A 144,179-nucleotide genomic window follows, 5' to 3' on the forward strand; every position below is an offset into this window, starting at 1 on the left:
ATTTATTCTTGCAAAGCAATGAGATTTTAATAATTTATTTCCAGTCCAAGATGAGACTGACAATAACTAGTTTACTGACTTACCTCCTCATAGTGCCAGGGACTCGGGTTCGATTCATTGATTGGGTCACTGTGTGGAGTCTGCACATCATCCCCGTGTGTGTAGGTTTCCTTCGGGTGTTTCGGTTTCCTCCCACAATCCAAAAAACATGGTTAGGTGAATTAGCTGTGCCAAATTCTCCCTCAGTGTATCCAAACAGGAGCTGGCGACTAGGGGATTTTCACAGTAACTTCATTGCAGTGTGAATGTAAGCCTACTTGTGACTAAGAATTAAACTTTATTTTTGTTTTACGACATAGGAATTTGCTGCAAAGATTTTGGTTCATAAATCCAAGCGATGGAACTAGCCTCAGATTTATCAGATAGTGCAAAATGTTACTGAAGTCACCAAAACTACTTTTAATTTCTTGGAATGTTGCTAACCTTCTAAGAGAAATCACCTTTGCTTTGAGGGATCAATTTACAGTTGGCTCTAAATGTTCAGAGGGTGACGAAAGTCAACATTCTTTTAGGAATATCTCCAGGTTATCAGAGAAAATACCTTCAGCAAGCTCAAGATTCTTCACTGCTAGAAGTTGTTTCGAGTATTTTGTTGACTCCTCCAGGAGTTAAAGGAATGAAATATGACCAGCCCACATCCCTCTGCATCTGGTGTACCTTATCCTTGCAGGTCATACGGCCAGTGGCACAGATTCAATTCCATCCTCAAGTCTGTGTGTGTGTGAGAAGTTTGCACGTTCTCCCTATGGGCATGGGTTTCCTCCAGGTGCTAGTTAAAACCATATTCATTTCCCTGAGCTGCATTGTGTGATAACTATGAGCTGCATTTGACTTAGAGTTACAAAATTGGATGTTCTTTCGGAAAAGGGGGTATCCACGTGAGTTCAAGGAACGTGGGTACAGTTTGGGAACAAAAGGTAATCTCAGAGAAATGGTGTGTTTAACCATTCATATACTTAAGTGTCATATTGTATTATGCTGCGATGTTGAGTAGAATGTTAGAATTTGGCGGTTTGTAAAATTATAAAAAAAATGTAAAATTGCATGGTCTGTTAAAAAGGTAGCTTCTTTTCTGTACTTGAGTTTTTTTAAAAAAAGTGCAGGTGCACGCAGTATATAGACTGAAACACTGGGCAGAATTTGACCGGTATATCCGCCCAGGATTCATAAGATCCCACCCGAGGCCAATGGGGAATGCTGTTCTCCGAGCCTTGCCTGCACCCAGAATCGGGGCAGGCATGCCAGTAAAATTCCAGCCGTTGTATCGAAAGGCTAGGCAGTAGTGTTTCCAAGATAACAGGCAGTTTTTAAAGTTTACCCAGTCAGTTTAAATTAGGCATTTGAATAACAGTAGCCTGAATTTGATGTTTTGGTAATATGTAAACCAATCTTATAGTGGGGATGTTGCTATATCAGAGGTATAAGAGCCAGCTCCCAGCTAGAGAACCAGCCAGGAACTGCCTCTGCTAGTGTATAGCCATATTAGACTAATTTTGGACTGAGAGGGGACCAGACTAATAAATTAACTTTAAATGGTAACACTAATATAAATGCCAAGACTAGAAGAAACAATCACACAATCCAAATATCAGGAAGAGAGTGCCTCGATCATGTCCCTCACAAGTGATAGATTGTGAAAGAATTGTCAAAACATAAAGACTGCGTTGTACTGACGATATATGCATGATAGTTCAAGCTGCTCAACACAGCAAAGGATCAGAGGATTAGAGAGTAGCACCGTCCAGAGTAAAGTTGTAGTCTATGGTCAGTACACAGTCTAGACTGAATTTGAAATAGTCTCATGCAAGACCACATTTGGCCTGTGCAGCATTGAAGCCTACTAGAAGTTATGCCAAATGTAAACCTCAAAATCTCATCACTGAACTGCTTCAAAAATTTACAAATGCTTAACTTGTGAATAATATTTATTTAGAATGTGTCTTTGAGTCAATCAATTTTGAAGATTTTATGAAAAGAATTAAAGGGAGGATGTAGGTCATGAGTGTGGTGTCCATCTCTTTATGACAGTACAGCAGAAAAGTCACTCGGCTTGAGGGAGCGATGGGAACAGAGAATGATCACCAGAGGGTAGAGGCCTCTCTCTATCAAAATAGATCTGAAAGTCATGGAATATAAAGATTCGAGAAACCTAGCAGGCTGCAAATCCCTACACAAGTTCTTCATCAATAAAGAGAAACTTTGTTCTGAATTAAGCCTGAATGCTCCAGATGACGCCTTAAGTGTCACTATATAACATACTCTGCAACTTTGTGTCTTGGCCCAGACTTCACCTCTGCTGAAACTACTTTTATCAGTCCCAGACTCAAATCCTTAACAGCCTCCCTACTACTGAAATCCACTTCTGACATCCTGGTCTGGCTCAACCAGCCCTATCCATACCAATTTCTACTGCCTTCCTTTGCCTAAATATTCCCAAACCCTTGCCTGATTTTAAAATCTCTCATTCTACCTGCTACAACCCTCCCAATCAGTTTAGATAGATATTCCACCTTCTCAACCTGACTTACTGTGCACCTACTGCTCTCATCTCCGTAGTTCAGTCTTCAAACGTTAACTCTCTATTTGGGGAATTTTCATCACTAAACCACTAGCTTGTTTCTTATCTCCCCAGTTTCAAAATTGTCCTAAAAATCCTCTCTTGCATTGCCTGCTGTCAATTCTCCTGACATACTTCACAATTTCTTATTCTGTATCAATCCCATGAAGCAAGTTATTGTTTTGCAATAAGAGTAATGACAACATGACAGGCCTAGGAATTGTATCACAGATATCCAAGATAGCGCTACAGAATCTTGCCGTTGAAATGGAAAAATGCATTGCTTATATCTGAATAACCATGCCTTATTTCAGAATCAGACCTCCCCAGTTGTTAGGATATTGGAACTTCAAACACAACAGAAGTTGACAGATGAGGAATAATGGGGGGGGGGGGGGTGGCAGGCAATGAGATTTCGCTTTTCCCAGAGGTCACCTAAAATGTTGTTGAATCCTTTCCCTTTTCATAGTGCATGCAGACATTAGTTAACTGTAGTATATGTGCAACATAGCTTTGGTGATCAAACCCAGCAAAAAAGACAAACTCCAGACTAGCCACAAAGTGAATTCAAATATCTTCAAAATACACTTACGCGATATTTTTGATTCAGAACACCAGTACTACCACAGTTGCTGATCTGCTGCACTGCCAATATTTGGCTTATTTTAGCTGCTTCACGAAGACAGGTTAGAGTCATTTTTTTCAAGACTGTAGTTTACTAACGTGTCCTTTACACAAGTACCCACCTGCTTGGAGGTCCGTGGAGACCAGAACGATGGATTCTGCAATGTTGGTTTTAAACACACTGAGGTGGGACACAGGCTAGGCTTGAGACTTTTGTGCTCCCGCAAACCTGTTAATTTTAGGGACATCAGATTTCTTTAATTTCTTCACTACAGTGCTCATGAAATCAGGATAAATTCTATTTTCCAACTTAAAGCCATCTTTAAAGACAAATTGTAAAACAGAAAGACCTGCATTCTCATGACAGAGATGGAATAGATGAAAAAGAGATGCACACAATGATTTCCTGACTTCCTCCCCACAATCAATTTAATACAACAGTATAAAAGATTTGTTCAACAAGGTGTGTAAGTTTGGAAGGATTGGCATATTAAATACATGCAAACTTTTCTTTTCAGTACAATAGAAAAATGTGGACAACCATAATTAACTTTTATTTTCTTTCTGCAGTCTAGAAAGATGACAATGTCATGTTCTGGGCACATATTCACAAAGGATGCACAACGCATTGACTTCCGCTCTCAAGGTGGACAGCGGCATACAAAAAAAAATGCAATTCTGACACGTTTCGCACTTGCCATGTACATTGCAAACAAACTCTACCTACTTTGTGCTGGAACGAGTACTAGAATTTGCAGTCTTGGTTTGGTGTGCACACAAACTTGAATTATATTCCTATCAAATTTGAATTTTTGTTTTTTCTTCCAAAATACACCCTCATTCTTGATTACATTCTTGGCTGATTTTCCCCCAGTAGTTTATGCTGCCAGCTGAGCTAGCATCTTAGACACAATTACTTATGAAAGCGTACATTCCATGAAACTTGCACCAGCTGTTCTGGTGGTTTCATACTGTCTCACTTAGTTTTGACGACATTTGGTTTCTGAAGTTGCAAAGTCAACAAACGCCCTGATGGCCAATGAAGCAACATAAATGTTAACATTAGTCTTTTCAATATTTCAAACAAGTGATCTGATATATCAGTTCAGATGGCATCAACCTCTAATTCTAAGAGAGGTGAACTTTTTGATCGAGAATTATACCCATGCCAGAGGAAGTCAGTTATTTTTTTACTACTCCTGCCAATTCTTCCATTGGCAGATAAATATCGGGACTACAAAAACCTGCACAGATAAGGAAAACACACTTAGTAACAACTACATTATGAAGGGAACATTTTGTTAAAAAAGTTAGTGATAATCTTTTGCTTCAAACATTTATTTACAATAGTTTAACACCGAGAAGAACTTGCATGTTTGAAAAGATAACCTTTCTTTTTAAAAAAAAAATCTGCTACCTATAATCACCAGTTAAAGGTACATAATAAGTCAGATGCCCGTTTGCACAAAATTCCTGCCAAGTGAGGCAGTCACAAAAGATAAAAACTCATCATTAACCTGGTCTTCGCAGGTACAACAAGAGACAATGACGTGATCAAAAATAACTGCAGGGAGAGAGAGACACACACAATTGGGGCAAGACAATCGTGAATGCAAGCTAGTTATTTTATCTGAAAGATAAGATCAGCCATGCATATATTTTTAAGTGAAAAATGGGACAAGGCTTCTTCCATTCAAGTGTTTCAAAATTTGACTTGCAAACCAAGAAGTGGCAAGGTGAGATGGAGTCCTTCTGATTTTTCAAACTCGTTTTGGTTGAACAAAGGTTCAATGTTATAAAAATTAAGGTGTTCCTTCTAAGTCAGTCTTGCTTGGTCCAACTCACCCTGCGTACGGTCCACTTCTTTCCAGATAGTCATTGAGCAGCATTGACGGTGGTAGTCGTGGAGCCCTCAGCCCATCTTACCCTTCCTGGTGGACGATGGTGGTGCAAAGCATCCCACCCAAAGAGACATTGAGAACACGGGGGAGGGGAGGAAAGGTCAAAAAGAGTGGAATTCAAAGCCATGACCAGCTTTCCCCCCTCTATGACAAAATATTTTGTAACAAAGAATGTTATCAAGTTTTATTTGCTCCTACACAGGTAACTCAGTAAAATATAAATTTAGAAATGTTTGCCTCAGGTAAACCTTATAAATATATTATACAGTATACTTCTGTAGTTGTCCATCCAGTCTGTTATACCATGCTGTTGCTTTCACCAACTTTATCTACAAACTGCAAAAATAAAAAGGAAATTGTAATTAACCAAAATATAAGCAAGAGGTGTTATTACATTAGATTTAAATATTCAATAATGTTCATACTATTGTCTTACATCAGTGACAATTAGGATGCGTATTGAAAACTCATTGCTGCACTGCCTATGTACAAAATCAATACAGTTAACTCACTTCACACCATGCACTGACCTGAAGAGCAGGACTAAAACCAAACTAACTCCTAGACTCCTTTTATCATAGAAATCATTTAAATCAAGTAAATGATATCCTTTGAAGGCATTATTGATTTAACTTGACTGCACATTTAACATTAGGTTATATTGAACTGGAAGTTGAATTGTGCTTATGATCATAACTTTGGCAGTCCTCCATGTGTGAAAACAACTTTCTGCAGCAAAGTAAATTAGAAAGTTTCTGATCAGGGCAAGCTTCTCAGGAGGTATTTTCTCCCTTTTCCCAGTGAAGTCTATGCTACACTACATCGGATGCCACCTGTTTCCAGCTCTAAAACCAGCTAACAGTTCAGCACACTACTACCACGATTACATTCCAATTAGTTCAGCAGCCATCACGGGGTCAAACAAGTCGATTGCATTATTGCTGGAGTTGATTTAGCTGGGCTGTCTTGTTAAATGTATATCCCTGGAAAAGAACTGAAAAATAGTCAAGGGGGAAATCAGTTTTTAAAAAATGTGCAGAAGCCAGAAAGGGGAAGAAGAGAGATTGGAAGAAAGAACTAAAACCTGTGGTAGGGTAGAGGGCAGAAGTGATATTGGATGGGTGGTATACAGAAGATGGGTCTATAGGAGTTGCAAATACCAAAAGCAGAACTGTTATAAGGACCTACTCGCAAAATAATGGGAAGACTGGTTTGAATCTCAAATTGTTGAGCTCAGTATTGAACCTGGAAATTTATTAAATCACATCTCTAACCCTTTCCAGTTGATAAAAAGGTCACTGATCTAAAACATTAACTCTCCATAAATGTTATCTAACCTGCTGACTATTTCCTGTATTTTTATTCCATGTTCTTCCATTATTCTTGATTCTTATTGTCCAAGATACTCCTAGTAATCCTTTCAACCAACTCATGTGGTTAGTTTCTTTCACTTCATAAACTTTCATCAACTATTGTCCTATTTTTAACCTTCCATGTTGTGCTTAGTCTTCCAAAAACAGAAGCCAGTCCAATCCTTCTGTTCCTGAATCACAGCAAACATTCCATGACTACTTTGGTAGTCAGTCTTCATACTTTGAACACAAATGTAGATTAACAACAGGCATTCATAATCCAAAGCAACAGTATGAAAGATACTGAGTGCATGGGGATACAAACTGGGGCTGTAATTAGTACAGAGGTACAGGATCATAGAATCCCTACAGCACAGAAAGAGGCCATTTGGCTTATCATGTCTGCACTGACTCTCCAATACAGCACCTTACTCAGGCCCTATAGTGCCACATATAATCCAACTCCTCTAACCTGTAGATCTTGGCACACTATGGAACAATTCAGCATGGCCAATCCACCTAACTTGCACATCTTTTAAAGAGATCCTTTTCCATAATTATCTGAATAGTAAGCTTTCTAATCTAACTTATAGTGAGGGAGAGAGGGACAGTGCAGTTTACAACATAATAGTACTTCCAGCAGGTTTCTTGTCTAGTTCCCTGATCAAGGAATATGCACAGCACAATGATACTTTAGCAAAAGGAAATAGAAAATAAGATAAAACATCTCACTAATGGACTACGAGAATGTTTCAAATACTCAACTACTCATTGATACTAATTGACATGGTACAAACACCTCCGCTATCCACTGCATCAACACTGGAAAAGAATGTTAATAGAATTCAACCCTGTTGCCATCTCCTCTGCACTTTCAGCACAGTCAAAAAACTAAGTACTTCTATGCTGAGATCATAGCATAAGTGGGGCCAAATCTGATCAGTATGCTACACAATGTCATATCAGATTAAAAAAGCATCAACTTTTGATATTAACTCTGATAATTGGATTTTTTTTTTGGTTAAGACGATACCAATAGAGTCAGTGAAACATGTCATCCAGCCCAAGGAATATTAATGCCATGGTATTTCCATCAGCAATTATATTCCCTAAGAGCCACAACATCTTTGGAGAGTTGGACGAAGCAAGTGACTTATTAAAAAATTCAGAGTGCAGCCATGGTCACTATCTGCCCATTAGTCTCAATGGATGGCAGGTTGCAGGCAGCACACTTGTGATTTGTCAATAGGCTGCACTTTGCGTGCGAGTTCTGACCAGTGGCACAGGATGCAATTGCCCTATGTCTTTTTTTAGCTTATCTTGCAGTTTGTAAATTTAGGTTATAACATAGCGTAGTTAAAAAAAACTGAACTAAACTGCTGCTGGCAGCAGTGTTCTTCCAGGTTATGCAAACAAAACCATTATGAAAATGTAACAAGGTACGTACTTCATGCTCAGCCTCCTTTATGATATCGTCAGCTTTAAAGATATTTAACGGAACAATTATTAACAAGTAGCATAGCACCAGCAAATTCATTCTTCAAAGCATTAGATGCCTTGATTCTGTAAACATTTTCTTGCAGGTTAATTTCAACGAAATACAAAATGAACGGAATGCACAACAGTGGATGATTTGAAAAGGAGCTGTGAATTGGGAGCTTGAAATTTTAAACGTGGACTCCCAGAAACTGTTAGCTTAGGAGGACTTTCTGCTACAATGTGTGGGGATGACAATGTTGATTAACACCTAATGGCAGAACCATCAATAATTTCAAAACAAATTGAACTTGAGGGTTGGATATTCTGCCTGCATAGAAAACAGAAGCTCCAATAGGGTCAATGTTGTTCATCAATCCATGCTGTACGTTCTGAATACGGCCAATTTCAAAGGTCACTTAAATTTGAGAATTTTTTTGGTATGACTGACTCTTCTACTTTTGCTCACACCACTTCAACCTACTTTAGCACATGACTAGCATAAAGTCCATTATTGAATTTCCATATGGAAATTATTCACAACTCACTTTCCCTTGCCATTCATCTATACAACTTTTTTTAAAAATTGCATTTGTTCACAGAATGTGGATGTTGTTGGCTTATTGCCCACCCATAATTACTCTCAAGAAGGTGGTGGTGAGCTGCCTTCTTGAACTGCGGCAGTCCATGTGGTAAATGAATAACAGGAGGGAATGCCAGGGTATGGACCCAGCGACAGTGAAAGAAGAGCGGTATAGTTCCAAGTCAGGATGGCGAATGACTTGGAGGGGAACCTGCAGGTGGTGGCGTTCCCATGTCTCTGCTGCCTTTGTTCTAGACTGAGGTTTGGAAAGTACTTTTGAGGGAGGCTTGGTGAACTGCTGCAGCCCATCTAGTAGATGATACACACTGCTGTGTTGATGGGAGGGAAGGATGGCGAAAAATTGATGAAATGCAAAATGCTGAATATCATAAAGGGAGATGAGAACATTACAGTACAAAAAGTTGCAACTATGCAACAGCTTATGCTTTCATAAACATAGCCTAAAGCAGTTCACAATGAACAAATTACATTTGAAGTGTGGTTGGCACTGCTGCTCTGTTGACAAACTAAAGTTTATTTATTAGTCACAAGTAAGGCTTAAATTAACATTCAATGAAGTAACTGAAATTCCCAGTCACCATACTCCAGCATCTGTTGGGGTCAATGCATCTAACCAGTACATCTTTCAGAATGTGGGAGCAAACCAGAGCACCCAAAAGAAACCCACGCAGACACAGGGAGAACATGCAGACTCCACACAGACAGTGACCCAAGCCAGGAATTGAACCTGGGTCCCTGGCGCTGTGAAGCAGCAGTGCTAACCCCCACTGTGCTACCATGCCACCCCCGAGGGTCAACTGTGCATAACTCAGTACCAGAAACAGCAAGTTAAGATCAATGACCAATTATTTGCTTCTGGTGCTTTTTGAGATTGCAATGTTGGCCAGATACCATAAGACCTTGTAGCATTAACCCCTGCCGCCCGCTCCATTAACATGAATCTTTATATCTGGCCGCCAGGAAGATATGACCGCTTTAACAATCCTCTGATAGACACTAGATCTAATAATACAACACGCGATTAATACTGTACTGGACTATTAGAATGGGCTACCTATTCAAGTCCTGCAGTGGGGCTTAAACCTATAATCTCTGAATTAAAGGCAATTGAGCTATTAACTGTTCCAAGTGACACAATGTTACAATATCAAGACATCTTTTGCATCTAAGTAAAAGTTTTCACAATTAGGATAAGCGCCACTTCTGCCTTTAAATAGCTGACCTACCACAGCAAGTCCACTATAGTCAGATGATCAGAGATGTGTCAACTGCTGCTAAAATACAGAAAATGCTGGGTGTCTTTTGGGTCAAACCAAGTAAACAAACTTAAATTACATTCGGACAAAGAAAAAGGGGGCAGCTCCCCAAAAGAAGGGGGAACGGCCCGAACAGAAACAAAAAGTACAAAGGAAACTTAAGACACGTCAAATCAAAATGTGATTGTTGGGGTCTATAAGGCACCTCAGCCCCTGCGGTGCCCAACGGGCACGGAAGGCCTCGACTGTGCCCGCGGACACCGCGTGCTCCCTCTCCAGGGACACCTGGCCGCGAACGTAATACACTCAAGCTTTTGAAGAGAAAAGGCAGCTTACATTTTGGGTGGGTAGCATTCAGAACTGATGGGAGGGTTCTGATGGGAAAAACATTGACCTGTCCTTTCTTTCTGAAAAACTAACAGACCTGCTGAGCATTTCTGGAATTGCCTTCACGTTCAATTTCCAGCATTAGATTTTAAGAAATATATATTTCCACCAAATCCAATCTCACCTTTCTGCAAACAATAATTGAATTTTACAGAGCAAACAAGACTTTGACACCCCCCCCACCCCACAGCGAGATGGTAATCAAAGCATTCTGAAATTATAAAACTGAAAATGAGACGGATGGAAAATCTAGGTGGAAGTCCCACAAACAAGAAATTATTACAAGGATTATCGATTATGAAACACTGAAAAATTTGTTGGGGAAATCTGCTTAAATGCAACTAATTACCATTTTCTGCAATTAATAAATGCAATTACTTTACTTCAGCTATTGCAAAGTTAGCAACTGCCGGCAATGGAAAATATTCACATTTGCCTCAATGGCACAGGGAGATACAGGCCAAAAGCATCCTCTGCCCTAATAAACTGTGCACTCACTCCATTCGCGATTTCCATTTTTCCCAGCAACTAACCTTCAACTCAAAAACCACTGGAAATAGGTAAACCCTAGCAAGTAGATTTTTATGGTCTTCCTAATTTATCGAATTAGGAATTTGCTATTGCTGTAAATGAAAGGAAATTGCTTGAGGAAAGCATCAATTCCTATTATGGTGAGCTGTTCAAAATGCTTTTTAATTTCACTGTTTCCCATCCAATCAAATGAATTGCTTGCCTGCTTTCTGAATCTACAATCCTAATGCATATTAAATATAAATGAATGATTATTACCTAGCTTTGGCATGTCTTCCTCATTCTTCAGCTGAAGTTCATCTTCAATATTCATTGACATTGCTCCCCCTCTCCCATCCCTGCTGCTGAATTGGAGTAACTGACATTTTAAATTTGCTTTTTCAACAATTCCACATTGCGCAGGCACTGTCCAGGCTGCCTCTCTGTTCTGGTGCCCACTTTGCTGCCATTACATATCAGACAGTTGTAGAAGCAAACAAGACCTACGCTCGCATTAGAGTCTACGGGTATTCCTATTAGTCGGGGAAGGCCCACCACACTTTAAAAAGAGAATAAAATGAAGTTGTATTTTAGTTCATATGCCTTTTCCTTAAAATGCTTGAAAATATGACTATTATCCAAGCAATAGTTAATACCAAACTCTGTGCATAAGATGACAAATGGCTTAATGATGAGGATTTGTTGACACAACTCAGAACTAGAATACTCAAGAAACACTTCAGATGTATGGGTATTTTTGTACTATTCACACATTCTCAGTGTATGCGTGGTTCCTCACTTGAAAGGAGAAATAAGTGACTTAGGTTCTTTATCGATACGAATCAAACAAATTAAATGAAGGCAGAAAAACAATATCCCATAAGATTCAATTACTTTTTAATCTCAAGAAAATGTGATAAGAATCCCTCAGTAAGGAGTTGTAGCCATAAATTCTTCAATCCTATGCTCAAAATAATGAAGGGCCAGTCACTTTGAGCATCTTTTAAATCATAAAGGATAAACTTCAATGCTAGTTACCAGTAGATCAAAATAAACACTGCAAAAGCAGTGACTTGTTGCATCAATCCCAACTGACTGCCAGATTATCTGCACTGTAATTCTTTGAGCTACCTAACATGGCAGGTTCTTCCACAAATTACACAATGTATCACCTAAAACAAAAACTTGATATACAGAAAGAAAATGTGTCAATAAAATACTCTGGGCTTAATTGTTGCCCATTGCCCTAATACAAAAAAAAGTCTAACAGTTTCCACTGTAAAAATACCAAATGCACCTGTTTGTAGCTGAATACCAGAGATTAAAATGACTCTGCTAGCAATTCTGTGGTGAAGTCACATACTTTTACGCCTGATAAATGGATGACAGCTGGAATACTGTCATCACAGTTGGGGGCTCAAATCTATGCCAGAAAGTTCAGGTTATGTATTACCTATAAATAAAGGTCACACCACCTTCCCCAGTGACGTAACTCTAACACCACTATAAGGTCGTTATAAGACAAATCAAAATTGGAAGTAACTAAGTGCTAGATATAACTTGAGTTGTTTCAAATGAGAATCTAAGCATTTATTCCCATGACTTATTTCAACCTTTAACCAACTTTACCCAAATTTTATTGGAGAATTAGCAATGTTCGTAATGCCACGATTAGTGAAAAAGATTCAACTGATAAGTACAATACTTAAAATAGTGAAAACAATAGAACCAAAGAGCATAATTCATGTTTAGAGCAGCTTTATGGGTGGATAATTCTCAGTAGCTCATCCATGTAACTGTTCTTTCCGGTCTGAGATGGACAGCAAGTCAGCAGATTACTTGACCACAGGAAGCATGACAGACATATAGATCTCCCTGGATGAATGAAATTGTTTCTTAAAGAATTAAAAGGGGTCTTACATCCACTACTCTGGAAGCGTGATCTACACACTTAATACTGTTTGAAGAATATCTTTATTAGTCCTAAATTTACTTTTTACTGTTTAGAACATATCCTCTTTCTACACCTACAGTTCAACATGAAACAGCAATTCACAAGTTTAGAGAAGAAGCAACTATTAGCTGATTTTAAAAGCTGAAACTTCCATTTTTCTCCAGTCTTTGCTCACTAGGTTCCCCTCCCCCAACCCAAATCATCATCCTCCTGCTTTTCTTGCCTCCAATGCTTGAACATATTTTGTTTCTTGGCAGTCAGAATTGGATACACGCGCAAGTTATGGTCCAAGCATATTAGGTCAGTAACTAGTACTAGCCTTGATAATTGATGCTCTCCATTGACTAAATATGATGTCAAACTTAAATGCACCGACATTTCCATCAGCAGCTATTTACATACTGTTTAGGTCATTTATTTAAATTTGCCATACTTTACACCTGTTGGGGTTATATTCCATCTGCAACTGTTCTGCTCACTTATACACTGTGCTAAACTCATTTTGTAATTTCTGACTTGCCTTTTCCAACTTCATTGTCTTGAATTTGGGATCATCTGCAAACTGGATAATTTTGCATGGAGTTTGAATCTAGGTCATTACGTAAAGCTGGAAGAATGGCAGCCCTGTCCTGAGTCATATCACACTTCCTTTATTGTGGCAAGTCTTATAATTAGAATTGTGCATTTCCTAGGCTCTAGGTCATAGAGTTTACACAGTCTATTTGAGTTGTTTCTCCCTCAAATACAAAGAAGCGTGTTAGGCAGGATCTTACCTTTTTGCATCAACTGTTTGATACAGTTGATAATGAATTCTGTTCACATGAAATGAAAGTAGAACAAATGGATTGACAGTGGTTCATCACCAATTTGGAAAATGCTCTCATTTTAACCCATTCTCAATCTACAAGTATCTCCATATTGTCCACTGACGTCACGGTACTTCATAAATGTCTCACTTAGACATTTGATGAGAAAGTAGAATCCTGGACCTGTGTCCTGTTTGAGCAGAGGGGAGTACGATAGGATGAGAGGGGAATTGGCAAACATAGATTGGGGGCGCAGATTGGTCAGTAGGACTGCTGAGGAAATGTGGAGGATCTTTAAGGAGATCTTTCTTGGTGCTCAGCAGAAATTTATTCCGATGGTAAAGAAGGATCGTAGGAGAAGGGATAATCAGCCATGGTTAACGAAGGAAATAAAGGAGCGTATTAAATTAAAAGCTGACGTGTTTGGAGTGGCTAAAGGTAGTGGGCGAGTAGAGGATTGGGAGAGGTTTAAAAATCAACAAAGAATGACGAAGAAGCTGATAAAGAAAGGAAGGATAGACTATGAAGCTAAACTAGTGCTAAATATTAAAAAAGGATAGTAAGAGTTTTTATAAATATATAAAGAGGAGGAGGCTGGCTAGGGTGAATGTTGGACCCTTAGAGGATGAGAGGGGGGATTTAGTGGTGGGGGGGGGATGAGGAAATGGCTGAGACCTTGAATAAGTTTTTTGCTTTGGTCTTCACAGAGGAGGACGCGAATAGTTTGCCAGGTATTAACAATAGAAGGATGGTAGGAGTTGAGGGCCTGAATGAGATCATTGTCACTAGAGAGGTAGTGCTCGACAGACTGGTGGGACTGATGGTGGACAAGTCCCCAGGACCGGATGGAATCCATCCCAGGGTTCTGAAGGAAATGGCGGAGGTGATAGTGGATGTGTTAGTGATTATTTTCCAAACCTTGCTGGATTCCGGGGAAGTGCTGGAAGATTGGAAAATGGCTAATGTTACGCTGCTGTTTAAAAAGGGTAGCAGGCAAAAGGCAGGGAATTATAGGCTGGTTAGTTTAACGTCTGTTGTAGGAAAAATGCTGGAATCCATCATCAAAGAAGAAATAGCGAGACATCTTGATAAGAATTGTTTGATAGAGCAGACGCAGCATGGATTCGTTAAGGGGAAGTCACGTCTGACGAATTTATTGGCACTCTATGAGGATGTGTCTAGTGCAGTGGATGGAGGGGAACTGGTGGATGTGACGTTTCTCGATTTTCAGAAGGCATTTGATAAGGTGCCGCACAAAAGGTTATTACAGAAGGTTAGGGGGCATGGAGTTGGGGGTAAGGTGTTAGTCTGGATAGAGGATTGGCTGTCAAATAGGAGGCAGAGAGTAGGTGTCAATGGGTGCTATTCAGATTGGCGGTTGGTGACTAGTGGAGTGCCCCAGGGATCGGTGCTGGGGCCTCAGCTATTTACCATTTATATAGAGGAGGGAGCTGAGTGTAGGGTGTCAAAATTTGCTGATGACACAAAGATAAGTGAAAAAGCAAATTGTGCGGAGGGTGTAGAAAGTCTGCAGAGGGATCTAGATAGGCTGAGCAAGTGGGCGAGGACCTGGCAGATGGAATACAATGTTGGCAAGTGTGAGGTTATCCACTTTGGCAGGAATAATAGTAGGAGGGACTACTACTTAAAGGGCAAAAAGCTGCAGCATGCTACGGTGCAGAGGGACCTGGGGGTCCTTGTGCACGAGTCGCAAAAACCCAGCCTACAGGTGCAGCAGGTGATCAGGAAGGCAAGTGGGATGCTGGCCTTCATAGCGAGGGGGGATTGAATATAAAAGTAGAGAGAGGTCTTGCTGCAACTGTACACGGCACTGGTGAGGCCGCAGCTGGAGTACTGTGTGCAGTTTTGGTCGCTGCACTTGCGCAAGGATATTTTGGCCTTGGAGGGAGTGCAGGGGAGGTTCACTAGGCTGATACTGGAGATGAGGGGGTTAGACTATGAAGAGAGACTAAATAGACTGGGCTTGTACTCGTTGGAGTTTAGAAGGATGAGGGGGATCTTATTGAGATGTATAAGATGATGAAGGGGATGAATAGGGTAGAGGTGGAGAGGTTCTTCCCGCTCAGAAAGGACAGAAGGACTAGGGGGCACAGCCTCAAGATAAAGAGGGGGCGGTTTAGAACGGAGTTGAGGAGGAACTTCTTCACTCAAAGGATGCTGAATCTCTGGAATTCTCTGCCTGTTGAAGTGGTGGAGACTACCTCGCTAAATATATTTAAGACGCGGGTAGATAGATTTTTGGTAGGCAAGGGGATTAAGAGTTATGGGGAGAAAGCAGAAAGTGGAACTGAGCCACTTCAGATCAGCCATGATCTTACTGAATGGCGGGGCAGGCTTGAGGGGCTAGATGGCCTACTCCTGCTCCTATTTCTTATGTTCTTAGTCTTGCAGTACTGGAACAAATTATCTATATTGTTTTAAGATTTTTGTCATAGTTCCATCTCTCAAATCAAAGGCATTGATTTTACTCGGGATATCTTTAGGAGCGCTTATTATTGTAAGTTATAAGGTTGCTACAAACAAAAAAGGCAGCAATTATATTGTTCTTGTACAAGACCTTGTTTACACCTAGTGTGGAATGAGTTATTTTTCAATATTTATACTCTCATCTGGAGTGTGATATCAATGCCTGCTCCTTTTCCAAAGGTACAGATGGGGGCTAATAGATTTTTGCCCACAAGCACTTAAACACAAGTTTTTTTTTTATGCAAGGTGCAGGAGAGAAATTTCCTAGATTTTTATTCCCCACCCCCCCCCATGAGGGATCATGAAACTCAAATGCAGTCTGACTGTATGGGATAAGCTCAATGGATCAAGTGATGTTTTTCTGACCTCTAAGTTCCACTTCAAACAACTCAGCATCTTCGAAAGGTTATCACTGCATTTGTGGAATTCTGCAATTTATGTCCACCTTTTGGTTCTTCCCTTTCAGTTGGTAGGACACAAAATAGTTTGACTAAATAACAAGCCCAATAATTCATCCCTAATTATTGACTGTGGACTTAAGAACCAAAATTTGTCAAGTGCACGGCTAAGAATTCAGAATAAAAACAATCTTCTTTAAATGGTATGATAATAATCTAACATGCACTTAAGAATATAAATACTTACTGAGCTTATTCCAGGTAAATTCAGAATAGAGCCTAATATAGGCACTCGTCTAATAAAGCCAACCACCACTGGAAAGAAACCCCTGGCAGAAAAAGGGAAAGAAATAGGCTCTTAGAAAATGAAAATTTGAGCATAAAAAACATCTAAACGGACGTTTTATTTGTAAGATACTAGGAAAAGATAAATAGCTTTAGTTAAAGAATAAAATGAGTTAAGCCAAGTGTGGTTTTATAAATTTAGCTACAAATACACATGACTTCAAACTATTCATTCCAGTCGCTATATTGTCCAGTTAGAAGAGGTTGATGTTTTTTGTTAAATTATACTACCCAAAATATAACTATCCATAACTTTAGCACACTTGGCTTTACGGACAGTGCAGTGGATAACAAATCACAGTATGAGTCCCTTACCTGAATAAAAGAAAGAATCCATAAATTTCAAGGACCATGCCTATTACTGGCCAGCCAACCAGCACCACAAAAATGCCACCCAGAAAGAATCCCGTAGCTTTCATTTTGTGCTTTTGGAAGAAGAACCTGAAAGTCCTTTCTAAGCCAATTACAAAGGACAAGCCTGCCACAAATAAAATCTGTAAAAGGAAGAATAACATTGTTAGAATAACTAACCTGATTACACCCAATATAGAAATCCTTGTTTTAAATTCTAACTCAATTCCTCCAACATTTTATCTTTATCAAATGCAGTTTATCATTCTGAAGTGCAGGAATCATTATTTACCATCTACATCAAAAGTAAGATGGCTAAATGACACTAAGATAGATCGAAAAATAAGTTGCCAACAGAAGGCAAAAAGTCTGCAAGGAGACAAATTAAGCGAGTGGGCAAAAATTTAGCAGAGTATAACTTCGGTAAATGAGAACTTGTCCACTTTGGCAGGTAGCACATTCCAATTTTTATGGAGAGAGATTACAGAATCTGGTGGTACAGGGGAATCTGGATGCCCTGGTGCATGAATCACAGAAAGGTAGTATGAAGGTACAGCAAGTGACTAGTAAAACAAATGGAATGTTGGCACTTAGTAGAAAGGAAATGGAATAAAAGTAGGGAAGCTTTCCTGCAGCTGTACAGGGCCTTGGTGAGACCACATCTGGACTATTGCGTATAGTTTATTTGTAAAGATACAACTGCACTAGAAGCAGTTCAGAGGAGGTTCACATGATTCATACCTGGGATGAGGGGCTTATCTTCCTGAAGAAAGTCTGAAGAGATTGGGCCACCCATCGAAACTTAGAAGAACTTATTGAAATAGACAAGATCTTGGAGGAGTCTTGCTGGGGTCAACACTAGGAAGAGGTTTCCACTTGTGGGGGAAGACTAGAACTAGGGGGTACAGTTTGAGGACTATGGTTTAAGATGGAGACGAGGAGAACGTTATAGAACAGTACAGCGCAGTACAGGCCCTTCAGCCCTCAATCTTGCGTCGACCAGTGGAACCAATCTAATGGCTCTCTAACCTAAACTATTCCAATGTTATCCATATGCCTATCCACTGACCATTTGAACACCCTTAAAGTTGGCGAGTCCACAACTGCTGCAGGCACGGCATTCCACCCTCTTACTGCCCTCTGAGTAAAGAACTTGCCTCTGACATCCGTCCTATAACTACCACCCCTTAATTTAAAGCTACGTCTCCTCGTGTTAGCCATCACCATCCGAGGAAAAAGGCTCTCACTGTCCATCCTATCCAATCCTCTGATCATCTTGTATGCCTCAATTAGGTCACCTTGTAACCTTCTTCTCTCTAATGAAAATAACCTCAAGTCCCTCAGCCTTTCCTCATAAGACCTTTCCACCATACCAGGCAACATCCTGGTAAACCTCCCCTGCACCCTTTCCAATGCCTCCACATCTTTCTTATAAATGCGGCGACCAGAACTGTACGCAATACTCCAAGTGCGGCTGCACCAGAGTTTTGTACAGTTGTAACATGACCTCACGGCTCCAAAATTCAATCCCTCTACTAATAAAAGCCAACACACCGTACGCCTGCTTAACAACCTTATCAACCTGGGTGCCAACTTTCAGGGAGCTATGCACACGTACCCCGAGATCTCCCTGCTCGTCAACACTTCTAAGAGTCCTTCCATTAGCCCTATATTCTGTACTCGTGTTACTTTTACCAAAGTGAATCAACTCAGTTACAGATTTTTTGACAGCCAGGATCTAAGTGAATGGTGGGGCAGACTTGAAGGGTTGAATGGCCTTCTCCTGAGTCTTATGTTTCTCAACTCAGGAGCAGTCTTGTATTATGACATCAGATATTAGCTGAGTATTCTGCAAATTAAATAACTTGAGTTGTCCTTTAGGAGAGTTTTTAAAATAGTCAACAAAGACAGAAATCATTTGTGGGCAGAATTTCCTCCTATGTTGCAGGTTTGCGATGCACTTTGGGGGATGAATATCTGGGGATAAAGTTTCTGGAATCCTATACAATTTAAATGCCTTTTCTAAATATCTGCATTTCATAAAGTTCAGCTGCAAGTTTCCAAAACAGACAGACGTCAGTTAAAAGCATTGTCACCAGGATTTCAACACACAAGTAGCACTTTAATTTTTCTATCGTGTCCATTGACGGAAAAGAAAATCCTTTGCATTCTGTTCTTCCAAGTTAGATTATGCCCGTAGGGGGCATTTTGAGAAAAATTAAACCAAGCCAAAAGAATAGGGACCGAGCAGTAAAGCCCTTCAACTACTGATGAAGGTAGCAATGGGAGGAATTAGGAGACAGCATCTCAAAAGAAGCATATTATGCAACAGTGAGATACTTGGCTTCATTATCAATATGCTAAATCCACCTGATCACACTGCTTGAAGTGCACAAGAATCTTTCCCACTGGATAGTAATCCCTCCTACTATTATTTCTGTGAGGTTATCCACTTTGGCAGAAATAATAGTAGGAGGGATTACTATTTAAAGGGCGAAAAGCTGCAGCATGCTATGGTGCAGGGGGACCTGGGGGTCCTTGCGCATGAGCCGCAAAAACCCAGTCTGCAGGTGCAGCAGGTGATCAAGAAGGCGAATGGAATGCTGGCCTTTATAGCGAGGGGGATAGAATATAAAAGCAGGGAGGTCTTGCTGCAACTGTTCAGGACACTGGTGAGGCCGCAGCTGGAGCACTGTGTGCAGTTTTGGTCGCCGCACTTGCACAAGGATATATTGGCCTTGGAGGGAGTGCAGAGGCGGTTCACTAGGCTGACACTGGAGCTGAGGGGTTTGGACTATGAAGAGAGACTAAATAGACTGGGTCTGTACTCGTTGGAGTTTAGAAGGATGAGGGGGGATCTTATAGAGATGTATAAGATAATGAAAGGGATGGATAGGGTAGAGGTAGAGAGATTCTTCCCGCTTAAAAAGGATAGCAGGACTAGAGGGCACAGCCTCAAGATGTGAGAAGTAGTGTAATTTTTAAGGCTGCAAGAGCTAACAGTACAATCAGCAGTGATGGACGAGTTCAGCAGCATACAGAAAGGGGGAGGCACATGACAGACAGTTAACTAGGTTACACGAAACAGATAACCGCAGTGATGAGATTAAGCGCAAAATGGGAGTTGAGAGAGTGTTAATTGAAGGAATGACACAATACAAGCCATTTACAGTGTTTAAAGTTAACAAGGTTAACAGCCAAATAAGGGGGAATAACACAATACAAGCCATCACAATGTTTGAAAAACAGTATAAAATGTGCTGCAAATCTATGTAAGGTGTGCCTATTTTGACTAGACACCCGGTCTTGCAAGAACGACAAATAAAATCTTGCTCCTTCAGAACTTGACTTGACTAAATTGTTTAACTGTGAGCTGTGTTTCTCACAATTGGGGGCTCGTCCGGGATCCTAACATCCCTGGTAGGGAGGTTGCCAGTGACAACTGGGAAGACGCGTCCCGTTCCAAATTGAATGGTCCCAGGTGTTCATCGGTGGACTTCTCTGCCACTGACTGTTGAGAATCCTAGGAAAGTTGTTCTGAACGAGTAAGTGGGAAACGATAGGCACCGTCGTGTGGTCGGGCAACGCTGCGGACCAAGGTAAGAAAAGTGACTTTTAAGTATTGCCTTGGCGACCGGGTCGTGGTAGGTAAACCATGGGAAGTGGGGGTAGTAGGACAAAGTCCCCCGGGAAAGGTGCTGGGAATCCGCGGAGAAAGGGTGGGGCCCCAGGGAACATCCCTCCAGAAAGTCCTTTGGGACGGATGTTGGAAGAAGGGTGGGGCCCCAGGGAACATCCCTCCAGAAAGTCCGTTGGGAAGGATGTTGGAAGGTTTGGGCACTAGTACTAGGGATAAAAACAAGACGACAATGATGAAATATTGTGTTTTGTTTGGGTGAAGGAACCAATCAGGAGTCCGTCCGTCTTCTGGCCAAAGTACGGTTCGGTTGAGGATTGGGTTTGTCAGATTCTTAATAAATATGTGAGACAGAAGCAGCCGGCGTCCCAGGAAGGAATTGATCATGCAAGTTGCTGGATAATGTTAATTTAGGGGCTGCGGGGGAGGTTATGTGATGAGGGAGCAGAGGAAAGTCGAATAAGGGAGGTGCCCCTAGAGGCACTGGAGTTTGTGGATGGGTCACGAAGTATATAGATGGATCAGCATGAATGGGATGGACCTACAATTGGTCTGAGCAGAAAGAGGTAGAGAGAAGTATGTCAGTGGAACTGGGAACCCTGACATGGGCTTTTACTGAGGTGCGGGGAGAACGCTAATAGTGGTTATGTATTTGGAATTGTGCATGACTATATGACTGTTTGAGAGAGAAAGGGATTTGTCACGACATGAGGCACCCGAATCAAACATGGTCAAATTTATTAGAGGCCAGTGAGCTCCCATCAGTAAAGGGTTAAAAAGAGACAAGCAGGCTGACTCTGTATGGTACAGAGAGAGAGAGAGAGAGAGAGGGTGTAACTGTGTAATTGAGACCCTCATGTGATGTAATAGATATAGCCAATCAAAGTGAATTGCTTTAAGTTTTTAAGTTTACTAAATTATGTAGGGATCGGACAGAAATTTGAATTCTGCCAAGTGGGAAAGGTGGCATTATATTGCATCTTAAAGTTGTGAGGAGAGATAACCATTTAGGCACACAGTAGATTTGATTTTGTACTTGCCTGTGTTGGTTACAAAGGCAGAGCTGTAGAAATAATTAAACATGTAGATTGCACATTAGAATGCTTTCAGTATTTCTTCGTGCATCTGTGCTCCAAGTGATGTTTTGTTTTATTGTACCAGAATTGTAAGAAGGTGCAAGGGTCTTGATTTAGTGAGGATATTTAATGGTGATAAAAATAAATCTTATTTTGGATTTTCTGAATCAGGCTTTAGTTAATTAAACTGCTGTACTTTGACTCACAATTAGTCTCAGAGGTATCTTTACCTACAAGGATTGGTGCCGAAACCTGGGATCTGTTTACGGGTCCGGTTGAATGGCCACAACTGGAGCTCCGGAACAGATTACCAAATTTAAGGGAGTGAATCAAAGTACAGTAGGTGCTCATCTGTGATGAAAAAGTGTGAGTGTGTGTGAGAGGTCTGAGCTGAGCACGTACAGACAAGGAGGCATCTGTCTTTACACCTAGCCCTAGACCAGTTGTTAAGAGGGGTAGCCCCCTACGCAAAGCTCAGGAGTTTGAAGTGGGTGTAAAGGCTAGAGAAGGATGCCTGGGATGTGGTGTTCAGACGTGAGTAAGAAAGAAAGCCGGCTTAATAGTGTGAGCTTAAAGGTGTAAACTCACGAGTGTAAGCGGTGGTACGGAGGGGACTGATCACCCCTGATAGGTATCACCGGACTGTGATAAGAGCGACCTAGGGGTGGGATCCATTTCACCCACTAGATCAACAATGGAAATGATTGAAAAAAAAAGGACAGAACTAAGAAAATTGGAATTCTCTTAGTTCGAATTAATTGAACAGGTTTAAACCAGATTAATTGAACACATCTCAGTCTTGGGTAAAAAAATATTGGGCTGACGACAAGGAGAAAATTAAAACGTCAGAATCACAGATTAGAGAGTTAGAAAAGAGAAACCAAACAAAGAAAATAGCAGTATTGTTAATACATCAGTTAGCTGGACTAATTGAACAAGTAGTCACTTCCACTAAGAAGTGGAGTGGGGATAAAAAAGATTAAGGAATTAGAATTCAGAGTAAGGGAACTGGAGAAACAAAACCAAGTGTTAGAAGACTACTGCAGAGGGACATCACCTCCCTACCCCGGCAGTATTAACAGACGGACAGGAACAGCAAATAGACCCGATAGTCTGGGCAGGGGAAGGAAACCGAGGGGGATTAGACGCTCCTCCTCTGCAAATAAATTTAAAAAAAGGAGAGACGGTGTGTGTTAAGCAATACCCTATACCTTTGCAAGGAAAAAAAGGATTACAGCCAGTAATTGAAGGATTGGTTAGAGATGGACTGTTAGAACCCTGCATGTCCCCTTATAATACCCCTATATTGCCTGTAAAGAAGCCTGAGGGAACGTACCGCCTGGTACAGGACCTAAGGGCCCTGAACCAGATAGTGACGATGCGACACCCCATTGTCCCTAATCCTTATATTTTATTAAGCAAGATTCCTCCTGATCACGGATGGTTCAGTGTAGTGGACCTAAAAGATGCATTTTGGACATGCCCACTGGTGGAAGAAAGTCGAGACTTATTTGCTTTTGAGTGGGAAAATCCTATCACAGGACTGAAACAGCAGTTCAGGTGGACAGTGCTCCCACAGGGGTTCACAGAGTCCCCAAATCTTTTCGGTCAAGTCTTAGAGCAGGTGTTAGAAAGATTTAAAAAGCCTGATGAAATTACGTTACTACAATATGTAGATGACCTACTAGTAACAGGAGGAGGAAAGGAAAAGGTAATAGAAGCCACAAATAGCTTATTGAATTATCTGGGACAACAGGGATTCAGGGTGTCAAAGAAAAAGCTGCAGTACGTAGAGAAGGAAGTTAAATACCTTGGACACCTAATCAGTGAGGGAAGGAGAAGAATAGATCCAGAAAGAATACAAGGAATCCTAGATCTAAATATACCATGGACTAAAAAGGAACTTAGGAGGTTCTTGGGATTAGTAGGATACTGTAGATTGTGGATCAAAGGGTACGCACAGAAAACTAAACAACTATATTTGAAACTGTTAGAAGAAGAACCTAATGTTTTAAAGTGGACAGAGGATCTAAGCTGATAATAGAAACGAAACTCCCTTGGACTAAGTGCTTACCAAAAGCACTTTTGCGTATTTGTACAGCTCCTCGAAAGGATTTGGGTTTATCCGCCTATGAAATGCTATTTGGACTACCTTATATGGGGGCAGTCGGGGAGTTACCGGTTCCTGAAATGAATGATCAATTTGTAAAGAAATATATACTGGGCCTGTCCTCCTCGATATCTTCCCTTAGGAAACAAGGATTATTGTCGCAGACTCCAGCCCTCGACTTCACGGTACATACAATTCAACCAGGAGATTGGGTCCTGGTAAAGTCATGGAAAGAAACTAAGCTGCAACCGGAATGGGAGGAACCATATCAAGCACTCCTAACAACTGAGACAGTAATCAGGACTGCTGAAAAGGGGTGGACACATCATACTATAATCAAGGGACTGGTAAAACCTCCAGATAATTCCAACACGTGGATGGTCAAACTGACTGAAGAACCTTTGAAGCTGAAATTTAAAAGACTCTAAATAATCAATTTTTAGTTGCGGCGTGAGCGCGGGAAAGGAACTGTTTTGAATTAAGTTCTCTCCTAAAAGGTAACGAGAAAGGGATAGAATGGAAGGGGTAACCTGGATAATGCTTTCCTTCCTCTTGTCCAAGAGAGTACTTACAAGTATGGGATATAATTCAGATAAGTTAGAAGAGGACAAGGGAAACACTATGAGCTCAGTTACGGTTCTGGATCTCACTACAACACAGGTAGTAGAGACAGACCTGTGTTCTTTGGTAATATGTGGGGATCTGGTGAGCCAGCAAAAATATTCGGTAGAATCCTTACAATTTTATGCCGACGGAAAGTATCCTTGGGGTAAACTCCCTTCCATAATATCCCTTCATCAGAAACATATGCAGCCAAGATCAGAATGCCTAGATAAGGAATACAATCTTATAGGGACCAAATGGACTGAAAAAAAAAATAAGCAGTCCAGTCTTAGATCCTAAGAACCTCTCCCGGTACTCCATAGCTGGTGGGCCCTTCTTTACAGGTAACTGGACCAGGGACCAACAATTGCACCAGGCAGTATTTGGAATCAGGGTAAAGGAGGGAGGAAAAGATAGCAAATTGAAATGTTGTTTCCGAATCTATGTAGATAAAAATTTGAAAACACCTGACTAGAATGATAAGGTTCCCCAAAACGACCCAAGGGCAGTAAGAGTGGTCGAAGTAAACAACCTAAAACAAATCCTTGAAATAGAGACTGGGTATGAGGAGACTAATGCCTGGGTAGAATGGGTCAAATACACTGTAAAAAGCTTAAATAAAAGCAATTGCTATGCCTGTGCGTCTGGGAAGCCAGTGGCCCAAATAGTACCCTTCCCTCTGGGATGGAAACGCGACAGAAGAGGTATGGAGTGCATGTTAGCCCTGTATCAAGAAAAGGAAGCATGGGGCAACCCGAACTGCACATCCCTATCCCTGATGTTCCCTCCTGTGGAAGCAAAGAACTTAAAAACTCCCCCTCAGTTTCTCACTGCCGTTGTGAATCACACTTCATGTGTGAACCGACAAAGGGCAGAGTTAACTCATAATATGGGGGAGTTAGAATCATGCTCAGAGGTCAGGAGCATTACAGAGAACGGAATGGGAGGGAACTATTCATCATTGAAAATCCCCAGAGCAGATATATGGTGGTATTGTGGAGGAAGGGTACTGAGGCCAACTCTACCCCCTCAGTGGAAAGGTACATGTGCAATTGTCCAATTGGCTATACCATTTACCCTGGCATTTGAAAAATCAAAAGGATCAGGAAAAACAAGAGATCAGTGATAGGAATTTCTTTTGATGAAAAGATATATCTAGATCCCATAGGAGTGCCTCGGGGAGTTCCAGATGAAGTTAAAGCTCGAAATCAGATTACAGCTGGGTTTGAATCCTTGTTTTGGTGGGTAACAATAAATAAGAACGTAGATTGGATAAATTATATAAGATTGGGACGAGCAAGTGAATAGTATGTTAGCCAAACTGGAACAACCTACTCGCGCATATCTGGACTAAACCTGGAAAAAGGGATGCTAGTGAAAAATTACAGACAGTAAAAAGAAAAGGGGGGATTGTGAGAAGTAGTGTAATTTTTAAGGCTGCAAGAGCTAACAGTACAATCAGCAGTGATGGACGAGTTCAGCAGCATACAGAAAGGGGGAGGCACATGACAGACAGTTAACTAGGTTACACGAAACAGATAATAAGGTCGGTGGGGGGGGGGCTGCAGTTTAGATCAGAGTTGAGGAGGAACTTCTTCACTCAAAGGATGATGAGTCTCTGGAATTCTCTGCCCATTGAAGTGGTGGAGGCTACCTCGCTAAATATATTTAAGTCACGGGTAGATAGGTTTTTGACAGACAAGGGAATTAAGGGTTATGGGGAGAAAGCAGGAAAGTGGAACTGATCCACTTCAGATCAGCCATGATCTTATTGAATGGCGGGGCAGGCTCGAAGGGCTAGATGGCCTACTCCTGCTCCTATTTCTTATGTTCTTATTCCTATACTCATTCAGCTCCATATGTATGAAATCAGGGATCAAACCGATTGCAACATATTTTTCTGTCTCCTACTAAACACAATACAAGTAAGAAGTCTCACAACATCACGTTAAAGTCCAACAGGTTTATCTGGCAGCACAAGCTACTAGCTTTCGGAGCACTGGCCCTTCATTAGGTGACTGGGAGTTCTGTTCACAAATGGGGCATATAGAGACATCTCGCCAAGGCAATCCCCATACCCCACTTCTTGCCTTCAAGCAATTGTATAACCTCAAACAGACCACTGTCCGCAGCAAACCACCCAGCCTTCAGGAGGACAGTGACCACAACATCACACAACCCTGCCACAGCAACCTCTTGCAAGATGGATCATTGACACAGATGTCATCATCTCACATGAGAACACCATCCACCAGGTACAATGGTACATACACTTGCAACTCAGCCAATGTCGTCTACCTGATATGCTGCAGGAAAGGATGTCGCGAGGCATGATACATTGGGGAGACCATGCAGATGTTACAACAACAAACGAATGAACACCGCTTGACGATCACCAGGCAAGAGTGTTGTCTTCCTGGCAGGGGACACTTCAGCGGTCACAGGCATTCAACTTCTGATCTTTAGGTAAGCGCTCTCCGAGGCAGCCTTCACGACACATGATAATGCGGAGTTGCTGAGCAGAAACTGATAGCCAAGTTCCACGCACGAGGACAGCCTCAACCGGGATCTTGGGTTCATACCACACTATCTGTAACCCTCGCAACTTGCCTGGGCTTGCAAAATCTCACTAACTTTCCCGGCTGGAAACAATACACATCTCTTTAACCTTTGCTTACTGCTCTCTCCACTCACACTGTCACCTTTAAGATTTGATTACCTATAAAAACTTGCACTCCAACCATTATTTTGTAAATTGAGTTTGCCTTTATATGCCCTGTTTGTGAGCAGAACTCCCACTCATCTGATGAAGGGGCAGAGCTCCAAAAGCTAGTGGCTTGTGCTACCAAATAAACCTGTTGGACTTTAACCTGGTGTTGAGACTTCTTACTGTGTTTACCCCAGTCCAATGCCGGCATCTCCACATCATGACATAATACAAGAGCAGGGGTTCTTTTAAGAATAGGCAACTGACACTAACAACACTAAGTGCAACTTGGCCGTCCAATTTTCTAAAAAAGCTTATGATTAGCATAGTACAATACATTAATATAATAAAATGGTTGATATTTTAGAGAAGCACACAAATTCACTATTGCAAACTTACATTTCCTATCGCGAGGAGTGCCTTGTCAAAGAATAGAACCATGCCAAAGAATAGGAAAAACACGCCAAAGCCTGTTAATCCCATTCCAATTTCTGCAAAGGAAGAAAATAGAGATATTACAATCCGATTCACTGATCTAGTCACACTTTAAGTATCACTTAAAATGAGTGAAAATAACTTGATGCAACAGAATTTGAATGAATTTAATTAAAAGATAACAAAGTGTCTATTTAACTGCATAAACTTCTTGCTAGATGTTGAAGAATATTCTGATCACACAAAGCAGCTTAACGCTAAGCTTTTAAATGCACATTATGCAACTACCAAATTTCCTAAATCTGCTATATTTTCCATAGCTTAAGCTTCAAAACTGTAACAACGGCAGAAAAAATGCATTTAAAGAATACCTTTCACAGCCATAGGATATTTCGACAGGACAATCAATGAAGTACTTTCACACTGATGTTACTGTTACAATGTAACCAAGGTGGCAGCAAATGGTTGTGTTACTGATGTTGACTGAGGGCTATTTATTAGGACACTACAGAAAACTCACTTGTTCTACTTTTGAAATAGTACCAGGTAGATAGGTCCAATTGTGCAGCATTCATTACTGCATTAGACAGTCGGCTTAGATCCTGTACTCAAGTTTCTGGAGTGGGATATAAACGCTCAAACTTCTGCCCTCAGATGAAAATGCAGGGTTATGGTGTTTTATGTAGCTCTCTTAGCTGGCATTCAATCAACAATCCAGGCTCATGAATTGCAACTTAGAGACCACATTCAAGCCTGGTTGATAAGTGGCAAAGAACATTTGCATCACACAAGTTGTGCTGTCCATCTATGACGAGAGAGAGTATAATTACTTTCCACTGACATCACCTACTTAAATCCTCCACCAACAACATGCTGGGGTCACCACTGATCAGAAACTAACCTATACTTGTCACACAAATACAGTAGTTACAAAAATCAGCTCACAGCCTGCAGTGCGTAATATCTCCCAATTCCCCAAAACTCATCCACCATCTTATATAAGCCAAGATTCTGATGGAAGAATCTCAACTTGCCTGGATGACTGCTGCTCTAACAGTACTTAAAGAAGCTTGACAACATCCAGGATAAAGCAGCTGCATAACTAGCATCTCACGTACCACTCAAGCACTCACTTCCTTTAACAGCCACATGCAAGATGAAATGCAGTAACTCACCCAGGGTACTTTGACAGCACCTGGAACGAGGTGGGCAGTAGACGCACCACCTCCCAAGTTCTCTGCCCTGTCACACACCATCCTGGCTTGGAAACATATTGCTGCTACTTCCTTGGTGCTGGGTTGAATTTGAAGCGCTGTTTAGGTACATTCGCCACATGGAATGCAGCAGCTGTTGAAGAAAGTTCACCACCACCCAAGGAAAATTAGGGATGGCTGGTAATGCTCACTCATCTCATGACTACATGACACAAATCTGATCAATATTTTTCACTCAGTGGGAGCATTTTGTTGGGTAATGCTACAAACAGAAGTAAGATCTGCTAAATAAATAGGTATTGGTTTCTTACTTTTTATCCATAAAAGCACAATTTATTTATCCTTTGTACACAACATATATAGACAAAGAGATCAAAAGATTCATTCAACTGTTTCGCGCTTGGGTGTCAGCCCTTGACTGTCATTTACACAGTTGTGATTTAAAAATCGTAAGGAGTTAATTTGGAGCACAACAATAAAATCAACGATATTACAATCCCAACACTTGCAATTATTTCTTAAAACTAACCTCAGACAGGAATATTTACACTACATGTCGGAATATTTGGACTTTGCACAATTGCAAGGCTGGAGGCATGACCGGTTGGTCGATATTAAGTGTTTTCTGGTGCATGAGCTCTGATCTGACATTTTATAGATGATGCTCAGGGATGTGACAATCTACCAGATGGCATCTCAAACTGTTTAGGCTTTGTGATGTAGAAGGTACATCCCAATCTGGTGTGAAGCTTGTATATATTCTGTTGAATTCCCATGGTGTTTAAGGCAATCTACTGCTCATTTTCTTTCCCCTGCCATTTAGGGAAAAACATTATGTGCTTTAAGTATCCTACATCATGACAATGGACTACATTTCCAAAAGTATAATGATTGTGAAGCAATTTGGGACATTCCATGTGGTAAAAGAGGTTCTAAATGCAAATTTTCTCTTTTAGATATGCACAGAATTTTTCATCTGTGAAGCAGACTGCAAGTCACAGCTTGCAGTGCAAGCGACAGTTAAGACCGGTTATTATGGTATAATTACATTTATACCCAACCTTAAGTGCAGATTCACCGCATTTCAAAGGAATATTTCATAAAAACTTAAGCTCGCCTAAATCAATTTGTAATGTATTGCTTACAAGTGTACCTGACAAAATAAAATCTAGGAAAGCGTTTTAACACATTGTTCAGAAGAATGGATTGCTTCATGTAGACATGTTGTTCCTTCAACATTTGTCTTCTCACATCATACTCCATCAGGCACCCAAATAAAAATACAACTGCTCTGGTATTTATAATTAAATTTTCTTTCATAAGCTTTTCCCTTTCATGCAATGAGTTGAGTGTAGCAGGGACTAAAAATAAGACACATGCCAAAGCACTTTACTCAGCCAGCCCATTTCTAGTTGCCAGTCTCTTTTACACCAGTGACAACCAACTGTTACAGCAGCATTTACACCATGGCAACCTTGGCTCAGTAATAAAAGTCATGCCTTTTAGTCAGAAAATTGTGGGCTTAAGTCCCACTCCAGATACTTGAGGACAAGAAAAAAAGAACAAGGCTGACACTATGGCTTAGTGAGAGAATATCATTCTGATCAGTCTTTAAACTGAGAATCACGCTTAGAGAGGCCATTTGGTCCATCTCCAATCCATGCTAGTGCTCTGCAAGAGAGGTCTAACTAGTTCCATGCACTCAGTTCCCTATATAGGCCTTCATTTTATTTTTCCAAAAGTCTCCTCTGCTCTCTCGAGTTAAATGTTACAGTCATTCTAAGAGAAGCAACAGGGGTTTTTTCTCATTGGGATACTGGAGCTGATTGCTGCAATAACACAAATGGTTACAGTTCTTTCCACAGTGTGAAAGATGTGGTTAGGTAAATTGGCCATGCTAAATTCTCCAAACAAGCGTCAGAGTGTGGCAACAGTAACTTCACCACACTGTTAATGTAGGCCTACTTGTGACACTAATAAATATAGAACAGTATAGCACAGCACAGGCCCTTCAGCCCTCAATGTTGTGCTGAGTTACACCCAATCCCAAGTTTAAGCTATCCCACTCCCTATTATTTTGGTGTGCCCCATGTACCTATCCAATAACCGCTTGAAAGTTCCTAAAGTGTCCGACTTATAGTGAGGTGACCAGGACTGCACACATTATTTCAAATGTGGGCTCACCAAGGTCCTGTACAGTTGCAGTATAACCCCATGGCTCTTAAGCTCAAACACCCGTTAATAAACACTAATACACGATAGGCCTTTTTCACAGCTCTACCCACTTAGGGGCAACCTTCAGAGATCTGTGGCTATGAATCCCAAGATCTCTGTTCCTCCACATTCCTCAGAACCCTGCCACTGACCCTGTAATCCACATTTAAATCTATCCTTCCAAAATGAATCACCTTGCACTTATCAGGATTAAGCCCCATCTGCCACTTTTCAACTCAGCTCTGCATCCTATCAATGTCTCTCTGCAGCCTGCAACAGCCCTCCACCTCATCCACTACTTGGCGTCATCAACAAATTTACTGACCCACCCTTCAGCCCCCTCCTCCAAGTCATTAATAAAAATCACAAATAGCAGAGGACCCAGCACTGATCCCTGTGGTACACCACTGGTAACTGGTCTCTAGTCTGAACATTTTCCATCCACCACCACCCTCTGTCTTCTGAGATTGCCAGTTACTTATCCAATCAGCCAAATTTCCCTCTATCCCACACCTCCTAAAAGGCGTTGGTGATCACAGGGCTGTTTGTGGTCTCTTGCGACACACAGGAGGAATCCCACACTATCAGAGGAGCAATTATCTCAGCCTAACCAACCAGTGGCACAGCGGTTACAACTGCTACCTCAAGCACAAGAACCCAGGTTCGATTCCCGGCTTGGGTCATTGTCTGAGCAGAGTTTGCATGTTGTCCCCATGTCTGCTCAGGTTTCCTCCAGGTGATCCAGTTTCTTCCCACAGTCCAAAAGATTTTTATTCATTAGTGACACAAGTAGGCTTACAATAATATTACAATGAAGTTACTGTGAAAATCTCCTAGCTGCCACACTCCAGCCAACACACCAGTTCGGGTGCACTAAGGGAGAATTTAGCACAGCCAATGCACCTAACCAGCACATCTTTCAGACCGTGGGAGGAAACCTGGAGCAACCAGAGGAAACCCACACAGACACAGGGAGAACGTACAGACTCCACACAGACAGTGACACAATCCAGGAGTCAAACCTGGGTCCCTGGCGCTGTGAGGCAGCAGTGCTAACCATCCCATGTAACAGATGTATGGGTTAGGTGGATTGGCCATGATAAATTGCCCCTTAGTGTCAGGGGGACTAGCTAGGGTAAATGGATGTGGTTGAGGATAGGGCCTGGGTGGGACTGTGGTCAGTGCAGACTCGATGGGCTGAATAGCCTCTTCCTACACTGTAGGGATTCTAAACGGCCATGGTGAAGAAGGGGGGTCTGCTCACAGCCGGGGTGCCTCTGCTGTGGCAGACTGCCTGCTCTCCCTGGCTACTCCCAGAGCCGGGAGGGAGTTCCAGGCCGCAGCCAGGCCCAGGGAAGAACCGTGTAGAAGGGAGCCAGGCCAGCTTCCTCCCTCCCAATCTCCACCGGCTCACACGGCCAGAGCGCACACCGCCCTTCCCCTGCCGGAGTGCCGCCTCACTCACTCTGCGAGTCTGTCAGGGAAATCATGTCGCCAGCCGCTGATTCTCATCCAGCTTCGCCAAATCCACATCGGACCGCCACGTCTTCCGGAAGCAACGCGCCTCCCCCTAGTAACCAGGCCCCCGCTTCCGGGGGCGGGGCGAGGTCGGTAGGCTCCGCCCCTCCCAAGTGACTGACAGCAGCAGCCCGGCTCATTGACAGGAAGAGGTCGCTTCTTTGAATGGGGGAAACCACCGGCGACGAGCGATGGGTGGGCGGATTCCTCATCTCTGATTGGAGGAGTACTACAGGCGACGAGAGATGGGTGGGCGGTATCCTCAATTCCGATTGGTTGGGGGCCCCCCACCAATCCTAGATCTGATTGAAGGCGCGGAGTGCTGAATGGGAGGGATCCTCACTTCTGATTGGAGAAAAACGCCGCCTTATGTGATTGACAGCAACAAAGCCCCGATTCCGATTGGAGGAATTCTGAGCCAGCTGATTGGTGGGATTTTGGGGGGAGATGGCACCTAATTGGTGGAGCAGGGAGAACCCTTCGAACTGACGCGTCTCTAATTGGACAAAGCGGCTGCTGAGTGATTGGTGGCTGGGGATTCCAGCTCTGATTGGATGAAGGAGGGTGATTGACGGCGAGGGCCCTGCCCTTTTCTCTGGCAGGTTGGGAGATTGCCGCTTGTTCCATCTCCGCTGGTCCAGCATCATTGACAGGTTTGAAGCGGCGGGGTTGTAAATAACATAACCGCGACGGGGAGAGCAGGCAGAGGTGATGGCGGAGCCGGGTTTATATTTTAAGAAAAAAAATCCGACCGTTTAAATTTAAAAATAGAACGGAACGAGGCTCGCGCGAGGCATGACGTCATGGAAATGGCCGGCCTGGCTGTGATTGGCTGGCCAATGGCGCGCGGCCTGGATGCTGATTGGTTGAAGGGCCGGGTGGGAAGGGTGGGGTGCTTGCAGTGACCCGCGCGCAGGTACCACTCACCTGGAGCAGTGCTCAGGGCTCCCAGGTTCACGACACCAGGTTAAAGTCCAACAGGTTTATTTGGTAGCAAAAGCCACTGGCTTTTGGACCGCTTTCTGCTCCTTTGTCGGATAAATCCCAGGTTCAGTCAGCGCACTCCATGGTTAAGTTGGAGTTCTGAAGCAGAAACCACCCTTGGGGGGTGTCCCATTTCATAGAATTCCTACAATGTAGAAGGAGGGCATTCAGCCCATCGAGCCTGCACGGATAACCATCCTGCCCCATGAGTTAATTGCCCCTGAACGCTGCGTAGGTCGCTTTCTTGAGTGTATTTAAGACAGAGATTAGATGGGTTCTTGATTGTTAAAGGGATTACAGGTTATGGGGAAAAGGTGGGAAAATGGGGTTGAGAAACAGATCAGCCCTGATTGAATGGTTGAGCAGAATTGATGGGCTGAGTGGTTTAATTCAACTCCTATATTTTATGGTAAACTAGCTTAGATTAACTATTGATAGTTATTGATCTCAATTTACGTTTTGTGTAACTTTACCACATTCTAACTGGCTGCTGTGCTTTCCCACGAGATAGTGGGCCCTCTGAAGGGCACTTCCTTGCACTTGCACAAGGGATGAGCACCATTGAATCGCTTGCAGAAAGAGGCCATTTGGTGCATCAAGTCTACACTGACTTTCTGTACATCCCCATAAATCTGTGCATTTATGACTAATCTTTTTATGATCATGGTTAATCCACCTTTGGACACTAAAGGGCAATTTAGTATGGCCAATCCACCTAATCCTCACATCTGGATTGTGGGGGGACACAGAAGTCTCACAATACCAGGTTAAAGTCCAACAGGTTTATTTGGTAGCAAAAGCCACTAGCTTTTGGAGTGCTGCCCCTTCGTCAGATGATTGGGAATCCTATTCACAAACAAGGCATATAAAGACACAAACGCAATTTACAAAATAATGATTGGAATGCGAGTCTTTACAGGTAATCAAGTCTTAAAGGTACAGACAATGTGAGTGGAGAGAGCATTAAGCACAGGTTAAAGGGATGTGTATTGTCTCCAGACAGGACAGTTAGTGAGGTTTTGCAAGTCCCGGCAAGTCGTGGGGGTTACCAGAGCATCTGGAGGAAACCTGGGGAAACATATAAATTCCACACACTCGTCCAAGGGTAGAATTGAACTTGTATAAATAACCACTGTGCCACCATGCTGCTTTGGATGGACAATTTTAGTCATGAAAAATGATGGGACTGTTGGAGGGGGATGGTGGTGTTTTATTTCTGAGGCGAGCTGGCTGAGAGGAAACTTAATTGGAGTGTGTGCAGTTATAAGGGGCCTAGTAGATATCAGGGTGACCAACTGTTATGTATTTTGTCTTGTGAGGGGAAAGTTTTTCCTTATTTCTAGTACAGTCCTTTGGCGATTGACCCTGGCGGTCTTCAGGGTGAGGTTGAGCAATTCAAGTCCTATTTTAAAATGTCCCTCATTTTATTTTAAAAGAAAACCCATACTAGATAGATTGGACAGGAAAGTCCAGTTAGCTTTGGTTGAAGGGTCCACTGACAACTATGGACTTCAGTAAGGCAGTAGGAACTTTAGAGAGGCTTGACAGAGTGGTAGAGGCAGAAACACTCAACATTTAAAAAAAAAAGTTAGAAATACACTTGAACTGCTGTAACCTATTTTTTTGAATATATCTGAACTCAGAAATAAAATTAAACCTTAATCAGGGGAGGGAAGGGTTACCAGACTTTATCTACTGTTCCAAGTCTTTCTACAGAATTGTATTTGTGAAGTTTAAGGAGCCATCTTTTTTTGAATTTAAAAATAAAACATTCACGAAGCACGTGTCTGTAACTACGGTTTCCAAAAGCTCTCCATGGCTGAGGTTTTTCCTCACACAATGCTGGAATCTTTTGTAAACTAGATGATTGTTATGTGTAGCCAACCAACTCCTTTTCTGTATCAAGCAACTTCCAGGATGCAGAAGTTTCCTTTGCCTTTCTTTAGCTGACAATTCCAACATTGGTGTGATTAATTTAGTAGCTTGAGCCATGAACACACACCATCCAAATTTGGCTTTACAGCTCGATCAAATGTAAACATTGGTGAGCTGTAAATTTCTAATTGGATTTCCTGTTGACTGGATTCTCTGGGGAACTTGGCTTCTCTGCAGCAACGCTCAGAACTGTTATAAACACTGGAATTTTATGACAGAATAGTGATGGCTAAGGTTCACGTTCAGACCAGAAGAAAGTGATAACAATTTGGAAATGTTTGTAGTTAGAGCATGCATCTTGTATCCCGCTTGATAAGTACAAAATTTGAGAAGTTACCAAATTGAAGCCATGTGCTAGTTTCGTGTAGCTACTTGCCTACTATGTTAGCTCCACTTGTTAACCCCTTTCCCTCTACCTCCAACGCACAGCATCCCCAACATGCACTTAATATAATGATTTGATTTATTATTATCACGTGTATTAGTATTCAGTGAGAAGTATTGTGTTTTGCACTATAAACAAAGCATACCATTCATAGAAAAGTGCAGAATTTAGTGTCACAGTCATAGCTAGGCTATAGAGAAAGGTGAACTTAATGCAAGGTAGGTCCGTTCAAAAGTCTGACTGCAGCAGGGAAGAAACTGTTCTTGAGTCGGCTGGTACATGACCTCAGTCTTTTGTATCTTTTTCCTGACGGAAGAACATGGAAGAGAGAATGTCCAGAGTGCGTGGGGTCCTTAATTTTGCTGGCTGCTTTGATGAGGCAGTGGGAAATGTGAGCATAAGCAATGGATAGGAGGCTGGTTTCCAAGATTTTCCTGTTTAAGCCCTACATCATGTATTCTCATGAGTAATGTATGAAACATAAATCCACTTCTTAATTTGTTCAGTTATTAACAGATATCAGCAATTGAAGAGTAATGCAACAAACAAGATTGATGAAGAGTCTTGCTGAAAACGCACAATTGAGAGAGGGTATACCAGTGAGAAGGAAGTAGAAATGTGAATAAAACTGAGCCACTTGAGATTGGGTACCAGAACTGACTGACTTCACAGCTCGTAGATTGCAGTTTGGGCACTTCTGATTTATTCTGCATAGCAACATGTTATTTATACATGTGTGGCTGTTGGGAAGCAACACAACAAAATTTAGGTTTAATAGTAACAAATGGTCAGGTTGAAACCTTTAAGGGAGAAGTCTTTTACAAGGACCTGTAGAAAGCCAAGCTTACTTATAACTGTGCTGTGTGTGTATATATATATATATATATATAATATGTTTGTAGGTATTCTCTTGGTTACATTTTTCTTGTTGGTTTTGAAGGTGTACTAGTATCTCTGAGGAGTGACTGTTACCCTATTCAAGAATGGCTGACATTTCAGGTAAGTTAACCATTTGCTGCCATGTGACACTTACTAGAAGCTCTGTTTTGGTGAAGTTTGTGCTCTTCAAAGTGGGTACTCAAGGTGGTTAGCTTCTTAAGCTCTCAACTGCTTTAGTTTAATCTGAAGGGTGCTCCCTGCACCAGTCTTACGTTTCTGCCCACGCTGGTTATTTGGTGGAACAAGGTTACCCATTCATGTTTAGGTTTAATGGAGAGTAGTTGACTTGTGCCCACCAGTACGAGTTAAGATTGACCAAGCTAAAGGGTGCATTCATCAAGCTGATCACCCAGTGCTAAGTCTTGCAACATGGGAATGCAAAATTGGAAATTAGGCTACAGCCCAATTGTCCAATCCCACTGCCAGCATTTGAGGCTCAGTGCTGGCACCAAAGGGTTGCTAAACTTTCCCATTTAGAAAAAAATTAGAGAAGTGATTCTAATCTGATGAGCTTGATCTGTACTCAAATCCATGTTGGAGGGTTAGGTTTCTCATCCATTGCATGCCTAGTCCCAGAAAAAAAATTGAGGATGTGATCTTACGACCTTGTTGCACCTGTCAATTGAAATGGTGCAGTTGTAAGAACAGATGAGAAGCAAAACAAAAGAGCAATGTGCCCATTTCCCACCAGTTCCCAATTTACCACACACTTTTTACAGGCGTGATGAGGATCATGTCCAAAATGGACGAGGCATCAATTTGAATGCATTTCAGTATCATTAGCAAGTTCAGAATGAGTTGTTCCCCCTCACTTAACCGTCTCGTCAGCCAGACGTCACACCGGCGAGAAAAACACCTGCTCTATAAAAGTCTGTTTCAGGTGTTGAAGTGAGTATTACCAAGCAACAACCTCCGGGGTGCGAGGGGAGTGGTCAGCAGGGTGGGGGCCATCGCCATTGCCGTTGCCATGGCCATGATGTATGGTAGGATGGGGAGCTTGCATGGGTGTGTGGTATAGGGGGCTTGTGCTTTACTGGGGGTCCTGAGCTCAGGGGTCAGTGGTGGATGGAGCTTGGTGTTGCACACATTACTCCTGGCTGCTGAGCGAACACCTGAGGGAATCCCATTGTAGGCCCCACTAACCCAAACAAACAGCAGGTCTATCACCGGCTGCTCCAAGCAAAGGAGCTCAGCAGGCTCCCCACACTGCGTGGATTCTGCAGTGCTGTCCTCAAGGGGAACCTGTGACAGTAATGAGCGTGCCCCTCCCCATTCTGTCCCAGCTGCAAGCTATTCCTGGAAGACTCTGCACCGGATATGCAGATGGCTGCACCCATGTCAATGCTGCAAGGCTTCCCAATGTGGACCCCTGCACAGCCACCCATACGCTGTCCATGGCCCCCCTGGTACAGGTGCAGTGATGGTCGCCAACCTGTCGAGGTGGTGCCTGGCACAGGGCATGATATCAGCTTTGCCAGTGTCCACACTCATCTGGAACAGGGGTTGCTGGGAAGGAGCGCAGGTCCTGGGATGGATAACCTTACAGAATTTCTCCCTGTCTCTCTCATGGAGACCCCGGTGGTTCCGATACACGTGTCGTCCAAAGAGCTGCTGGACAGCTGCCACAGGCCCTGAAGGCAGTGCAGCGCCGGTGTGAGGTCCTTGTGGACTTGGCACCTAGTGGTACAGAAGACAGCAGCTCCCTATGGCGGCCTCAACATTTACCCCAGCGGGTCCTTACAGGCCAGCATTGAGGACCTCTGTTGGGTTTCCCAGTCCTCGGTCCGCAAGTATGTCTTCAAGGTGAAGGATGCCCTGTTCGCCCAGGCAGGCTGGTACATTCATTTTGACGTGGGCCAGGCTCAGCAGGAAGCCTGGTCCGCAGGCTTTGCTGTCATTGCCAAGCTGCCAAACGTGCAGGCGACAATTGATCGCCCTGCAGCCTCCAAAATGTCAGGCACTACAGTTCGTGAACAGGCAGGGATTCCACTCCCTGAATGTTCAGATGGTCTGTGACCATAAGATGAACTTCTTGCATGCCACCCAGGGAGCGTGCATGATAGCTTCATTTTGCAGAATTCTGACATCACCGGCTTCCTCGAAGACCAGCCTTTTATGAAGAAAAAAGGAAGCCACTATGCTTCTGGCCATGCGGATGATTATTGTCAGAGTTTTCAATGTGCAGAACAATCCCACCATAATCAGCTACTTTGGGTATCTTGATTTGTTGGAAAGGATGGGAACAATTTGGACCTGCTTTTGTTGTAGCTCTGGGCTCCACTGGCACCCTCTTAGGAAACTCTAACATCTGGTCCAGAGAGCTACCGGTCAATGCCATCTAGATTTCATTTTGGAACACAAATGTAGGAAATTGTCCCCTTAAGGATTGGTATTTAGGCTGCTGTCGGATTGGCCGGAGGCAATATTTTCTGATTTGCCAAGTAATGTATTCTTAAATTTTCACCTCCCATTACAGAAATGTCACTGCGGAACCATGTACAGAAATTTAAAACTTCATCAATAATATCCATTTAAATTCTGTTTAAATATAGCTTGCATGACTGTTATCTAAAATCTTTTTTCCGCTTTATACAAATGCTTCTCATATTTCTCCACTATTCCAATGATATTGGCAGAGTAACATCAGCATCTTAATTAGAATTCCTTCATGTATAGATCTGGAGGACCAATTGGCCTTGGTTGACAGTGAGATGGAGGCCTTGGAGATCCAGATGCAGGAACTGCTGGAGAGACAGCAAGTGCTGCAGGAAAAGAAGCGGCAACTAAAGAAGAAGATGGAAAAATTGTCTGGGGGTGATGAGGGTAACTCAATGGCATCATCAAAGGTATCTGCAGAGGACTGGAACAAGAACGGTTAGTGAAGTCACATTGTGTCCACTTCAGTTTGAAGAGCTTTGAAAGGAAAGAGTTCATGTATCTTTCACAGCCTGAGGGCATCCCAAATTGCTTTCCAGCCAATGAAGTATACCCTCATGTCAACACTGCTGAATGAAGGGAATGCAGCAGTCAGTCTGCGCAGTGTAAGCTCCCACCAATGGCAGTGGGACAGGACGGCACTGTGGTTAGCTTTGCTGCCTCTTAGCGCCAGGAACCTGGGTTCGATTCCCGGTTTCTGTCACTCTATGTGGAGTCTGCACATTGGTAGAGGGATTAGAATTGGGTGCTCATGAGACCAGGGAGGAGTGGAGATTTTGGAGGATTATAGGGCAGGAGTAGGTAAGTGAGATAGGGAAGATCAAGAGATGGAATGTCAAAGCACAAATAGGTTTGAAAATAAGGATGAAACATTTAGAACTGAGGTATGATGGGGCAGTAGTGCTTAACAAATTGCCACCACATAGCCCCAAATGTTTTCTTAAATCTTGAATGTTGCATCAGATATAGAACTCAAAGTTGCACGTCAGTATGCATTTGAAGTGGTTTTGATGGGCGGTATGGTGGCTCAGGGGGTTAGTGCAGATCCAGGAATCTGGGTTTGATTCCTGGCCTGGGTCACACAGTGTCTGTAGAATCTGCATGTTCTCCCGGTATCTGATGGGTTTCACCCAGATGCTCTGGTTTCCTCCCACAGTCCGAAAGACATGCTGGTTAGGTGTATGTATTGGCCATGCTAAATTCTCCTGAGTGGGCGTTGGAGTATGGTGACTAGGGGGTCTCTCACGGTAACTTCATTGCAATGTTACTGTAAGCCTATTTGTGACACTAATAATAAATAAACTTTAAACTTAAAGGAAGGCTGAAGGATGACCTAATTGAGATTTTTAAAATGAAAAGTTTTGGAAGGGTGGCGAGGGAAAGAATGTTATCTCTTTCAAGGAAGAACATAAGTAGAAACCATCCTTATAGGATAGTCACCAAGAAACAGGGAATTCAAAAGAAACTTCTTCACCCAAAAAGTGTTGAGAATGTGGAACTTGTGACCACAGAGAATAAGTAAACAAGTAGAATAGATTGCATTTAAGGGGAAGTTAGACAAGCACATGAAGGCGAAGGGAATGTGGAGTTATGACAGTAGATTTAATTGAGAAAAGATGGGAAGCTTGGGTGGAGCAGAAACACTAGCATGAACACTGAATAGCCTGGTTTTGTGCTATGTATCCTGTGTGATGATATAGTGCAGTCAAGGGATAAATGTTGGTCAGTACATCTTTAAATAGTGATACAGGAGACCTTAATGCCCACCTGAGAGGGCAGATGTGGCTTCAGTTTCATGTCTCCTCTGAATGTGCTGAACTTGGGTGCCAACCTACACTATATACTCAAATCTCAGGGAGGGAACTTGAGCCCTTCTGACTCATAGGAGGGAGTGGCGCTGACATCCCATCTACAAAGCTCAGTTTAAGATCACCTCATTTTTAATTGCTAGTCCATTGTAGAATATCTGCCAGCAATTGCTTTCAGATGGGAGTGTTGAATTGATTCTGGTTGTAAGGAATAGTTTGAATATTTGGGGTCAGGGAGGGATAAGATGCGGGCATCTGAGTTGATTTCAGAATTATGAAGGGTTTGGTTTAAAGAAAGATGACGGATCTATCAGTGGCAAAGGGGATATAGTTTTTGGAATAGCATCAGAAGAATAAATTGGCGGGGAGTGGCGCGGTGGCCTCAGAAGGTTGGAAATGCACAGCATACAAAGTAATTCAAATTCAACAGCAGGGAATGACCAATCCCCCCAAAATCACCACCAAGTTGTCTGTAATGGTGGCAAGGCAAGAGTAGAAATCATGTGGCAACAGGTTGCTGCAAGGACCCAAGGAGATGGTTCCCAGCAGTCTGGTAAGCAGTTGAGTCTTTTTCCCTACTGACCCACAAAGAAAGCTATTAAAAGAAAATATAAATACTTACCACTTTTTTTCTACTGGGCCTGCACCGTGATATACCACATTTCCCTGGAAACCCCAGTTCCTGGTGTCAGAGATGTTATGAGTAAATCCTGATTGGGTTATGAAAGTCACCGTTTGCATTTCAAGGATGCCCTCACACTCTGGACTGAGCCTGTCCTATAAAGTAGGGTGAAGTCACCATACACAGGTAGCATGGTGGTAGGGGACAGCACAGTGGTTAGCAATGTGAGTATGTTAGTTTTCTCTGGGTGATCTGGTTTCCTGCCAGTGATATGCAGGTAAGGAGGATTGGCCATGCTACATTGCCCCTTCGTGTCCCAAAGTATGTAGGTTAGTTAGGATAGCTGTGGTAATGTGCAGGGTCATGGTGATTGGTTGGGGGGGAGGTTACGATCCTCTTTCAGAGAGTCACTGCAGACTCGATAGGCCAAATTGCTTCCTTCTGCACTCTAGGGATTCTGTGGCTATTGTGAGTAGGATGCTGCTTCGAATTTAAATCCCCACATTTTCTGTTCGCTTTGAGCTTGTTTGGGAGTGCGAGTGCAATTTCAAATAACCATTTGTGTTTCCACAGCTGCTTGGGGCAGCACGGAGGCATAGTGGTTAGCACTACTGCCTCACAGCGCCACGGACCTAGTTTCAGTTCCCACTTTGGGTCACTGTCAGTGTGAAGTCTGCATGCTCTCCCCGTGTGTGCGTGGGTTTCCTCTGAGTGCTCTGGTTTCCTGTCACAGTCTGAAAGATCTGCTGGTTAGGTGCATTGGCCGTGCTGAACTCTCCCTCAGTGTATCCAAACAGGTGCCAGAATGTGGCAAGTAGGGGAATTTCACAGTAACTTCATTAGTGTTAATGTGACACTAATAAATAAATTTTACTTTGTTTTAATTTGAACTTCTTGAAACCTTAAGTTCCACAAGTCTCTTACCAAGGCAGGTTTTTTTTGAATAGACAAGTAATGTTGAAGAAAATTCCTCACCTCTGATCTGTAGTCACCAGGGGAGCTGAAAGTCCTGTCATGATTGGGACTTGGCTTTCACCCAAATACAACCTCAAAATCATCATGATAAATGTTACAGCTTTATGTCGAGTGTTGCACAATGTGTGTGTATCAGAAATTCGGGTGTGAATTTTTTTATTTTTCCAGCCACCTTTTGTTATTGAGCAAAGATTAGAGCTTCTGCCACAATGGCAGTACATGCTGGGAACTCGATTGAGATCAACACGTGCGCACGCGGCCTTGTCTTGGTCCATTAAACTTAACGAGTGGAAATTCACATCAGGGCTCACTGGTCAGTCATCATATTCACGATAGACGCTCTGACTGTGAAACTGCGTGTCCAGAGAGTGGTATCACATGTACAATAAAATATACATTGCACTACCTTGCTGCAAGAATATTTTATGCAGATTAGAAAAGACTGATTTCACTTGTCAAAAAATTGACCAATATGAATGATGACAATAGAATAAACTAATATGGGAATGATGATCTTTCCCTCCGGACAAATCGAATGCTTTGACGTCAATGGATTGTTGTTGACATTTGTTAATATGTAGGAAAATGTAGTAGCTAATTGATACAAAGAGCAAACAATAACTAAATGAGCTGTTTTTGATAGAGATGATTAAGGGAAGAATATTGGCCAGAATGCTGCTTCTTCTGTATATCACAGGATTGTTTACATTCACCTGGGGGTAGATTCTTAGTTTCATGTCTTATCTGAAGTATGGCACCTCCAGCAAAGCTGCACACTCCAGTGCTGAGCTATCAGTCTAAATTACGTCCTTGGGTCTGTAGGAGGACTTGAAGCCTCAACCTTCTAACTCAGAATTGAGAATGCTAATGTGAACTGAGCCAAGCCAACTTGTAATAAATAGTAAATAGAATCATAGAATCCTACAGTGTAGAAGGAGGCCGTTCAGCTCATCGAGCCTGCACTGACAACAATCCCATCCAGGCTTTATCCTCATAACGCCATGGATTTACACTGCTCATCCCCTGACACTAAGGGACAATTTACCATGACCAATCCACCTAACCTGCACATCTTTGGTCTGTGGGAGGAAACCAGAGCATCTGGAGGAAACCCTCTCAGACATGAGGAGAACATGCAGACTCCACACACAAGTGGCCCAAGGCTGGAATTGAACCCGGGTCCCTGGCACTGTGAGGTAACGGTGTTAACCACTGTAGACCATGCAGCCAATTGCTACCCAAAGTGACATTCAAAAATATTAGTTATCCATATAGATACAAAGATAAAAGCAAAATACTGCAGATGCTGGAATCTGTGGGGAGAGAATATTCTCTCCCCATAGATTCTGTCAGACCTGCTGAGATTTTCCAGCATTTTCTGTTTTAAACACAAAGCTGTTTGGTTGTTTGCTAGGTTGAAAGTTTATATATAAAACTTTAACATTTCTAATATGTGAATACTGAAAAAGATGGTTATTATTTTGAGATTAACACTGATAGTTTGCTAAGTGATCAGTAGCTGGGCTTTTATTTTTCAAAGATTGCTTACCAGTATGGTTTACCTCTTACCCCCAACCAGATTTTTCATGGTCACAGAAGGTTGATGATGCTTTGAAGAGCGTGTTTAAACTGCAAACCTTCCGATCATTGCAGCTTCCGGCCATCAATGTAACGATGGCAGGGAAGGATATGTTTCTGATCATGCCAACAGGTGGTGGGAAGAGCTTGTGCTATGAGCTGCCAGCTGTCTGCTCCACTGGTAAGTATCACAAACTGCCGATGTTATTCCTTCCACTAATACAGTAATTTATTTGGCTCCACATCCATTTGTAACGTTTAGAATCAGCTGTTTTTAATTCAATTTTTCTTTTTCCTTTTACGTTGCTTCACAGTGTTTTAAATAGTAACTGCTGCTCGCTTGAGGGAAGCTGGCTTGGTAAAGTTATAAAATGTATTTATGTAGCACCTCTCAGATATCCCTAAATGTTTCATAGCCAGTGAATTAATTTTGAAGTAGTCATTCTCCTTATACGGGCAAATTTAACTAATTTATGCACAGCAAGCTCTCTCAAACAGCAAACAATAATAAATTATGTGATGGTAATGTTGGCTAGGACATTGGCAGAATTTTCCTGCACTGCTTTGAAAGGTACCAGGGAATCTTTTGCACTCATCTGATCAGACAGGTGGGCTCTCTGTTAAAAGATTCATCCAAAAGAAGCACCTCCGACAATGCTGCATTTCTTCACTATTAGGCTGAAATAATTAAGCTCAAGTCCTTCAAGTGAGGTCTTAGCCTGCTGCCTTCTGATTTGGAAGTGGGAGTGACACCATTGACCCAAGCTGACATAGAACAGCTGAGAGCCAGTAGTGTGAAGTAAATGAGCCTAATTCTATAAGTTATTATTTTTGTGGGCTGTAATGATTTTGCCCTTTAAAGTTATAAAGAACTAAGAAAATTTCAGCACAGGAACAGGCCCTTTGGCCCTCCAAGCCTGCACCGACCTTGCTGAATTAAAACCCCCTACCCTTCCGGGGACGAGACCTCTCTATTCCCATCCTATTCTTTATTTGTCAAGACGCCCCTTAAAAGTCACTACTGTGTCCGCTTCCACTACCTCCCCTGGCAACGAGTTGCAGGCATCTTTGTGTAAAAAAATCTGCTTCGTACATCTCTTTTAAACCTTGCACCTTGGACCTTAAACCTGCGTTCCCTAGTAATTGACTCTTCCACCCTGGGAAAAAGCTTCTGGCTATCCTCTCTGTCCATGCCTCTCATAATCTTGTAGACCTCTATCAGTATGCCACTCAACCTCCGTCATTCCAGTGAGAATAAACCAAGTTTCTCTACCTCATAGGTAATGCCCTCTATACCAGGCAACATCCTGGTAAATCTTTTTGTACCCTCTCCAAAACCTCCACATCCTTCTGGTAGTGTGGCGACCAGAAATGAACACTATATTCCAAGTGCGGCCTAACTAAGGTTCTATAAAGCTGCAACATGACTTGCTAATTTTTAAACTCAATGCCCTGGCTGATGAAGGCAAGTTATGCTGTATGCCTTCTTGACTATCTTCTCCACCTGCATTGCCACTTTCAGTGACCTGTGTACCTGTACAGCCTTTGCCTATCAATACTCTTAAGAGTTCTGCCATTTACTGTATATTTCCTATCTGTATTAGACCTTCCAAAATGCAATACCTCACATTTGTCTGAATTAAACTTCATCTGCCATCTCACCGCCCAAGTCTCCAACTGATCTATATCCTGCTGTATCCTTTGATGGCCCTCATCGCTATCCGCAACTCCACCAACCTTTGTGTTGTCCGCAAACTTCCTAATCAAACCAGTTCCATTTTCCTCCAAATCATTTATATATATTACAAACACGAAGGTCCCAGCACTGATCCCTGAGGAACGCCACTTGTCACAGCCCTCCATTCAGAAACACATCCTTCCACAGCTATCCTCCGAGTTCTTTGACTGAGCCAGTTTTGTATTCACCTTGCCAGTTATCTCTGATCCCATGTGACTTCACCTTCTGCACCAGTCTGCCATGAAGGACTTTGTCAAAGGCCTTACTGAAGTCCATGTAGGCAACATCCACTGCCCTACCCGCATCAATCATCTTTGTCACTTCCTCGAAAAACTCAATCAGGTTCGTGAGACACGACCTCCCCTTCACAAAACCATGTTGCCTCTCACTAAAACGTCCACTTATTTCCAAGTGGGAATAAATCCTGTCTTGAAGAATCCTCTTCAATAATTTCCCTACCAGTGACGTAAGGCTCACCGGTCTGTAATTACCTGGATTGTTCTTGCTACCCTTCTTAAACAAAGGAACAACATTGGCTATTCTCTAATCCTCTGGCTATTCTCCAATCCTCTGGGACCTCCCCTGTAGTGGAGATGTCGGCATTGGACTGGTGTAAGCACAGCAAGAAGTCTCACAACACCAGGTTAAAGTCCAACAGGTTTATTTGGTAGCACAAGCCACAAGCTTTCAGAGCGCTGCTCCTTCATCAAGTGAGTGGGAGTTCTGTTCACAAACAGGGCATAGAAAGACACAAACTCAATTTACAAAGTAAAGGCTGGAATGTGAATCTTTACAGGTCTTAAGGTGCAGACAATGTGAGCGGAGGGAGAGTTAAGCACAGGTTAAAGAGATGCGTATTGTCTCCAGCCAGGACAGTTTGTGAGATTTTGCAAGCCCAGGCAAGTCGCGAGGGTTACACATAGCGTGACATGAACCTAAGATCCTGCTTGAGGCTGTCCTCATGTATGTGGAACTTGGCTATCAGTTTCTGCTCAGCGATTCTGCATACTCATTTAATACCTCACTTATTTTCTTTGGCTGTGTGCAGAGATTCCCTCCCTTATCCTTGAGTGGGCCAACCCTCTCCCTGGCTACCCTCTTGCTCTTTACATACGTATATAAAGTCTTGTGATTTTCCTTAATTCTGCTGGCCAATGTTTTTTGGTGATCCCTTTTAGTCCTCCTTACTCCTTACTTAAGTTTCTTTTTACTTTCCTTGTATTCCACACTTGCTTTGTGTGTTCCCAGCCTCCTAGCTTTGATAAATGTTTCATTTTCCTCTTTGACTGGGCTCACAATATCTCTCATTATCCAAGGTTCCCAAAACTTACCATACTTATCCTTCATCCTTATAGGAATTTGTCGTTCCTGAATCCCTATCAACTTAAAAAAGCCTCCAACATGCCAGATGTTGATTTGCCCTCAAACATCTGCACCCAACCTACATTCTTCAGTTCCTGCCTAATATTTTTATAATTAGCCTTCCTCCAAGTTAGCATCTTAACGTGAGGATTACACTTATGTTTATCCATCAGTACCTTAAAGCTTACTGAATTGTGGTCACTGTTCCCGAACTGAAACATCTGGCTGGGCTCATTCCCCAATACCAAATCCAGTATGGCCCCTCCCCTAGTTGAACTATCTAAATACTGTTTCAAGAAGCCCTCCTGGATGCTCCTTGCAAACTTTGCCCCACCTCTGCCCACCCTAGCAGTAAGTGAGTCCCAATCAATATAGGGGAAGTTAAAATTTCCCACCACAACAAACCTGTTACTTTTACACCTTGCCAAAATCTGCCTACATATCTGTTCCTCTATCTCCTGTTGGCAGTTGGGCGGCTGATAGTAAACCCCCAACACTGTGACTACACCTTTCCTATTCCTGAGCTCTACCCACATTGCCTCGCTGTATGAGCACTCTGAGGTGTCCTCCCACAGTACAGCTGTGATATTCTCCTTAACCAGTAGTGCAATTCTCCCAACCGTTTTACATCCCCCTCTATCTCGCCTGCAACATCTGTATCCTGGAATGTTAAGCTGCCAATCCTATCCTTCCCTTAAGCAAGTCTCTGTAATGGCAACACCATCATAATTCCTAATACTAATCCAAGCTCTAAGTTCATCTGCCTTACTTGTTACACTTCTCGCATTGAAACAGGTGCACTTCAGTATACCAGACCCTCCTTGATTAGCAACCTCACCCCTACCTGCTGTTTCTCTTATTGAGTCTTATGTATGAGATCCCATCTCTTGTTCTGAATAAAACTTTAATTATCATTAAAGCTGGTGGTTGAGTCACACCTTTATTTGATTCCTTTCCTTCGATTGCCCTGATAGCACAAAGATCCACATATAGAGTTGCATGTTTATTAAACAAATGTAACTAAAAAATTTTAATTTGACTAAAAGTTATTGTAATGTGGATTTTTACAAATTGCTAAAGGTGGGGAGAAAAGTGGTTGCATTGGAAATAATTGCTGCTTTCTTCAATTAGGATTTACTCTGGTAATCTGTCCATTAATCTCGCTGATGGAGGATCAACTAATGGTCCTAGAACAATTGGGCATCCCATCCACCATGCTGAATTCCAACAGCACTAAGGTAAGAAAGAGAAAGCTTGTGTTTACATATTGCCTTTCATCCTGAAGGATGAACATCTGAAGGTAGTCAAGAAGGCATACGGCATGCTTGCCTTCATCATTCAGGGCGTTGTGTATAAAAATTGGCAGGTCATGTTGCAGCTGTATAGAATCTTACGTAGTCCTCATTTGAAATACTGTGTACAATTCTGCTCGCCACACTATCAGAACGATGTGAATGCTTTGTAGAGGGTACAGAAGAGGTTCACTAGGATGTTGCCTGGTCTGGACAGTATTGGCTACGAGGAGAAGTTGGGTAAATTTGGTTTGTTCTCACTGAAACAACAGAGGTTGAGGGGTGACCTAATAGAGGTTTACAAGATAGCAGAATTTAAGGGGCATCTACACAAATACATGAATAGGATGGGAATGGAAGGATAAGGACTCCGTAAATGCAAATGGTTTTAGTTTAGGTAGGCATCATGATAGGCGTAGGGTTGGAGGGCCAAACGGCCTGTTCCTGTATTGTACTGTTCACTCTAATGCAAATAGTTGCTCAATGTTATTAAAGTGTAAATCGAACTACACGTGTGGTAAAACGAGAAAATCATAATGTTGCTCCCCAAGCTCCACTTCAGGAAGCTTTGCTACATCGGTATGTTGCTGAAAGATTTCAGATGGAAACATGTGGAATATCACCTCTGTATTGCACGATAAATAGACCCAGTATAAGTACCCTTTTTAATGGCATGATGAATCTAACTGGCAACCTCTCTGGCTCTGAAAATTACAAATGTGGACTTCCATTCCTTATTATTTTAACAATTTAGTCGTTTGCTAAAAGGGTTTAAATTAAAAATGGTTTACTTTTCTATCATTCTACTTCTCTTAATTTAGTCCTTTTTCTCTGTCTCTGCTTTTTACATTGATTTCACATTAAATTACAGATTCTGACACTTCATTATTCCACAATGTATTTTGACAGTACATCCACCCTGTTGGTTAAGGAGAGACACAGTTGCTTGCCCTGCTCACACATGCCCTAGATTTTCCCTGGAGGATGCAGTGATTTTTGGAAAATTGAGTGACACAAATTTGCAATGCAAAAGCACATACAAGTCTATGGGCAACCGCAGATGTACCAAATGGCTGCATTGTTAGTTCACTGCTAACTGCTATGTTTTATTGATATTGGCTGAGAGGCAAATTTTGACAAGGACGTTGGAATAGTCCACTGCTTTTCTTCCAATAGAACCATGCAATCTTTTATGTCCATTGAAAATTAAATACATTTTGAGGAGTTGGTTATCTTTGTAACAAATTACAAATGTTAAAAATTGTTTTCATGAGATGACCAATGTTGTTAGTCTGAGTGTCAGGAGTAGAGATGCTGGCAAACCTTGCTGTGATTGTATTTTTACTCCTTTAAGGATATGCTCTAGCATACCCTTGCCAAAATTTGAACCAGCCTCATTTGTATAAGAGCAGTTTCAGCATGCCTCCTTTCCAATTATGTTTTCTTATTTTCCTTGACTGGCTCTTCTATCTATGGACCTTAGTCCAAAACAATGTCATCACCTCTGACTGACACTTGCACATGATTGTTTAAATGAATTTGACCTTGTCTTAGAGTCCTCGTCAATCAACCTAATCCGCACTCCTTTAGACTGTGGGAGAAAACTGGAGCACCTGGAGAAAACCCACACAGACACGGAGAGAACATGCAGACCCCACACAGACAGTGACCCGAGCCGGGAATTGAACCCTGGCACTGTGAGGGAGCAGTGCTAATCACTGTGCCACCCCAAGAAGGGAAAAACAGTATCAGATTCAGAGTGAAGTATCGTGTGATAACCTAACACTGTATCTTCATTGTGTGTCTGTTTCCAATTGTAAACAAACATTTTCTGCAGTTAACAGTGTGAGATATAATCACACCGGCCTTGCACCACCTTCATAGGATATTTTTTTCAGAATCTTTCAGGCTGGCCCAGTGGCATTGCAATTTGAGTTCAACACAAAATTAAAAGTTTACTTATTAGTCACAAGTAAGGCTTACATTAATACTGTAATGAAATTACTGTAAAATTCCCCTAGTCACCACACTCCAGCACCTGTATGGGTCAATGCACCTAACCAGCATGTCTTTTCAGAATGTGAGAGGAAATCGGAGTACTCTGAGGAAACCACGCAGTCACGGGGAGAACGTACAAATTCCACATAGTGACCCAAGCCAGGAATCAAACCCAGGCCCCTGGCGCTGCGAAGCAGCAGTGCTAACCATTGTGTCACCGTGCTGCCCCGCGGTTGACAATTAGATCTTTGCTGGTAATAATGAGCTTTTTGCACACGCTCACCATTGACTGACTCCCACCTCAGTTTGAACATCCACACAGAACCTTGAGCACTCTAAAATGGGAAAAATTTGTAGGCAGCAAATGTGTCCTGAAAATGATGTTTGGAGTTCTGCTAGCTAATTGTTGCTGAGAATATATTTGTCTTGATATATTTTCGAAAGGAGGTTTGTTACCATGCCCACCATGTGACGTTTGGCTTCCGTTGTACTGTAATTATTTTCTCCCTTTCAGGAGCATGTAAAGTGGGTCCATGATGAAATGCTGAACAAATCCTCTAAACTGAAGCTCCTGTATGTAACCCCAGAGAAGATTGCTAAAAGTAAAGTCTTCATGTCCAAGCTGGAAAAGGCGTACCATGCAGGTTGCCTGACCCGTATTGCTATTGATGAAGTCCATTGCTGCAGTCAGTGGGGTCATGACTTCAGGCCTGGTGAGTCCTAATGTCTTGGTGTTGTAAGACCCTTGATAGTGGTCTACATCTAGTTGAAAAGACTGGGGAAGATTGGGGTTTTGCATTTAAACTACATAAGGGTCAGAATAGATTGGATGTTGGGCAGCTTATCTTTTCCCAGAGTAGTGAACCTCCAGAATGCACTGCTAGCTGTTAGGTGTGGCCGTTGACTTTCTGCATCACCTTCATGAGGGAGATGGATGGGTCCCTCACTGAGGCAGAGATTCCTTCATGAGTGTCTTTGTGTTTGATGTTTGATCCTTGTCGTCTTAGAATTAGTTTTGGTTACCTGAAAGTGGGGGTGGGGTGGTGAGAGAGGGAATTTAGAGTATTTTCCTCTCAGGATATTACATGGCTGCATGAAGGGATAAAGTGGTGTTCAGTCGTGATGCTGCAATAGGGCAGGCTTGATGGAGCATTGGGCCTTTTTTTTGACCTGTTAGTTTTCTATGTACTTATATCTTCAGATGCCCCAAAGGGGAAAGAACATCTACAGCTTTGTACTTTATATAATGGGTTTATGTCCCGTATTGAAATTAGTTGGCCAATGTATTATTCAAAATTCCACAATACGAAGGGGCTTGCAATCTCCGGGCATCTCAATGCACCTTGTCCCTGGTGAAGCGAAATCATTTTTGCTGCATAGATAAACGCTGCAGCCAATTTGAGCACAGCAAGATCCCACAAAGCAAATGAGATGGATTACCGGCAAGCCTGTATTCGTTGGGTGGGGTTTTGTTTTTAGTTTGGATGAGGATAAAGATTTCCTGTAAGTGCGTTTAGCAATAAACTTTAAACATTGTTGCCTCTAGACTACAAGAGCCTTGGTATCCTGAAGCGCCAATTCCCAAATGCTCCCCTGATTGGGTTGACAGCAACTGCGACAAACAATATCTTGGAGGATGTGAAGAAGATACTGTGCATTCCTAAATGCCTCATGTTTACAGCTTCCTTTAACAGACCCAATCTGTTTTATGAGGTACCTAAAATGCACTGAGATATTGAACAACTGTCATGTTTGTTTTATATGTTCCTGTTAATAGATGTTGGTTTCACTTAAATTTTCACAATATATTATTACAGATGTTTGAAGTGTTCTTGATTATTTTTGTATAGTAGAGATCTCGGGGATATGAGTTGACCCACAAGCAATTCTCGCAGTGTTTACTACTTGTAATTTCCTTAATTTCGCAGGTTCGGCAAAAACCAGCCAGTTTTGAAGCCTGCATTGAAGATATGGTGAGGATCATCAACGGACGTTACAAAGGAAAATCAGGTTTTTCATTTTTTTTATATTGAACTACAATAATCAAACTTCCTAACTCCCCTCTCCAACCAAGCACCCATCTGATGAAATGTCACCATCTCATCAATACCTTTCTTAAATCCACATTCACTTGTTGACTTTGGAAGACTGGTACATTTGAAAATACTTGGCCATCATTTTCCATTCTTGTCTTTGCTCAATACCCTGGTCAGTTTAGCTCAGTTGGCTGGACAGCTGGTTCATGATGCAGAGCAATGCCAACAGTGCGGGTTCAATTCCTATACTGGCTGAGGTTATTCATGAAGTCCCACCTTCTCAACCTTGCCCCCTGCTTGAGGTATGGTGATCCTCAGGCTAAATAACCACCAGTCAGCTCTCCCTCTCAAAGGGGAGAGTAGCTTATGGTCATCTGGGTACGGGAATTGAACCTGTGCTGTTGCCATTGAGATAAAGGAGGAGGCAGGTTTTGAATCAAATATGCAAACAACAAAGTCCAGAGGAGTAGGTAGCAAATTCTGTGAACAGTTGAAACAAAAGGGAATGCAGAAAAATGGTTTAAAATCCCTGCTTTAGATGCCATACACTCCAGGGTGATGTCTAATTGGAAACCTATGGGATTGGCCCTAAACAGCAATGGTATAGCTTGCAATACCTTTGACATACTTCACTTGGGTCAGTTTATCCTGGAAAATGATACCATGGAGTTTAAACCCATATGGGTGTAATTATGAGCTCTCAGCCTTCACGCATTTTTACAGTCTCGCAGAAATGTGGACTAACTCATTATGTTGTGCTCTGATGGAAGAGTGCTACATGGAGAGAGGGATATTTAATAGAGGATTTCAAAATGTTGAGTTTTGATGAAGTAAATGAACTGGGTTAGTAACCAGATTTAAGATACTCATGTCACTGCATTACGCTTTTGTTTTCAACTGAACAGAAGCTTGGGTGACAGCCACTCCCAGGTGCCTTGACTAAACAGTTGAGCTGCCTGGTTTGAATTTAAACAACAGCTTGGCAGTTAACTGTTCCTTGGTGCATTGTCTAATGACTACCCCCCTACCAATCAGGGTCTACTTGCCAACCAATCAGCACACTCTTCTCATGCAGGATAAATTGTTGTTCCCCTTACAGTTGGTATTGTTGCAAACCTGTTCTGGTGCGTGCAAGATGAAAAGCTTTGACAGCATGTCTCTTCTTTTTTAGCAATATTTGTGATTTAAGATAATTAGCAAGAGAACCAGGGTGGTGGTCAGGAGGATTTGTTTTACACTGCAATTTTTTGTAATCTAGAAAGCACTATCTGAAAGGGTGGTGAGACAAATTCTACTGAAAAATACTGAAGCAATGGAAGATGAGACGACTCAGATGGATTTTCAAACAGTTAGCACTGGAATAATGATTGAAAAGGCTGCCTCCTGTGCTGTCAGAATAGTATGCTCAGATCCAGATGTTTTGACAGGTAGTTCTGGAAAATAGCCTGCAGAGATTTCAACCCATGTTCAAGTTAAACCATGTTAGGATCCTTTAGTAGATACTAATGTGGGCAAGTCTTAAGGTAACTATGGATAGTGGAGTCCAGGCATTTGAAACATCTCCAGCTTCCCCCTCTCTTATTGCTGCTTCCAGTCTGTGGGAATGGTGATTTCAGGTTTCTTCTCTTTTTGTCAGCTAACCAGATTCTCCTTCCTTACCTTCCAATCCTCTCAAAATCACTGTTATTACTTCTCAGAAGCATGTTGTGAAGATTTTCTGGTTATCCCTGCAATGATATTTCAAATTTCTTCTGCTTTCCAATATTCTTTGGGTTGCTGTATCTAATGTGCCACAAGGTGCATTTCCGCTAGTACCCCGGTGCAATCTGAACTGTCATTTTGATTCTGCTCACTTTTCCTCCAGGAATCATCTACTGCCTATCTCAGAAAGATACTGAACAGGTCACCAGTAGTCTTCAGAAGCTTGGCATTGCAGCTGGGTGTTACCACGCCAACATGGAGGCGGCAGCGAAGAGTAAAGTTCATAAGGACTGGACTTTAAACAAAATAAAGGTCAGGCAAAATTAGAACTATTGTGAAAAACTTTGTGTAGAATAGAATCCCTACATTGGTGCTCTACAACCAATGAAATCCTTTTGAAATGCAGTTATCTGTAATGTAGGCAACGTGCAGCCAATTTGCATACAGCAAGATCCCACAAGCTGTAAGAAAATTACTTGATTCTCTTTGTTGTGTGTTTCGTTGAGGGATAATTATTGATCAGGACATTGGTGAGATTCCTATGCCCTTTGAAATAGCACCATGAAATCTTTTATATCCATCTAAGAATGTAAACTGGCTTTAGTTCATGGTTCCCATCTGATGATAATAGCGAGATAGTAATAGTGTGAGTCCGACAATAGGTTTAAGTTCATTTATTATTGTCATAAGTAGGCTTACATTAATACTGCAATGAAATTACCGTGAAAAGCACCTCAGGTAGATTGAGGAAGGATTTAGCATGGCCAGTGCACCTAACCAGCATCTCTTTTGAACTGTGCGAGGAAACTGGAGAACTCAGAGAAAATCCACGCAGACAAGGGGAGAGCATGTAGACTCTGCACAGATAGTGATCCAAGCCGGGAATCAAACTGGGCCCCTGGTGCTGTGAGGCAGCAGTGCTAACCACTGTGCCAACGTGCTGTGGATATTCCGCTCGTCCAAATTAGCACCCGAGCACTGATTGCGAAGAAAGTCCCTTATATCCATGTGAAATGATCTATGGAACAGGTGGAAGTGGTTATAAGTTCTGCAGTTGTTCCTTTAGACATTCATTTACATAGGGAATATCTGCACTGGAAAAGATATAGTCACCTAATCTTTTGCTATACAAGACTAAGGAGATCATGTTAACCTTATATAAGACCTAGTTACGTCTCATCTGGAGACTGCATTTGGCTCTGGGCACTGTACTTGAGGGAGGATGTGAAGTAGCTGGAGAGGATATAGAGGAGATTTACAAGGATGATTTCTGGGATAAAGAATTGTCGATGTAATGATGGATTGAAGAGGTTGAGACTTGTTTCCTTGGATTAAAGAAGACTGAGGGAGACTTGATAGAGGTACTCAAAATCTGGGATATGGACAGGGTAATCGGTGAGAAACTATTACCACTCGAGAGCATTAAGAACTTGAAGGCAGAAATTCAAAATATTTGGCCAAAGGAGTATAAGTGATGAGGGAAAATGTTTTCAACTATGTGTGGTTGAAGTTTGGAACAACTTTCTGGGAGCATGGTGGAGGTAGATTTGATTGAGGTATTCAAAGGGAATTAGATTGCTATCTGAAAAGAAGGAATGTGCAAGGTTATGGGAATAAGGCAGCGGAGTGGGACTGGTTAGAACGTACTTTCGGAGAGCCAGTGCAAACTCGATGGACTGAATGTCCCCCTTCTGCACTATAATGACGCTGTAATATTGTTTGATTTACAACATAAGATGCATTTTTGGTTCTGATTTAAGTGTTCCCTATCTCAGGTTGTCGTGGCAACAGTGGCATTTGGTATGGGCATCGACAAAGCTGATGTACGATTTGTGCTTCATCAGACTCTCAGTAAATCCATGGAGAATTACTACCAAGAGAGTGGGCGAGCAGGTAGAGTATTGGAAAAAATTTCTGAATTAGGGACTATGACAATCACAAATCAGACGTTGGGACTTTTTTATAAATCTATTGTTCAATTTTAAATATCTCCATAGAATCGTAAAATTTACAGTGCAGGTGGAGACAATCTTTGGCTGTTTCTGTTTCCCTGCTCTGCACCACATCCTCTCTTTTCACATATCCATCCAGTTCATTTTTGAATGTGATGCTTTCTTTCTCCACAATCACTTTATGATCTAATAATCCTCTATGTGAAAAATAAACCTAATTCTTATCTTTATTTTCTGATGCTAATCCTATATCTATGCCCTCTTGTTAACCATATTTTTTCAATTATCAGGATTATTGTGGAGAAGGCTTGAATATGTGAAACTCTGACTTAAAGGCACTTATTAAACATATTCTGGTGCCTTCGGAATTCATGATGTGATAAATATGAAATAACAACAACTGGATGTTCATTAGTCCATGTTCTTTAAAGCCAAGTGTTAAACTTTCTTACAGTGAGCTCTTTGTTATTTCAATTAAAGTTTAAAGTTAATTTATTAGTGTCACAAGTAGTCTTACATTAACACTTCAATGAAGTTACTGTGAAAATGCCCTTGTCGCCTCACTCTGGCACCTGTTCGAGTACACTGAGGAAGAACTTAGCGCGGCCAGTGCATCTAACCAGCATGTCTTTAAGACTGTGGGAGGAAACGAGACCACCCAGAGGTAACCCATGCAGACACAGGGAAAACGTGCAAACCACAATTATAGATTTAATCTGAATTTGTAATCGGATATAATTGCCATCACTTACATTATCCACATTTGGCAAAAACAGCCTCCTACATCGGGAGGCAGTGGCTATTGCCATTACTGTAGGTATCAATCCCAAAGGTGCTCCTCATAATGTATTATCACACTAACTATTCCAAGCAGTGCAACCAGGTACTCACAGGTTTAAAGCGCTCTGCTGATTTCATGTAAAGTTGGCTCTTCAATTGGCTTTACACCTGAATTAGGTAAGATTAACTTAATGATAAAATTTTGATTGCAACCACTAACAATTAATGGCAATTGCTAAGTGAGATTCCATCCTTTTTAAAAGGATGCTAGTTAGCTTTTTAGTTTTGTTATGTAGTCACATAAGCAGACAAACTGCATCAACATTAACATGTTCGCTTTTCATGATGGAAACATCACTTGTAGAAGCATTTCCCCTCCCTGAGTCCTGTTCATTTCTTCCTCTTGTGCAGCCAGTGACTTAAGCGTTGTTATGGCTTCTCTGCTATCCATAGACATGTTTGGTTAAGACCTTAGGTATCAGTGTCAATATCAAGATGGAAGTTTGATGAGCAACTCGACACTTAACAACATGCAGGTTCTTTTTTTGTTGCCCACCCCTCCCCCAACCCTAAAATTCCTTGCTATGGTTAGTAAGGTAGATCTTACTGTTCCCTGAATTGGACTGATGTTAAAGGTAGGCAGCACCTTGTGCAGTTCAGTAAGTGACTTGGATGGAGACAGCTTTCAATCTAAAGGAACTATTAGAAACCTAACTCGCCTCTTCTATATTTTCTAGGTCGAGATGACCTTAAAGCCGACTGTATTCTGTACTACGGGTTTATGGATATCTTCAGGCAAAGCACAATGGTGGTCATGGAGAACGTAGGACAACAGAAACTTTATGAGATGGTGGCGTACTGTCAGGATTCAAGAAGGTGCATTTTTAACTAGCTGGTCAATCGTTCTGTCCTCTATCTTTTTTGTTTAAGTAGATGCTTTCAACACTCAGACATTGGACCCTCATCTATGATGTCCCCATTGAAATCCAAATCTCTAATGATCTTTGCTAATTACAGAGAAACTGTACTAATTTCAGCCTGATGATCTGGGAGTGGAAGGTCAGTAGGGAGGTATATTCCTTCATTTCTTTTTAAAATTTTATTCCGTTCCTAAAGCAGATGAGCACAGTGGATTGGGCGAGCCTGTAATCCGTCTCCTTCCTTGCTCCAAAAACCAATTTGAATTCAAATTGAATCCAATTCAAGGTCCCCACAAGAGAGACAAACAAGATCCAAACGGACAAGAAAAGGCATTACACCTGATCTTGGGCTTGATCTGACGCTTGGTCTTAGCCAAAAGATATAATACATTCCTCGAAATGATATTTTGCTGTGTATACAGTGGGAGAAGGTTATTGAGATGGATAAAAAACTGGGTGGCAGAGAGGAAACAAAAAATAGGAATTAATGAGTGCTTTTCTAATTAGCAGGGTGCCCCAGGGATCAGTACTGGGATCCCAGCTATTCACAATATATATTAATGATTTGGATGAGGGAACAAAATGTAACATCTCAAAGTTTGCAGATGATACCAAGTTGGGTGAGAGGATGAACTGTGACAAGGATGCAGAGATCCTTTAGCATAATCTGGACAGGTTGGCTGAGTGGGCAAATCAATGGAAGATACATTATAATTTGGGTAAACGTGTGGTTATTCACTTTGGAAGCAAAAACAAGAAGGCAGGTTACGACCTGAATGGCTGTAAATTGGGAAAGGGGAATGTGCAGAGGGACCTGGTGTCCTTGTGCACCAGTCACTTAAGGTAAGCATGTAGGTACAGCAGGCAGTAAAGAAGGCAAATGATATGTTGGCCTTCATTACGAGAGGTTTCGAGTTCAGGAGCAGGGATGTGTTGTTGCAATTATACAGGGCCTTGGTGAGGCCACATCTCTTTTTCTGAGGAAGGTTGTTCTTGCTCTCGAAGGAGTCCAGCGAAGGTTTACCAGGCTGATTCTGGGGGTGGCAGGACTGATGTATGAGGAGAGATTGACTAGATTAGGATTGTTTTTGCTTGAGTTCAGACATAGTTCAGAGGAGGGGGGACTCTCATAGAGACCTATAAAATTCTAACAGTTCTAGACAGGGTAGATGGAGGGAGGATGCTCCCGTTGGTGGGAGTGTCCAGAACCAGGATCACAGTCTGAGGATTTGGGGTAGACCATTTAGGGTGGAAGTGAGGAGACATTTCTTCACCTCAAGACTGGTGAGCCTGTGGAATTTATTACCATAGGAAGTAGTTGATGCCAAAACATTGAACGTATTTAAGAGGCAGCTAAATATAGCACTTTGGTCAAATGGGAAAAAAGCAGGATTAGACTATTGAGTTGGATGATCATCTATGATCATGATGAATGGCGGAGCAGGCTCAAAGGGCCAAATGGCTTCTTCCTGCTTCTATCTTCTGTGTTTCTATACTAAAGTTTGTTCACTGTGTAACCTATATATTAACATGGTATATTCACACACATACTCAAGTTATGTGGCCTGTTTACTGTAGTGAGTCAATGTGCTTCATTTCCAGATGTCGACGTGTGCAAATAGCACAATATTTTGATGAAGTCTGGGATTCAACAAAGTGCAACAAGATGTGTGACAACTGTAACAATGCAACATGTAAGTACATCTCTGCATTTTCAGATTCCAGTTTTGTTGAGATAGTTTCTTCCTATATTCAAAATATCTTTCTGGTAGGAACTGTTAAGTACCTTGGGAATATCATTCCAGTATCAACAAAAGAAATGCTTGTTTTTATCAATTATATTTCTTAAGCAGAGTTTGGAAATAATTGTGCATCACTCTGTAGATTTCAGGACATGGCTAAAACATGTAATAGGTCAGAAAAAGAAAATGAAGACATAACTGAGTCGTTGCAACATCGACATTATAAACTATGGAAACATCACAAGGGATTCAAGATCACTTAGAGTGTGTCGTAACCATAAACATTCATGCTGTGTTTAACAGTATTTATACTTTGAGTTGTTCTGTTTTGGACAGTTATTGGTAATGAGTTTTTTTTCCAGTCACCAGGCAGTGACGGGTGAGTCAATGTTTGGCCATAATTGAAACCCCTAAACATAAGAAATATACAATTAACAATAAAAAACGCTGTCTGGTAGCGTCGGACTGCTGGAAGGTGGGATGTGTTCACCAAAGCCCCTGTAAAACAGGTAGCGCTTAACAGTATTTAAGAAGCCAGTCACAGTAAAGTTAATGAAACACAAAACACTGGAAACATTCCGTGTCCCTGAAGAGGGAGTATGCAGTGTCTGTGGGTACCGTTGAGGCTCTCTGTGTCCATTGGGTCCTGCAGGACTGGGGTACAATAGTAACTGACCCCTTTAATCACATTTTATTTATTTAATGGCACAGTAGGCTTACATTTGCACTGTAATGAAGTAACTGAAAATCCCCTCGTCGCCACACACCGACGCCTGTTTGGGTACACTGAGGGAGAATTTAGCATGGCCAATGTACCTAACCAGCACGACTTTCAGATCGTGGGAGGAAACCGGAACACCCCTGTATGCTTTTTTTTGTTTTGGGTGGTTCTCCCCCTTTTAAAGGGCTGCTCATTTTACTTTGCTGTCAGTTTATTTGATTCTCCAAAAAGATTGGCACGTGTGGAGAGAGGACCAGAATTAATTCAAGTCAATGACCTTCCATCAGTATGTTACAGTAGAAGATTATAAAGCAGCTTCAATTTTATCTGTTCAATTGGGCTGCATCCTACTCTTTGGCACCTCCACTCACCCACCAACAACCTGAAAGAGAATCGTTGAAAAAGTTAAATGTTGCTTAATAGCTTGGATTCAAACTCCCAGTTGGAAACTTAAGGCTTTGGGGGATGTGGGAGAGGATAGTTCTCAATGCACAAGCTGCTATTATGTAGGAGGGAATGGTAAGAGCTACTATTATACAGGAGAAATTTTTTTTTACAACGGACAGAATAGTTTTCTATATAAAAATTACTGTTATGTGGGAGAGAATTTTCTGTATCATCAATGCTTGAATGAAAAATATTGTTTCGACTTGGAATTAAACTGCATTTAACATATTCTTGAAATTCAGTATCATATTTAATATTTATACGTCGTCAAACAAATAAACGGAAGGATAGCAGCTGTCTGATTTAAGTGAAAAGCAATCCTTTCTGATGCTGGGCTGCGTCTGTTTTTCTCTTGTCTTGTAGCAAATGAGAAGGTGGATGTCACCAGTTACTGTGCTGATCTGATCAAAATACTCAAACAAGCTGCGCAGCTCGATGAAAAGCTCACACCACTGAAGTTAATCGAAGCCTGGAACGGGAAGGGCCCCTCCAAGCTGAGGGTGGCCTCGGTAAACCCTCCTGATCTCTCCAGAAAAGAAATGGAAGATCTAATTGTGCATCTTCTTCTAGAGCAATACTTGAAGTAAGTACATTGATACTTTAGTAATTTTATAGTAAAGCAGTGGGAACATTGAAAATCTACTCAAACAATGGCAAGAAGAAAGGGTTATTATTATTAAACAGAGCCTGAAAACGGGGCTAGATTACTGGAACGGAAACGGTTAAGTAAATTAAGGAAACCAACTTGCTGAAAGTTAAGAACAGTTATAGGAACAGGAATAGGCCATTGAACTCACTCCGCCTGTCAAGCCTGCTCCGCCATTCGACCCGTTGAGCCCACTCCACCATTCAATGTGATCGTGGCAGATCATCCACTTCAATGCCTTTTCCCAAACTATCCGCATAACTTTTTACATCTTTGGCAACTGGAAATCTGTCAGTCTCTACTTTAATCATACTGGGAGACTGAATTTCCATTGCCCTCTGGGCTAGAGAATGCCAGAAATTAGCAATGCCTGAATAAAATAATTTCTCTTCACCTCAGTCCTAAATGACTTCCCTCTTACTGTGAAATTATGTCCACTGGTTCTAAATTCCTCATGATGTGGAGATGCCAGCGTTGGACTGGGGTAAACACAGTAAGAAATCTCACAACACCAGGTTGAAGTCCAACAGGTTTATTTGGTAGCAAACGCCATTACCTTTTCAGGGCTTTTCCCTTCGTCAGATGAGTGGAGAGTTCAGGTCACAAACAGCATATAAAGGCACGCACTCAGTTTACAAAATATTGATTAGAATGCGAGTCTTTACAGCTATTCAATTCTTAAAGGTGCAGACAATGTGAGTGGAGATAGCATTAAGCATAGGTTAAAGAGATGTGTATTGTCTCCAGACAGGACAATAATGACTTGCAAGTTCAGGCAAGTCATGTGGGTTACAAATAATGTGACATGAACCAAAGATCCCAGTTGAGGCCGTCCTCATGTGTGCGGAACTTGGCTATCAGTTTCTGCTCAGTGCTGTCGTATGTCGTGAAGGCCACCTTGGAGAACGCTTATTCCAAGATCAGAGGCCGAATGCCAAACCTTTTTACATACCTATGGAAGCTTCTGCACCCATTTGAGATGGTAAATGGTGTTGCCACTAGATGGCAGTTGAGTAACAAAGGGTTTGGAGGCAGGTGAAGTACTTTTACACAATAGGTTATTAATGTGTAGAATGTGTTATCATAAAGCTACTGAGGCAGAAACTAGTGCAATTTAAAAGACACTGGAAAAATATTTGAAAATGAGAATAAAGCAGGATGCTTGAGTGGGAATGGAAATGGGATTAGTCAATAAGACAACTGCAATGGAAGGACTCAAGCACTTGGCACAATGGGCCAAATTGATACTTCCTGTGTTCAAGTTTCTATGAGCCTTCATTTTCTGTTAAATTCAGTCCCCGAGTATGATTAAAAGATGAACTCAAATTAGTTTCAAATACTCTTCAATATAATGAAATTGCTGTTTGGTTTGCAGAGAAGACTTCAGCTTTACTGCATACGCCACAATTTCTTACCTGAAGGAGGCACCCAGGGCTAATCTGCTGAACGATAAGAAGCATGTCATTTCCATGCATATGAAATCGAGAAATAACAAGGTAATTGTGCAAGTATTAGTGCCAAACTGTGTAGCTTCAGAGTGGGAGAAGTGGAAAGAGCCATCACATAGATAGAGGAAGGCTGAGACCTTTGTTCAGTACTCTAAATCTTAAAAGGAATTGTTGGCTGGATGCAGTTAACACTGGTTTTTCCACCCTCCCTAAATGCCCTAAGAAAGTGGTGGGACTTCTTGAACCGCTGCAGTCCCTGTGGTGATGGTGTACCCCAGATTGTATTTGACACATTCTTCCGGTGATGATGAAACATTGGCACTGAATCGCTAAATTGGGGTGGTGTGAGACTTGGATGCTATGCTGTTCCCAAGGTATTTCTGCTCACAGCAATGGCGGAGGTCATTGGGGAGGGAAGTATTCTAGACTTAACCTTAACAACTTGCCATAGTGAATCCTATTGATGTGCATACTGCATTACGTGGTCCCCAGGGGGTGGTGGACATTGGGCAGATGCAGGCTGGATAAGATAGATGTTGAGTTCAGAGCATCCAAGCTAATCAAATTGATTATTTTGTCCTAGTGTTGAGCTGCTCAAGTGTTATTGCAGCTGTATCCATCTAGGCCAGTAATGGGCAATGCAGAACCCTCTCGTACACAGATATAAGGCATTTATTAACTTGGGTAAAACGCTGGTGTGCAAAACCTAACACTGATTGCACATTGAGAATTTAAGAGACCTCTTAACATTCAATATCCAAATATCATTTAGTGTTGCTATTTAATTGATTGTGATCAGGCAATGTTGCCTTCTGTATTGGGGAGAAAATTGCATTAATGTCACTGTAAATAACTAAAAAATTTGCTACTTTGTTTAACATTTGTTTTCAAGAGGTCTAACTCTTGGATTTACCAGATGCTGCCTGGGATGGAACATTTAAGTTATAAAGAGAAGTTGGATAGGCTTGGGTTGTTTTTGTTGGAGAAGACTGAGGGGAGACCTGATTGAGGTATACAAAATTATAAGACGTGGACAGAGTGGATAAGGAGCAGCTGTTCCCCTTAGTTGAAGAGTCAGTCGCGAGAGAACATAGGTTCAAGTTGAGAGGCAGGAGGTTTAGGGGGGATGTGAGGAAAACCTTTTTACCCAGAAGATGGGGACGGTCTGGAATGTGCTGCCTGGGAAGGTGGTGGAGGCAGCTTGTACCACATTCTTCAAAAAGTACCTGGATGAGCACTTGGCACATCATAACATTCAGGGCTACGGGCCAAGTGCTGGCGGATGGGACTAGGTGGGAGTTCAGGTGTTTGTAATGTGTCGGTGCAGACTCGATGGACTGAAGGACCTCTTCTGCACTATATAATTCCATGATTTATGTTCCATATGTAGTTAGGTTCTCCGACTGAGGAAGGAGCAGAAAAAGTCAAACATCCTGAAGAGAAAGAGACCGGGAGTAAGCGTAAACAGACTTCCACTGCAGACAAAGTAACCCCCAACAAGAAAAGCAAGGTGAAGGATAGACCAGTCATCCTGGACTGACTCGCCTCTACTATAACAGTAAGAAATAGTTGACTGAATGTTTTCCAACACATCTCTACATCCATCAAAATTATTAAAACAGCTTATGCTGGAATAAATATTTAAAATTAAAATTTTTAATGCACTTGAGGTCTCAAGAGATTTTGTATCAATGAACAATTATTACTGTGTAGGGGTTTTTTTCAGAGGCTAAGTATTGAGCTTAACTTTAGCTAATACAAAGTCTCGTGATTACAGTATCCTAATTTCTTTATTGACCAATGTACACTGGGAGAGAAAAGTTGGGCAGTCCAACACTTCTCTGAAGTGATATGGCATCGGTAATGTAAATATATAATTTCCAAAAGTCATTTTAACTACCCTCTGGCTCATCATGAACCAGTCATCATTGGTAAAGATCATATACCTTGGCCAATTGCAGTTATTTTCTAGCAGCATGGGAATAATGAATTCTCATGATTTCTGCCTACTTTTCCTATGTTCACCTGTTGCCTGTTCCAGACTCTCTTATCTGGTTAAAGGCTTTGTCTATTCATTAAGCCATCTGAGATAGCTAGCTTTGCCCTTGGCTTATGAGTTTGCTGTTCATAAGGACTGCGGAGAGTCCATGCCGATAAGTGCTATGCTTCTGTGAATGTATTGTTATAAAGAACATGGTTCACTTCACTGAACTATTTTTCCATCATGTCTTAGAAGTCTGTGCTATTAGCCAAGCTGTAACACACTTTTCAAAAATACATGTTTTAATTCTCTAACTGTGTTTCTATGCAGATAGTACCTCTGTAAAATATACGTGTAGGACAGTCTGTGATTCTTCTCCTAAGTTAATTCACTCTGTTTTAATATCTTTGTTAGTGTTTTAGTTCCAGGGTACTTTGAAGTCCTCTAACATACTATTTTCAATAGCACACTATAAAGTCCTGTCTTACAAGGCAATTGAAAGCAGTGATGACAACTCCTGGTTATGGTCTTTTGAATATTTCATTCACAATCTAGAAGAATAGACGGTAAAATAAATGATTCACTCAAGTAAACACATGCTCAATCTCAAAGTTATCGCCTAATGTCTGACTTGAAATACATGTGTAGGAAATGCAATAATAAACATACCTCTGCTGACTGTATTAATTCAGTGTTATTACAAATACTCAGCTCTTACTTGAGGTTTTTTTTTCCCCACCTAGTTCTTGCTCTGTACCTACCAAGCTGAAAAGAGACGTCTTTTTTATTAAGAGCTTCCATCTCATTGAGGAGGCTTTAAGCTAATCCATATCCAACAACCTGCTTTGCAAACTCTGTTCATATTCTGACAATTATGACAAGGTGCATCTCAGCAGCTGAAGCAGTCAACAAAAACAGCAACATTCTGAATGAAACAACCTACGACATTCTTAAAGAAAAGTCAATTTGTCTTGTATCTCAATGTTAGCAGATCCTTTAAAAAGAATTCCAAGATCCCAATCCACATAATCACCAAAAACTAATCAGTTCTTCTTTGGGTCATGCCCTATCTATATACTAAGTTTTGTTAAAATCTGTCCACTAATTTTTGTGATGTATTGTTTGCAGACTAACAGCCTAACACATAGAGGCTAAAGCATTATCTCCACTAACCTTGAGTGGCTGAGTTAATTAATGATAAGGATAAATCCTCAATCCCACACCCCGGACTGGGAATAGCAGTCACATGGATCAGAAACGAGGATTACGGTTTTGCCATTCTCAGCCCTGATTGAAGGCAATGCTCGTCAGGAACAAAAAAATTATCTCTTTGTTCTTAACGTTATCATCAGGAATTGGTAAGAATTGCTCAGTAACAAGACTCCTTTTAACTTTATCCACAGGAAGAGACCGTTCCGTAAATGAGGCCGAAAAATAACTTTTTACGGAAGTGGAACAGTGTGTGAGGAGAAGAGAGATGCAGAAGATAATTTGAAAGCTTTCAGCAAAAGAATGCTTGCCAAGAAATCCTCAGCTGGAAAAACAAAATGTACAGAAGAGCCTACAGTGCTGCAAAAAGTATGATTAGTGATCACAGACATTACAGCTAATATGTTTCAGAGGTCCATAAAACTTAAAGGAAGGCTAGTTGTCTGCAATAACCTGCAATATTACATTTTGTGATTATTGGGGAGTTCAAAACTTTTGCGGGTTATTTTTAAAATTGAGACTTTTTATAATAATTGAGACCAGCAACGGAATGTTGAAAACCAATGCTTAATGACTTGTAAGTCACCTGCTAAGGATCAGCACAAAAAAATTGCTTCCCTCTTATGAGGGCAGCTAGGGACTGTATGAGGAAACAAATGCATAAAACTTCCAACCAAATGGAAGATGACAAATAGAAAAGGATTCTTACCAAAAAGCAAGTTTAGCTTAATGTTTACTCAACGGGCACAAATGTTATTTCTGCTCTTCACTGCAATGGCATTTCATCTAGGCAAATATAAAGATTTCACCTGAATGATATCATTTCTGACCGCATAACAATAGTTTTCAACTGGTGAGTGTGTAGCTCCAGAAACTGATAAAACTGACTAAAATCCTTTTTCTTTTTTTGCAGCCCTTTTTTGTAAATAAATACCAAAAAATATTACATTACTGATTTAATTTTTGCTCAAGGTAAAGTGAATCCAATTTTATTGTGTCAGCTGTCCATGTGAATTGTGGATCGTTCAGGGTGTCACAAAGTCATACAAGACCCTCACACTGACATGCCATGGAAGAACGAACTGGCATTTCTATAGCATTGGAATATCTCAAAGTGCCTCGCAGCCACTTTGAAGTACAGTCACTGTTCAGAAGGAAATGCAACTTGCATGAGAAGCTCCATTGTCACCTGTGTCCCGCCCATTGAAGCTGGGAAGAGTGGCTCACAAACTGAGACCCAAGAAGGAGAAAAAAAATTACTCCTCAATAAAAGCTGTAGACTAGATTGCTTGGATGAATTGTACTTTGGTGTACAGTTGTAATCTTAAGCAAATTTGCTCTCTCATGTATTGGAGCTGTGGAATGAAATTTACTGTACCAGCTGGTTTGATAAAAGAACCAACACATAAAAATTAAATCATCATTGATCACAACAGCTCTTAGGTTTCTTGTAGTTTAGAAAAATTGTGCTGAAAATGATCTGCTTAATTAATTTTATGATCTTTATTCCCAAGACTGACCATAAATGATCAATGTTAATTAAAAACGGGGTGGCATGGTGGCACAGTGATTAGCACTACTGCCTCACAGCGCCAGGGACCTGGATTCAATTCCAGGCTAGGGTGACTGTGCAGAATTTGCATGTTCTCCCCGTGTCTACATGGGTTTCCTCTGGTGTCCCCCCCACATTCCAAAGATGTGTGGGTAGGAGCGTTGGCCATGCTAAATTGCCTCTTCGTGCGCTGGGATGCGTAGGTTAGAGTCGAGAATCACTGTAATTATGGGAGGGTAAATATGTAGAGTTACAGGGATAGGACCTGGATGGGATTGTTGTCAGTGCAGATTCGATGGGCCAAAGGACCTCTTTTTGCACTGTAAGGTTTCTATGAAAAAGTGAACTTGAAACTATGGCCGGAATTCTCTGGCCGTCCACACCCCACTGCCGTAGCCAGAGAGGACAGAAAATTTGGCTTTCAGCAGACACGAGGAGAATGTGCAAACTCCCACAGACATGACTCAAACTGGGAATCGAACCCAGGTCCCTAGTGCTGTGAGGCAGCAGTGCAAACCACTGTGCTATCATGCCGCCCTGTGTATACAGGTCTAAGTTTGCATACACAGTCAGAAGCTTTGTCTGTTTCCAGAGTCCAGCTGACCTACGGTGAAATTACAGCGAGTAAGAAGAAAATTCAGTCAGGAGTTTCACCATGCTACAATATATGACTGACCATGATAAGAACAAGCCTAAGTCCAGCTTCTGTACACCAGTGCTAACTGCAAGGAAATCATGAAATCTGTGCCACAAATACTAGGCATAATAGTGATTTTTTTTATTTGTTCAAGGCTTGGGCGCTTTTCTTGCTAAGCCAACACTTATTGCCCATTCAGAATTTCTCTTGTGGGCGATCTGCCTTCTTGAGTTGCTTTTTCAGTATTATCAATTATGGAAAACCAATCAATCATTCAGTTAGCATTTATTCAGTTATCCAAGTATTCATTTTATTTGCACTATTTCTTTGCATGCTTTTAATTATAATAAAGTTTTCCAAGTTACTGTCTTCCATTTGATGTACTGTGCCTTGGTCGAGAATAAAATGTCAATTGTTATGTACCATACATAAAGTGCCTAAAGTTTGTGTGTGTCATTTAGTCTGGAAGCATGCAGCTGAAAGGTTAAAATTAACGTGAGGTTAAATATGTGCAAGTATTTACTGCTAATTTTCACTACTTTTCATGATAGTCATTACTTTTCAACTTAGTGGAAAGAAATAATGATATCGTCTTGTATCCTGGAGCTCACATTTCTGTATAATAGAAACAAAAGTTAATAAGCCTCATGCTTACTAAGCTAAAATTTGGCTCGTGGCAATTTTCTCACACTAATACTTCTTGTGACATGAGAATTTAGGATAAGGTGGATTAATCCTTAATATCCAGTCCGAATCAAAAGGGGTTGCCACTTTTATAAATTATAAGTTTTCACATAGATTTTGGGCTTGGACTGAGATGCAAAATGCTCATGTTATTTACAGGAGTAACTAACCTTTCTGAAGTGAGATTCAAAATTACAGCACTTGTGTTGTCCAGTTTCTTAAAATATACAGTCTGTTCCTGGGCCAGTTAAAATATCCAGTTTTTGATCTTGGTTGATGTCTCCTGAAAAGCTTGTGCTAAAGTCCCCTCAAGTACCAAAAAGGGCAAATATCCCTTGTGTCCAACTCAAGTTGCAGCATGTCCACATTAGCATCTATTAGACAGAGATCACTTTCCCACAGACTCTGTTTGCTAACTTGGCATTGAATTAATTTCCTGATTTTTGCCTACACCACCTGGTCCCATCCCATACATTTGATGGTTGCATTTCTCCCATTCCGCTATGCCAATTTTTTTAGTGCAGCGGGCCAAGAATCGTACGTTGGCCAATTTGTAGGGTTCCCATAAGAGTTCATTCCCATAAGAGTTTGTGCCCCGCTTGCGTTTCCCAGGCCTGGATTTCTAGCGGCATCTGTGCAGCACTGGAAATCGGCTGGAAAGTAGGATTAGTGAGCATGGGACTGAAGTTCGCAGTGGCCTGCTGGTTGTCCCTGCAATCTAATAATATGCTTGTGATTCTGCATTGCTCAGAGTGTGGGAGATTCTAGTGTGAACTCCCACTGGAAAAGAAACAATGTGAATTACTCCAGTTTTCCCATGAATTCAACACTTAGAATTTTTTTGGGAGAATTCAGGTCAACATATTTATCACTGTTTTCAGCCTCTGAACCCTAAACAATACTGGTTGCCTTTCCATTATTTGTAATTGTTGAAACATCAATTTGCAAGGGGAGTGGGAAGCTGAAGGATGGCTCAAGTTCAAAGCAAAGCATCAAATATGCATCGAGTGTGGAATGATGTCAAAAAGACCAAATTAAGGGCACCTCACCCTGGATGTGCTCAGCATTCGTAACAAGGTAAGTGATCTAAAGGCACAAATGGAGGTAAATGGGTGTGATATAATTGCTGTTATGGAAACACAGCTGCATGGTGAGATTGGGAATTGAATAATCCAGGATATTGGATATTTGGGAAGGACAGACACAAAGCGAAAGGAGGTGGATTTGCACTGATAAGGGATGGGATCAGTGCAGCAGTAAGGGAGAATCTGAAATCAGAAGAATAATGGGTAGGATTCTATGGCCTTGCTCAGGCGAGACTGGAAATTCCTACACAAGGTCAACAATGATTTCTGTTGTTAGGTCCTCGCCTGTTCTGATTCCGTGGTGGGTGAGGTGGTAGAATTCCGGCCAATGTGTAAAATTTGCTTGGATGGAGCGAAGAAACAGCGAAGGATAGGGGACATTGGTTGAATTTATTTATGGGCCACCAAATAATAATAAACATATAGCATAGATAATACAGTAATCATAGGTGACTTCAATCTACATAGACTGGTTAAACCAACTGAGCACCAATTCTGTAGCAGATGAGTTTCTGGAGTGTGTTAGAGATGGGTTTCTAGAGCAGTATCTTGAGCCAACTAGAGGACAAGCTATTGGAGATCTAGTATTATGTAATGAAGAAGGGCTAATTAATAACCTTGCTGCAAAAGAAACTTTAGGGATGAGTGACCACAATATAATAGAAATTTACACTATGTTTGAAAATGAAGGCGTTCAGTCTGAAGCTAGGATATTAAAAGGATACTATGAAGGCATGAAGGACACATTTGTCAAGGTGGGTATAACTGCATAGACAATAGGTGGTATACAGCACCTATACATTCCTTCAAAGTGCAATCCCCCCCCCAAAAAAAAATAACTATGGCTGACAAAGCAAGTTAAGAATTGTGTAGAAGAGGCTTATAAAGTTGCCAGGAATAGCAGTAACCTGGAAGATTAGGAGGTTTTAGAATACAACAAAGGAAGGCCAAGGAACTGACAAAGGGAGAACAGAATATGAATGCAATCCAGGAGAAAACAAAAAATGGCCACAAAAGTTTCCATTGGTATGTAAAAACAAAAGTGTTTAGTGGGATTCTACAGCCTCATTCGTTCAAAAACGTGAAATCCCACCCAAGGTCAATGGATCTTACCATGCTCTGTCCCTCGCCAGTTCTGATTGCCCTGGTGGGTGGGGTGGTAAAATTTCTGCCTTTGGATAAGATAAATTTAGGTCCATTACAAGCAGAACCAGGAGAATTCATATTGGGGAACAGATAAATGGCAGAGAAACTAAATGATTACTCTGTGTCTGTTTTCACTAAGGAAGATACAAGAAATCTGCCAGATATGAAGATCCAAGAGATTAGGGAGAATGAGGAGTTGAAGGAAATTAGTATAAGCTTGTATTGGAGAAAATAACGGGACTAAAAGCTGATAAGTCTCTGGGATCTGATATTAAAGTTTATTTACGAGTCACAAGTAAGGCTTACATTAACACTGCAATGAAGTTACTGCGAAATTCCCCTAGTCGCCACACTCCAGCGCCTGTTCGGGTCGATGAACCTAACCAGCACATCTTTCAGAATTTGGGAGAAAACCCACTCAGACATGATAGAACATGCAGACTCTGCACAGTCAGTGACTTAAGCCAGGAATTGAACCTGGGTCCTGGCACGGTGAGGCAGCAGTGCTAACCACTGTGCCACCAGAGATGGAATATACTGTGGAAAAACATGAGCCACTTAACTTTGCTAGAAAGAACAGATGTGCAGAATATTTCCTGAATGGTAAAAAAGAGTGTAGATGTACAGAGATCTAAGTGTCCTTGTCCATAAACTACTGAAGGCTAACATGCAGGTTCAACAAGCTATTTAGAGGGCTAATGCAACATTAGCTTTTATCAAGAAACAGTTTGAGTACAGGAGTAGTGAAGTCTTGCAGTTATACCCACCACAACCACTACCATCTAGAAGCACAAGAGGAGCAAATACATGAGAACAACATCACCTGTAAGTTCCCTTCCAAACCACTCACCATCTTGACTTGGAAACATATCGCCGTTCCTTCACAGTCAGTGGGTCAAAATCCTGGAATTCCCTCCCTCACGGCATTGTGGATCAACCCACAGAACTTGGACTGCAGCGATTCAAGAAGGCAGCTCACCACCACCTTCTCAAGGAGCAACTAGGGATGGGCAATACTACTGCTCTAGGCAGCAACACCCATGTCTCACAAATTAATTTAAAAAATTATCACAAGTGAGAATACATTTCCCCTTAACAGCAAAATAGATACAAATCAAATATTCTAACCATCATGAAAATAACTGGTTTTACAGTAACCTTAGCATTTCTTCTAAACTGATGTGACATTTGTAGTGTAACTGTGAAAGGCTGGGAGAAGAAAATTCAACAGTAATTTTCAAAGTGGAGAAATATTTGAAAATGATAAATGCACAGGGCTCTGGGCAAAGACCAGGGAGTGGGAGTTCACGGATAGCACTTTGAAGAGAACTGGCGAATAAATGGGCCGAACAACCTCCTTTTTAGGCTGCACGATTCTACCACTGTACAATCAGTATAAACTGGTACCATCAGCTAAGATGTGGAGATGCTGGCGTTGGACTGGGGTAAACACAATAAGAAGTCTCACAACACCAGGTTAAAGTCCAACAGGTTTATTTGATAGTAAACACCACTAGCTTTCGGAGCACTGTTCTTTCATCAAGTGAGTGGAGAGTTCCCACTCAGCTGATGAAGGAACAGTGTTCTGAAAGCTAGTGGCGTTTACTGGCAAATAGACCTGTTGGACTTTAACCTGGTGTTGTGAGACTGCCTCCCATCAGCTAATACAGTATTCACCAGTATACACTGCCACCTACTGTCAATGTATACAAATTTACAAATTTATTCATACGACCATGTAGTTTACAGTGCAATACTATTGTTTGCTTCTAAGCTGTTGTGTTCTCAAATTAAACAAATAATGCCCACTTTTCTTTAGTTAACCATGGTGTTCCCACGTATTTGTTGCCCTTGTCCTACTAGTTGGAAGTGTTCATGGGCTTGGAAGGTGCTGTCTAAGGATCTTTGGTGAACTTTTTTCAATTTTTAGAATATCTAAGTTTATTTAAAATATTTTAGATAGTTTATGGGCATCTTAAGAGTTTGAAATTTTCTTACATTGAGTGCCTTTGTCTTCCCTCAACTTCCTCCAAGTAAAAGTGTTGCTATGGGAACATGAATGGGACCTAGCTATCTATGCTCGCCTTTCTGTTCCATGAAGCATTCTTTGTTCCAGTTCTACTTAGATTCTCTCTTTCGCCTCTTTTTCGGGTACATTGATGACTATCGAAGCTGCTGTCACCCTGAATTAGGAAATTTCAACAACTTTGCTTCAAGTTGGCATAGTAGTTAGCACTACTATGTTAAGTGCATCTCTCTCCACAGATGTTACAGCATCATCTGTTTTTATTATAGTCGAAGGAAATTTCAGGAGTGATGCATGGGGTGTATTAATATCAGCCTGCTGCATCCCTCAGTCAACGTGTCGAGCTGAGAAAATAGTGAGAGATGCCAAAGATTTTATTGGCACAAAGCTTATTAGCATCCGATTGCCTGGATTTCCATCTCATTACGGTGGCACGGTGGTTAGTACTGCTGCCTCACAGCGCCAGGAACCCACGTTCAATTCTGGGCTTGGGTCACTGTCAGTGTGGAGCCTACATGTTCTCCCTGTGTCTGTGTGGGTTTCCTCTGGGTGCTCCGGTTTCCTCCCACAGTCCAAAGATGTGTGGGTTAGGTTGAGTGGCCATGCTAAGTTGATTCTTACCATTGTGGGAATTAGCAGGGTAAATATGTGGAGTTACAAGGATAGGGCCTGAGGGGGATTGTTGTCAGTGCAGGCTCAATGGGCTCCTTCTGCACGACAGGGATTCTATGAGTTTGGAACAGCTGCTCCACCCTCTCCTGGAATGTTCCCACCTCTCCAGTGAGATGTCACACTGGCACGAATCATTACACATCTCCAGCAGTGGAGACCAGGCGCCATGACCATGCCGGGGAAATCGAAGGCCATTGAAGTGCCTGGGTAGTTGGGGGCATGGCCGTGCAGTATCTATTAGCAGTGCCCATCTGGCAGTGCCAGTTGAGTACTAAATGTGTCAGGTGCAATGCTAAGGGGGTGGGGGCTGTAATAGAGGGGAGCTATGATTGGGGAGGGTTGTGATGGGTGCGTATTCATGGGGGGGGGGGGGGGGGCGCCCTACGGGAGGGGTCGGGGGTGCATGTAGGGGGCATAATACAGGAATGGATTGTGAAGGGGTTCATAACGGAGAGGGACATGCATATTGGGGATCTGCCAGGGGACCCATCGGGATGGCCCTGATGCTCCGAATCCAGCAACCCACGTCAGTGTGGGGCGAAGATGCTGCCAATAAAGGGGGCGGGGGGAACCAATGTCTGTGGGGTGGTGCCGGGGTGCCGGGGGGGGGGGGGGGGGGGCGGTGGAGGAGGAGGAGGTGGCGTCATCTTCCAAGTCACCATCAGATTGGGACACCTTAGCAAAATGGCGCCCAAGTGCTCTGTAGTTGGTTTCACCGGTGTGTTTAGGTTAACTATTGCTTTTCTCACCACAGCTGTTGCCTGACTTGCTGAATATTTCCAACATTACCTACTTTTATTTCAGATTACCAGCATCTCAAGTATTTTGACTTTTATTTGCCTGAAAAATGAAGTAGCTGATTGTTCTTAGACAGGAGACATCTTCATAAAACAGAATAGAATGTCATGACCTTACAACCCATTGTGCTTGCATCAAGCACAATGTTCAACCTCCTCCTTTCAATTAGTTCAACACACAGGATCTGACATTTTAAAATTGCCTTCAATGTAAAAAGAAATGACCAAAAGAATTTCCAATGTCCATGATAAGTTTATCTATTAGTGTCATAAGCAGGCTTACCGTGAAAATCCCCCAGTTGGCACCTGTTCGGGTACACTGAGGGAGAATTTAGCATGGCCAATGCATTTAACCAGCATGTTTTCAGACTGTGGGAGGAAACCAGAGCACCCAGAGGAAACCCACGCGTACACTGGGAGAACGTGCAGACCCGGCACAGTCAGTGAGCTAAGCTGGGAATCGAAAACGTGTCCCTGGCACTGTGATGTAGCGGTGCTAACCACTGTGTCACCTCGGTTATAATGGCTACTGTCTAACCTTGTCAGTGAATGCATCAGCTCAGGGTGAAGTCACATCACCCCCTCTGGAGACAGACTGTACCTACAGAGTGAGTTTACATTGCCGATATCAATATAAATGTGGATATAGGGTCGTACAAGTGGAAGTTTCCAGCAAGTGTAGAAACATGAGATTTTTAAATGAGTATATATATTCTCAGCTTATCCAATTGGTGAAAGGGATGAGGTAAAATGGTGGCACATGTTCATTCATGGGATTTAAAGGCTACAATGCAAAGCTGTGATGTATGTATTGCATCCACATGGCCATGGGGACAATTAGATGCACATGAGGGGTGACATCTTTCAGAACATGTACATGCTAATGAATCTGTTGCTTGCAGGTTCTGACTAAGTCTTGGGAGGAACTTTCCTGGCTTGGGTCACTATCTGTGTGGAGTTTGCCCGTCCTCCCCATGGATGCATGGGTTTCCTCCCACAATCCAAAAATCATCATCATCATCATCATCATAGAACCCTACAGAGCAGAAAGAGGCCCTTCAGCCCATCGAGCTTGCACCGACCACAATCCCACCCAGGCCCTACCCCCATATCCCTACATATTTTACCCGCTAATCCCTCTAACCTAAGCATCCTAGTACAATAAGGGGCAGTTTTAGCATGGCCATTCAACCTAACCCGCACATCTTTGGACTGTGCGAGGAAACTGGAGCACCCGGAGGAAACCCATGCAGACACGAGGAGAATTTGCAAACTCCACACAGGCAGTGACCCGAGCCAGGAATCGAACCCAGGTTCCTGGAGCTGTGAAGCAGCAGTGCTAACCACTGTGCTACCGTGCTGCCCAAATGTGCAGGTTAGGTGAGTTGGCCATGTTAAATTCTCCCTCAGTGTATCCAAACAAGCACCGGAGTGTGGCGACTAGGGGATTTTCATAGTAACTTCATTGCAGTGTGAATGTAAGCCTACTTGTGACTAATAAATAAACAAACTTTAAAGGGATCTAAGCATATGGGATTAAAAAGGATCTAAAGATATGGGAGGAAGTGGGGTGAGGAATCAGGATATTGATTCATTGGGTTGTCTAAGCAAAGAATAATGGTCAATAATGCCCAAATAACTCAGCTATTCTCATAAAAATGTGCCATGAGATCTTTCACATCTGCAGTCATGGCCTCAATTTAACATCTAATTGGAAAGACAGGAACTGCAGCACTTCCTCAGTACTATGTGGCAGTGTCAACCTGGACTATGTACTTAAACTCTGATGTGGGACTTGTACCCAGCACCTTTGAGTCAAAGGCAGGAGCGCCACCACAGAACAAAGCTGAAGTTGGGTATGTCAAAACAGATCCTATTATAAAACTAGTGGTAAGCACATTTTCTATTTTCTGAAGCCATGGAAGCTTCAGGAGACTGTATAACTCTATTTGCCTTTATACGACTGACAGTCTGAAAAATAAGCCTGGATGATGCAACAGGAAAATTGTTCAATAGAGCAAAAACAACACACCAAGCTCACAAAGCGCAACAGGATTTAAATCATTAAACCCCACTGTTTACCCATTGATTGTACTGTATACTTACGGTTTTGAGAGGTCTGTTTTAAAATCCAGGAGGGACTTTGTTTTTATTAGTTGTTCCTTATAACTGGGAAAAAGACAGCAGTCACCTGGAGTTCATAAGTCCTGTTTAGAAAACATAGATTCCCTTCAGTGCAAATGAAGGCCATTTGGCCCATCAAGTTTGCACCAACTACAATCCTCCCACCCAGATCCTATTCCCGTAACCCCTCATATTTATCCTGCTAATCCCCCTGACACTAGGATTAATTTACGAAGTCCAATCAATCTAACCAACGCATCTTTGGATTATGGAGGAAGCTGGAACATACGGAGGAAACCGGAACATACGGAGGAAACCAACGTAGATACAGGCAGAATGTGCAAACTCCACACAGTGACCCAAGCTGGGAACTGAACCCGAGTCCCCAGTGCTGAGGGGCAGCGGTGCTAACCACTGTGCCACCCACCTGAAATTGTAGAACTTCAGAAGAAATGTTTTCCAGGCAACCATCTGTGGGACACATCAAGAAAGGATGACAAATCATAGGAGAGAGTTCCAGATTCCAGTGCTTCACTCCATTCCAGAATTTCAGCATCCCTGAAACATTAAGCTGAGAATTCCACGATGAATCAAATAGCCAGGGTCCTCTCAACATGGGACGCCTGGTCTGAAAATCTTGTTAACCAGGGAAACGTTTTACAAAACTTGGCCCCTGGTCTAAGAAAAAAGGCACGGTGGCATAGTGGTCAGCACTGCTGCCTCACAGTGCCAGGGACCAGGGTTCAATTCCAGCCTCGGGTCACTATCTGTGTGGAGTTTGCACATTCTCCCTGTGTCTGCATGGGTTTTCTCCGGATGCTGCAGTTTCCTCCCACAGCCCAAAGATGTGCAGGTTAGGTTGATTGGCCATACTAAATTGACCCTCGTTCGGGGTGTGGGGCTGGGGGTGGAGGGGGGTGAGATTAGCAGGGTGAATATGTGGTGTTTCAGGGATAGAGTGGGATTGTATTATCAGTGCAGACTCAATGGGCCGGATGTGGGGATTCTATGATTCTATAAAAAATGGGTAAGGAGCCATTGTTTAAATGAAGGAATTTTGGTTGAACATATAAACAACATATGAATTAGGGTAGGAATAGGTCACTTGACCCCTCAAACCTACAATTTAATAAGATCATGGCTGTTTTGATTGTAATCTCAACCCCAGGTTCCTGCCTATCCCCAATAACCTTTCACGCTCTTGTTGATCAGGAATCTAACTCAGTCTTAAAAATATTCAAAGATTCTGCCTTCTGGGGAAGAAAATTCCAGAGACAAAGATATAAAAGTCTGAGGTCATGTACCAACTAACTCAAGAACAGCTTCTTCCCTGCTGCCGTCAGACTTCTGACTGGACCTACCCTGCATTAAGTTGATCTTTCTCTACAACCTAGGTAGGACTGCAACAGTACATTCCGCACTCTCTCCTCTATGAATGGTATGCTTTGTCTGTATAGCCCACAAGAAACAACAATTTTCACTTTATGCTAATACACGTGACAACAATAAATCAATCCATTTCAGGGAAAAGGGGTCTGAACCCTAACAGTTTGTTGGGAGGGAGCTGAGGATAAGCAACCTTGTGGTAATGATGTTTCTACTTGTCTAGTGGAGAGACTGCTTTATTACTGAAGATAATGGCATGCTGCAATTTCTGATCTGGGTTCCTTCTGTTGCAAAGCTGAGCAGAGTAATTGCAGATTGGTGTTTGTAAAATTGGAAAAAGCATTGCATGGTCCCTTCAAAAGGTAATGCTTCTTCTGTGCTTATAGTTTAAAAAAGTACAAGCATGTAGAGTGCCCAAAATGAAACATTTGAATCAAAAGGCCAATCAGCAGTGTTACCAAGATAACAGGCTCAGGCTTTGAATTTTTTTGAATTCAGCCGCTCAATTTGAATTAGGCACTTAGATAGTATTGTATTTAAATCTGATGGCTTTGGCTGCCTAGGACCAATCCTATTGTGGGAAATATTGACATGTCACCACAGGTATAAAAGAAGACGGCAATGGGATAAAAGGCAGAGAGCAATTGTTGCCTGCCACAGCTCATAGCTCAAAACCTCATCTAGATAGCAAAGGTACCAAATAAGAATCAACAGAGAAGGCCCAGAATATTTCGGAAGAGACAAAACCTGGTTGTACGTTAGAGAGTGACTAAAATTCCATTTCTTGTTAATGAGTGGGAATTGCATTTGTTGGAACAGTATACCATTAGAATCATGCTTTATTCAGTTTGTTAATAGTTTAGTTAATTCGTTCACTGTTAGTTAGATAAATAAATTGTTTCTTGTTGATTTTAGAGAGTCAGATAGTTATTTTGATTTAACCACTAGAAGTTGCTGAAGCACAGATCACACTACTTCCCATTCACTTCTACAGATTATAGAATGAGGTACTCCTCTTTGAGTGGTTAGGTATTAGTGCTCAGAGGGAGGATCAACCTCTGCTTTATAACACTTCAAAATTATAACATACTCAATGGCCTCCCCAGTGATAATGTGGCATTTGATAAACATAAATGACATATTGGATATAAGCCACGTTAATTTAGAAAAATAAGGCAGGGCAGCTTAAAACACAATGACCTGTAACTTTCTGGCTCCCCAGCCTCAGATTTGGGGGTACCAAATGTGGGAAATGTTCTGGGAAATCCCTCTTTGAAGTTCCCATGGTTTTATCCAGCATGACCAGAAGCACTAAATTCTCCTAGCAATTGCACTGGCCTGGGAAAGTGAGTTAAGTGACCGTCTTTGGACGGTTCTGCCAGTTTTACCATCATAGCTATTCTGAAAGAGTTAGAAGAAAAAAAGCTTCTTACTTCAGCATAACTATTTTAAAGGCTCAGACTGAACCCCAAACAGTACACCGCCACTCTGCAGGAAAACCCCCACACCATCCCTTCCCCTGCTCCCCTTTGGCCCAAGTTCTCCCCACCACCGGCCAGACACCGCACTCCCACCACCTCCCTCCCACCCACTGTTGTCTGCCCCCTCTGCTAAGCTTCATTTACACCACACTGCTACAGTCAGGACGCGCTCTACTGCTCCCGTCTCACCGAGCCTGAGGGGGGAAGGTCGGGCGACAGAGGGGATTTGCAATTCGAGCAGAGGCATGTCCCTTCAGAGTGACAATCCGCCACGGAGGACAGCCACTCTGAGCAAGTTAAGGGCCAATGACATTTTAAACATGAGATAAGCGGCTAGTCAGAAAAACTGATTACATACAATAGAAATGACAAGTTTCACTTGCCCCCTATAAATGTTTAGATATCAAAGGCAAATCAAGTTTGATAGTGAAGCACTTTTGACTGTTTTAATAATTTATAGGCCTCTCTATAAATAGAAATTGTTGCTGCTGGTGTAATGCAATTTATAGAAAATTACAAAACAAAAGTAGGGAAAGACACCTTCTCATCAAAGTATCAATTCTCACGAGGTCAACCACAGTAAAACATAATTCGGAGCACTGTTCTCTCCGCCCAGAAGAACACAATTCATTTGGAAGAGCCAGAGATCAATGAAATCAATGTACTTCATTTTAGTAAAAATGCAACTTAAAACACTCTGCCATTCGAGATAGAACTTGCACCTTCCACATGCTTATTCTATCCAGAAATGCTTCAGGGTCAAAGAGATACCTTGAAGTATAGCCCCTGGTTTGTTGTGCAATCAAAGCAGCCAATGTGCATGTAGTAAGGTCCCCGAAACAGTAAAGGAGACAAAAAACCATCTCATCTGTTTTGTGGGTGCTGACTGAGGGAAGAAGGTTGATCAGAACACTGGAAGAACTCCCCGCATCTCCTGCAATAATATCGTAAACCATCAGACACACACTATGGTCCATCAGGATAGAATGATGGAACTTGCATAATAAACTGTAAATGTGTTGTTTATCTTAATCAAAATAATCCTCAATATCAATGTTTGGGTTGAGTAACTCCTCTCCATATACAGAGAGATCCATCTGATTTAAAATGAGATTTTCAAAGGTCTCTTCCAAGTCGGTTTCACCAATCAGCACTGCTCCCTTCATCCTTCCATTCTGCATTACTGTTTTCACATACTCCTGGCCTCTGGTGCATCGCAGTAACAGTTCGTGATCTGTCCCCAGATCCTGGCCATTGTACTTTCCTAGTAACACTACCTACAAGAGAAGAGATGTGTAAATAGCCTGAAAGCGACAATGTCAAGTTAAGTCCTCTGATGAGCGAGTTATTATAACAGCATTGAGTCATTTAATTTAAAACACAAGAGGACCATTCCCTCTCAACATTCAATGTGTAAATCTATTTAAAGAGTAGCACATAGGGAATTTTCCTCCATCAGTACAACTGTTCAGGCTTTAACTAAAAGAACTAGGTTCAACTTCCAGGCAATTTGACCAGTTTTGTTATGACTGGTTTCAAGGTTACCTTATAATTGAAGAATTTGGTGACGTGGGCAAATGTTTCAAAACAGAAATCCAATTCAATCGATTCCCCCAACATTTCTGCTGATATACACTTTGCTGCATAATATCCCATCTGTCTAGCCTGGGTCCACAGTCGCATCTGCTCGGTTGCGTAAATGAAGGGAGAGAAAAAATCCAATCATTCAGGCAAATTGCATTTTCCAAGGTGAATGACAAATGTTTCGACAGATGGTGTCTCCTGTACCTGCTGCCAAAGAGCACGGGGCTCCCATGAAACACTGCAGACGTCACCTGCGGCAAAAATATCTGGGATCGTGGTATGCATCTGTTCATCAACTTTAAGGCCCCCATCTTCTGCTACGTCAAGCTGTAAAAGGAGAAATTAGAATTGCGATTCAATTAGAAAAGTACAATCAATGAATTCTATTCATTTCTCTTTGGAAATGTGTTTCTTCAGCACCAACACAGTGATCTACATTTCCCCTTTGAGTATGCGCTCTGCCCGAAGGTAGGAACTTAGCCCATTGTCTGGACAATTGACCTATCGGGTCTACACTGGCTTCTTACTGGAGCAAATTCCACTTCCCTGTTTTCTCTCCATGTTCCTGGATCTACCTTGCTTTCAAATATTTACCCACTCTTTCATTAAAAAGTGAAATTCACAAGGTCTTTGTCTCAACTACAGGCCAATCCTCTTTAAATAAAGCTGCTTAAGAAAAATCTTGCCTCTTTATGACACCATTCACAACCTCAGGATGCCCTGAAGCATGTTCTGGCTGATGTAGTAGTTTTTGTGGGGTCTCACTGCTCTAATGAAGGGAAACGCAGCAGCCAGTTTGTGGACAAACTCACACAAATAGCCATGGGATGATGACAAGATTTTGGTTGAGGAAATAAGCACTTGCCAGCAGAATGCAATTCAATAATTCAACATTTTGGTACTAATTTCCCTCTTTCCTACATTATTTGTATATCTCAATTTAAATCAGGGAGCCAGTTAGATCAATTGGCCAAGTGGGTATCCTATGGTTCAGATTAACACCAAAAGCATGGATTTCATTCCCATGACGGCTGACGTCAGAGAAGACCTGCCTCCTCAGCCTGCCTGAGAATGGAAGGCGATGACAAACCACCACTGACAAAAACAAAAATATTTCATTACAGGGAAACAAAAAAAGAGCTCAGGGTGAATCACCTGCAGACAACCTTCAGGCAAAGTACACATGAAGGGGAAATGTAATTCTCTGGATAACTCAAATCTTTCTTGTTGCATAAGCATTTTCAATTATTAGAAATGGGCCATTGCAAAACATCCCATACTCCAATACTAAGAAATTTCTGTTAACCATTTACGATTTTAAATCAACATGTTTGGACATTGACTCCTCAGTTAGAAGGAATAACATATTCCTGTCAAAATCACTCAGAATATTCAGAGCTAGCAGTTCTGCTCTGAACATCCACAAAGTGGTGCGTATGTGGCTCAACCATTATTCTTCCTGCACTGCAATGGGCTCAAATGGGAATTCCTTATTAAAAAACTACATGCAAAAAAACTTAAACTGGATTCACTGCACAGTGTGAACCGATGATATATTAGCACAAATGCTGCGTCGACAAACCACTCATCATTATCTCTACCGTATTTCAACAAGCATTTTATGAATTTTTTAGAAGGTAAAGCTAAAGTAGGAGCAAACCTAACAAAGATGGGCAGTGCTCAAATGCACTTTGACATTTGGGGTATAAAAACAATCAAGACTCACATGTCTCCTTTCACATTGTGCAATAAAAGCTACCCAGGAACATAGAGATGAATTCCACCATTCCTAACTTAGATTGTGTCTTACAACTTACAAGCAGTACAAAACTAGGCTGTAGTCCTGGTGGGCATGGGTCAGTCATGGGGGGAGGCATTCAAAATAAATAATAGCCATTAATAATCCCTGAGCTGGTCAGGTAGTCTGAAAAGTAGCAAATAGAATTCAATCACCACAGAGTGTGGGGCGACACGTTTGGGGAGGTGAGAGTGACTGCACTTAACACTAAGGCAGCATTTGACCAAGGGTGGCATCAAGGAGCCCTAACAAAACTGGAGTCAATGGGAATCAGGGGGAAACCTTCCGCTAGTTGGAGTCATACCTAGTATAAAGGAAGATGGTTGTGCTGTTTGGAGGTCAGTCATCCTAGTTCCAGAACATCACTGGCTAAGATCCTCCGGGTAGCGTCCTAGGCTCAAACATCTACAACGGCTTCCTCAATCACTTCTCTTCAACATAAGGTCAGAATTGAGGATGTTGATGATTGCACAATGTTCAGCACCATTCATGACTCCTCCGATACTGAAGTAGTCCATGCCCAAATGCAACAAGATCTGAACAATTTCCAGACTTGGGCTGACAAGTGGCAAGTAACATTCACTTGCCACAAAAATCAAGCAATGACTATCTCCAACAAGAGAAGGTTCTAACAATCATCCCCTTGACATTCAAAAGCATTACCATCACTGAACCCCCACTATCAACATTCGGGGGTGGGGGTATGTTACTCAATGACCAGAAATTGAACTGGAGGAAAATTACTGTGATAAGGGAAGATTGGATAGGATGGGACTGTTCTCCTTGAAGCAGCGGGGCTGAGAGGGCATTTGATTGCAATGTGCAAAATCATGAGGGGGCTTGATTGAATGCATGGAGAAGGTTTGAGGTCAGTGACAAGGGTGCATTCCAAGTGAAACTAGTAATTCATTTGATATTTCTCTGGCAAAGACTCAGACCCACCAGTGACTCATTCAATGGATTCAGAAAACATTCTACATTAAACCAATACATTTAGAAACAATATTTTAAAAAACTATATTTACAAATCTGTGCTTTTTGACAAACCAATCACAATACCATATTAGCATTCGTGAAGCGTTTTCAGTGAAAACATCCCATAAATAGTCAGCAGAGGGCAGCCTTTAATAAGTTGCCAAGGCAACTTTGCAAGATTGTTCCATCCTTCCTGAGATGACACCAGAAAGCTTATTTTCAACACAAAGATCCATTTGCAACAGAGCAAAAAGCCTATAAGTTCTTTATAAGCCATGAAAAAACAAAATAAGACAACTTTTGACAAGCCAAGAATGATGGCTACTTGAAGACATTTCGAACGAGTAAACTAGATCAGAGGTTCCCAACTGGCACACCTCTATAATATTAAAAAAATTGGACAAACACCTCCTACTTTGTCTTTTTCTGTTATGGGAACTCTGTTTTAACTTCTACCTATCCTTTCACCCGCTTTTTTTTATTAACCTCTGTCTCTCTTGCTTTTCCCAAGGTTTACGCACCCTTTTTGGGTTTTCCCTTTTTGTGCGAGTGCATGGGACCCTTGTCTTCAGCTCCGAGTTTCGTCAGTCTTGCACATAAGCCCAACCAAAATCGAAACTAAGCATGTATGGCTCTTTCCCAGGCTGTGCATATGAGGGAGGCCCAAGGATCATCCGGTTTTGGAGAGGCCAACCACAGAGCTGAAGATGAAGATTAGTTTTAGTTTAATCACATGAATTCTGAATCATTTATTGCAGCACACTTGGAGGGTCTACATGGCATACTGGTTGGAAACCACTAAACAAGATGTATCGTCCTCAAATTATTTTGGATATCTTTGGATTGGGAACCATTTGGCAATGGTGGGGAAGAATGATGGCACATGGTAATGTTAGTGGATTAGTAATACAGTGATCCAGGCTACTGAGCCAGGATCATGGGTTCAAATTCCAGTATGGCAGCTGCTAGGATCTAAATTCAATGAACAAAAGTCTGGAATACAAAGCTAGTTTCAATAATGGTGACCACAAAACTAACATTGATCATCAGAAATACCCATCACATCCACTAATGTCCTTTAGGGAAGGAATTCTGCCATCCTTACCTGGTCTGCCCTACATGTGACACCGGATCCACAGAATGTGACTGACTCTTAACTGTGATCTGAAACATTCAGTTGAAGGGCAATTAGGGATGGGCAACAAATGCTAGTTTTGCCAGCAACACCCAATCTCACGAAAGTAGAAAAGGGTGCCCCATTAAGCTCTCCATCATCACAACAGCATGAAGGCCTCAGGCAGTGTCCAGCCCTCCCCTCTGCATGCTCTTAAATGTCCCTTTTGTAATGGGACACCTGAACTTGCAAACCACTGCGCTCTTGGGGCAGCACGGTAGCACAGTGGTTAGCACTGCTGCTTCACAGCTCCAGGGAGCTGGGTCTGATTCCCGGCTTGGGTCACTGTCTGTGTGGAGTTTGCACATTCTCCTCGTGTCTGCGTGGGTTTCCTCCGGGTGCTCTGGTTTCCTCCCACAGTCCAAAGATGTGCAGGTTAGGCTTATTGGCCGTGCTAAAATTGCCCCTTAGTGTCCCGGGATGCATAGGTTAGAGGGATTACTGGGTAAATATGTAGGGATATGGAGGGGTTGGGCCTGGGTGGGATTGTGGTTGGTGCAGACTCGATGGGCCGAATGGCCTCTTTCTGTACTGTAGGGTTCTATGATTCTTCGATGGAGCCTACCCATTATCTTGAACCAATTTATCATAATAATACTCTATGTCCTTATTTATTAAACTCAAAATATTATTAGGAGCTTTTTCTATGGCTGACCTACACAGAAGTTGAAGATATTCACTCTAAAGATCACACTTCATGACATTTGAGGACATTTTTAAAATGCTGAGCACTTTCCAACCTTTGGTTTAAACCTGAAACCAATAAAAAACTTGCCAATCTCCCCAATAAATTGATTCAATTTTGAACAACCTGAATCTGTTCCTGGGAAATCTGCTAACTTAAGTATAAACCATGTTCATTTGCTGTGCCTTTTTTGCACCAATCTCCGAGGAGTGACCATATCCAAATAAACTTGTGTCAAACTGAGAGTTAGTAGTCTCAATCCTCATTCAGGCAGCAAACCATAAAAGCCACTCAGCAAGTGGGAACAAAAAACACCAAGCATTGCAATTTAAAAACTGACAAATCAAAACAATCAACAGTGACAAATACAATAAGGTGTAAACTAATTGTTCAAAATATTTTTGAAAATTTGTTTTCTCACAAGCTCACTGGAGTTAGTGAATTAACAGCTTCCAAACAAACAAAAAAGCAGCAGAATTTCATGCATTTAACAGAACCCTATTACAAAACCTAATATTATACCCACATTGGCACAGTGCATGGACAACAGTATAAACTGGCTCAGCAATAAGGAGAGCAAGAGGTGGACTCACTGATAGAGACCTCATTATCAAAATCAAAAAAAAAAATCCAAATTGGAAGCTGGATTTAAATTCTACATTATTATTGAAGAAATTGCCTTTTAGGAATTTGCGATAGTTGAAAAGCAGTTATCAATATGAGGAAATGACAGTTAAGGTGGCATAGTGATTAGTACTGCTGCCTCACAGCACCAGGGACCTAGGTTTGATTCCCGGTTTGGATCGCTGCCTGTGTGGAGTCTGCATGTTCTCCCCCTGTCTCCGTGACTTTCCTCCGGATGCTCCGGTTTCCTCCCACAGTTTGAAAGATGTGCAGGTTAGGTGCATTGACCATGCTAAATTCTTCCTCACTGTACCCAAACAGGCGCTGGAGTGCAGTAGCTGGGGGATTTTCACAGTAACTTCATCGCAGTGTTAATGTAAGCCTGCTTAGTGACACTAATAAATAAACTTTAAACTTTAGTACCCACACAGAGGTGTGGAAATCCAACCAGCATTCCTTGTTAGCCAAGCTGATCGGCTAAAATCAGGATTTGTGAACCGTTCAAGGAGCAGAGTAAGGGGGAAGCTATCGATTGGGTATCAAATTTGAACAGATAGTTAATGCTGGATGACAAAATATACAACTAATTCAACCATTCATATTTCACGATTCTGATTCATTTCTTACAAGGATAGTATTTCTGTGGAGAAGCATCTTCGTGCCTTAGTTAAGGCTTAGTTCCAATTTCTAATACAGCACTTAAGTGGCTGGTTGAAATCATGCACAGTACTTACAGGATTGTTTGCGATGAATGGTTCAGTATTTGGTATCACTCCAGTTGCACTCACGATTAAATCAGAGCCATAGATCTTTCCATTTGTCAACTGGACATAAACAGGCCAATATTCTGAAAGGAGTGGGAAAGTGAATTCCAGTTAACTCACATCTGGGAATTTCGACGTACCTGGAATCTTCCTCACTGTACTAAGCCATAGATGTCCCATTACAGAATTGTTACAACATGGAAGAAGATCATTCAAGGGATGAATCAGCAGTAACTGAACTGTACCACTCTAAGCAAGAATTGTAAACAATTTTTTTTTATTGATTTGTATACAATGTACTGGGTGATTCTACCCAGTAAGAAGTCTGACAAAACCAGGTTTAAGTCCGACCAGTTTATTTGATAGTTGTGTGGAAGGTTCCTTCCACACACCTGACGAAGGAACACCATTTCCGAAAGCTCGTGGGATTACTATCAAGTAAACTGGTTGGACTTAAACCTGGTGTTGCCAGACTTCTTACTGTGTTTACCCCAGTCCAACGGCGGCACCTCTACATCATGATTCTACTGAGACATATTTTGCACAGGGTCCTTACCGATGAGAGGAGAGGGATCTCTGGTTAATCTGGACTGCATTTGATTATAAATTCTAGCAGGGAAAGAATATTGTTCTAATCTTTGTTGTTCTATATAACTTCACAGAATAAAGAATGTCTAACTTGTAGAATTCATATTATCATATCACATTCATTTTGTTTCATTGTTTATGTGGCAGTTGACCAACTTACATCCAGATTCAAGTGCATAATTTACTTTATATGCCATTGGAAGGACTCAGGCAGTACACAATGAAGATTGAATACAATTGTACACAGTTTTGCTATCTTTACCCTCTTCAATTATTTATAGCTGCATGTTCAATATCGACATGCCAGTTTATCCTACTTAATCAAATACAACATCAATAGCCTATATTAAGAATCCTGTTAGTAGCAGTATGCAGTCAGCTAGTGATGTATCATCACTGACTCCCAGGAATATGGATTGGAAAATTATCAAAGTTTGGAACTGCAATGTCTTCTGCAAGACAGCATCATTAACTCGCTAGACAACATTGAAAAGCAAAGTCTTTCTACAGATTCCAGCAGCTGTCAGTCATCACAATAGCAATGCTGCTGTTTTTAAATTGGAAATGTCCTGACAGTTATGGAATTACTATACACATGCGAGAGGCATAAAGTTCAGTAGTAATTACAGCTTCTTCTTTTCTTTAACTGATAACTAAAAAATTTGAACAATGAATTCTGCAGAGAAACTACTTATTTTGATTGATTTACTTTTGTCACATGTATTAGTATACAGTGAAAAGTATTGTTTCTTGCACGCTATACAGAGACAGCATATGGTTCATAGAGAAGGAAATGAGAGAGTGCAGAATGTAGTGTTAGTGTTAGAGTGATAACTAGAGGCGTAGAGAAAGATCAACTTAATATTAAGGTAGGTCCACTCAGAAATCTGATGGCAGCAGGGAAGAAGCTATTCTTGAGTCGGTTGGTACATGACCTCAGACTTTTGTATCTTTTTCCTGATGGAAGAAAGTGGAAGAGAGAATGCCGGGGTGCATTGGACTGCTTCTTAATTCATTCATAAATTACTGGCAACTGTCTGAGGCTGAACTAGACTGTTCATATTTGGTGTCATATCTGACCCTGAAATGTGTACCTACCCCAACATCATTAAACCCATACTTCCACTTCTCTAACATCACCAAATTCTACTCTGGATTCAACTCATCTGCTGCTAAAATCCTCATCAATGCCTCTACACTGGACTATTCCAAAATCCTTTTGGCCTGCCTCCTACATTTTACACCTGCTGTAAACATCAGGTCATCCAAACCTCTGTTGCCTGAGTTCTTACTTGCACCCAATCCTGTTCATCTATGTGTTCTTTGACCTACGCTGGCTCCCAGTTAACCAAAGCTATAATTTTAAAATTTGCACTCTTCACTCAAAACCCTTTCCCGCTCATCACTCCCAATCTCTGTAATTCTCTCCAGCCCAATGACTTTCTGAGATACCTTGTGTTTCTCTACTTCTGGCCTCTTGAGCATCCCTGATCTTAATCACTTCACCCCAGTGGCACAACGCTTAGCACTGCTGTCTCACAGAACCAATTCCTGGCTTGGGTCACTGTCTGTGCAGAGTCTGCACATTCTCTCAGTGTCTGCATGGGTTTCTTCCGGACGCTCTGGTTTCCTTCCATTTTACAGCAGGTGTAAAATGTAGAAGGCAGGCCAAAAGGATTTTGGAATAGTCCAGTCCAGAGGCATTGATGAGGATTTTAGCAGCAGGTTAGGTGCATCGGCCGTGCTAACTTCTCCTGCAGAGTACCCGAACAGGTGCCAGAGTGTGGCGACAAATGGATTTTCACAGTAAACTCACTGCAGTGTTGATGTAAGCCTACTTGTCACACTAATAAATGAACTTTAAAACATCGATGACCATGGCTTTATCTGGTCCCTAAGCTCCAGAATTCCCAGGCTAAACTTCTCCGCCTCTCTACCTCTTTTAAGATGCCCATAAAATATACATCTTTGGCCCAGCTTTTGGCAATTTGCCATATTACATTCTAAGTGGCTCAGTGTCAAATATTGCTTTATAACACTCCTATAAAGTACTTTCAGATACTTTATTTCATAAAAGGCACTAATCACCACCATTTTACTCACCATTACTTTGAAGGCAGATGTCAGAACGAAAGAAAAAAAATGCAATCAAACAAAATCAAAAGCTAGTCTCATTCTCAAATACCTTCATCTGTATTTCCTTTTCTGCCCTCTGACCCATTTTCAGGGAATGCCAATGATGTTTTCTGTGATGATACAAACTCATCTTGCAGGTAAATCTTATCAATCTCACACTGGTATTCAACATGGACTCGGTGGGAAATCTGAGAGAAAGGAACAGCAGGATTTCACCATCATTAAAACATCCCAATTCATTGCTTCCTTGAAGTGTGGTCAGTTGTAATGTAGGAAGAAGCATAGCAACCAGTTTCTGCATAGCAAGTTCACACAAAAATCTATGTGATTATGACAACTTAATTTTTTTCAGTGATGACGTTTGAGGGATAAATACTGGTCGGGACACAGGGCAGAACTCCCCTATTCTTGGAAATGATGTCAAGGGATCTTTTACATCCACATGAGGGGTTTCAAGCTTATCATCTCATCCTATGAACATGACCTCAGACAGCATTGCATCTACTCAGTACTGTATCGAACGGTTAGCTGAGACTTCATGCTAGATAGGGCGCTGAATACTGAATAACAATTTCATTATGTAAGAAAAATCCTACCGCATAAACAAACATACTCGAATCAACATTGAAACAGCTTATTACCTTTTTTGTTCCTTTTAACTCCATGCCTTCATGCCAGTCTGGTCCCAATGCACTGCCATGTGCTCCATCTTCAGCCAGAGTTCTCTTTTCCTGTTCTAAACCTGCATTTAAAATGACCAAATAAGCTACTATTCATCTAGACCATTTGCCACATCAGCCACATATTTAGTTCCAACTTAGTCTCTTGCAGAGGATGCTGAATTTGTGGAACTCGCTGCCCTATAGCACAATGGATTCTGAATCATTAAATGGTTTCAGTAAGGAGATAGATATATTTTGGATAGAAAACAGGTTAAAGGGATATGTGGAAAAGATAGGGAGGTGGAATTGAGACCAGGAAGAATCAGCTATGATCTGACTGAATGGCGGAACAGACTCAAAGGGTTGAATTGTCCTAATCCCTATGTTAAAATGACCTTTTAGATATTGTCAGCTCTACACAAGTGGTTCAATCTGAGTGGGTGAGGGTGAGGTGAAAGTAAGTCTCGCCAAATTCATGCAAGTAACATATTACATGGGGTTACGAGAGGTCAGGTCGCTCCCAACGTTTAATAAAAAATAAGTGAGTTTCAAGCTACTACAGAAATGCAACCCCGGTGAGGGAACACAACACTCAAACTTGAAATGTTGGTCATCCGTTAACGCCCTGTAATGCTGCAATTAATTTAAACAATTTAAAAATACCAATTTAGTTTGTAGGTAACTGTAAGAATAAGTGAAATTTCACTCCAGTTCAGCTTCATTTTATTGCAAAAGATGTTAGGAGAGAAACAAATATTCTAAAATTGGATACACGTGGGATAATGCAGCTTTAACTGCACAATTGGTCTGAAGTTATCCGCATATCATTCAGTGTAAAATGGATTACAAAAGCTGCATCTACGAATTACCTTCTGTTGTGTATTTTGTCCTTTTACAAGGAAGAATGGCCTCAGGCTTATCAGCTTTGAGCTGTGGAATCAGAAATTCAGCTGCTCCTGCATCAAAGAAAGTATTTCCGATAGCTTTATCTTTTATTGCCCAAATCACTTCACATCCTTCAACTTCATAGCTAGAAATATAACAGATCAATTTTAGAATACATGATTTTTAAGCATACACAATATTGCAAACTCATAAATCTAGCCTGTTAACAGGGTTGTTGGCAAACACAATGAGCACATCAATGTGCAGGACACAATATGTTGTAGTCACTGGCTGGCATTCAAGATATGGAGCAGGCTCAATTTTTGCTAAATAGTATAAGTAAATTTGGTCTTTATTTGAACGAAATGTACAGCTTTGCAACCAAACATGCCAATGGAGAAAAGATCATATCCAAACGAATGCTCTCATCAATAATGTAAGCTCTTACCCACACCTACTCCACCCAGAAGTCTGTTCCACTGACCACCTACACCTGAATCAAATGACATTTGTCACTGCTCTGCCCATTTAATGAAGCTAACTCATCTTGTGATCCCTTGAACATCTCTTCCGATCTCACTGCCACCTCAAATAGCATAGCATCATTTGTGATTTGATCAGTTGGCAGTGAACTTCTCAATCCAAGTCACTGTTGTAAATTAGAAAGAGTAGGAGTAACACCAATGGTCCTTGGGGCACTTTCACATAACACTTCTTCAGCCTACCTCAATAGAAATACTTAATATATAACTTCTACTTCAGTACTGCTGTGAAACAAGACATGCTACAAAGCAATCTTCAAGACAGTTCATAAGAATAGCAATAGTAACATGAACAACAATTTATACTGCATGCAAAGAGAGTATCAATTAGTTGCCAAGTTAACTCTAATTGGCAGAGGTGTCGCCTTGGAGAATGTACCAGGGAACAGTTAATTGTCAACCATTTGTTCAAATTCAAACTAGGCAGGTCAACTCTGGTCAAGGTATTGCCATGGGGAATGAACCTGGGAACGGCTGCCCCTAAGCTTTCGTTTAGTTGAAAAAGGCACAACACCTGGACATGCTCCTTCTGTCTGCAAAGGACAGGGACATGTATATGAATATACGTAGCTTCTAGTACACGTAGGTGAGCCACACAGCGAGTCCGACTGATAATTTTAAATTGTTTTTCTGTGCAATTCATAGCACAATCAGAATTGTTTAGCTTGTCGTCCAATCATTGAATCATCGTGGCATGGTGGCAAAGTGGTTAGCACTGCTACCTCACAGTGCAGGGGACCCGGGCTCAATTCCCAGCTTGGGTCACTGTCTGCACAGAGTCTGCATGTTCTCCCCATGCCTGCATGGGTTTTCTCCCTGTGCTCTGGTTCCTCCCACAATCTGAAAGCCATGCTGGTTAGGTGCATTGGCCATGCTAAATTCTTCCTCAGTGTGCCTGAACACAATGCACCAGAGTGTGGTGACTGGGGGATTTTCACAGTAACTTCATTGCAGTGTTAATGTAAGCCTACTTGTGACATTATTAAATAAACTTAACCTTACCCACATCTAACTTTTACTTCATACCTGCAGTTGACTTTCTATTAAATGACTAACATCACAGAATTGGCTGTCATAAAGTAATTCTTAGCCAGACTTGGATCGTGACAATTGCTGACTGAAGTAGGACACTGAATGGCAATTGATCAAGAGGTAGATTCCTATTCAATTTATCAAAATATGGACCTTAAACCAAAATTTTAGCGACTGTTAGTTTGGGAAATATCCACTAGATTAGGTTCCTTCTTCATCACCGTGTCTTCAGTGATGCCACTAGAAGATCATTCACTTTCTAACACTGCGAATCTGATGAAACAGTTGAATAAGAGAATTGCACCATAATTTGTAACAAACTATGGGGTAGGTAACTCAAGGTTTTTAAAAAAATTAGCAAATTCAGAATGTATTTAGAAATCTAAATATTAAGAAGTGCAACATTTTCCATTCAGGCACCTTAGAGTCAATACCAAACACTCCCAGATTATACGTGTAACATGGCAAAATTCCCCTTTATTTACTGGGGCAACAGACCTCAGCCTGAACTTCACAAAAGGGGAGGCTTTAGAGTAGTGGCAATGTCACTGGACTATTAATTCAGAGACCCAGACTCTGGGGAGCCGGGTTTGAATCCGGCCACAGCAGATGGTGAAATTTGGAATTGAATAAAGATCTGGAATTAAAAGTCTAATAATGATCATGAAACCATTGCCAATTATTGTCAAACTCATCTGGTTTACTAATGTCCTTTACAAAGGGAGATCTACTGTCCTCACTTGGTCTGGCCTACGTGACTCCAGATCCACAATAATATAGTTCACATTTAAATGCCCTCTGAAATGATCTAGCAAGCCATTCAGTTGAAGGGCAATTATGATGGGCAATAAAATGCAGGCCCAGCCAACAATGCCCACATCCCATGAACAAATTAAAAAACAAAGCTCCTTCCATCAACCAATGTCACCTTACTTCATTTGCCACACAACCAATTCAAAATGCGGTTGCTAATTATGAGTTACAAGCTGAAGCCCACTCAAAGCTAACCAAAATCAATACAAATTGGACCTCTGCAGTCAGGCCCAGGAGCCTCTCTGTTCTGAATTTGCGATCAGAGGTGAAAAGACTTTTTTTACCCACTATGCCTCCTAGTTGTGAGCTCATTTCCAACTGCCCAACGTTCCAAACGTTTGAAACTGTCCAATCAAATCTGAGTATTTTTATTGAACGTTAGGACTTTTCATTAAATAACATACTTACACCAGTTCCAGTGCTATACCTCCATTGCCGATAATAGTAATCCTTTTGGCTTTAGCTAAACAACTTTGAAATTCCTGTAACGACAAACAGACTTCAAATCATACAATACCAACATCTTCTCCTTTGGTAAGATGCTGATGCATCTGTAATTCAGATTCTGAAACACTTGTTTTCCTGTGGTAGTCACTGTATAAAGGCAAGTTAATGCAGCCTTGTAAAACTAATGAAAAGAACTGGATGGGGCCAGGATAAAAGTCAGTACAATATTGGCCCTTTGAATTGAAAAGATTGAGTTGTTTTGGCAGCAGAAATGGACTAATTACATTGCTCCTCGCGTCAGGAGCAAATGGCTTCCTCTGTGCCTGAATTTCTGAGTCTTAATTCCTTCTAATGAGATTTTGCAAATACAAAACTTTTCTGTCAAAGTTGAGCACTCTTGCTGATGAATATTATTTCTTGGCAGGGTCAATGATTACAAGCATATTATACAGAACTTAACAGCAGAAAAACAAGTCTTTCAGCCCAACTTGTTCATGCTTCATACAAGTCTCCTTCCACTTTAAAACAGCTCAACTCTCTTTCCTCCCTCATATACACTTCTGCTTAAATATATCTATTCACTTTAAATACACCATGTGGTTCTACATTCTCTGGGTAAAGAAGTTCCTCCCGAATTCTTTAATGGATTCATGAACTACCTAATGTTTATGGCTCGATACCTATTTCACCAAACCCTCTCATAATCTGGCAAGAGGAGTTTGAAGATGATCTGTCAGCCTTCCCTTTTCTGGAGAAGAAAACCTGAGTTTGATCGTTATAACTTCAATCCTGGTATCATGCTTGCCGACTGTTTCGGAACGTCCTATAGTACCTCTGAATTCTTTTTAAGTATTATCTAAATTTAACTGGACTTTCTACTAGTCATTGGAACATGGGAACAGGAGTGGGCCATTCAGCCCATCAAACCTGCTCCACCATTTAATATAATCATGGCTGATTGTATACTTCAATTTCTGTTACACCCACCATCCCCATAACCCTTTATATTATTGTTAATCAAAAATTAGTCACTCTGTTTTAAACACACACAATGGCTGCAATTTCACAGCTCTCTGGGGTAGGGAATTCCAGGAAACTGAAGTCACCCTGCTTCTTTAAATATATGACAACTTCTAGTGTACATGGAATTAACACCCACCCCAGTAGCAACTGTCATGGAAGCCTTTTACAGTTGGAGACCCAACTTTTTGGGTTCCCACTCCTGCCGCTCCTCTTTCATCCTCTTATCCCTGGAATTGCATCCTAGGAAACTTAGAGCTCATTAGTCAAACTTAAAAGTTTAGGTGCCGACAAGCCCACTTCAGTCTTACTCTCATATCAGCTGCACCCAAGTGTGCAACATATTCAAACCCAGTTAGTGTTCTTCATGTGATGTAAAAAGGCTACTCTTCCGTAACTTTCAATCAAATGAACATTTCTGCTGTTCAAACCATAAGAACATAAGAAATAGGAACAGGAGTAGGCCATCTAGCCCCTCGAGCCTGCCCCGCTATTCAATAAGATCATGGCTGATCTGAAGTGGCTCAGTTCCACTTTCCTGCTTTCTCCCCATAACCCTTAATCCCTTTGCCTACCAAAAACCTATCTACCCGCGTCTTAAATATATTTAAGTGAGGTAGCCTCCACCACTTCGACGGGCAGAGAGTTCCAGAGATTCACCACCCTTTGAGTGAAGAAGTTCCTCCTCAACTCTGATCTAAACTGCACCCCCCCACCACCGCCCCCCCCCTTATCTTGAGGCTGTGCCCTCTAGTCCTGCTGTCCCTTCTGAGCAGGATCACAACTTTCAATAGTTCTATCTGAATCAGATGGTTGGATCACAGGCATTGCTCACCACTGGCAGCTGCTCCTTCAATCAATTAGGCCCAAGCTCTGGAATTCTCTCTCTAAGCCTCTGCTTCTCCACCTCTTTATTCCTTCTTTAGACATTGTTTAAAATCTACCAATTGACATAGGCAAAGTCATTCGTCCAAACATTATTTTCTTTGGCTGTGTCAATTTTTGTGCAGTTACACACTTCTGAAATACTTTAGCATTAAAAGTGCTATATAAGTTGTGCATGCAAAAGGTAAAAACAAGAAAATCACCTCTACAAACTCATACTGTAAGTTGTCACAACTTGGAACATACTTCAAAGATATAATTCATTGCAGAGTTCCAACACATTGAAAGAATATCTCAAGTCTGAACTCAGTGCTTTATTCACCATAAAACACTATAGTTTCAATACCATGTATTAGTATTGTCCAGAAACAAAAAGCTGCTTTTTAAGGAAAAAATACCTTTTCTTCTCGGAATGAAATAGATTGTGCGAATACTATGTTTTCATTAGAAGTTAGTTAATACCTTTGCACTGTCAGTATCCCGAATCCCTAATACAAATGGATTGCCTTTGACTATCAGTTTGGGCCTCGCTCCAGTACATATGCACAGCTTCTCGTAAATGTACTCTTTGCCTTCTTCTGTTTGAAGTTTCTGCAAGTAAATTAATGAGATTGTGACAAATTGAATGGTAAAATTAGAATTGTTCAGCAAGAAAGGACATTCAGCCTCGCACATTGCTAGCTCTTTGAAAGAGCTGTAAAATTTAATCCCTTGTTCAGATTGTTTCTCACTTCAATCACACTTCCAACAACAGAATCTGGTTACATCAGCCTTTCAGATCCTGGACCTTATGCCAATTATTTTAAATCTATGACTTCTGGTTACCAATGCACTTGCCTGAGGAACCAGTTTCACTGTTTTTGCCTAACCAAATTCCCTTACAAATTTTGATTAGCTCTATTAAATCGCCTCTTAACTTTCTCTACTCCAAGGGGAACAATCTCCGTTTCTCCACAGAACTACAGTTCCTCATCCTCGGTAAGGTACTGGTATCCCTCCATTGTACTCTCTTCAGGTGATGATGGAGCTGTGTAAAATGCTCTTTAGGCCACAGATAGAATACCGTGTGCAATTCTGGTCACACACTATAGGAAGGGTGTTATTGCACTAGAAATTGTACAGAGGAGATTCACCAGGATGTAACCTTGCCTGGAGTGTTTCAGCTATGAAGAAAGGCCGGTTAGGCTGGGATTGTTCTCTTTAGGCTGAAGGGGGATCTGACTGAGGTGTACATTCGTTAAGGGGATCAAGATTTAAGGTCAGGGGCAGGAGATTTAGAAGGGATTTGAGGAAAAACATTTTCACTGAGGGTGGTGGGAATCTGGAACTCACTACCTGAAAGGGTAGAAGATGCAAAACCCCCACAAGATTTAAGAAGCATTTAGATGAACACTTGAAATGTCAGCGTACAAGGTTACAGACCAAGTGCTGGAAAGATATTGCAATGAGGCCAGAGAATCCTGCCCCACTTCTTCAGTTTCAGAGTCCCAAAGCAGTTCCCTTTCTAAACAGATGAACATAAGAAATCAGTATAGGTAAAACTGGCATGGTTCGTTGAGCTTACTCCGCCATTCAATATGATCAAAGCTGATCTTGGGCTTCAACTCCACTTTTCTGCCCATTCCTCACAGTCCTTCCGAGACACAAAATATCTGTCCCTCTCAGCCTTAAATGTATTCAATGATGGCACATCCTCAATCTCCTGAGATAGAGAATTTCAGAAGTTCACAACTCTTGAATAAAGAAAAACGCAAATTACTGTGGATGCTGAAATTTGAAACAAACAGAAAATGCTGGAAAATCTCAGCAGGTCTGACAGATTTTCAAGCATTTTCTGTTTTTGGCTTTGAGTGTTGAAGTTTCTCATCTCAGTACTAAATGATCAGTTCCTTATTCTGAAACGGTATCACCTTTATTCTAACTTTCACAGCCTGGGGAAACAACATCTTAGTATCTACCCTGTCAAGCCCCTTCACAACTTTGAATGTTTAACAAGATTGCCTCTCATTCTTCTAAACTCCAGAGAATACTGACACAATTTACTCAATCTCTCATCATAGGATAATCTCTCATCATAGGACCCATCTACTGCTTCCAATGTCAGTGTAGCCTCTCTTAAACATGGAGACCAAAATTACGCACAATATTCCAGGCGTGGCCTTATCAAACCGTCTTACAATTTTAGCCAGACTTTCTTATTCTTCTACTTCAAACCCCTTGCGATAAAGGCCAACATGACGTTTGCTTTTCTTGTACAAGTGCATCCAAGTCTCTAAAAACATCAACACTTACAAGTTTCACATCTTTTAAAAAATATTCTGATTTTCTATTCTTACGACCAAAGTAAGTAAACTCAGACTTCCCCACGTAGTCCATCTGCCCGAGCAGAGATCAGGTGCCATGGCCATGCTGGGGGGAATGGGAGGCAACTGAAGCCCTCAGGAGGTCGCAAGCATTGCCACACAGTGCCATTAGGCAGTGCCAGCATGGCATCACATGTACCAGGGCAGTGCCAAAGGGGGGGTGCCTAAGTAGCAGTGGGGTTATAGCGGATGCTGGGAACGCACAACAACGAGAGTATTATGCAAGGGGTGTGGAGTCTGAGTGGTCTTGAGTAGGGTTATAGCGGATGGGGGTATGCACAACGATGAGGGGCTTATGCTGGGGGGGAGGTCTCCCAGCTCCCTATCAGATCAGTGCACCATGCGCAATAGAGTCTAAGTGCTCTGAAAGCAGCTCCACTGATGTACTTATGCTCTGTCCCCTCCCCTGACTCCCCAAATCTCAGCCGTCAAAAACACAGACCGAGTGCCAGAAGATTGCAGTGCCAAGCTCACCCAAAAGACCAGCGCCGATTTCACACTGTCGTGACACTTAGAATGTTTCTGGGAAAATTTTGCCCAACATCCTTTTTTTAAACTGTCTATAACCCCAAAATTCCACTTAGAGCAACAATTTATTTTTAACGGAGATGCATTTCTGTTGTCGTAAAATAATTGGTGGAAAATAATTTGAACTCAAAGTGATTAAATCCTGATGCCTGTGTAATTTTTGCCCCAGTGAAATAGTCACAGTTGAAATTAGAAATACTGGAGGGATCGAGAGAGGTGCTGTCAATGGAATCTGGTTCTGAGTTTTTAGATTATGTCAGCAAGGGCATGCATGTAGACGAAGAATAAGACGGGAGGCCTTCAGGAAGCCTTTTCAGATGATTCTATGACAGCCATAATCAGGTAAAGAATTGAACCAATTGACTGCAGACCCAACTAGCTGTATAGTACCCCAATAGATACAAACTAAAAAAAAACACTTCCAATCTTCAATAATAATCAACCAAATCACTGGGCACATTAATGAAACTTACACTGCGGTTTCGTGAAATAACCTGCTTGGCAACCTTATCATCATCATTTAAATATTTGCATTTGAGTAGGCAAAGAAATCGCGAATAGGGTTAGTTGACAAATTAAATGACAGATTACTGTTCAGTTACATTCACAGCATTAACTGCATGATTATGTGCGATATGTAAATCCATTAAATTAAGATTCTTAGTAACTGAAAATTTAACAGCATTGAAAAACCAGTCTGTTGGACAAATTGGCGAGAATTTTACCAGTACGTTCACCTGAAGCTTGTAAGATTGTGCCCGGGGCCAACGGAGAATGCCATTCTGCGAGCCTCTGTGCGCCGGTAAAATCAGGGCCATTAGGTCTGTGCATATAGTTACCATATTTCTAGAACATATGAGACTTTACCCTTATGAGCTGGCATGGCTGATTTTAGCTTCCTGAGTGATGAAGCTCCAGGTGTAAATTCTTTGCATTGGATAAATTCCCCTTCTCGATAAGCAACTTAAAGCTCACCTTCCTTTAATTTGCACATCTAAATTCATTCAGACGATGTGCATGGACATCACTGATGGGCCTGCACTTGTTGCCCATCTCTAATTGTCCCCAACTTCCTAGGCTATTTCAGAGGCAGTTAAGAGTCAACCCCATATTACAGTGGGCCTGGAGTCACAGGTAAGGATATCATATTTCCCTCTCTAAAGGGCAAATAGTGAACCAGATGGGTTTTTACAAGAATTGCTTCATGATCATTATTAGACTTCCAGACTTCTACTGAATTCAAATTTCACTATCTGCCCTGGTGAGATTTGAACCCAGGTCCCTAGAGCTTTACCCTGTGTCTCTGGGTTACTAATTATGCCTTATGATAAACTTCTATCTACTTGTACCTGACCAGTTGGCTGTAGAAGCTGAACTCCTGTAAACTCTCTCTCTCTGCCGGAAGTGTTATTTTCCAATTTTACAGAGACATTCACTGTGAGCAAAATCATCAGCACACTAGGCACTGGTACATCCCAAATCTTTGCAGGTCTTTGCTCAACCAGGGTTCATGCAAAAATCCAGATAAGATAGGACATATTTATATCCCAACTAATGAGCCATCTCTGGTCCTGTAATTTCAAAGGTTTGTCTTCTGCTCCCAGTAAGGAATTCTTGATTTGTTTCAGCCTTCGAGGTTTTCTATCAGTTTCTAATGACATATGACTCCATTTTGGAGAGATATTTAAGGTGATTTAAGGTGGTTTCTCTTCTAACACTGAAACGAATTTTCCAAATGTTCCTGTTGTAAACTAAAATGAAAGCTTCTTTATGTCACATGAAAAAAATTCCATTTGTAAGCAATATTTCCAAAAAAATTACGTTACATGACATTTTAAAATATTCTACGTGGATCTAACTGCCAAGAATATCCTTATAAGCAATAAGCATGAATTATCATTAAACAAATTCATTCTTACATGTTTTGCTGCATCCAGTCTTCGAACTGCAGACTGTACCACTTTAACATTGGGATAGTGCTCTTCCAGTATGTGAGATGGCCTTTCTTCAACCTCAAACTCTTCCAACGTTTTGGAAACCTTCAATTAAAAAAAAGACAAAGTTGCAACCCAAACTGACTTTAAAGACATAAAAAAGCAAAGGCAGATGTGGCTCACAGAAGTAGTTCTCTTTGTAAAACACTGAACCATACACACCTGTTTGAAGTTCAGCACTGCTTTAATTAATGGTGATGCTGTAATTAAAAGGATCTCATCTGATGGGAACTGACCAGCAAGCTATCAAAATAAAAAGAAAACATCCATCTGTTCAGAACTATTAAAACTGAAGTCAGAGAGGGTGCAATTTAATAAAATTAAATAAATTCAGTAAAAGAAACATACATTTTAACATTACAAAAGCGCTATTAAACACATCCCAAAATTGCACTTATATTGTTTCACTTCCATGGCATATTGCCTACAAGGATCAAGTGTACTGTCTTCTCCCTGGCATCCCCACAACACTTCTTCTAGGTCATTCCTCTGTAAAAGCTTCCAGTTCGAGCAAATATATATGAATGCTAACATTGCAGCTTTCCTTATAAATGCTGGCTGATTTACTGATTCTGGGCGACCGTATCAATTTTGGGTGGGGGTTCCTGGTCAATGTGTTAATATTGATCTGGGGGTGGGGGGGTGGTGTTTGGGGGGAGATCCCCCATTGTTTCGATTTCAAATAGGATCAAGGATTACCATGCAGATTTTGATGGGGGAGTCCCAGGTGACTGTGTTGATATCGACAGGAGACTGCAGGTGGTCGTGTCGATATTGACAGTTCTAGGTGATGCATTGTTATTGACAGGGGATCCCAGCTGAACGTGTCAATATTGACAGGGGATCACAGGTGATTGTGTCATCGTTGACAGGACCCCTGGTGAGCTTGTCAACATTGATAGCAAAATGTTGATATTGGCAGGGGAATCACAGGTGAAAATGTCCATATAGACAGGGAATTCCAGACGAGCGTGTCGCTATTTCAGGGGATCCTAGGCGAGCACGTTAATATTAACTGGGAAGCACAGGTGTCCATTTTAACAGGGAACCACAGGTCATTGTATTGATAATGAAAGGGGATCCCAGATAATTATGCCATCCCCATGTCAATATTGGCAGGGGATGGCAGGTGAGATCTGATACTGGCAGCTATCCCTAGTGAGTATGTCAATAGTGGCAGAAAATAGCAGGAGATAGGGCCACTACTGATTGGGTTGCAAGTAAACATGTCAATATTGACAGGGGGATTCCAGGTGAGCATGTCAATATTGACAGGGGGATTCCAGGTGAGCATGTCAATATTGACAGGGGGATTCCAGGTGAGCATGTCAATATTGACAGGGGGATTCCAGGTGAGCATGTCAATATTGACAGGGGGATTCCAGGTGAGCATGTCAATATTGACAGGGGGATTCCAGGTGAGCATGTCAATATTGACAGGGGGATTCCAGGTGAGCATGTCAATACTGACAGGGGGATTCCAGGTGAGCATGTCAATACTGACAGGGGGGTATTAGAGGTGAGCATGTCAATACTGACAGGGGGGTATTAGAGGTGAGCATGTCAATACTGACAGGGGGGTATTAGAGGTGAGCATGTCAATACTGACAGGGGGGTATTAGAGGTGAGCATGTCAATACTGACAGGGGGGTATTAGAGGTGAGCATGTCAATACTGACAGGGGGGTATTAGAGGTGAGCATGTCAATACTGACAGGGGGGTATTAGAGGTGAGCATGTCAATACTGACAGGGGGGGAATTAGAGGTGAGCATATCAATACTGACAGGGGGATTCCAGGTGAGCATGTCAATACTGACAGGGGGTATTAGAGGTGAGCATGTCAATACTGACAGGGGGAATTAGAGGTGAGCATGTTGATGTGGACAGGGATTGGGGAGGGTGGCTCTATCCCCAGGGCCTCGCCCCTGCCTGCCCTCGTTTGCTCACCTGCCCCTTCGCCCCCACACCCACCCTCAGCCCCGCGGCCTCCCCCACACACACACACACCTGCTCGGTGCAGGTCACCCCGGCGACCCCGCCTCCCACCACAACGAAGCGGGCTCGACCTGGGCCCGGGTCCATCTCCATGACAACGTCACCAGTTTTACCGGAAGCTGCTCCCGGCCGGAAACACGTCAGAGGCAGCGCCGGCTCTTCGCCGCTGACGCAGCCCAGAGACCGTGCGCATGCGCCTGCTGTGTGACCTGGGTGGTTATCTCCATGCAACTGCCACCGGAGCAATTTACTGCAAATTGTTTTGCTGTATATTGAGGCATTTTCTCCATAGAATGCTCAAATCATTGGAGCTTTGGGTGATTGTGAGATAGATTTTTGCTGCGTCAAGTTACGTGGAGCTTTGAAGTTCATGCTGAAACAAATCATCTTTGATTTGGTTGAATAGCCGAGAGGCTGGGCTAAGGGGCTCAATGGCCTCCTTCTGGGGTCCTGCTGTTCCTATTCAGTCATTTCCATTCAATACCTAAACATTAGTTTAAGGTAGCCATGCAAAAATGCCCCTTAGTGTCCCAAAGCTGTGTAGGCAAAGGGCGGTGTTATGGAGTAAATACTTGGGGTTATGGGGATAGTAAGAGTGAGATGCTCTGTTGGAGAGTCAATGCATACTCGATGGGCCAAATGGCTGCCTTCCGCACTGATGGAATTCTATGGCTGGAATTTTACAGGCCTACCCGCCACAGGAATCAGAGTGGGTGAGGGATGGAGCATGGGAAGGTCTGTCGACAGTGGGCAGGACTTTAGAGTTTTGGGACAAGCGAAGCCATAAAATCCTGAGTTATGAGTTCCCATGGATGAGTGTATATGTGCGCAATCGCTGCAGCCTGAATCTTAAGCTTGCTCCAAATCTAATTCACCCAGCCACATTGGGTTTACATTCACTCCTGACATGGGTTTCCAACCTCATGTTTGTGCCTCAATAATGTGGGTCTTCATTAACTTCAAACTCTGTTTCTGGTCATCTGCTGCTGAAACCCTTTATCACATGTCTGTAAACTCTAGCCTCAACTTCTCCAACACCCAGCTACCTGGTCTCTCACATTGTATCCTCCTCCGTAAACTTCAGACTCTGCTGTCCATGTCTTAAGTCACAGCAAGTCCCATTCCCCAATATTCCCTGTGCTCAATGATTTATATTGGTTCCTGGTCAAGCAACATTCTTGATTCTTAAATTTTCATGCATGTTTTCAAAGCCCTTTATGTCTTTGCCGCTCCCTTTCTCTAAATTTTACTTGAACTCCACATAGAATCCCTACAATGCAGAAGGAGGCCTTTCAGCCCATCGGGTCCCACCCTGGCCCTACTCCTGTAACCCCACATATTTATCCTGCTAATCCCCCTGACACTAGGGCCAATCAACCAAACCTGCACATCTTTGGTCTGTAGTAGGAAACCCATGCAGACATGGGGAGAACAGCAGACTCCACACAGACAGTGACCCGAGGCTAGAATTGAACCTGGGTCCCTGGCATTGTGAGGCTGCAGTGCTAACCACTGTGCCACCATGCTATGCCTTGAGGTTTCATTATGTTAAAGGTGCTGTGTAAATCTAAGTTGTGGTTGTTTGCAGACCTTGATTGGCACCCCGTCAAACAACAATTTCTAAATCCTGACCTTGGGTTTCAAATTCCCCGATAACCATATCCGTCTCCACTCAGTTGGCTCCAGTAGACCTATAAACCTTCACGATTTCAGTGTTGCTCCAATTCTGGCCACATTGCTGATTTTAATCCAAAGTTTTCAGTTGCTTAGCCCTAAACACTGGAATTCCCTCCCCATCTCTGTCTCCAAATCACACTCATACTTTTAAGAAAACTCTCCTCATTTATTGAGCTTCTGACCTGATTCTGCCTTGATTTCACCTTTGTTAAAAAAGTCAAAAATCCTTTTATTGCTATCCCTCTTGTGAAGCACCTTGGAATATCTAAGAACATTCACGATAAAAGATCAGGATGTGAAGCATTAATTCCGTTACCCTCTCCAAAGATGCTTGTAGACCTGCTGAGTACTGCCAGCATTTTCTATTATTTCAGCTTTCCAGCATTTTGCTTTATTAAAATAAGACTTTGCTCAGTCCAGTACAACAGTACACACCAGTGCAGCATTCCAGTTGCACAAGTGTCAGCAACTTGAATTTATACCATGGAATAGAATCCCTACAGTGTAGAAGGAGGCCATTTGGCCCATCAAGTCTGCACCGACTCTCTCCGGTAGAACATCTTACCCAGGTCCTATTTCCTTAACCCTATACATTTGCTCCGCTAATCCCACTAACCTACATACCTTGGAACACTCATGGCCAACTCACCTAACCTGCACATCTTTGGACGGAAACCGGAGCACCTGGAGGAAACCCACGCAGACACGGAGAGAATGTGCCATCTCACACAGATGATCATCCAAGACTAGAATTGAACATAGGTCCATTTCACCATGAGGCAGCAGTGCTGACCACTGCACCACCATGCCATTAACATAAAGATGTCATAATACTTCTTAGGGACCGAGTCAGAAAATAAGATAGCAGCAAGCCAGAGAAAATATTAGGAAAGGTGACCAAAAGGTCAGTGATGCATTGGAATTTAATGATTACCTTAAGAGGGAAGAAAGAACTCCAGAGCCCATCTAGGGCCTAAGCTACTAAAGACACAGCTACCAAGTTTTGGGTGAAGGGAAAGGTTGTTCATCTCATCCAAGGCAGCATGAACCATTTCTGCTGATAATGTCACACTTACCCAAAAGATTGTGGACTGAATTTTTGCAATGAGTGTCAAGAACCCGAGGTCAGAGCTATTTCCTGGTCTTCTGGCAATGAGCTTTCTGGCACTTTTTTCATGTGAGAAGGCCAATTAATAGACTGGCCCCACATTTGCCATCCAAATAAAAACAGCGTGTAGGCTGAAGAAGCAGCAGCGTCAATTAGAACCCCTCTCCTAAGCAAAGGATGACTAGTGGTCACACTGTGAAGGTCATTTGGCTCTGGTCTGAATGGGAAGACGTTTCCATTAGTAGTAGAGACTAAGATCCACGGGCACAGCCTCAGAGTAAAGGGATAATCCTTTAGAACCGAGATGAGGAGGAATTGCCTTCATTAATCGAGGGATTGAGTTTAGGAGTCAGGAGGTAATGCTGCAACTTTATAAGATCCTTGTCAGACCCCACTTGGAGTACTGTGCACAGTTCTGGTCTCCTCACCACAAGAAGGATGTGGAAGCTATTGAAAGGGTGCAGAGGAGATTTACAAGGATGTTGCCTTGTAATCTCCTCAGGATTGGGTGGCATGCCTTATGAGGATAGGTTGAGGGAGCTCGGTCTTTTCTCCCTGGAGAGATGAAGGATGAGAGGTGACCTGGTAGAGGTTTACAAGATGTTGAGAGGTATAGACAGGGTGGATTCTCAGAGGCTATTTCCCAGGGCTGAAATGGTCGCCACGAGAGGACAGAGGTTTAGGGTGCTGGGGAGTAGATACAGAGGAGATGTCAGGGGTAAGTTTTTCACTCAGGGTGGTGAGTGAGTGGAATCAGCTGCCGTCGGTGGTGGTAGAGGTGAACTCGTTGGGGTCTTTTAAGAGACTTCTGGATGAGTACATGGGATTTAATGGGATTGAGGGTTATAGATAGGCCTGGTAGGTAGGGATATGATCAGCGCAACTTGTGGGCCGAAGGGCCTTTTTGTGCTATAGTGTTCTTTGTTCTATGAATTTCTTCAGCCAGAGGGTGGTGAATCTATGGAATTCATTGCCACAGAAGGCTGTGGAGGACAAGTCATCAAGTGTATTTGAGACAGATATAGATAGGTTTCAAAATAAAAGCAAAACACTGCGGATGCCAAAATCTGAAACCAAAACAGAAAACGCTGGAAAATTTCAGCAGGTCTGACAGCACCTGTGGAGAGAGGATAGAGTCAATGTTTTGAGTCTGGATGACCTCTTGTCAGAGATAAGAGCAAAGAAAATGAGAGAGGATTTATACTTTGAGGTTTGGGGGAATAGCAGCTGTAATAGGACAAAGAGAATATAGGTTCTTGATTGGTAAGGAATCAAAGGTTGTGGGGAAAAGGTGTGAGAGTGGGTTTGAGAAACTGATCTACCCCGAAGGGCCTGTTCCTGTTCTGTAATTTTCTTTGTTATTTGTTCCTTGTGACTGGCATCCAGTCCCTTCCACCCAGCACTATCTGGCGGATCCATCTGCAGATGCGATACATTCATTTGTAAAGCATTGCAGGGAACTGACCTGAGGATTGCCTCTTTGAACCTTCAAAGTTAGAACTTCCTATTCACCTGATGGCACAATGCTGTCACCGGTAAGCAAACTCTGTCAAAGCAGGGAACCTGTGCATCTTTAGTAAAGTTGCAATCCTTTCAAAAAATATCTGCTTATTGCGTCAATGATTATTTTAACTCTTTGCCAGATAGGTTGCCATTGCCACTGCACTTTTGCCACCAGGAAAAGCATGAGGAGGCTGGAACACGTGAGAAAGCAGACCCAATGCTGCATTTTTCCCTAAATATCCTTGATCTCTTACATCTAAACCACCACCATGGGACTGGGAAACTGCCGAGATGGCACTCACTTGGGTCTTCTGGGTCAGAGGCAGAGAAGCTACTTACTGCACCACAAGAATCAATGTCATTCACTGTGAGGGCATCTAAAGGCACATTGAATGGCTTACCATGTAGCAATGGGCTGGCATGTGCAGGATAGCAATGTTATGCCGTGAAACTCAGCTGTATTGTGTTGTCAGTATGTTGCAATGCTAACTCTTTTATTTATCCATTTGCAGGACATGGGTGTCGCAGGCTGGCCAGCATTTATTGCCCATCCCTAGTTGTCTGAAGGTAGTTGGGTCAGTCACATTACTGCAGGTCTAGAGTCACACGTAGGCCAGATCAGCTAAAGATGGCAGGTTTTCTTCCCAAAAGGACATGAATGACCCAGGTGGGCTTTTCAAACAATGGAGAATGATTTCATGGTCATTCCTTATTTTTATTGAATTCAAATTTCAACTTCTGCTGTGGCAAGATTCAGACCTGGTCCCTAGAATATTAGCTGAATTTTGCGATTAACATCTACCATTAATATGCCACTAGGTCATTGCCTCCCCAAACCCACGATGAAAATGTTGTGGAACACCAAAGACATCAATTCTCCTTGCAAATATCTCATGGGCATAATGTAGACTTCAGCAGCCATGAAACAAGAGAAATGAGGATATTACCATGAGGATATTGGTTTCTTCGCTTTTCAGTTGTCATCTGCTCTGTCTTCCCAATCATTACGTGTATCATTTATTCAGTGTGATGAACTTTCTTATTTTTTTTTAAATTTCCCTTTTACTAGTTTGAACTTTATCCTTTATCCCCTTCTGGCATTTTAATGTAAAGTGGATCTCGCTCTTGCCCCAGTTCTCAGAGCCGGTATGGAGACGGGTCTTCCATTCCACATGTAGACTGGAATCAAACACAGCTTCCTCAGCTAGTTGACCAGTGTGCAACCCAAAGCATCAGTCGCTCCTCTCAGAGCCAGGTTACTGATTAATTATAGAGCAAAGATGACAGGTTAGGCAAGTGAAAGTAGCTTTTTGTTTAAACAACTGTATAATTCCCTTCTAATACCTTGATCTTTAAAAAATGCCACATGTGCTTAGATTTTACGTTTGAGCCATTTTCATAATTGGAATGCCTGTCAGTAATGATTAATGATTTAATTTTACACAATGCTCCTGACTCTTCTTTCAATTAACCTGCAGAAATAACATAACAAATACGACTTTAAAGTGTTCCAGGCATTCGCTGTTTTTGACTTTCTTCTCTTAAATTTTTTTTCTACTAATGAAAAGATTTGAAAAAAAAAAATCATCTTGCACTCTTCAACACATCTTGTACTGTGTACACATGCTTTTCCTGGTGAATACCTCTATCATAGACTGCCGAATGTTCTCAGACTGCAAGGGGAGAAAGATTGTTCCCTTGGTGTCATTAAGTTGCAAGGCAGAGCACTTCTACACTATCCCATTCTAGAGGGTGGTTTGCTCTGTGTTTGACTTGTTTTAGCACGGGTCAAATACAGAGTAAAGGGCCGTCAACACTGTCCCCATCAAACACTCCTAGGGCTGGTACACCATAGGCTAGATAGATAGAGGCTCCTATTTCAGGAAATGTAGAGCTCTTAGAAATATTAGTCTACAGAAGGATCTAAGTGTGCAGGTCCACAACCAAACAAGGGGAGTCTGCCGGGAGGAATTCTGCTGCCGGGAAGGGGATTGTCCCTGCTGGGGAGGGAGGTGCTAGAGATCAAGGTGGGCTCAGGGGTGGGGGGGTGCAGGGGTCAGGACTACTGGGTGAGGAACAACATTGAGTGGGGGCTGGAGATCAGGGCGCTCTGGAGGGGGAGTGGGGTTCAGGGCTGGACCCAGGAATGGGCAGGGAGGCTGCATTCAGGTTGTGGGGGAGGTTGGGAGAGCAGCACTGTGGGGGTCCAAAGCTGGCCAACAGACGGGAGGCTGACAGTTCAGGGTCGCTACGCATGTGCAGAGACCCACTGGTTTCAACCTTCTGGGTGGGAATAGGCCCCACCCCCTAAAATCTAATAATATTCACACTAGTGGCCTCTGCAGTGCAGAGTGTGGGAGATTCTAATCCAAACTCCCACTGAAAACACATGAATTGCTCCAGTTTTCCCATGAATTCAACACAGAATTTTTTTGTGAGAATTCCGCCCTGTATGCTTTCAGGAAGGAGTTAAATATATTTTTGGAGGGCCGAAGGGCCTGTTTCCTGTGCTGTGTTGTTCTTTATATAGCTCTTGGGGTGAAGTAGACCAATGTATGTGGAGGGGAGATGAGATCAGGCTATTGAGTTGAATGATCAGCCATAATAATAATGAATAGCAGAGCAGGTGGTAGAGCTGAATGGCTTTCTCCTGCTCCTTTTTCCAATGTTTTATGTTTACACTGTCCATATCTCTCAGGGCAGGTACAGTACAGATTACTCTTGGAGAAAACATTCCCATATAATTTTGTACCAGGGCTTTGCAGGTAAAATGGATGAAAGGTCAGATTCAGAGCAAGAGCAAGAACTTGGTCAGTAGAAATTGGTAGCCTGTTCAATGGGGTGACCGACCTATTACTACAATTTCTCTGCTTCTGCCAAAATTTAAATCATCTGTTCCATTTTAACTGGCCTCTCTTCTGCCTGATTGATGACATCTATGGAAAAGACTATGAAAGTAGTTGTATTGGTTCTTTCAAATGGACATTGGTGGCACAGTGGTTAGTACTGCTGCCTCACAGCACCAGGGACTAGAGTTAGGTTCTCAGTTTGGGTCACTGTCTGTGTGGAGTCTGCATGTTCTCCCTGTGTCTGCATGGGTTTCCTCCAGGTGCTCCAGTTTCTTCTCACAGACCGAAAGAAGTGCTGGTTAGGTGCATTGGCCGTGCTAAATTCTCCCTCAGTATACTCAAACAGGCGCCGGAGTATGGCAACTAGGGGATTTTCATGGTAGCTTTATTGCAGTGTGAATGTGTGAAGATACTTGTGACTAATAAATAAAGGTTAGATTTATCACTTTCTGGGAATGGAATGAGTAATTTGATATGATATCCTGTAAGTATCGCACACTTGGAAGGATCAGATGACTTTGGGCTGTGATTCCCAAATACTTCAGCACTCAACAGCCCATGCCTGGGTCTGTTGTCAATGCATTGATAGAGACAGATTGCCGTGGCAATCTGTCAATAATTTTATTGTGACTACCAAGAGAATTATTCCTATAACCCCACATATTTACCCTGTTAAACCCCTAACACTATGGGGCATGGCCGTGCAACCTACGCCATACCTCTTTGGACTGAGAGGAAACTGGAGTGCTCGGCGGAAACTCATGCAGACACAAGAAGGTGCAACTCCACACAGACAGAGACCCGAGGCCAGAATTGAACCTGGTTCCCTGGAGCTGTGAGGCAGCAGTGCTACCCGCTGTGCCACCCTACTGCCCATAAAATTCAAATTTCACCATCTGCTATGATGGGATTTGAACTTGGGTCGCCATTACAGTAAGCTAGGTCTCTGGACGCCTGGATTAGTGCCCATATCATTGCATCACCACTTCCCCATAGTTAAACTGAGAGACTTCATATTTACAATCAATTAATAAAAAGTCTCAAGAAGTGAACTCTTTCAAAACTGACTGTTCCTGTGATCAATGCAATGTTTAAACATACTTTATTGTGTACTTACACAGATCATGAACAAGAATTGATCCTAATTGCATTTGGTTGTTTTTTATTGCTGCAATCGATGTATGGGAAATAAATCAGTAAAAAAGTGTGCCGAGCAATTTTCAGCTTCTTCGGTGGTGACTAAAAAATGGTCTGAAATGTGTGCAATCAAAATATAGTCTAATCAAATCTTCAGCCAATTAATGATGTATCAATAAGCTCATTAAGTAGCAGAGACTGAGAAGCTACATCAGCTTTAAGCTTCCTCACTAAGGCAAGTAGCATTTAGTAACAATCCAGATTGTACATAACAATTTACCTGTCAGTCACACTTTCATAAAAACCTTTCAAATTTGCAAACCTGGGTTATCACTTAAACCCTATTTTACTTCCTGGGACTTAAGCATTAAGTGTAATTTGGCAACTTAGTGTATTCAGACTATGAGTGTAGCATTAAAGCAAAGGCAGAGTCGCTCACATGAACTGTGTAGCTTTTGGTGGATGTGAAAGATTCCATGGCAGTATTTGGAAACAGAGCAGGAGATGCTCCCGCTAAAGTTTATTTACAGGCATCACAAGTAGGCTTACATTAACACTGCAATGAAGTTACTGTGGAAATCCCCTGGTCACCAGACTCTGGCACCTCTTCAGGTATTCTTCGAGGGAGAATTTAGCATAGTCAATGCACATAACCAGCACGTCCTTCAGACTGAGGAAACTGGAACATCCGGGTGGAAACCCATGCAGATATGGAGAGAACATGCAAACTCCACACAGACAATGACTCAAGCCAGGAATCGAACCCAGGTCCCTGGAACTGTGAGGCATCAGTAGCAACCATTGTGCCACTGGTGTCCTGTCCAATATTTATCCCTTGACAAGCATCACCAGAACAGTCTATCTAATCATTACCAGATTGCTATTTGTGGGAGCTTGCTGTGCACAAGAGGGCAACACTGTGATAGTGGGATTGGGACCCAGTGCGACCCACATTATTCTTGCTTTACTGGGCTCAACAAAAACATTTCAAACCTGGTTTTCTTCAGCTCAGTCTCTGCATTTGTCTCCCGAAATGGAATCAAGGTCTTGTGTACGTACCAGGACCTTGGCCGGCATTTTGAATTAACTTCCAGCCCCAAATAAGGCCAGCATTCCCATTGGAAAGCAAGAGGCCCTTTTCAGGATAGTACCAGTGATTGGGAAGAGGATTATAAGATTTTTCTCAAAACTTCTGAGGGGCACAAATGTTTGAATCTGACAGAGCCAGTAAGAATATAAAGTAAGGATGTGATGTTGGAATTGTATAAACTGGAGAATTGTGTGCAGTTCTAGTCACCACATTACAGAAAGGATGTAATTGCTCTGGAGAAAGTGCAGAGGAGCTTTATAAGATTGTTGCCAGGGCTAGAAAAAAAAAATCAGCTATGAGGAGAATTCTAGAATCAGGGGACATAGATTTAAGATAAGTGGCAGCAGAGACATGAGGAAGAACTTTTTTTTTCTTTTGTTTTTACACAAAGGGTGGTGGATGCCTAGAATTCACTGCTTGAAGTGGTGGTGGTGAAAGAGGAGACCTTAAACTGTTTTTAAAAGTACCTGAATCTGACAGGGATATGGGCCAGGTTCAGAAAGGTCACATGGGTGTCCTCAGGCTGGCATGGTCAAGATGGGCTGAATGGCCTCCCTCCATGCTGTAACTTTTCTACGCTTCTAATGTTTCTGTAACCTATTTCACCCTCGTTCAATCCAGCCACCAGAATTCACTATGTACCGCTGTTTTATTTCTGAGGCAAATTGTTTGATGCATTTACTAATAAGAAAAAGAGTGCATTCTCCAAAACAAAGATTTTCTCAGCATAGGAATGAGCAGAGATATTAATGAAAGAATTATCAAGGCTGTAATTTGAAATTGTTGTATCGTAAATAGGAGCCTTTAGAATAGTAAATGAATTCTCTGGTCTCATGACAGTGTGTAGGAAATTGCTGTATGTAAACTTCCTGCCACAATTCCTACATTATAATGTTGACAATACTTTCAATGGCTGTAAAAAAAAATACAAATGCAAGTTCTTTCTTTATAAAATAACCATGTTGCAGTTTCAATGTTCATAAAAGTATGAGTTATATCCTCACCATCTCAGGGCTATGTTGAGTGGCGGAGGTAATCATGATGTTCCAAAACTGTCTGACCATAGTAATGGTGGATGACCTTGTTGTTGGAGTTCTGGTTAAGCCCATCTTTAATGTTGTCAATCTGCTTCCTGCATTGTCAACTTCTTGCCCTTCTTCTGATGACTAACTCCTTCCAGTCAGTCATCTTTCTTCAGAAAGAACTCTTCAGAAGCAGCAAATGAAGAAACAACAACAACAACAACAACAACACTTACTCCAATTTATAAATCAAAGAAAGGGTTTAATAAAGAAACATCAATTACTCCAAATTTTGGGCCACTCCAAGCTTCCCACAAGTCTACATCGTTCCTTATTTATAGTGACTCAGTTGGTCAGCTGACTATTACATCACTCTGTGATTGGTTCCATGTTTTACTGGGTCAACTGGCTCTTACATCTTGTTCCCATTGGTCCCATTACATCCAACACAAATTTGTCACTGGTTACATTCTAACAAGTCATTCTGCACAGATAACATGTAGAATTTTATGGCATTGCTTGTCCTGAAAATGTAAAATCCCACCTGAGGTCAATAGATCTCTCTATGTTCCACCCCTCACCCACTCCGAATCCCGTGGCAGGCAGGGTGATAAAATTCTAGCCAACTTGTCTGAAGAACTCTATTTGTCTTCTTTTGATATTATTGTTCTGATACTGTTTTTCCGACCTCGTTCAATGATTCTTTGTTCGTTCTTTTATTCACCCAGCTAAACCTTAGGCTCCTTCTTAAGCATCATACCTCAAAACTATTGATTTTTGTTTCTTTCTCTTTCCCAATGCTCCAAGCTTCACGTTCAAAATTCATTACTGATCAGACACAACGGCTGGAATTCTCTGTTGCTCGCGAGGATGGAGAATTTGGCATTCAGCCAAACTTCTGTTCACGAGAGTGGGGCTGGAGAATCCTAGATGTGGGTAAGGTCGGAGAATTCTAGCCAGCATTTTAACTTGGAATTTTGTTTCAAGAATCAAGCTGACCAGTAACATCTTTAGAACGTTTCTTAATTTTGACTGCCTTATTATTTTTCGGATTTTAGTACTGCTTTTAATATCGGATGGAACTGTGCTTCCTAGTTGTTGAACAGATTGACATGTTCTAACCTTCTTCCATTTCACCAATAGAAGAAATAGAATTTCACCAGCAATTCACCCAAAGATCTTTATACAGCACCTTCTAAACCCATGACCACTTCCGTCTAGAAGGACAACGGCAGCAGATGCAATGGAACATCGCCACCTACAAGTTCTCCTCCAAGCCACATGCCATCCTGACTTGGAAATATATTGCTGTTCCTTTGCTGGGTCAAAATCTTGGAAGTCCCTCCCTAACTGCATTGTGGGTCAAAGCACATGGACTAAAGCGATTCAAGAAAGCAGCTCATCACCACCTTCTCAAGGGCAACTAGGAATGGGCAATAAATGCTGGCCAGCGAAGCCCATGTCCCATGAATGAGTAAAAAGAATTACTGTGAATTTGCACTCTGGAATGTCTTTCATTTTGTCATGTTGTCTAGAATTGCCCAAACACAGATTATATGGCACAGAAACAGGTAATTAGGCCAGATTGCTCTGCGCCTGTTTGGTATTTATGCTCCACACAAGACTCCTCCCAACCCTTCCCTCTCACTTTCTATCCCTTTCTCCCTCATATTTTTGTCTAGCTGCCCTTAAAAGCATCTATTCTACTTGCCTCAAGAACTCCTTGTCCACATTCTAACCACTCGTAGGAAAGTGGTTTCTCCTGAATTCCTCACCACTGCGGCATTTTTAGCAAGTTTCACAGTGCAATTATTCATAGAAATCATCATCATTGAAACCCTACAGTGCAGAAAGAGGCCATTCGTCCCATCGAGTCTGCACCGGCCACAATCCCACCCAGGGTCTACCTCCATATCCCTACATATTTACCCACCAACCCCCTCTAACCTACGCATCTCAGGACACTAAGGGACAATTTTTAGCATGGCCAATCAACCTAACCCGCACATCTTTGGACTGTGGGAGGAAACCGGAGCACCCGGAGGAAACCCACACAGACACGAGGAGAATGTGCAAACTCCACACAGACAGTGACCCGAGCTGGGAATCGAACCCAACAGTGTTAAAATATATCATTATTTATACTTTTAAAATATTCTAAATTAAAATAGTTTTGTCAGACCTACGTTTAATACTTTTAATTGTAACCAGTTTTCCTTGATATCATTCTAACAACAGTCTGAGCTACTATTATGACTGCACATTCCCCAGAGGAATGTCAGAGAACCTTTCAATATCAACAGCTGCCACCACTAAAGGAACATCATGTCATCGTTCGAGGTCACAAAGGTGCAGTGGCAACTGATAATGAAGCCAGGACTGAATAATTCTATGTCACATCCAATCAGCGGAATTGGTCATTGTCATCATGAATACTGAAGGGACCCTCCCACGGATTACCTCAATACACAATGCAATAAACTTGTGATGTGACTCCAAAACCCCACTGATAGTTCTATCCTTCAGCATTTATCTTCCTTCGCTAAACCATGTGGTGTCTTGTCTTTTTGTTGGCAGTACTCGAGCAAGGAGACAGGGCTGAACTGGGAGGGAGGGATAGAGTTGAGACAGGCTTTTGGAAAAAGGTTTCCATTTTGGCTGAAGTGTTTGGTCCTTTCCTGGGGGAAAAGTTAGTCTGCCAAAGAGATCCTGTTGCCAACTTGCTTCTATATTTAATGCGACAGATTTTCTATTCACCAATTTTGAATTTTCCTGGAAATTCTGTGGAAAGCTAACAATTCCTTAAGAGAGAATTGAAGATTTTGGAAAGCCTCCTGATTTTTGATCTACCCACATAAAGGCAGAATTATGCAAATTTGGTGTACCCATCTCTACTACATGATTGCACCATGTGGCCCAGCGTGTCCCTTCATGCTCCCTACTCCTCCACACTGCCTGCTCCCCTCCCCACTCCATCTCCCACTCTTCACACAATGGGAGGTGCAGGAGATGAGGGGAGCAGGTAGCATTTTGTATATGTTCCAGCTAGCCTGCTCTTCTCAAAAGCAGGCTGCCCCTCTTAAAGGGAAGCTGCAACGTCTAATACAGCTGGAGTTTAAGCTATGGAAAGGTGAACACCATGATACAAGGAGAGTTCCAGAGTGATGCCTGTGGTTCTGGAGACATTAGTGGTGGAGGTAGATGCCCTTGAGGATTTCCCTGAGCAGAGAGTGTAAGTCGGTGATCTACTTCCAGAGTCTGGAAGCAAGGTTCCAGCAGCAGCACCACAAGAAGTTCAACGCCTCAAGCAAGTACTTGAGATCAGTGAAAAGTATCATCATGTGACAACTCGCTATTGACCTTTCTCGCTGCTCAGTGCATCTCTGTTACTCACCTTGCAGTGCACTCAGACACTCACTACTCACATCAAATTGTCAGACAACCTTAAACACTTACTACTGTTGACAGTGAGGGAAGGTCAGAAAACTATTGCCCAGTCAGTCCTATTTTGGTTGCACACAAATTATTTGAAACAATTCTGAGAGACAGGATAAACTGTCGCTCACAAAGGTACAGGCTAATCAGGGATAGTCAGCACAGCATGGTTTTGTTAGGGGATGATCGTGTCTTTCTAACTTACTAGAATATTTTGTCGAAGTGACAAGGAGGATCGATAAGGGTAGTGCTGGATTTCAGAAAGGCATTTGACCAGGTCCCACATGGCAGATGGGCTAGGAAAGTGTGATCTCATGGGATCTGCTGCATGCACTCGTGGGGAAGGTGTCAGCTTGGAACCAAGGTAGGCTCAGTGACAGGAACCAAAGGGTAATCGTTGTTGGATATTTTTGTAAATGGAGAATGGTTTCCAGTGGTGTTCCCCAGGGTTCAGTGTTGGGCCTTTGCTGTTTATTATAAATATTAACGATTTAGACTTAATTTGTTGGATGGCATGATTGAGAACTTTGCAGATGATGCAAAATTTGGCAATGCAATTGATAGTGAAGGGAATAGTTATTGCCTCCAGACTGATACCAAAGGTTTGTTGAGTGGGTGGGAAAATAGCTAATCAAATTTGATCCGGGAAAACTGTGAGATAATGCATTTGAGGAGGGCAAACAAAGCACAGGCACTCAATAAACAGGAAGATATTGAGTGGGGTTGAGGAAGTGAGAGACCCTGGAGTCAGCATGTCCTGAAGATGGTCCAGAAAGGATATGGAATGCTTTCCTTTATTGAGTGAGGTATTGAATATAAAAGCAGGGGTGTAATGATGGAACTGTATGAAACGCTGGTTAGGCCACACCCTTAGTTTTGTCTGCAGTTCTGGTCACCATGTTACAGGGAGAACGTAATTACTCCTGAAAGAGTGTAGAGAAGATTTGCAAGAATGTTGCTAGGGCTTGAACGTTGCAGTTTTGAGCTGGGATTATTTTCCTTAGAACAGAGGGCTATGGGGGGGGTGACCTAATTGGGGTGTAGAATATTATGAGGGGCTTAGATAGAGTAGGGAGGAAAGATTTGTTTCCCCTAGCTGAGGGACTACCAGAAGATAGATTAAAGATGAATTGTAGAGAGTAAGTGAGAACATGAGAAAAGGTTGTTTTTCACCTCGAGGGTGGTGAGCATTTGGAATTCATTGCCTAGATTGGTGGCTGATTCTGAAACACTCAACTCATTGTGAAGGTACATTGTGAAGCGTTATAGCCTACAGACCAGGTGCTGGAAAGGGGGGATTTGAAGAGTCACTACATTCTTTTTTATTCCTTTTGACTGTCGCAGACATGATGGGCTGAATAGTAACATTTCAATGGTTCTACCAGCTGACCAGAGGAAAGGTAGCAAGCAAATACTGCTGCAGAGGGCACAAATGAGGACCGTGGTGGGGCAACGTATGGGCGTGTTTTGATGGGCAGTCATAGGAAGATGCTGGGTGCATTGATTGACATGCCAGCCTCCTGCCACTGTCACTGAGCATAAAGGACTCCAGCTCTAACTTGCACAGAACCTGCCCTCTCCAAAGCCTCTGCTCTGTCTCCCTGTTGTATAGACCCAGAGGACTGGCACAGCTATCCCTTTATCTGCAGCAGCCTTTATTGTGTGCAGCCACCTACCCATCCCTGCCTCCATTGTGAGGATGTGACAACACTCTCTGGCCACTCTAAGAACCCATCAAACACTCTTACAGTATATTCCTAATGTGAAGATGCCGGGGTTGGACTGGGGTAAACACAGTAAGAAGTCTCACAACACCAGGTTGAAGTCCAACAGGTTTATTTGTAGCAAACGTCACTAGCTTTCGGAACCGGCTGTTCCTTCGTCAGGTGAGTGGGAGTTCTGATCACAAACAGGGCATACAAAGACACAAACTCAATTTACATGAATAATGATTGGAATGCGAGTCTTTACAGCTAATCAAGTCTTAAAGGTGGACACATTGGACAGATACTCCTGCTGCCTGATGCTGGGATGAAAGGCAGGTGGTGTGGATGGCTAACATTCAGAATGCAGATGACAGGTCAACCCTTGGAAAAATGTTCTCGGAACTTTAAACGAAGGTTGAGATTCAGGATGGTGATTGGCAGGAAACCTTTTTGAATGTGTTTGCATCTCATGTATGCTCATTAAAACTCCAGCCTCCCAGAATTAAATTCCCCTTCGCAATTAAGTTTTCCATCAGTGATTGCCTTTAGAAACTGACTGTACATGAGTGCATGCAGCAGATAGGTATTGATCCTCCTGGATACACTCCAGTGAGTACCTGCTACTTTTGTCTGTTTGCAAAGTGCTTGCCCATGTAAAGCCAGTGTTCAGATCAGTCAGGAGCAGCCTTTAAGGGTGCAGAACACGGAGGCATGCCATGGGGAAGAGAGAGAGATACTCTGTCTGTAGCAAGGAGTCTGGCAAATGTAGGTGGCAAGACCAGCGAAGGCATGAAGGGAATGTATACAAAGATAGGTACACTGTGTTAGAATGTAACCAGTGGTAACATTGAATCTGTTGTAATGTGACCAATGGTAACAAGCTGTAAGGGTCATCTGACCCAGTAACCCATGTAACCAATGATAGAAGGATGTCTCCATAGAATCCTACAGTGCAGAAGGAGGCCATTTGGCCCATCGAGACTGCACCACAACCCCACGCTGGCCCTTTTCCCATAACCCCATGTATTTATCCTAGCTAGTCCCCCTGACACTAAGGGGCAATTTAGCACGTCCAATCCACCTAACCTGCACATTTCTGGACTGTGGGAGAAAACCAGAGCACCCAGAGGAAACCCACGCAGACATAGGGAGAATGTGCCAATTCCACATGGACAGTGACTCAAGACAGGAATCAAACGCAGGTCCCTGATGCTGTGAGGCAGAAGTGCGAATCACTGTGCTACTGTACCACATCTGTGCCACCGTGCTGTCCGTGTGCCGGTGTTGTCATGGGGAAGGTGATGGGCGAGGGCCCAGAGTGTAGCAGGCATGTAAATAATGATGAACAGCTGACTCAGTATAATTGAGAACATGTTGGGAATTGTGGGGAATGACCCAGGGTGTGGCCTCTAGTTTGGAGTATTGAAGTTTCTTTAGTAAATCTTTCTTTTGATTTGTAAGTTGGAGTAACTTCTAAAAAATTTTTTTAAATCTACATTGGAAGAGTTCCTTCTGGGTTAACACACTCTGCGGGCAAGGCAGCAAGGTGTTAGTTTAAGGTGATAGTGCTGGGGAAGTGGGGGGGTCAGAGGCAAGGAAAGTTGGATGATGGAGGAATTTAAAGAGCACGGTCATTGGTTTTGATGGAGGGGTCTTGGGGATTGAACTGGGGGCAAAACCGCTCGGACGCTATCGTGATTGAGTTCGGTAGGGGCAGCGCTCCGAATGCTAGTGGCGTTTACTACCAAATAAGCCTGTTGGACTTTAACCTGGTGTTGTGAGGCTTCTTACTGGGTCAATGAAATTGCCAGAAGTTTCAATGTAAAATGCATAACTTTTGGAAGTTTAGGAAGAGGGGCCTTCTATTTTTATACACATCTAACTGTTCCACTTTAATTTTGAAGCAGAACATCAGCACTGATGACTGATAAGTAAAAGCTGACAAACGCACGGGACCTGCGTCACTTGCTGATGTGGAAATCATAAATATTGATAGTGAAACATCCACTTCAATGGAGCCCAGACAGCAAACCGATAGTCTAACCCATTTCAGTATCATGTTGACAGCTCCTTGTGCTTTGGTTATTGAAGCAAGACTGGTGTCTGTATTTTATTGAGCTGAAGAAACAAGTCTTCGGAAAACATTCTTAGTTCGCCAGGCGGAGGAGTCTATTACCGGAAGCCCAGAATGTAATAACAGTGCTGCAATGAAATGAACCAGACAAGTGTATGTGACCGAAAAGCATGATAACACTAAATCTGGAATATACTGCCTGGTAACGTGGAGGAGGCAGGTTCAATTGTAGCATTCAAGAATGAATTGGGCTCTATCTGAAAAACAGGAATAGGGATATAGAATCCATACAGTGCAGAAGAAGGCCATTCAGCCCATCAAGCCTGCACTCTCAACAATCCCACCCAGGCTAATCCCTGTAACCCTACACATTTACCCTGCTAATCCTCCTGATGCTAATGGATCACTTAAAGTGGCCAATCCACCTAATCTGCACATCCTTGGAAGGAAACCCATGCAGAAACGGGGAGAATATGCAAATTCCGTACGGACAGTGACCCAAGCTGGGATTCAAACCCGCGTCCCTAGCACTGTGAGGTAGCAGTACTAACCACTGTGCCACCCAGAATGTTTAGGGTTCTGTGGAGATCTAGGGGAAAAAAATCACACCAGGTGAATTGTTTATTCAGAAAACTGGCGTAGCAATGGCATGGTTTCCTTCTGTGTTATGATTTCAAAATAAACAAAAAAAATGTCCTGGTATGTTTCTCTGTATAGCTTGAATCTATACATCTACACAACATGGGTTTACATTGCGTATAGCAAAGTGAAATTAGAATGATATGGCAGAGAATTAGATACGTGGGATTCTAACCTGTTGGCTTTTTAGAAGTGAAGATCCTGCCCTGAATTTTCATAAGGATGGTGATCCTCTCTGTCAACACAAAGCTGGCTGTGGAGGTCGGGATCTAGATGTCCTGCTCTAAAATATAATGCACACAATATTGTCAAGGGTTGGGGTGGGAAATGGGGATAGGCTTGAAACTGCACAGTCATAGTTCATGGTGTCCCTTATAAAAAAGCAGCTGTCTCCAATCCTGTCCAGTTTTTATCAGCTAGGATTGCAAAACACAATGTTTGCACATTGGACCCGGCAGGGGCAGCTCTAATCTTTGTGATTTTGTTTGGATGGGTGGGGTATTCTTTCGGCGAGGTAGGCTGTGCTTTTGGAAATTGACTTAGGGCACCTTTAGCAAAGGCCAGTCTCCTTTTGTGAGAGGTAAGGCACCCCTTGGGATTATTAAATATAGACATGAATTTGTGCAAGTATATAAATTCATTGGAACTTTCAAGCTCATTGGAACTGTCAAAGTAAATGACCAAAAAGGACCATCCATCTGTCATGCCATTTAAAACAGCAAATACTTAAATATTTGAAAACATTAACTGCCTGAATGGTTTTAAAAAAGGTGCTTGCAATTTCACTCTTCTTCTTGACATGAGCCTGCAATTTTTTGTTACTTCTTATGGTTTGATTCACAGTTCAATGTGACTGTGGAGTATCTGAAGTGGGACTATGAATTCTAACGCTTGTTTTTATAAATGACTAAGTGAAGTTAAATGCAGTGAATTGGTTTCTATCAGTAAGATTTTTTTAAAATGGTGAATTCTTCAATAGAAAATTAATTATTTTATTTCATCTCAACATGAGTCCTGCGGTCTGCCCATGATGGGTGAGTTGGGTAGATGTGAGGGCAAAGAGTTGGGTGACGTGGATTGGTATGAGCTGGCATTAAGTTGGCGTAGAGGACATAAAGATCTGAGGAGGCAAGGTAGAGGATCATAGGCTGGCATGGAGAGTATGAAGGATCAAGGGTTGATATGGAATGTTGAGGGGACATTGGGATGGGGGAAATGAGGTGGACATGGGGAGTTTGTGTACATGTGCGTGCGGTTTTATTTGTTTCTTTAAAACTTTAACACTGTTTGGTCAGGCAGCATGGTCGGTGCAGGCTTGGAGGGCCGAAGGGCCTGCGCCTGTGCTGTAATTTTCTTTGTTCTTTGTACCTTGAGGAAGGCAGGTCACCTCTACAGCCAGAAGCGTCCACACTCACTCCAGTACCATCTGCCCCAATTCTCATTTTCACCCCCTCTCCCCCGCCTCCCCAGCATCCCCAGACAGAAAATCTGACCTCACAGGACATTTTCTCTCAGGTCCAGCTTGCCGAGTTGGACATTGCCCCGACTCTGCATTCCTGATCTGGGAGCAAAAGTTGAGACCTCGGCTTGTTTCATTACACAACAATGATGTTGTCAAATCTGATCCTTTCTTTAAGCATGATTTATTTTATACTTACATATACGTATGTGCCCAGTATAGTTTGATAAACGGAGAACTGAGTGAACAGATCATTAGATTGTTACCACAATGAATAATTTCCACCAAATGCAACAAGGTAGAAATGTTTGATAATCTGAGCACTGAGTATATTTGACATCAACATTTTTAGGACACATCTCTGCTTTCGAGTCTCCAGTAATGAGATGATAAAGGTTCCTGAAGAGCCTTTTAAGCTAGAAAAGCTTTCAGAACTTCTTGAATGCTAAAATGTTAGAGACAAGTTTTGTATTCAAGTAAAATAAAGTTTAAAGTTTATTTATTAGTCACAGGTAAGGCTTACAATAACACTGCAATGAAGTGACTGTGAAAATCCCATAGTTGCCACACTCTAGCACCTGTTCTGGTCAATTCACCTAACCAGCACGTCTTTCAGACTATGGAAGGGAACTGGAGCACCTGAAGGAAACCCACGCAGACATGGGGAGAATGTATAAACTCCATATAGACAGTGACCCAAGCCAGGAATCAAACCCAGGTCCCTGGTATTGTGAGACAGCAGTGCTAACTACTGTGCCGCCGTGCTGCCCCTGTCTATTGGTGCTAGATTTTGTTTGGTCATTTAAAAAGTTTGGGATTGCACCCTTTGTACAAGATTAGTCTTTATGACACTCACTAGTTTATATTTAGTGGGACCAGGCTAATAATAGAAACAATTGTTGTAGAGAACATTATCGCTAATAAATAAACAGGAAAGATTTGGAGTTGAGGACTTTAAAGAGAATTTATTTGACGATATCTATATATTAAGTTTGACAAAAGTGTCCTTCATTTGGAAATGAAGAGCTTATGTTTTCCGAATGCGAACAATTTGATTTATTAAGGCAAATTTCACTTCATTTGTCAAATTCTCGAACTGTATCTCGTATTGCAATTGCACAATGACACTGCCACATACCGTCATGCATGGCCGATCTATTTGGCAACATCATTATGTGAACACACTCACGTCACCTCAAGTTAGTCGCTCCTTTCCACAAAGTCTGAATTGGTTCCTTGGGTGAAATTTACATGAAGTTACTCTTGACATTTGCCTGTTGCCACTCATTGGTTGCGATTTGTCACCCTTTCTATATCTGGCGTAGGTGGGACCATGGACAGCGGCGTCTCGCTGACCTTACTGAGGTCGGGGCCAAGTGTGCAATTTGGTTCGCAACTGATTTATTTTATGAAACCACGTTTTACTGCTTCCAATTTTCATCACTTTGATTTCCTGCTTTCCTCGAGGGAGACATTCAAGTTTACAGACAATGAAAGCTTGTTATTTTCAGCAGCTGTTCGGCTTCAGTGATAACAAAAGGAATCATTAACGTAATGATAATGTTCCTTGCCAGCATCGTTTATATTATTAGCCTGGTCCCACTAAATATAAATTAATGAGTGTCATAAGGACTAAGCTTGTACGAAGAGTATAATCCCGATCTTTTTAAATGACCAAACAAAATGTACCTAGACAGCTAATTTGGTAACATATATTTGGTTTCCTTATAATCATAGAAATATAGAAAATAGGTGCATGAATAGGCCATTTGGCCCTTCGAGCCTGCAGCCCCATTCAATATGATCATGGCTGATCATGCACATTCAGTATCCCATTCCCCTTTGTCACCATCCCTTTTGAACTGGTCTAAGAACATAAGAAATAGGAGCAGGAGTAGGCCATCTAGCCCTTCGAGCCTGCCCCGCCATTCAATAAGATCATGGCTGATCTGAAGTGGATCAGTTCCACTTTCCCGCTTTCTCCCCATAACCCTTAATTCCCTTGCCTATCAGAAACCTATCTACCCGTGACTTAAACATATTCAACGCGGTAGCCTCCACCACTTCAACGGGCAGAGAATTCCAGAGATTCACCACCCTTTGAGTGAAGAAGTTCCTCTTCAACTCTGTTCTAAACGGCACCGCCCCCCCCCCCCCACCTATTTTGAGGCTGTGCCCTCTAGTTCTGTTTTCCTTTCTAAGCCGAAAGAATCTCTCTACCTCTACCCTATCTAGCCCCTTCATTAGACAGTCTAATGACTGTCCATGGTCTAATCATGGGGCTAATCATGTTAAATTTATAACTAAGCCGCACAAATGCTAAGTAGAGGTGCTAATTATATGAACGTGAATTAATTCTTACAAAACATTTCCCCAATCTTATTATGACTTCTGCAGCCAGCTAACTGTAGAAATACAAATCTCATTACTGAAGATGAACTGGTAATTGGTCACAAATTGTATTGAAGTGTATTGGGCCAAGAGGTTTGTGAGAATGTATCTACATTCACAGGATTCCTACACAGACTAATTTGAAACTAATATCTTGGAATATGCCTTCTATATCTACCACTAATAGCTTTTTAATAGCAGCTCATTCGAAGAAAGGATTCAGTAATTAAAACTTAAAACTGTTAATCTTAGTAAGCTCCTAGGAAGCATCAATGTTAAATTTGAGTGGAATAATTACTTATCTGGAGTTTGCTGGTGCAATGTATCTTTATTGAGGCAGATGTTGGTTACTTCTTGTTGGCCCTATTGACTGGTTTGTTTGTTTAATACTCACATGCTCTTGGCAAACAAGTGCTCACTCCTATCCATGGTCAGCTCAGAAGGATTATGAACCATCTGGAAGAGATGTTTGCAGTGTAAGAGGTTAATGTCAGCCAAATAACAATCTACGATTACATTCCTAGGATAACAGAGAAATCTTCAAGCAAAAGTCAAATCACTGTGGATACTGGAATCTGAAGGAAATGCTGGAAAATCTCAGTAAGTCTGACAGTATCTGTGGAGAGATATTAGAGCTAGCAGGTGGGAATCTCCGGCCATTCATGCCAGCAAGATTCTCCAGTCCCAAATGGAAATTTGGTTGACTGTCAGAGTCTCTGTCCTTGCTGGCAATCCCAAAACACCAGTTTAAAGTCCAAACAGGTTTATTTGTAGCAAAAGCCACAAGCTTTCGGGACAACCGGTTGTCCCGAAAGAACATAAGAACATAAGAAATAGGAGTAGGAGTAGGCCATCTAGCCCTTCGAGCCTGCCCCGCCATTCAATAAGATCATGGCTGATCTGTCGTGGCTCAGTTCCACATTCCCACCCTCTCCCCATAACCCTTAATCCCCTCTCTTATCAAAAACCCATCAACCCTCTTCTTAAAAATATTTAGCGAGGCAGCCTCCACCACTTCAACAGGCAGAGAATTTCAGAGATTCACCACCCTTTGAGTGAAGAAGTTCCTCCTCAACTCCGTTCTAAACCGCCCCCCCTTTATCTTGAGGCTGTGCCCCCTAGTCCTGCTGTCCTTTCTGAGCGGGAAGAGTCTCTCCACCTCTATCCTATCCATCCCATTCATCATCTTACACGTTTCAATGAGATCTCCCCTCATTCTTCTAAACTCTAACGAGTACATGCCTAGTTTATTCAGCCTCTCCTCATAGCTCAACCCCCTCAACTCCGGCATCAGCCTAGTAAACCTCCTCTGCACTCCCTCCAAGGCCAAAATATCCTTGCGTAAGTACGGCGCCCAAAACTGCACACAGTACTCCAGCTGCGGCCTCACCAATGCCCTACACAGCCGCAGCAAGACCTCCCTACTTTTATATTCAATCCCCCTCGCAATGAAGGCCAGCATCCCATTCGCCTTCCTGACCACCTGCTGCACCTGCAAGCTGGGTTTTTGCGACTCATGCACAAGGACCCCGAGGTCCCTCTGCACCGCCGCCTGCTGCAGTTTTTCTCCACGTAAGTAATAATCCTTCCTACCATTATTCCTACCAAAGTGGACCACCTCGCACTTGCCAACATTCTTTCCCCCAATCTTGGTGTCATCAGCAAATTTCGACACCATATACTCGGTTCCCTCCTCCAGATCATCTATATAAATGGTAAGTAGCTGAGGCTCCAGCACCGACCCCTGGGGCACTCCACTAGCTTGCGGCTTTTTTTTTGTTTACTTTATTCCAATCCAATCAAGTCAAATTAAAGCCAATTCAGGGTCCCAACAAGTTGGGACATTCCCGATCCAAGCTGACAAGACAGGGCTCTCACCTCCCATCTTGGACTTGATCTACATGATCCAAGCTGATTGGAGTAGGTGTAACTCCTCCTCCAAGGCATTTGCATCTTAGCCAAAAGGCCGAGAAGCCACTTTAAAAAATTGCTTCAAATGAAGCTGAAATGTAACCTCATGACTTCAATCAAGTGCAGCACGTCCATACTACACTTGATCTTAGCCAAAAGGCCAGAAATGATCCCGGAGAGTATAATCTTTTGCTACAAATAAACCTGTTTGGACTTTAAACTGGTGTTGTGGGATTTCTTTCGGTTTTACCCCAGTCCAACGCCTGCATCTCCACATCTTGCTGGCAATGGCAGCAGGGTGTGAATGGTTGAAGAATTCTGGCCAACATTTTGAGTCTGGATAATTCTTTGTCATTGTTAAAGACAACTGGAAATTGGATAAGATTTATCCTGACGTCAGAGGGTGTGAAGCAGTCGGGGCTGGATAGCGGGTCAGCGGTTTGTGGAGATGGGAGAGTTTGACAAAGATGTCATGGACAAAAGACAAAGGGAGTGTAAATGGTGGTGATCATGGCTAAGAAGGGTGCTGATAGCAGCCATGAAGAGGCCAGAATGTGTTAATGGCAGATCAAAGATAAGCAGCGTAACAAAGGACAACCAGGACAAGTAACAGATGACCCTAGTGGGAGGGGAGAGAGGGGAAATGGTGGTGAGGGGAAAAAGATGGGAAGCAGGATAAAAAAGGGGGATGGAAAAATGAATTAATGGAAAAGTAAGAAGGGTATTTATTAGTCACAAGGAAGGCTTACATTAACACTGCAATGAAGTTACTGTGGAATTCCCCTAGTCACCTACACTCTGGCACCTGTTTGGGTACACTGAGGGAGAATTTAGCGTGGCCAATGCACCTAACCAGCATGTCTTTCAGAACATGGGAGGAAACCAGGAGGAAACCCATGCAGGCACAGGGAGAACATGCATAATCCACACAAACAGTGATCTAAGCTGAGAATTGAACCCAGGTCCCTGGCGCAGTGAGGCAGCAGTGCTAACCACTGTGCCACCGTGCAGCCAGAAGTAATGAAGATAAATGGATAGGAATCAAAATGGGGTGAAGGTGGAGGGGAGAGTTCACAGTCTGAAGTTGTTGAACTCAATGTTGAGTCCAGAAGGCTGTAAAGTGCCTAATTGGGAGATAGGTGCTGTTCTCCACTTTGCATTGGGCTCCACTGAAACATTGCAACAGGCCACGGACAGACATGTAGACAAGAAAGCAGGAAGGTGTGTTGAAATGGCAAGTGAGAGGATGGTCTGAGTGAAGCTTGCCTGATGGTATTATTCTGCAAAGTAGTCACCCAATCTGCTTTGGTCTCTTCAATATAAAGTAGACCACACTGGGAGCCCCAAATGCAATAGACCACATTAAAGGAGGTGCATGTGAAGCACTGTTTCACCTGAAAAGAGCGCTTATGCCCTTGGATGGTGAACAGGGAGGAGGTAAAGGGGCAGGTGTTGCATCTTTTGCAATTACATGCGAAGGTACTTCGGTGGTGGGTGAGGTGTGGGATGGGGACCAAGATGTCCCAGAGGAAACAGCCCCTGGAGAATTCTGACAGGGGGCATGAGTGGAAGATGTGTTTGGTGGTGGCATCGTGCTGGAGATGGTAGAAATGGTAGAGGCTGATCCTTTGAATGCGGAGGCTGGTGAGGACAAGGCGGGGGGGGCCATCTTGGTTCTGGGATGGAGGAACCCTAAAGAAACCACATGTAGAAACCGAACCCAATGTTCCGTGGCCCATCTAGGCTATAGTACTTAAAAATTGGGTTGATTTTGCAGAGAGATAGGACAATGGCTGAGGGATGAACAATCTGCATGGTGCACCTTCCATTTTTGTTCTACGTACAAGAGATTCAAAATTACCCATCACTCACTTGCCTAATTCATCTGCCTCATCCAGATCCAAACAGATTCTGTTGCATGAGAACAATAGCAGCCTCTTTCTCTACCCAGCCTCTTTTGGACTGACATTCCAGCTCTCATGAATTTTAGCAAACATCTATTACTGAAAGTGCGAGCTCCCCTTCAAAGACCTGTCCTGAGATAACAGCTGAATAGTATGGATATACATTCAATTTAAAAGGAATATATTCGACTGTTCTCTAAAAATTCTTTTAGGAAATCAATAACTCTAATGTACTTTCTCACAATAACATAATGATGATTGCTAGCAATTCTGCTTGAAAACTATAGTTGATGACACAAAAAAGTGGCAACATTCTGCTCTCCAAAATTGTGGACATAAATAGCTATAATTATATTAGAATCCTTTCAGTTAATATGCTGCAAGTGACCTGTGGCACTACTTTGGTAGGGCAGGTGAGTCATCGCTCAGATTGTTAAAGACTGTATGTTAAGTAAAGCCTAATGAGAGCCCTCTATTTTGTTGTTTGAACCGATACCTCAGCGCAAGCCGAAGGATGCTTTAGCTGCTGATTTCAATGCTTTCAATTCTTTGTGAAAGTGTTTTTGAGATCGTGCAAATGTCTGGCACAGCGCCAGAGTCCTGGCTTGGGTCACTGTCTGCACAGAGTCTGCACATTCTCCCCATGTCTGCGTGGGTTTACCCAGGGTGCTCCAGTTTCCTCCCACTGTCCGAAAGCTGTGCTGGTTAGGTGCTAAATTCTCCCTCAGTGTACCCAAACAGGCACGGGAGTGTTATGCAGTGTTAATGTAAGCGTACTTGTGACAATAATAAATAAACTTAAAATTTTTATATTTATTTATTATTTTTATTGCACGACTGTTAGATGTTGCTGTTGAGGATATGCAAGAAGGAAAAGCAGAAGTACAGACATAACTGAAACCTGGTGGATCAAGTTCTATTGTGAACTTGCTTTTTGAAGATTAGTTTATGGAATGTGGATATGGCTAGACCAGCATTTATTGCCCTGATTTCTTAACTCAACAGCAACTTAATTAATTTCAAAATCAATTTCTTTTCATTCTTCCTTTGCTCTTCTAGTGATACAGGAATTAGAAAGACTGTAAAGGATTCAACGGGTCAGAGAAAGTAATTATTCTGGTGGGAGAATTAAGGACAAGGGGACATTAGGGGTACTTTCGCAGCCACTTCATTGCAGTGTGAATGTAAGCCTATTTGGAGCTGAATCAGGAAGTACTGATTATTGAAAGGATAGAGGGAAACCTGGGAGCTCTTTCTCAAGAGGCTGCAGATGCTCCAGTGACATGGATCTTTTAAGGCTGAGGTCAGTGTATTTCTGTTAAGGTAATCAAATCAATGAGCAACTAATTGGAGTTGACATAGTGAGAAGTCTCACTATGGGCATGGTGGCACAGCGGTTAGCACAGCTGCCTCAATGATCTGGGTTCAATTCCCGGCTTGAGTCACTGTCTGTGTGGAGTTTGCACACTCTCCCCGTGTCTGCGTGGGCTTCCTCCAGGTGCTCCGGTTTCCTCCCAACAGTCTGAAAGATGTGCTGGTTCGGTTAAATTGACCTGAACAGGCACCAGAGTGTGGCAACTAAGGGAATTTCACAGTAACTTCACTGCAGTGTTAATGTGACTAATAAATAAACTTAACCTGTGGTGAGACTTCTTACTGTGCCCATCCCAATCCGACGCTGGCATTTCCACAAGTGGAGTTGAGACACAGTTGAATCAATATCTAATTGAGCAGAAGAAAAGGCTCAACCGGGTTTGAGAATTCTGAGAATGTCATGGTATTATTCCAAGATCGTCTATAATCCACGCACCTTGTTACCAATTTACCAATATTTCATTGTTTACATTCCAAAGCCTCATGATGTTGAAACCCTAACAACGTTCCACCTCAATTTTCCCCAGTGAAAATTACCCAATATTATGGAACTTTTCCCACAAGCATGGCTGCGTCTTTTCTGTTGGTTGCCATTCCATCTCATACCCCATGTCTGCTCCAATGCTGTAGTGAAGCCCACACAAACTGGAGGAGCAGCATCTCATCTTCTGACTAGGCACATTACATCCCTCAGGACTCAACACTGGAAAGGGTGCAGAGCAGATTTATCAGGATGTTGCCTAGGCTGGAGAGTTATGAAGAGAAATTGGATAGACTGGGATTGTTTTCCTTGGGGCAGAGGAGGCTGAGGAGGTGTGACATGACTGAGATGTATAAAATTATGAGGGACATAGATGTACAGGAATAACTTTGCCCATTTGTCGAGGGATCAATAACCAGGAGGCATAGATTTAAGATTAGAGGCAGGAGGTTTAGAGGGGATGTGTGGAAAATCTTTTTTCACCCGGACAGTGCAGGAGTCTGCAATTCACTACCTGAAAGGATAATGGATGCACAGACCCTCATAACATTTAAGTATTTAAATGTATACCTGTGATGCCAAGACATTCAATGAACTGGGCTGGAAAACTAGCATTGTTAGGTGGTTGTTTTTGACAAGCATAGATGCAATAGGGTGAAGGGCTTTTTCTGTGCTGTAGATCTCTATGACTATTACATTGAGTTCAACAACTTTAGACTGTGACCTTTTCCTCCCGTCTTAAACCCCTTTTTAAATATCCCAAATTATTTTTGTCCCAATGTAAAAACCCTCCCTTCTCCTCCCCCACTGGGCCATCTGTCATTTGTGTTTAAGTTTTGCTTTCACCCAGCACCGATCTTTATTCTCCCAGAAAACATGCTGACATCTTTGTTGCAATCTCATTTGGCTCCCACCAATCACTAACTTTCTATTCTGTTCCATTAACCCCCTCCCATACGTTACAACATCCAAAACATTGCTCCCTCTCTTTAGCTCTGAAGAAGAGCCAAATGGACTTGAAATGTTAACTCTGCTTTCTCCCCCTACAGATGCTGTCTGACCTGTTGAGTTTTTCTAACATTTTCTGTTTCAGATTCCAGCATCTGCAGTGCTTTGCTTTTATTATTATGATGAGGTTTTATCCCTTGGTGCAATCATTCCTCACAGTTAACACTCCAATGTCTCCAATAGTCTTGTATATTGTTCATTATTACAATGCATATTATAATATGATCTTACTGGTGTCCCTGTAACAGTGCACTGATGCATTGTTAGACCATAGAACAGCCTTTATTTCAGCCTGAAGAAGTGAAATAATATTGAATAGAATCCCTACAGTACAGAAGGAGGCCATTTGGCCCGTTGAGTCTGTACCGACTACAATCTCATCCAGGCTTTATTCCCACAAAACCATTCATTTACCCTAGCTAATCCCACTGACACTAAGGGGCAATTTAGCATGACCAATTAACCTAACCCACACACCTTTGCAGTATGGAAAGAAGCAGGAGCACCCGGAGGAAACCCACGCAGACATGAGGAGAATGTGCAAACTCCACACAGACAGTGACCCAAGGCTGGATGGAGGCATATATTATGGATTTAGTTCCTTCAGGACTGGTTTGCTATCAGACAATGTAAGTCAGTGAATTGAAACCTAATTTGAAAAATTATAAATGTGTTATAATTAGTTTTCTATTTGACAAATTTTCAGTTTGGTTATTAATTTTTGTTTTACATCAGTAGTTCTGATGCTGACCAATGATTGCTTCTCAAATTAGGCATACATTAAAAGCAAAGATCTCAGCCAATGTGGTTCATCCTTCCTCAGTCTTCATCTAATCAGTTAAGCCAACAAGCATTTCTCTTTTAACTAACTTTTTTTCATTAGAGAGAAGAAGGTTACGAGGTGACCTGATTGAGGCATACAAGATGATCAGAGGGTTAGATAGGGTGGACAGTGAGAGCCTTTTTCCTCGGATGGTGATGGCTAACACAAGGGGACATAGCTTTAATTTAAGGGGTGATAATTATAGGACGGATGTCAGTTCTTTACTCAGAGGGTAGTAAGGGCGTGGAATGCCCTGCCTGCAGCAGTTGTGGACTCGCCAACTTTAAGGGCGTTCAAATGGCCAGTGGATAGGCATATGGATAACATTGGAATAGTTTAGGTTAGAGGGTCATTAGATTGGTTCCACTGGTCGGCGCAACATCGAGGGCCGAAGGGCCTGTATTGCGCTGTAATGTTCTATGTTCTAATGTTATACCCCCAACTTCAATGGCCACTTGAAGGAATGCCTCATTGGTCTCAACCAAACATTGATGGGATTAATAATCAACATAATAGATCATATATGGACAAATAACATCAATGAAAATACTCAAACATTGGATGCGATCTCATCATGCCTTGCCTCTGCTGCAAGCGAGGATGGAGAATTTGGCGCCCAGCCAAACCAGAAAATCCCACCGGCGTGACCTGCCGGAAGATTCCGCCCACAGTTTCATTTGCAGTATTGCTCTCAAGCCAGTGTCACATTACTGTCACCTCCCATCATGTGTTTTCCAACTCGTCATTAGACAGAATTTTCCTTTAGGAAAAGAATTTACGTTTCACCACCTCAGTACCTTCCAGAGCAATTAGGTCCATGTGATGTGACTGAAGTGTAGTCGCTATTGAATTTGTATGAAAAGCAATAGCCAATGGATACACAGCAAGATCCCAAAAACAGCCCCACTTTTTAAAAAAAACAAATTATCTGTTCACTAAAGTGTTGATTAACGGATCAATATTGACCAGGACAACAGGGAGAATGCCCCTCCCTTTCTTCAAAATGAGCCTGGGATCTTCTCCTTTCACCTGAAAGCGGACAGTTCAGCACAGCATTTGAGAGACAGCGCTCCCGCCAGTGCAGCAGTTCCTCAGTACACCACCGGAGCTCGAGCCTATACTGGGCCCAAGTTTCTGAAATGTGACCTGAATCCTCAACCTTCTAACTCAGGTAAGGAGGGCTACCATCCCTGGACTGATGCACGGTGGCACAGCAGTTACTGTTATTCCTGGCTCAGATCACTGTCTGTGTGGATTCTGCACATTCTCCCCGCGTCTGTGCAAATTTTCACGGTAACTCCATTGCAGTGTTAATGTAAGCCTACATGTGACACTGCACTATGCGCACTGTGAGGGCGGCACGGTAGCACAGTGGTTAGCACTACTGCTTCACAGCTCCAGGGACTTGGGTTCGATTCCCAGCTTGGGTCTCTGTCTGTCTGGAGTTTGCACATTCTCCTTGTGTCTGTGTTGGTTTCCTCCGGGTGCTCCGGTTTCCTCCCCCAAAGATGTGCGGGTTAGGTTGATTGGCCATGCTAAGAAATTGCCCCTTAATGTCCAGGGATGTGTAGGTTAGAGGGATTAGTGGGTATAATATGTAGGGATATGGGGGTAGGGCCTGGGTGGGATTGTGGTCGGTGCAGACTCGATGGGCTGAAGGGCCTCTTTCTGCACTGTAGGGATTCTATGATTCTATGATAAATAAAAGCTGAAAGACTGGAATGAACAGTTATTGTGGCGACACTCTGAATTGCTTGCAGTGCGGTCCTCAAAGAGTTAAAGAACAGAGACAATGGGAAACATGTCAATGAATCAATCCCCGTCTGCAAAGGGTTCAGACATCAGTGCAACTCAGTGAGATTACATTTCAGAACAAATGTTGAAGCTGTGTCCAGTTTGGGAATCTATATGATACCATACTTCAAACATTGTAATTTATTGCCTAGTCACTTAGCATAGAAAGAAGTAGAAGATTTCAATCCACAGCAGGATGACTTTCAATGATTATGGTATCAGTTCCTCATAGTTCAAGAAATAACGGGGCAACTATCATTCCAGAAAGGACAATAGGACTGATTCTTCCGATTCAATCACTTCAACTGTCTTAGATGAAATTCTGTTGAAAGCATTGTATTAAATATTTATGAGACCATCTATTAATGCTGCACATGAAATAGAAATGGAGGTTAATAGAGGAATACATTTATTTAGTATGTTTTCCTTTCAAACCCACTGGAGATTTCAATTTCAGTAAAACTAATCTGGCTGATTTTCTGGTCTCTAGGATCGGTGAACCTGGAGTGAAATGGATGTTTGGAAGTTCTAAAAATAGGTATGACCTCATTTGAATAGATAAGTGCAAAACACTGCGGATGTTGTATTATAATAAAAAGGTCTCCGGTGATGTTACTGAAATTAATGTAAACACGGTCTCCCAATTTTTGGGATCAGACACATGTTCCGCGCACTTTTAAAAAGGCAGCAACTCAAATGGGCTCATTGTAGAAAGCGGACTTGAACTTTAGGCTTGGCCAGTTTTTATTTTACATACTTTGATGTAACCAAAATGAATTAACAAGCTGAAATAATTATGAGGTACCTGCCCACCAACAACCATCTCTCAGGGACGTATGGGCAGAAGTTAAACAAAGTGCATGTGCCGGCTGGGATTCCCAAACCTCATCCGAGGCTGGGATTTTCCTGTCCCACTGCTGTGAATGGAGATTTGGTTGAGCGCCACATTCTCCATTCTCGCTGGCAGCGGTAACGGAGAACGTGAGACTGGAGAATTTTGGCCCTCCAGTTGCATCTGTTGCAGGGCTTCTTTTATGCTTTGCCTATTAATGTAGTTATAACTACCGTTCCCCTCAAGTAGCCAGACAAAGTTACAGAGTGGTTCAAAATGATTTATTGAAGATTATAGGTTCCTGACTTAAGTTGTTAGGGCCAATCAAAGTACAGAATTCAGAAATACAGAAGCAGTTACAGTTTCAACTTTGATTATAAGTAATTGGCATTGACAAATCAAGGTTTGGCGTTATCTCTATCCACCCACAATTATTGATTAAGGTTACATCATTCATAAGGTACAGATATTAAAACCAATCACAGTCACCTTAATTATAATATCCAGTCAGCATGAGAATTTAATTGTAGCAGTAGGTTTTTGTTCCAATTATCTTCGGACATCCCAGCTGTGTCCTGAATATTAGAAGACAAATCAATCCTCCCACTCCAAATGTCTGGTTTAATGGCTTCTCCCTGACTAAGACATCTTCTTTTCTTTCTGTCTAGCTGAAAGGTCTGTATCTCAGACAGTTGTCCACTGTCTGGCGATAGCAGCTTACTATCCTGATATGCATATCGCTTCTGTTAAACTGTGTGCAGGTTTTTTTTGTGGTTTAACCTTTTCACTGGACACTTTTAATAGTATAGCTACGATTCTCCTCTATATTTATTAGCACAGCAATTATTCCCCCTCATCATCAAGTGCCTCTCAGAGATTAATTGGAATTTGTAAGATCCACTTTTAAAAACAGACATGGAGACAAGTAACCACATGTGGCAAAAACATGTATGTCTTTTAAAACAAGCTGCAGTAAGAAGTCACACAACACCAGGTTAAAGTCCAACAGGTTTACTTGGAATCATGAGCTTTTGGGGCACTTCTCCTTCATCAGTGCTCCTTCATCAGTCAATGCATAGTGCAAGACCCTGCGCATCCCTAAAGAGGTTTGGTTTCAAAGGAACATAGAGCAAAGGACAAAGAAAAGTACAGCACAGGAACAGATCCTTCGGCCATCCAAACCCGTGTCCAACCGAACTAAAATAAACCTTCTGTCCTTACTCGAACTTTACTCCTCTATTCCCTCCCTATTCATGTATCTTTTTGTTTTGAAACCTTGCGAAGGAGGCAAAAGTAGATCTGATAAATTCCAATGATGTCTTGTCCTTTTCTTTTTGTTTCCACTTTCAGCTAAAACTTAGAGAGGACTTTGTGCTGCGATTCACTTTAGATTGTGGGCAACTGTTGTTAACCTTCTGCTATTTGGAAACTCTAAGAGTCGCTTTGCTCCCCCCCCTCCACCATCCCCCCCATATTGCATCTTTATTGAGTGAGTCATGCAGAGAGAGGATGAGCCGGCAGCAAGCTGAGGCATCATTACTGGGCCTTGATTTATGATGCATCTTTTTGTGGTGGAATTTAACTCGGAGAGATCAACACTCGGAGGCAGCTGTTTTAGTATTTTCATTATTGTGAATACACTGGCGTCTATGACTATGGGTGGGACGGTTTAACTCACCAGCCTGCATAATACAAGTTTACGTCACAATTAGATGAAAATACTTTGGCACTGTGATTACAGAAATATGATGCCCTGAAAAGCTCTAATTTCACCAAGTAAACAACGGTGATTAGATATAATTTTCACCTTTCTCGGCCGCTTATCTACAGACGCAACTAGGTGAATAATAAATCTGTAATATGATGTCCAGAGGGCAGCATAGAAATGAATTTGTGTTCAATTTCAAAGCGCGATGCACTGAAACAGCTGGGGATCCCCAAAGGTTTATTAAGATTGTCTTGTGGTTAACTAAAATCATAGCAAAACAAAAAGAGGCAGATTGGTCCAGCAATCTGTACTGGCGCTTTCCAAGACATGGGCGGCCATTTTTAACCCTACTCTCCTGCGTGCTCTAGTATGGTGGCACAGTGGTTAGCACTACTGCCTCACAGAGTTGGAGACCTGGGTTCAATTCCAGCCCTGGGTGACTGACTGCCTGTGCATAGATTGCATGTTCTCCTCGTGTCAGCATGGGTTTCCTCCAGGTGCTCCGATTTCCTGCCACCCTCCACGTTGGACGGATTGGCCTTGCTAAATTGACCTGATTAGTCAATTTTTCCATCCTGCTCACCGTGGGAATCGTAGCTGGTGGAACAGAAAACTTGGTGGACCGTGCAAAATTCCTTTGTCCTTGGACAGTAACTTACAGCCTTGGGGTGAGTGCAGCTGGACAATCCTGCCCAAGACGTGTAAGTTATATGGTTTAGCCACTCAAAAGTGTAGGGTTAAGGGGGTAAGGCAGGGTAGAGGGCCTGGCTGTTATTCTGTCAGGGAGTTGGTGCAGACTCAGTGGGCTGAATGGCCTCTTCTGCACTGAAGGGATTCTATGAGGGTTCTGTGAACCTTTTCAGTTGATACATGGTAATGTTCTCTTCTGTGGTTTTCCACTAGGGCTTATTCACAAAGGGTGCCCAATGAGTGCAATCGATTGTTACATTCACGTAAAAAGATTTTCCTCAAATGAATTCATAGGTGCATGGAGATTAAGGATTGGAAAAGGTTGCTCCAGTCCTTATTTTTTTCTTGATGGGTGGGGGGTTTAGCAAAGGAGAGTGAGATGCATACTGTTGGAGATGTTGGCTATGAACTCTTTGAGCACTTTTGAGAGTTTTGGGACTTGACGCACGGCCCAGAAATATTTTATTGTTGATTCAAAATTTCATAGAGGCATTTCAAGCTAAAGGTTTTTCCTCATTCTAGCCAGCAAGTGAAGTGACCAGCAGGGATTCTTTGATATCCCACAAGCTATTGCAATGAAATCACTGAACTTTCTCAAGAAGGGTAATTTTTTTTCAATTTATGGATAGCTAATTTAATTCCCCATTAAAATTGCTTCTATACTCGTTCAATTCTGTTTGGTGATGCATTCTGCTTACCCATTTTGTAAATGCATTCATTCTTTTTGTAACTGACTTCAAATTAAAATCTCTCAGTATCATTCAATTGACCAGTGGAAAAATATATATCATAGCCTATCACAATCTTAAAGACATCTAAATCAGCCTACTCTTAAATCCTCCCTGCTGCTGTTGAAAATGCTTGATACATCAAGTTTGCCTATACTCCGTTATGACTGGCAGAAGTTTAGTGAAATTATTCTGCACTTTCCCCTACTGCTTCTATATTCTCACTCAAACCAGCCTCCCATCTATTGACTCTGTCTACACTTTCCGCTGCTTTGGCAAAGCAGTCAGCATATTAAGTACCCCATGCACCTTGGTCAGGACCTCAAGTCCCTCAGCCTTTCCCTATAAGACCTTCCTACCATACCAGGCAACATCCTGGTATCACCTCCCTTTATCACACACACTACTTTCCCTCCCTCACCCACCTCACACACTCTCCTCTCCACACTCTCTAACCGCCTGTCACACACTCTCAAGTCACTCACTCGCTCACTCAAATGCCAGTGGGCTCTGCTGCCTTACAGAATGTTCTAGTCTGCCTTGGTTCCGCTCCCCGGCACCTGTGAAACTGAACTTTCTCCAAGCCCAGAGATGGTTCCACGCAGTCAACCCCTAAGCTCTCTGCAACAACTCTGAAATACTTTTCCCCCTCCTTTTATCTCAGGTCTCCGTGTTCTCAGCACTGGTTTGAACTTAACTGTTCTAAAATATAAAATTCTTTCAAGTTTTTCTATGGCCCCAATTTCAGGTCAGGTCAAATTTAATAATATTCCCTGGGTTTATTTGTGAAGCATTTGTTGGAAGCTGTAAAATAATATTTTACTCACCTTTGAAATTTAACAGTTGAGGAGAAAAGCTCCCTTTGTATCTCCTAATGCAAATTTATTAACCTAGCCTATTTACTTATAAACCACTTGACCAGGAAAGTTTCATTATGAGCACATGCATTACAGACTTTGACTCTATTTGCCTCGATGCGTCCAGATAAGTGGTCTCCATTATTCTCTACTCAGATTAAATAAATAATTTGTACATGCACACATAAAGGAGACCTACATGAAGGTAAGTATCCTTGTAAGGAATAAGGTACTGCCAAAATCAATGTAAAAAAGAGAAAGTTAAGATACTGGATGGGCTAACAACTGATAAAAAGAGGTATTAGAAATTATAGGCATATGTATAGTTGATAACTCAGCAAGAACATCTAATGACTTTATTTATTAGTGTCACAAATAAGGCTTACACTGCAATGAAGTTTTTGTGAAAATACCCTAGTTGCCATGCTCCAGCATCTGTTTGGATACACTGAGGGAGAATTTAACATGGCCAAGGCACCTAACTAGCATGTCTTTCAGACTGTGAGAGGAAGCCGGAGCACTCAGAGGAAACCCACACAGACACGGGGAGAACATGCAAGCTCCGCACCGGCAGTGACCCCAGCTGGGAATTGAACCCAGGTCCCTGGTGCTGTGAGGAAGTAGTGCTGACCACTGTGCCACCGTAAATACTGAGGGAAGTAAGATTGAAAGTTAGGGAGGTAATAGTCATAATCTTTCAATCGTCCTTTAATACAAGGGGTGGTGCCTGAGAGTGGAGAACTGCAAGTGAGTTTGGGAGGCAGGCATGAAAGTGGAGTGAAGGCCTCAATTAGATTAGCCACGATTTTATTGAATGCCAGAGCAGGATTGAGGAGCCAAATCGTCTGCTATTCCCAATCTGTGAGTTCTTAGGTAATGTAGGGTGAAAACACAATACTTTTGGTATCCAACTGATCTTCCATAAGTCAACTCAATTCCGTACAACTGGATATTGGGCAAGTAGGAAGTACAGAAGGCTGACAAAGTTAAATTAAAGTTTATTTATTAGTCACAAGTAAGGCTTACATTGGCACAGCAATGAAGTTACTGTGAAATTCCCTTAGTCGCCACAGTCCAGCACCTCTTCAGGTCAATGCACCTAACCAGCACGTCTTTCAGACTGTGGGAGGAAACCGGAGCACTCAGAGGAAACCCACGCAGACACGGGGAGAACGTGCAAACTCCACACAGACAGTCACCCAAGCCAGGAATCAAACTCAGGCCCCTGGCACTGTGAGGCAGCAGTACTAACCACTGTGCTACATTGCTACCCAATCAGCTACCAAGCCTTTTGTCCTATCTCCCACAAGGCAGCTTTCTACCTCTTTGCACTTTAACTCATTTCCGGAAATACTTGTTAGCAGCTCATCATTAAATACTGAATGGAAATTGGTGCAAAAATGATCTTGCTACACCACCAGAGCTTTATGCAGATGATTAGCATTTCTTTTTTAACCTTAAAAACAATCATTTGGAGGAGATTGGCTATTTGATTAATTTATTCACTGTTCACTGCCAGATGCACAGCAAACCTGATGAGGATGTTGTTAATAATCTGATTGGCCATCCAGAAAGGTTCACACGTGAGCATGGTGGTGTTTAAAGCTTATTGCACGGATTGAAAGGACAATCTGATCGGGTGGCCAGCCGAAATTGGACTTTGAGGTTTCTCCATCAAAGATGTGTTATTGGAAAGCTTAGGGCTGAACCGATAGTTAAAGCTGATGACAAGATAATGGAGGTCACTTCAATTATCTACTCTGAGAGCGAACAGTGTAAAGCACAGCCTGAAGATACAGAAAAAGAAATTGTTCTTAAAATTGCTGACAAATAGGCACTTGAATACAACTCCAGAGACAGGCAATTCTTTCTTTTTTGATGCAGATCAGAGATATGAGAGTTGAATTATTGGATATCTAACCTTACCGAAGGACTTGTTCATGGAAGTGGTTCAACTTACGTGGGAGAATGCAGCCGTTACCCACTGCAAAATGGAAATTTAAGTTACTCCAAACTCAATGCAACATAACTTGGTATTCACAAATATCAATGGGAACGATCTGGTAATCCAAGTTTACTGATCAGAGTTTGGCTTACAGAAAAGAAAAATTTCACAGAAGCTGGTATAGCATTGTGTAGTTTATACTGGCCACAGATTCAGCTCAGGAGCAACCTGAACTGTACCAGGAACGTAGACAGTGAACTATGGGCAGTGTGATGGCACAGTGGTTAGCACTGCTGCCTCAGTGCCAGGGACCTCAGCTTGATTCCCGGCTTGGGTCACTATCTGTGCAGAGTCTGCACGTTCTCCCTGTGTCTGCGTGGGTTTCCTCTGGAGCTCCGGTTTCCTCCAAGAGTCCAAAAGACGTGCTGGTTAGGTGCATTGGCCATGCTAAATTCTCCTTCCGTGTACCCAGAGTGTGGTGACTAAGGGGTTTTCACAGTATCTTCACTGCAGTGTTAATGTAAGCCGACTTGTGATTCATAAATAATCTTGTAACAGTGCTGAGACCTGAACAACATAGCTACACAGGAGAAAAGATTGAACAGTTTCCACTTTTGCCGTCTCAGATATGTCCTCTCGGCATCTCTTGGCAGGACAAGTTCAGAAACCCCGAGGTCCTGGAGTGTGCTAATTCCATCAGCACACACTTATTACTGAGCACCTCCACTGGCTCAGCCCTGCTCATCCCATGGACGATAGCCCTATACCCAAACCTCTAGAGTGAATTAACCACTAGGTCATGAGCTGTTGAGTGTTGATATCTCCAAGTGAGATTTAGAGATGGTGGCAGATTGTGACACTGGGGATAGGGGCTAACGGGCATGCCCTCTGGAGGCTGACTGATTGGAAGGGCACTGGAAGAGATGGGCAGAAATGTGAAGCTGAAAGGAGGGCACAAGGATAACAGAGACCAGGCAATCATGCACTGTTTCAGCCTCACTGCCTCCCCCTGCCATGACAGGTGATGTCTTAACACGAGAGTTGACCACCACAGCACAGGCTATCACCCCATGAGAAGAAAGCAGCAATAGACAACAGTGGACAATTAATGCCAACTTTTAGTGAGTACGCTTATTATTTTGCAGCTATGTCAGATGCAGTGTTGTCTCAGCCAGTTGGGGACATGATGGTTCTCATATTGGTGTTGGATGGTCACCCATTCCTGTTCAGATGACTTCCTTGATTCTCCTCTGCTGTTCTCACCCTCCCTCATCCTTTTCCAACACAGGCAGTTCAAATCCTTTACCCTCTCACGGCTATGGTATGGTACAATTCTGCATTGCCATTTGAACAACCTTGGTTGCTCAAGAGTGATGATGAACACTTCCTTCAAATCCTCAATGGGCAATTTTTCTCCCTTTTGCAATGCAAAGTTGCACAATCCCGGACTCCTCCTGGGGCGCGTATGTTAAAGATCTGCCAGATTTGCCAAGGCATCAGAAGCACACTTTGACCAATATTCTGGTCTGCTCTCTGATTGGTCTTGTTGAGCAGTGTACAGTGTTGTCATGTTCCTTCACTGGGCTGTGAGAATGATGCACTGGGGTCATGAGCCATGTTCTGGGATAGCCCTTGTGTCCAATATCCAACCCAGCACTCGGACAGGAGCCAAATAAAACTGTGGCAACTTAAGGTTCCTTAAGATGTGTCAGTCATGAGATCTCCCTGGGAAACAAGCAAGCACCTCAGTACTTTTTTCTGGTGGTTACAGATGACTTGAATTTTAAGGGAATGCAATTGCTTCTGGTTCATGAGTACAACTAGCTGTTCTGAGGGAGTTCTGATGGCTAAATGTATGCAGTCAATCATACCCTATATCTGTAGGAACTGCACAATGACCCCGAAGGCAACTGCTCAATGACTTGGATATTAGCATCAGTAGTGACTCTAATGAAATCAATGGTCATTCTGAAGAAGACTTTGGTCACTTCCCGAGTACACTATGGACCCTACTTTACCATTTTGATTCTAAGTGCTGGGCGGACTTAAAACTGGAAGTGTTTCAGGTCCAACTTTTAGACCCAATCTCAGGCACCCACTTTTGCATTCTGCCTGAAAAAATAGAAGCGATTCAGAATCTCTCTGCACAAGTGGGCTTAATGCACCCGAAATCCTGCAGCACCAATCAGTGCCTCCAACTGCACATGCGCAGAAAAGCAATGATAGAATGTGGATCCCCTGCCACACTGCTCCCAGGCCAGATAATGCCTTCGCCTGGCTCCCACAGACATTGCCCTATCTCTACAACATTACTGACCACCTTATCTTCCCACCCACCCGCCACCCAGACTAATTGCGGCCCCCGTCAACCCTTCCCCCCACTGATCACAGGCAGAGTGGCAGCGGATCCCCCTTCCCCTTCACCGATCACAGGCAGAGTGGCAGTTGCAGTGGACCCCCGACCCCCCCCCACCACCACTCACTGATCTCAAACAGAGAGCTGTCTGATGTTGGCACTTGCCTCCTCACTAATTGGAGCACTCGAATCGGACTCTTGTACAGCATGTCTGTTTGGTGCTGAATCTGGATGGGCGAACGCGATGGTAAAGAGGGGAAGTGCTGTTAAGGTTAGGCGCGCAGCCCATTAAGTCAATGTAAATGCATGCAAATGCATTTAAATGGCTGCCGCGCTCATCTCGGCCGCAGTCCCGGTTCCAGCCATTTTCGGGCCT

General features: G+C 42.3%; 3 protein-coding genes and 1 pseudogene across 4 annotated transcripts; 1 reads left to right on the top strand and 3 right to left on the bottom strand.

Annotated features, from left to right (window-relative positions):
• Window positions 1-3,483: 3,483 nt before the first annotated feature.
• On the bottom strand, window positions 3,484-32,632 carry golt1ba (golgi transport 1Ba). Of its 2 annotated transcripts, XM_080207211.1 has the most exons (6): window positions 32,530-32,632; window positions 27,601-27,692; window positions 17,033-17,211; window positions 16,620-16,701; window positions 7,942-7,973; window positions 3,484-5,478 (listed from the first exon to the last, which is right to left on the bottom strand). In XM_080207211.1, the coding sequence occupies exons 1-5, from the start codon at window positions 32,552-32,554 to the stop codon at window positions 7,959-7,961; spliced, it is 393 nt and encodes a 130-aa protein (XP_080063337.1). In that variant the 5' UTR covers window positions 32,555-32,632; the 3' UTR covers window positions 3,484-5,478; window positions 7,942-7,958. The 2 variants fall into 2 exon arrangements, with proteins under 2 accessions (XP_080063337.1, XP_080063336.1); XM_080207210.1 differs by lacking the exon at window positions 7,942-7,973 and having other exon boundaries at window positions 3,488-5,478.
• Window positions 32,633-33,161: 529 nt separating this feature from the next.
• recql (RecQ helicase-like) lies at window positions 33,162-68,826 on the top strand. The gene is made up of 16 exons (XM_080207212.1): window positions 33,162-33,235; window positions 36,827-36,885; window positions 39,502-39,699; window positions 44,246-44,425; window positions 48,476-48,582; window positions 51,149-51,347; window positions 52,181-52,347; window positions 52,563-52,644; window positions 54,535-54,683; window positions 56,147-56,264; window positions 57,841-57,979; window positions 59,626-59,717; window positions 61,297-61,516; window positions 62,955-63,075; window positions 64,418-64,585; window positions 66,412-68,826. Exons 2-15 carry the CDS (start codon window positions 36,870-36,872, stop codon window positions 64,565-64,567), a joined length of 1,938 nt encoding a protein of 645 aa, XP_080063338.1. The 5' UTR covers window positions 33,162-33,235; window positions 36,827-36,869; the 3' UTR covers window positions 64,568-64,585; window positions 66,412-68,826.
• An 11,628-nt stretch (window positions 68,827-80,454) lies between these two features.
• Window positions 80,455-103,410, bottom strand: pyroxd1 (pyridine nucleotide-disulphide oxidoreductase domain 1). The gene is made up of 12 exons (XM_080207806.1): window positions 103,315-103,410; window positions 101,469-101,549; window positions 101,232-101,351; window positions 96,884-97,012; window positions 94,478-94,551; window positions 91,667-91,827; window positions 90,777-90,877; window positions 90,185-90,323; window positions 87,382-87,494; window positions 81,596-81,718; window positions 81,353-81,490; window positions 80,455-81,084 (listed from the first exon to the last, which is right to left on the bottom strand). Exons 1-12 carry the CDS (start codon window positions 103,393-103,395, stop codon window positions 80,836-80,838), a joined length of 1,509 nt encoding a protein of 502 aa, XP_080063932.1. The 5' UTR covers window positions 103,396-103,410; the 3' UTR covers window positions 80,455-80,835.
• Window positions 103,411-127,302: 23,892 nt separating this feature from the next.
• LOC145355672 (U2 spliceosomal RNA) lies at window positions 127,303-127,474 on the bottom strand (annotated as a pseudogene).
• Between the last annotated feature and the right edge of the window lie 16,705 nt (window positions 127,475-144,179).

This window comes from Carcharhinus amblyrhynchos, chromosome 19, assembly GCF_965287045.1.
Source record: "Carcharhinus amblyrhynchos chromosome 19, sCarAmb.v2.hapA, whole genome shotgun sequence".
Taxonomy (NCBI): domain Eukaryota; kingdom Metazoa; phylum Chordata; class Chondrichthyes; order Carcharhiniformes; family Carcharhinidae; genus Carcharhinus; species Carcharhinus amblyrhynchos.

Excerpts from the sequence above, each read along its gene's own strand:
- golt1ba (XM_080207210.1), bottom strand. The coding sequence starts at position 32,554 with ATGATTTCCCTGACAGACTCGCAGA. Across the intron at positions 16,702-17,032 it reads GGATTCTTTCTTTTATTCAG|GGGTTTCTTTCCAGTGGTGG; the intron begins GTAAGGGACTCA and ends TTTTTCTGCCAG. Across the intron at positions 5,479-16,619 it reads ATTTACCTGGAATAAGCTCA|TTTGTAGATAAAGTTGGTGA; the intron begins GTAAGTATTTAT and ends TTATTTTTGCAG.
- recql (XM_080207212.1), top strand. Across the intron at positions 48,583-51,148 it reads TGAATTCCAACAGCACTAAG|GAGCATGTAAAGTGGGTCCA; the intron begins GTAAGAAAGAGA and ends TCTCCCTTTCAG. Across the intron at positions 61,517-62,954 it reads CTTCTAGAGCAATACTTGAA|AGAAGACTTCAGCTTTACTG; the intron begins GTAAGTACATTG and ends TTTGGTTTGCAG.
- pyroxd1 (XM_080207806.1), bottom strand. The coding sequence starts at position 103,395 with ATGGAGATGGACCCGGGCCCAGGTCGAGCCCGCTTCGTTGTGGTGGGA. Across the intron at positions 87,495-90,184 it reads AAAAGGAAATACAGATGAAG|AATATTGGCCTGTTTATGTC; the intron begins GTATTTGAGAAT and ends CACTCCTTTCAG. Across the intron at positions 81,719-87,381 it reads CATTCATCGCAAACAATCCT|CTTGACGTAGCAGAAGATGG; the intron begins GTAAGTACTGTG and ends CTCCTTTTACAG.